The sequence below is a fragment of the Oryctolagus cuniculus genome, chromosome 2, assembly GCF_051225735.1.
Source record: "Oryctolagus cuniculus isolate XC-2025 breed Fujian yellow rabbit chromosome 2, ASM5122573v1, whole genome shotgun sequence".
In the NCBI taxonomy this organism is placed as follows: Eukaryota; Metazoa; Chordata; class Mammalia; order Lagomorpha; family Leporidae; genus Oryctolagus; species Oryctolagus cuniculus.
In genome coordinates this window covers 103386897-103531075 of record NC_142868.1, presented here as the reverse complement: position 1 = coordinate 103531075, position 144179 = coordinate 103386897, and the positions used below count along the sequence as shown (strand labels likewise).

Sequence of the window (144179 nt, the reverse complement as noted above, 5' to 3'; positions counted from 1 at the left end):
TTCCCTAGGCTGTTTGCTAGTCTCTCTCTCCGATATTTTCCCTAGTTCTTCCCGTTTCTTCCCTCCTAAGTTTCATATCCGTCCTAGGTTTCCTATCCGAGTCAGGTTTCCTATCCGAGCTAGGTTTCCTAATCCGAGTCACGGCACCATTATGTCGCTCCCCCTCTTCGTGGAGGAACGACACAGGACCCTGCGCTGTTCTTTCGTCTGCTCGGCCCTCCCCGGGTTTGCTGCTGGCTCTTCCCGGGTTGGCTACTATCCCTTCCACCTCCGTGGAAGGGCAGTTCCCCCTGGCCGCATTCCCCACTTCCGCAGGGGAGCGGCACACCGCCGGCCGGCTTTCTCGGGGGCTGCACAGGTGTTCCTTCAGCTAGATGTTCCCCATAGATGTTCCTGGTGCATGCCGTCTCTCTCCTCCTTTATAGTCCTCCTCCGCCAATCCCAACTCGGCTGCCCACACGCCGAGTACGCTGCTCTCCAATCAGGAGCAAGTCCTACAGTTAATTGGTTGAACTGGAGGCAGCTGTGCGGAAGCTGTTTACTTCTCTCCCAGCGCCATATTGTGGGAGAGCAGATGCATAGAATAAGTCTTAATTCCAGTAACAGTCTAGTCCGGTTTGCTCCCCACACTTGACAAAAATCAATATTTATAATAACTGGTTTGTTTCTCACATTCATATTGAAAGACACAACAAGTTCTGTAGGTTAATGGGGGTGAGCATTTACAGTAGCAGCTACTACAGTAGTCAGCTGCTACACTGACATCTCATATCAAAGTGTCTAGGTTCAATTCCTGGTTCTGCTCCTGATTCCAGCTTCCTGCTAATGTGCATCCTGTTAGGGAGCAAGTAATGGCTCAAGTGGTTGGCTGTATGCCACCTGAGTAGGGGACCTAGATTGAGATTGCAGTTCTTGGGACATGGCCTGCACCTGTACACTGGCAGGAAGGACTCCAGCGAACCACATCTTTAGTAACACCAGTTCATTGTGGTACAGTAACAGGTGAGTGGGGAAGAAAATTATAGCTGGCCTGAACTCTAGGAAAGTGAGGTAGGGAGGTGGGAGCAGGACAAGTCTGCTTCCTCCACTTAGAACCAGAGTCACCAGACCTCTGGATGCTACTGCCGCCTGTTGCTTCCCAGACTACTGTGCCTGGGCCATTGGCACACTTCTGTGGCTTGGAATGGAATCACATTGAGGGTGAGGATGAAATCTATTGGGGTGCAAGTGATCAAGTGGCAGGAGTCCAAAGGAAAATTCACTGATCTTCTTACTAGCATATAGCATGATGAGAACCAAGGAAAAGTTAGGTAGGTCTAAGGAAAAGAATGGCATAATCGGGGGTGTGGTGTGGTGGGTGGATCAGGATGGGGTATCATGTTTCTACCAATTCTTTCAGGAGATATAGAAATATATCATACCTCATGGTCCTAGGACCTGCCCAGGAGGGACTGCCCATTGATGGCTTCCTTACCTGCGTGGGGTAATGAAGCCTTCCTGGAGCTAGAGCTCTGTCTTAAGTAGTTGGCGTTCCTGCCCCAGGATACATTGCCCTAGAGGACAGGGATGCCCAGCCTCTCTTGTAGGAAGCAGACCAGGCATATTGATCTACTGTCCATTTTCTGTGTCCTTGTGACCTCAGAAGACCACAGGTGATATAGCCTGTATCCTTTGTTAAAAAGATCTATGGTCTCCTGACAATTGCCTTCCTCACAACTTTTGCATCTTTGTCTCTTGGTACAGGATAACCTGGCTTGCCCTACCTAATTTATGAGTTCCAGGAAAATTTATTTCTGTCCCAAAGAAGACACTCTAAGTGCTTTCTGGCTTTACAAGGACATTCTTGTTCACACAAGGCTTCCTCTCTTGGGCTGCCCAATGGAGATGCCAGGGCTTTGCTGCCAGGTAAAGGGAGGGGCTCGCATTGTGGGCTTCCGATCAAAGGCCCTATGTTCTGCTTCTTCCCTGTACACCAGCATTGCTATAGGAATGTCACAGGCCTGTCTAAACCATCTTGACTAGGATTTATTGTCCATCTGAAGTGTAGCTTTTAAGTCTTGATGTTTACAATGTTTTTGGAGGAAAAATGGGCCCTAAGTGAAAGCATTTGCTCCTCTCAGACCTGAACATGAAAACAGCACCAGATGAAAATATGTAGTAAAGGGCATGTCAGGAAATGAGAGAATATGGGAACATTCCAATGACCTACACAGCAGAACTCAGGTGTTTCCCAGATGAACAAATATTTGAAAGAACTGGACATACACTGTGAGGACAGTTTAGATACAGCTAAGGAAAAGGAACCCCCTGGAATGCAAGACATACATTTTAAAATATGAAGAGAAATCCATTGAACAGAAGAAGGGCAAACAGAAACCTACTGCAGTATAAAAGTGAAGGTTGTCGGCCAGCGCCGTGGCTCAATAGGCTAATCCTCCGCCTGCGGCACCGGCACCCTGGGTTCTAGTCCTGGTCGGGGTGCCGGATTCTGTCCCAGTTGCCCCTGTTCCAGTCCAGCTCTCTGCTGTGGCCTGGGAAGGCAGTGGAGGATGGCCCAAGTGCTTGGGCCCTGCACCCGCATGGGAGACCAGGAGAAGCACCTGGCTCCTGGCTTTAGATCAGCGCGGTGCGCCGGCCACAGTGCGCTGGCCACAGCAGCCATTGGAGGGTGACCCAATGGTAAAGGAAGATCTCTCTCTCTCTCTCTCTCTCTCTCTCTCTCACTGTCCACTCTGCCTGTCAAAAAAAAAGTGAAGGTTGTCACATGTAAACCTGGGATCCCAAAATAAGAGGAAAGACTCTCAGAGGCCACGGGGAGATTCCAAGACTTCCTGTTACCAACACTACACTTTGAGGGAGCCCTTAGGTCCATGACAAAGCTAAGGGAAAAGGAAATCATAACTAGGCCCATGACATTTGCTAAAGCCCAAAGTAAGACCTAAGAGGGGCCAGTGCTGTGGCTCAGTGGGTTAAGCCTCTGCCTTTGGCTCCTGCATCCCATATGGGCACTGGTTTGAGTCCTGGCTGCTCCTCTTCTGATCCAGCTCTGTGCTATGGCCTGGGAAAGCAGTAGAATATAGCCCAAGTGCTTGGGCACCTGCACCTGCATAGGAGACCTGGAGGAAGCTCCTGGCTCCTGGCTTCAGATTGGCTCAGCTGCGGGCATTGTGGCCATTTTGGGGAGTGAACCAGTGGATGGATGACCCTTCTCTCTGTCTCTCTGTCTGTAACCCTGCCTTTCAAATAAATAAATAAAATCTTAAAAAAAAAAGACCTAAGAACCAGAGGGGAGAAATAAAAACTAAAAAAAGATGATGCAAATGTATACTGAAGGCTTTCAAAGCCACCACGGTCTCACTAAAACACAGAAGGTCCATGCTTCCATGAAACAAGTGAAAAATAGAAGATTTCACGCTTTTGAATCATCAGTGACAGATCAAATGAAATTAGATGTTATGCAGGAATGAAATGTGCATTTGAAATCACCAAAGAAATGGAGAAGGCCAAGAGTAGCTAATGTGGGGTCCATGTTATCGTCTGTCCATCAGTCTGCTCTGAATCCTCAACTTACCTTGGGTGAAGAAATCATGTCTAGACCCAACTCTTTGATGATAAGAACAACCCAGTCATGAAGAAATAACCAGTGTTCACCCGAGAGTGGTGGGGCTGACAGTGAAGATTTTTTTTTTTCCTGTTGGATACCTTTCTTCCTGCCAATATGCCCCTAAATGAATGTCTGCCTTACCACTCTGGAGGAATGAGGAAAGGCTGGAGGGAGTGGACCCCTCCCAGGACAATGACAACTTTCAAGACAGTGCCTGTTAATTAGCCTGGTACGTGCAATGAGAAAACATGGAGCTGACCCGTTGTGATGCACCAGACTCACAGCACAACCAGAAAACTACTTGTACTGCTTTAGGCCACTAGATATTGATTACTTGTTACTCCAGCGTAACAGAACCTATCCTTGTTGACAAATCAGATATGTTCTGTTTTACTGGAAATTGAAGACACAGGGTTGGAAGTTTCATAAATACAAAATTTTGTGCAACACAATAATATAGTTATTATAGAAATAACTATATATAATATGTATGTTATACATATAACTATATGTAATATAGTTATTATAGAAAGATATAATGAATTGCTTTAGCAATTTTGCTAAGTATTTTGTACCTAAAATCCCATCTATGGGAAAATTGATGAGTTTCCCTTCACCTGAAACATCTGTATTGAATGATCTCTAAATATTCAATTAGACAAATTAACCCAGAACTTCAGGATCTCTAAATCTTATGGCTAAAAAAGAAAAAAAAATATTTTCTCAAATATTCCTTTGATTCAAACCACTGACTCATCTGCCAAGTTATCTTTTCACTTTAAAAAAATTTTTTTTGACAGGTAGCGTTATAGGCAGTGAGAGAGAGAGAGTGAGAGAGAGAAAGGTCTTCCTTTTCCGTTGGTTGACTCCCCAAATGGCCATGACGGCTGGTGTACTGTGCTGATCTGAGCCAGGTGCTTCTTCCTGGTCTCCCATGTGGGTGCAGGTGCCCAAGCACTTGGACCATCCTCCACTGCCCTCCCGGACCACAGCAGAGAGCTGGACTGGAAGAGGAGTAACCGGGACTAGAACCCAGCACCCATATGGGATGTTGGCGCCGCAGGCGGAGGATTAGCCAAGTGAGCCATGGAGCCGGCCTCTTTTCACTTGTTAATATCATTTTTCCAGCAATAAGTTCCCTGAGTGCCAGCATTCTTTCATTCCTTGCATGTTTCTCATCTGTTTAGTAGGTGATGTTTTATCATTTATTTTCGTAGGGAAATAACTCATGCAACTTTTGATACTAGCTACCGTTATCGACCAATTGATGTTTTAGATTTACTTGTTTCTAAACTGTTTAACTTATATTTGTTCTTGTTGAAAGATCTAGTAGCACAAGTATATTATTGTCTTAGCCTTACTTGGCTGCTACAAACAAAATTCCTTAGACTAGGTGATTTATGAACAATGGAAAGTATGCTCAGTTTTGGAGGCTGAATTCTAAGATGAAAGTGCCGGCACATTCCATCTTGTGTGAATGCTCACTCCCTATTCATAGATGGTTCTAGTTGCTTTGTCCTCCCATGGCAGGAGGGGCAAGGGTGCTTCCATAGCCTCTATAGTAAGAGAATTAACCCCATTCATGAGGGTGGAGCCTGCATGACTGGATCACTTCCCAAACTCTCACCTCACAGTAGTATGGCAATGGGCAGGTTTCAACAGATGAATTTTGGAGGGACACCAACAGTCGCACTACAGCAATTAGCCTAATAACTTCCAGGTAAAATGCCCTTCTCTTGTGAAAAAAAAAAAAAAAAGGCCTGGATTTTCTGCTACTGAATTTGTGGCTACTTACATATTGCATTAAAACTCAATTCAGTTATTATTTAACAAATCCAACAACAAATCCCTACCATGTGTCAGTGGTATAGCTTATATAAGAGTTATCAAACTTTTATTTAATATATTACATCTAGAATTACATAATCCTGTATTGTTTTGAAGCTTATGAGCTCACTATAAAACTAGTAGGAACAATTCAAAACGGTGTGGGGAAACTGTCTTCTATCCTAACTCAGAGGAGCATATTCTGCCTTGAATCCTTGGGGCTTAGTTTATAATCTGAGTAAATTGATGAGTTTTTAAGCAAGTATGAAAGGTCAAAAAAGCAATACTTTTAAAAAATTTCTAATATCTGCTAAGCTCCACTACAGGCCTTAATAATCTGGAGATCAGGCCCCTATTACAAGAATTTAACATCAAGCATTAATTAAAGACTTAGAATATATTTTTCCAAACCTGATTGTCTTTGTTAGGCAACTCAGTATCTTGGTAAATTAAGGCAGAAGGACTTGAGGTCTTCTCGCACCTGTGGGAACAGGAAGTGCTTCAGAAAGGAACACTTGAGTTTGACTTTGTTTTGCCTATTGCAATCATTGGTATCTTTCTGCTTTGCTTTACAGAACTAGGGGTTGAGATAGGCACTTAGTCTCTTAAATGAGGGGCTAGTTCTTTGAAAACACTAAGTCCTAAATTTTTCTTCAATATAACAACTTCACTTCTTAAAAAAGATTTATTTATTTACTTGAAAGGCAAAGTTACAGAGAGACAGAGGCACAGAGAGAGAGAGAGGTCTTCTATCTGCTGGTTCACTCCCCGAATGGCTGAAATGGCCGGAGCTGAGCCAGTCAGAAGCCAGGAGCCAGGAGTTTCCTCCGAGTCTTCCATGCAGGTGCAGGGGTCCAAGGACTTGGGTTTTCCTCTGCTGCTTTCCCAGGCCATAGCAGAGAGCTGGATTGGAAGTGGAGCAGCCAGGACTCCAACTGGAACCTATATGGGATGTGGGCTGGCACTGCTGGTGGTGGCCTTACCCACCACACCCCAGCAGTGGGCCCACAGCTCCTCCTCTCCAGACACACGAGTCCAAAGACAACAGAAACAGCTGCTTTCTTCTTCTGGGTAGTCCCCTTATTGTGAGTAAACGGTCATATTTTTCTGTTGTTATTCTCAGTGCAAATTTCCCCCAAAGCGACAGTCTCAAAACCGAAACTTGTTGGCTCAGGTTCCTTAGAATTTGAGGCAGGACTGGCAGGGGAAGGAGGGAAAAGTCAGAGCTCCAACTTCTCCTTAGCCTGGGTCTGAGCCTCCAGTTATCCTGATCTTGAAGAGGTTTTTAGAGCTTCTGCCGCCCTCTGGGAAAGTCATCTTGTCGCTTCTTGCCTGAGTCTCCTGTCCATGAAGTCTTCGTGTCTGCTCTTTTCTCCCAGTTTTTTGGGGGAATCAAACCTCAGTTTAGATGTCTCATTTCAGTGGGCTGAAAAGAAGTACAGCCACTGACGTAGATAAACACTGAAACAAATGGGCCAGGATACGCTGTGGGGTCTCCAAGAGAGCCTCCCTCCTTCCACCACGTGCTCCTCGTAGGCAGCAGCCCTGCTGGATCGGGCGGGGCTCCGAGTAGTACAGGACGGGAAGAAGAGAGATGGATGGACCAGGCTGTAAGGAAAGACAATTCCTACCGACCATTAGCAAAAAGTAATTGTCCCACGCGCCCCTAGAGGAGGTGGCTCCTCCCCGGGCAGATGCATGCGGTGGAATCGAGGCCTCCCTCCTTCCTCCACGGCACCCACACCGCTGGCATCCCCACTTCTGACCCCACCCCAAAGCCCAGCCAAACAATGAACAAGAGGAAGCGGTTCACCGGGTGCGTCTGGAAACAGGAGTGGGCATGGGAGGCAGGCATCAGGAACGGCCCTGCACACTGCTGGACACCCACATTTACCCCGCACTCCCCTCGTCCCCAGCTGGCCCTCCAGCCCCCGCCCCCACCCTTGCTGGCCCGCTGAGAGATGACCCAGAGCAGCGGTAGCTCGGGCTCCCACTTGCTCAGCACCAACAGCGGCCAAGAAGGACGCAGCCGCCGTGGGGAGGGGCCGGTCCGCGCCCTGCAGGCAGCTCTTGCAGCTCCAGGTTCGGAGCCCGCGTTCGCAGCAAGTCCGCCGAGGCGCTGTGGTGGGATACAAGTGGAGGCCGCTGTGGGCTGCAGCAGGGGCCCTTGGCCTGCGAGCTGCTCCTGCAGACGCTGGTAATAAAATTTGTAAAGTTTTTTTTTTTTTTTTTAATTCCATCGTAAACACTCCATGTAATTGCCATCTGGTGGACTTCCAAGAAAACTCCAAACATTTATTGTTTACTGCTAAACATTCCCAGTAACTGAACACTGCCTACACTAGGCACTCATCTTATTATTTTCAAAATGCTATCTATTTATTTACATTTTATTTGCAAGAGATCATTCCATTCAATCATTCACTCTACTAATGTCACAGCAACCAGGCCTGGGCCAGGAGGCCAGGCCTCAGTATGGGTCTCCCGTGTGGGTGACAGGGACCCAGATACCTCAGCTGTTATCTGTTGCCGCCCCAGGACGTGCATTAGCAGGAAGCTGGATTCGAACAGAGCAAGAACATGGACCAGGCACTTTTATATAGATGTGGCATCTTGCCTGCTTCACCAAACGCCAATCCCCAGTCCTCTTTGTTTATGAACCTTCAAGATATGGTGATAGTCACTGCTGCAAGTTTGTGTTCCTGTTTTGGGTTCTTAATATGTACATATTTTATTAAGAATATTTTGTATGCCAAGAAAATGATTTTTCTTCACCTAAAGGAGTCTCACCTCCTGCAATCATTTTCTTATTCAATTGACAATTATGCAGATTTTCAGGCTTTGTTCTGATGAAGGTCCCACCTGCCAGTCAGGGGAGTCCAGGGTGTCAGGTGGGAGGTGCTTTCTGCCTCAGTTGGGGGAGGGTCCTCTGTGAGCTGGTCAAAAGCCTGCCATTCCGAATCATCTCCAGTTTTCCGGAGGCTTCTGAAATTCTTACGCAAATATTACTCACAAGATTAGAGGAACAGAGGGTGCCTTCATTAAGGTAAACATTTGAAAAGGAAAATTGCTTTTATTGTGGTTACAGGAGTACCATTCTATTGGAGGAGGGTATTTAGGGGCTTATAAAGAGGTTATAAGGAAGGGAGTGCTGATGTGAGGACTTAGATGACCTAATGGGGAGTCATTTTAAGAATGGACAAGACACTTGCTTCTCCCCAGAACCTGTCTACTAGCAAGACAGAAGTGGAGAGCCCATTCCTCTGAGTTTGTAGTTTATCCTGAGAATAGAAAGGAAGTAAGGATCTCACCCTTCTGACCTCCTAGTTTTACCATGAGAATAGAAAGAATTTGCCTATCCTACTGTTCCCAAGGTTTTTTCATTCAACAAGAGCAGGCTAGAGGGGATTCTGATTCTGGTGGTTTTTGTCCCTGCCCTCTGATAGATTGTTAGCTGTTATTATTCTGCTCATCCAAATTGTGGGTAAAAGACCTCGCTCCATTTTTCAGGTCTCCCACTCTTGGAGACCCCCTTCTGGCTGCTGTGGCAAGAGGTTTCTCATGTAAATAAATCTTGCTTTAGGGGCCCAGCGCAGTGGCACACTAGGTTAATCCTCCACCTGCGGTGCCAGCATCCACAATGGGCATGGGTTCTAGTCCTGGCTGCTCCTCTTCCAGTCCAGCTCTCTGCTGTGGCCTGGGAAGGCAGTGGAGGATGGCCCAGGTCCTTGGGTCCCTGCGCCTGCATGGGAGGTCATGAAGAAGCACCTGGCTCCTGGTTTCGGAGTGGCATGGCTCCGGCTGTGGTGGCCATTTGGGGAGTGAACTAGCAGAGGGAAGACCTTTCTCTCTGTCTCTCTCTCTCTATCTGTCTAACTGTCTGTAACTCTACCTGTCAAGTAAATAAATAAAAATCTAAAAATAAAATAATAAATAAATAAATCTTGCTTTGCTCACTGCCTGTGCACATGGAAATTCTATGTGAGACAAGCACCCCAGGCACCTTCCTTCATCACCATTTTGCCCATTTCTTTGATGTGGTGAAGTCATGGAAGAGTTGACAGTCTCTGGTTTCAGATGTCATGGCTTGTCGCTAGATTGATGACAATCTTAAGTTCTCTGATTCCTCCTGGTGGTCCTCAAACCTTCCAGCACTTGTGTCCTTCAGCTCCGCCTCAGCCTAATGGTAGAACAGAGACCTGGGGCTTCCCTGCTCTCTTAAAAACCTACTGTAAATTTCCACAGATGCCCCTGATGAAGTTGATTGTGAGGAGTAAAAATTAATAATAATGGGGTTTCTAAGAGCTGGGTGTCTACTTCTCACTGTTTTTACACACACACACGCACACACACACACACACTCCTCTCCTGGACAAAATATTTCCCAGGTGCAAAATTAGGTAATGTTATCAGACTCAGTAACCTCCTTTGCACCAAGCAAACAGGTTTCTCCTGGTGTGCTTTTATTGGAGGGTAAGACTAGAACCACCTACGAAGTTATTGGGATAAGGGTAGGATTTTGTAGTGTAAAATACTGGGCTGCTTTCCTAGGCCTGCTTCTAGGGCTGCTGCATTCCTCATGCAGAGCACATGTTTGTTTCCCATGGCTGCTTTCACACACATAGCCTAATTTCTATCTTCCTATCTAAAAATATTATTGAAGAACATGAAAACCTTGAATAGAAAAAAATTAAACACATTAAGAAAAGGCAGAATAATCAAGTTATCCTTTGCCCTTAGGCTTCTAAGATAAATAGTTTTAATGTTAGGTCACAAGAGTCAGAACCAAGGAGGAAGAAATAACTTAAAGAAGATTCCTAGAAATTTGACAAAGAAAATCACCAATTAAGTAGAAGCTACTAAAAGGAGAAACTGCATTAAAAATAGATTTCAGAATGAAACATTAAGACTTATTACAATATTTATGTTACCAGAGGGAAGGCTGTGGAAGCTGTGGGGTTCTTGTCTTCACGTAAGAAGGAATTCAGGCGTGAGACAGAGAACAGAATGATACGGCTTTATTGGGGATATTAATATACATTTTTTTTTGACAGGCATAGTGGAAAGTGAGAGAGAGAGAGAGAGAGAGAGAGAGAGAACGGTCTTCCTTTGTCGTTGGTTCACCCCCCAATGGCCGCTGCGGCCAGCGCACTGTGGCCAGCGCACCTCGCTAATCCGAAGCCAGGAGCCAGGTGCTTCTCCTGGTCTCCCATGGGGTGCAGGGCCCAAGGACTTGGACCAGGGATAGAGGCTTATGATTACTGTGTGCAAGAACTCTCCTCTTGAGGGTCAAAGCATCTGACAAGGAAGCTCTCCTAGATTAAGTCCTCAAGCACCTCTCTCAATAACAAGCAAGAGAAGGTGTGCTAACTGGAGAGCATCTTTGGTTTAATTAACTCTGGGAGGTCTGAGTGTTGCTGGGGTCCTCACTGGGCTATAATAATGGGTCAGGAATTCACCACTAGAGGGCTCTGTAGGGTCAATTAAATTTTCACAATCATTGACATCTGATTCCCCACTGTTGTCTCCAGCTGCTCTTCTGGGGGAAGAAAATGTGCTCCACTTGCAGGGTACTTAAGTCCAGCACTGGTGGAAGCATAATTGAAAGAGCCCACAGCTGAGATCAAGGCATAACGATACTTTCTTCCATGTGAGAATGACTAAGAATACTGTCTTGGTTGGGAAAAACTTATCATGAAGAGCATCAGGGACCTCTGCATCTGCAAGTGTATTTCTACCTCCCAGCTGCAAACCCAGAATAGGGCATCCAACAAATAAACAATGATTCTACTATGTGGTGCTTTTCTGCTTAACATTGCCTGCTGAGACTCATAGAATGGCGGATGTCCTAAACAGCACTCTGGCCTCAGAATCAGCCCTTAAGGCACTCGGATCTGGCTGAAAAGCCCATGAGAGTATTTCAGGCATGGAAAGCCAAGACACTCTGTCAAAAAAAAAATGACCTATATGAAAGATCTCCACGAGTGAGCCTAAATCGATCTTCTGTATATAAAGATAATTGAAAATGAATCTTGATGTGAATGGAATGGGAGAGGGAGCAGGAGATGGGATGGGTATGAGTGGGAGGGAAATTATGGGGGAGGGAAGCCATTGTAATCCATAAACTGTACTTTGGAAATTTATATTTACTAAATAAAAAATAATATATAAAAAAAGATTCACCCTATATTAAGTAAAGAGTACAGCACTGTTATTCAGCAGTAGAGACAAGGGCTGTAAACAATCATAAAATCCCAAAATGTCAATTTCACTCCTATACATTCCATTTTTTGCTACTCTATTAGTTACCACAGATCAAGGAGAACATAAGGAGTCTTTTTGGGATTGGCTTATTTCACTAAATTTAATGGTTTTCAATTGTATTCATTTTGTTGCAAAACAAAGAATTTCATTATATTTTGTATTTCATTATGTTTTGTATTTCATTATACTTTATAGCTGAGTAGTTTATAGCTGAGTAAATATATATATATGTATACATATATATATACCTACCACAATTTTTTTTATCCAGTCATCAGCTGATGGACATCTAGGTTGAATCTATATCTTAGCTATTGTGAATTGAGCTGCAATGAACATGAGGATACAGATAGCTCTTTCATACGCCTATTTCTTTTTTTTTACTTTTATTTATTTGAAATACAGAGTTACAGAGAGAGGTAGAGACAGAGAGAGAGGTCTTCCATGCATTGCCCACTCCCCAGATGACCACAATGGCCAGAGCTGCACCGATCTGAAGCCAGGAGCCAGGAGCTTCCTCCAGGTCTCCCACATGGTGCAAGGGCGCAAGGACTTGGGCCATCTTCCACTGCTATCCTAGGCGGCCATAGCAGAGAGCTGGATCAGAAGAGGAGTAGGTGGGACTAGAACCGGAACCCATATGGGATGCTGGCGCTTCAGGCCAGGGCATTAACTCACTGCACCACAGTGCCAGCCCCTCAATGCCTATTTCATTTTACTTAGATTAATTCCCAGGATTGAGATTGCTGAGTCATATGCTATATCTATTTTCAAGTTTCTGAGGTGTCTCCATACTGTCTTCCACAATAGCTGTGCTAGTTTATTTTCCAACCAATAGTGGATTAAGTTGTATTTTCCCCACATCCTGGCCAGCATGTATTGATTGTTGATTTCTGTGTGAGAGCCACTCTAACAGGGGTGAGGTCAAACCTCACTGTGGTTGTGATTTTTATTTCCCTGGTAACTAGTGATATTGAGCATTTTTCACTTGCCTGTGGCTTTTTAAATTTTCTCTTTTGATAAGTGCCTGTAGAGCAGCTCACATTGATTGCCCAGAGATCCAGCTGTACCCTGTGCCCTCTTATGCAGTCACAGAGTTTCCACAGTCTCAGCACACAAGGCTCCCACTGTCATGGGATGCAGAGGATTTGCTCCACCTTGCTAGACTGTCTCATCCACAGGGAGGCAGACATTCTCAGGCCTCGACAATTTGAGCCCTGGAGCCTGTGACATGTTGAGAGGTTGGGGGCACCTCACAGTATTATGTGTGTGCACAGACTCTTGTCAATTTGCCCAGCCAGACTCAAAGTCAGTGGGGAACATGGAGTTTTCCCTCTGCTAGAATCTCTGGCTCACACAAATGCACAATAGCCACCAACCAAATGCTTCCTTCCCCCTACCAGTTGCAAGTTGTGTGTATTCAAGCTGCTGCCACGGGTACTGTTACAAGATGGCGTCTTGTCTCAGCCAGGTGCTGGGCACGTGCACAAGAGCTTCTGCAACTTCTGTTTATGTCCAAAATGGTGCCCACCTTCTCTCAGCTGATTGTTGGGCACCATTGTTTAGTGTATGTAGTGAGAGAAACATGCCCCCCTTGTTTTTTATTGGGTCAGCGGGTACACTTTCCCCCTCAGAGCTCCAGGCCAGACTCACGTCGAAGTCTCCCTCTGTCTGTATCACCAGTGGTATGGCTTGCTGCAGTCTGATCTCACCTCACTCTCCAGAGCTGGTGCTCTCTCCTCCTCTTGGCTGCTGGCATCATGTTGTGTCTGTGTTCATGCTGCATGTCTGCATCTTCCACACTGATCCATGGTGTTTTCTCCTGTATAATTTCCACTGCAGTTTTCTCTAACTCTTCCCCAACAATGTACTTCCAACATTTTTTGAAACTAGTTACCACTAGTGTATGCCCTTCCCTATTCCACCATCTTGGAATCCTCCAACATGCATGCTTTTTATGGAATTTTAGGTGTATAAAATCCAGAGATACTCTATTGAAAAATGCTAACTAACATGACATCACATGGGTACCCCTGTATTAAGAGGAACATAGTTAATATCATTGAATTATTTAACCATTGTTCAGTTGTTAGTGACACATGATCTTTCTTTGGAATTCTGTAATTTATTTGGATAATAATTCTTAAAATTGTGTTATCTTTACTATAATTTTTTACAAAATCAGTAGCAAATGAATGTATTCATGAAACTAAGTTGTGTTTAATCTTCACCAATTAATAAATTGTGAGTGCCTTTCAAGAATGTCTTTCCAGCCTGTAATCATGGGTAAAACACTATTCTTGCTTAGGGAGGTTTATTGTTCTTGTTCTTCAAGCTTATATATCTGTTATTCTGTATACATTTCTAACATCATCTTGTTTTGCACAGTAGAATGTAGGTACAATCCTGACCAGTTCTCTCACTACCACCTTCTCTCACTTTCTCTTCCAGGTATAGTTCTATTGACTTCTACATGTCTACATGTTTCTAAGACCACTGGTTTAGAAATTAATATATCTCAGTAACTTGCTTACTTCATCATTCCTCAGCTCATTTTACATTGTGCTTTAGCACCTTTATGAAAATTTGTTAATTAAAATGGAAAGGCAAACACAACATTCATCATTAGAGAATGCACATGAACAAGATAAAGTTGGCATGGTTGTAAGACAATAAAGCCATGTAAGCTGAGAGCAAATTATTATTTTGTCTTTCTCCCATCCATGTACTAACCAAGCCTGACCCATCTTAGTTTCCAAGATCAGATGAGATTGGGGGTGGGAGGTTCAGGGTTGTATGGCTTTAGACAGTCTCGTCTTTCTGATGCTATAGCAAAAATATATACTTGTTACATTTCAAATTAAAAATTAAGAGGAAATTTGCTAAATACCTATGAGATGTATTCTGAAACAGAACCTTTATGAATTGTAAAGATGATTTTGTGTGTAGTGTTTTAGTTCAAGGCTGGAAACAAACACTCAATATGCTGCAGAGCTAATAATTACCTAGTGTTAAAACATAAACAGGGGTCAGCACCATGGCTTCCTTGGTTAATCCTCTGACTGTGGTGCTGGCATCACATATGGGCACCGGGTTCTAGTCCTGGTTTCTCCTCTTCCAGTCTGGCTTTCTGCTGTGGCTCAGGAAGGCAGTGGAGGATGGCCCAAGTGCTTGGGACCCTGTACCAGTATTGGAGACCAGGAGGAAGCACCTGGCTCCTGGCTTCAGATCAGCACAGTGCCATCTGTAGCTGCCATTTGGGGGCTGAGCCAACAGAAGGAAGACCTCTCTCTCTTCACTGATGGTTTCTTGTATTTTCCTCCTGAAATCATCTGCATTCTTCTCCTTAACATTAACCACCTAGGTATTCCCTTTGATCTCCCATTCATCCAAATCTCTGATTCTGCTTGACTGATTTTTGCCATCTGTAATCAGACACTTCTCTTTCTCTCCAGTTTGAACATCTTCCATGACCTTTAGACTATAGTTCCTTCTCCATCTTGAATGCTTCTTTGTAGTTGTTCAAATAATCCCTCACACTTGTTGAATCTCAAATGAAACCTGCAGCATTCATTCTTTTTTACTTGTATATGGTATTAGTACAAGCCAGCCATGTCTTAAATCAACATAATGAGATTTTTGTTGGACTCCTCATTTTCTATCAGGTCTAATTTCAGATCTTTTGTTTCTTTGCCTTTAAACTTGTATTCTTTTTTTCATTACTTGATTTTATTTTTACACTAGGTGGGCAGAAAGCAATCCTCCTTAATAAAGTTGACAATTAGCTTCACTCAGAACATTTTTAGCAATGCACATTAAAAAATTCATCTTACAAATTGTTCTGCAATCCAAATATACAACAACTTGAAAAACAACATTTAGAAAATAAAAACCAATGTAAAAAGAAAGACAGATTAAAGGCTATGGCGGTGTACCTGGACTCAAACTGAGTTTTGCCCAATTGCTGTATTTTGCCATCTTGCTTACACCTGGTCCCCATGACAGTCTGCTTTGTCCATTCTCTGAACTGCAGTTCTTCCTGTTCCTTCATGGGTCTGAAGACTCTCATTTCCTCTTTGAAGGACTTTGCATCCCTGTCTTCTGCTGAGAGTTGGGACAATGTTGGATTGCTGGTGGAACCAAGCCCACCACAAACTATAAATACACTCTTCCTGACCAATGACTTGACAGAACAGCTGATGGAGGAGGCACTGCATAAGAAGGCAGATCTCATCTTTTCCTACATCCCACCTATCTTCCTACACATAAAGCATATTACCTGGATGTCCTAAAAGGAGTGCCTGATGTTCCTGGCTTTGGAGAACAGAGTTGGCATCTACTCTCTTCACACAGCCTATGATGCTGCACCCCAGAGATTGAAAAACTTTTTCCAAAGGGCTTGGAGCCTGCACATCCAGGCATATATATCCTTCCAAAGCTCATGGCCATCCTATAGAAGGAACCCACTGAGTACAATTCAACATTAACCATACCCAAGATATAGACAAAGTTGTGTCTGCAGTGAGAGAAATTGAAGGTGTTCCTGTCACTTCTTTTTCTGCTAGGATTGATGAGGAGGAAAAACAAGGATCAGCCTGAATTGTACTAAGAAGCCTTTGATGCAGGTGGTGGCTCAGCTCTCTCAAAACAGATAGCTTTTCCAGAGAACTGAAATTCTGTCACTGCAGAAGCCTTCGCTCTACATACTGGAATAGGTCGATCATGCACCCTGGAAGAATCTGTTGCCCTGGCAACCATGATTGAGCAAATCAAAAGACACCTCAAACTAACTCATATTCAATTAGCTCTTGGGGTAGGAAGGACCTTAGCATCATGAGTCAAAGCTGTGGCCCTGTGTGGTTCTGGGAGCAGCATCCTGCAGGGTGTGGAAGCAGACCTGTACCTCACAGGTGGGATGTTCCATCATGATGGTCTGGATGCTACTTCGCAAGGAATAAATGCCATCTTCTGTGAACACAGTAACACTGAATGAGGCTTTCTTTCTGACCTTTGTGACATGCTGGGTGCCCACTTGGAGAATAAGATTAATATTATCCTGTCAGAAACAGACAGGGATTAGGCCGCCGCTATGGCTCACTTGGCTAATCCTCCATCTGTGGTGCCAGAATCCCATGTGGGCTCCAGGTTCTAGTCCCGGTTGCTCCTCTTCCAGTCCAGCTCTCTGCTGTGGCCTGGGAGGGCAGTGAAGGATGGCAAAAGTGATTGGGCACCTGCACCTGCATGGGAGATCAGGAGGAAGCACCTGGCTCCTGGCTTCAGATCGGCACAGTGCTGGCTGTAGCTGCCATTTGGGGGGTGAACCAATGGAGGGAAGACCTTTCCCTCTCTCTCTCTCTCTCTCTCTCTAACTCTGCTTGTCAAATAAGTAAAAAAAAATAAAGAAAGAAACAGACAGGGATCTTCTTTGTGTGGTATAAGGCATACAGAAACATCAAGATGATATGACCTACAGGTTGCATCTGCACTCCTGTGGATGTGTAACATGAGTCAGTGGAGTTGATGTATCTTTCTGGAAGAGTATATCTTAAGATGTATGAGGATGCTTCAGAAAGTTCATGGAAATGTTTACTTTGAGAAAACTGCCTAGATTTAAAAATAATTTCACAAAATAAACAACTTTTAATTCCATTTTCTGCAAACCTTTTAAACTGCCCTTACATTATCTTTTCTAGTTTATCTGGTTCAACAAATGTTCTATAGTTCATAAGGAATTAACTGAACTACCATAATGAAGAGCAAATATTCAAAAAGATCAACTATAATCAGTTTACTAAAGATTCTTGGGAGGTAACCAAGAAATTCTCTCCTTAGTTTAATTATAGTTGGGATATGTTAATCTAGATATCTCTGCCATTGGTTAGTTTTAAAATGTCCTTTAATAACTTGGAATTGAACACCTATTTTTAGGCAGTAGCCAGTTTGGGATGATCTGGTCTGTCCCTGTGTCCCTGTTCTGTAGATCCACCTAAATTCCAGTCTTTCACCTCAGTTTCAGAATCAACATGAAATTTATTAGGAGGAAGTTTTTTTTTAAATGTGATTGCTATTCATATTACTATGTCTTTATTGCTTTTTATTTTATAAAAATAAACCAAATTATAACACTAGTCCAAGCCCTAATCTTTACCTTGGCCATAGCCCTAGCCTTAGTCCTAGCCCTAACCCTAAACCTAACCCTAGGTCTAAACCAATTCTGTAGCCTAATACTAAGTCTATACCTAGACAAAGCGTTAACCTCGAATTTGGCCCTCATCTTAACCATAACTCTCTCTACCTTAACTCTATACTTAGCCAAAATCCTAATTGTATCCTCAACATGGTGCTTTAACCCAATCTAAACTCTAACACTAGCACTAATCCTATCCATAACTTTAGCCTTAATAATTCAAGCATTAATCTTAATCCTAATCTGAGCCCCAACTCTAACCCTAACACTAATACCAAAACTTAAACCTAACCTTGCGTTAACCCTAACCCTGGCCTAAAACCTATCCATAGTCCTAACTTTAACTATCACACTAGCTCTAACCATAGTCCTAACTCTGGCTCTAACTCTAAAATTTACCATAGAAGTAAATCTAACCCTAATCTTAAACTAATTTTAAATCTCACCCCAACACTAATTCTATCTTTCTGCTTAGGCCTAACCCTAAAGCAAACTAGCCTTCAGCATTAACTTGACCATAGTCCTAATGCCAACTTTAATGCTATATCTAACACTAGCCTTAAACTAACCATCATGCTAACCCAAAGACCTCATCCTGGTGATGATGACCCTAACTTCAACTATAACTGTATATTATATATATAATATATAACCACAGCTCTCTCTATGTATTATATATAGATATATATAATCGTATATATGTATATATAATAAAATCACAGGTCTAACTATCCATAGCCCTACACCTAAACTTATCCCTAATCCTAGCTCTATCCCTAGGCCAACAATAGCCTTAACCCTATCTATAACTCTAATCACAAATTTAATCCTAAGTATAACCCTAGTCCTAGACCTAATCCTTATTCTAACCCTAAAGCTAAACATAACTCTATGTGTAGCACTAACCCTAAGCCTAGCCCTAACCATAACCATAACCATGGCTTCAATCTAACCCTAGACCTAAGCCTAAACTTAACAGAACCCTAATCCTAAAACTAGCCCCAACTCTTGCCATAAGCCTAATACTAACACTGACACTAAACGTAAACCTAGCTCTAAATCTTACCCTAACCCCAACCCTAACAATAGCCTTAATAATAATGCTCATTCTAAACCTTAACACCAATCCTAACTCTCATCCTAGTCCTAATACTAACCCTAACACTCATCCTATATCTAGCCCTACACTTACTTCTAACCCTAAATGTCAGAATTTGCATTCACATGAGCTGTCAGGGTTTATGTACACTTGAGTAACTGAAATGGTCAGAGAAACAGCAAGAGAGCCCAAGCCCATTTGTGCCATCATTAGTCACCCATTCTGAAAACGCCCCATTTTCAAGCAAACTATTGTTAAACTTCTAGGTGTCACTGTGGTGATACAAATGGGAAGGCTTGTGGGTTAGGATGAGGAAAAACTGCAACTTGGCAAAAAAAAAATTCAGAAAACATCAGTCAGTTATTGAAGTCTAATAGAGGCTTTATGAGAAACTGCCATGGATTGGCCCTCCTGTCCTAGTGTAAAATTTGTAACAAGAGGAAAACACAAAACACTGAAAATGTATCATTTGACACATAGTAAGTGGAAAAATCAAATATAGAAGGCAGATCAAATGAACTTTATTGTCTACAAATAAGAAAATGAGCTGAATGCCAACAGTGGCTGTGCTTTATGATGAAAGATAATATCTGAGTAGTACTTGTGAAAATAAACTGCACCCTCTCAGGGAGGCCTGGAAAAGTGATGCTCACAGTCAAGCATTTAGATGTAATGGCTCAAACACTCCACAGGAAAAAAAACCTTGGATTTGATCCCAAGTCCAGCTCTACATAACTCTTCAAACCATCAGAGTAGCAGCAAAATATGCAGTCATGGGAGAAGAGAGGAAGGGGAGGACTAAGAAACAGTGCGCAAACCTAAATCTGTTTGTGATTTAATGGTGCTGTGACTTTGCTCCTGTTCTCAAAACTGTCCATTTTAAAATAACTTTATCTTTTTATCTTCTCCTGGTGCATTGGCTTTGGGAAGTGGGTTGGCATGGGGACACAGGAAGTCACCTGGACCATTGGCCACCTTGTGGGCTGCCTTAGATGCTGGAACTGAAGGCACCAAGATCAGCAATGAGGCCCAGCTCTGAGATTAGACCTGAGAACTCTGGGGGCTGGCCAGGTATCTCAGCCTCCCAATGGGTCCTGGAGGCTAGGGTGCTTCATCTTGCCAGGCTCTGACAGATTTCCCCAGGTGCCAACGTCTGTGCTGCAGGACGGGACCTGATGCCTCCCTGCTCCCACCACTTGCCTCATAGAAAGCAGTGCTGGTTTCTTGAATGGATTCACTATTGTGTACATGGCAGTTTAATTTTCTGATTTTGTGTTGACTCTGAAACCAGATGCTATGGAATTACAGAGATTTATTATATTTACCCAGAGTAACTGAAATGCTGTTTGCAAAAATTCACCTGAGTATTTATTTTAAATACATAATACAAGGTTTAGACAGTTTCACTTTTAGATGCTTAATTTTGGTAGCAACCACAATATTTTGACAAAAATGTTTGTAGAAATTTCTTTCAACCATGAATTCATATAATATAAAATGTGTGTTGTGACTGACATTATCATTTGTTTGCTGCTGAACTGTAAGTTCATGAAAACTGAGGAACTCAATAGCAAAACCTGCCCAATTCAGTAAGAGGTGGAGCTCACTTGTGCTTTTCATTCCTTTCCAGCAGATGTCTCCCAGACTTGTTTCCACTACAGAAAAGATTCCTTTTCTGCAACATTTTATGTTTTCAGGGGTATGCTGCTTTCATTTTACAACCAAATGCTCTTGGCAAGGGCCAGTAATGGGAGGAGTGAAGAAATGCTGAGATCCCTTTCCATGCCAGCTCAGTAAAGTAGAAGGAACAGGAAATCAGATGTCATTTAAGGAATTTTTTCCCAAATGTACAAGGTTTTATATGTATATGTATATATATATACATATATGTATATAATAAAAGAACAAGCACTTGCCAAAAGCAAATACAGTGCCAATCTTAAGTGATTTGGAGTGCTAGTTTGTTGTGTTTTATATCTCAGTATATCAGTTATATTCTTTTGTATGCATCAAATATTACATAAGAATGTATAATGTTTGGTCTTTATAAGAGAAGTAAATATAAGAAAAGTAAGCATTACTAATATGCAGCCATACATATTTATTATTTGCAAATGCTTCAAAGCTTACAAGGCCCATTATTAATAGGATAACCACACATGTGAATTATGACTTAGCAACATTGACTGTAAAGGAAGTTACATATTTATATTAAAAATACACATACAAATGCATAACAGTCTCTCTCAAGCACTCACCATACACTGCTTCAGAAGCAAGAGGCATGAAGCTGTAGAAATTTGAATATACACAACATACTAAAATCCCTCAAGCATAAAAACTGTACCTAATTTGCCATAATAGTTTCTTTCTTCAAATATTTATATCTGAACTCAAAGAAAATAATGAACACCAATGATTTTCATGCTATGAAAATATAAACAGGTTAATAGTTGCAAAAATCTTGAAAAATATGGCGTTATGAGAATGAAAAATGCATTTCATAAAAAAGGCCATAGTGGATCTATTTCTTTGTGGCTCTATGTTTTTTGTTTTTTTAATTTATGATATCTCTTTCTTTTTCTTCTCCCTCCCTCTTTGTCTGTAACTCTGCCTTTCAATATAATAAGTAAACTAATCTTTAAAAAAAAGATGGACAGATGGACAGATATGGCTGCACATATCCAAAGGAATAGATACACAAAGGGAGAACGTCGGATACATGCAGTCTCCAAGTGCAGGATTTGACTGATACTGGTAGGATGACAGCTGCACTGCAGTTATTTTCAGATCAGTGACAACCCTCATTTCCACAATCCAACTTGCAAAAGTTAGAATTTAGAATTCTCTTTTCCCACTCAAGGAACTAAGAGGGAGGATCTTCAAGCACATATAGTCATTTAATTTCAAACAAAGCCAGAGCTTTAAATGCTAAGGTTAGTCTGAAAGATATCAGGCCCTTTTAGCTTCTTAGGGAACACACCCTATATCTTCATTTTTTTTAAGAAAGCTTTTATTTAATAAATATAAATTTCATAGGTACAACTTTTGGAATATAGCAATTCTTCCCGCCAAGTCGTCCCACCTCCTACTGCCTCTCCCATCCCATTCATCATTATGATTAATTTTTAATTATCTTTATATACAGAAGATCAACTCTATACTAAGTAAAGATTTTAACAGTTTGCACCCACACAGACAAAGTGTGGGTGCGAGGGCAGGTATGGTGGAAAGAATAACTATATTCCTAAAGTTGTCCTTATGAAATTTGTATTCCTTAAATAAAAGGTTTCTTTGTGAAAAACTTCCACTTTGCTTATTGCCTTTTCTAAATTCTTACGGAACTTGTATATTCAAAAGGCTTCCATAGCCTAGGCAGCTCATGTCGAGAGCCTTCAGTGATCACTGATGTCATACATAAGAGTGTTAATTGTTAAATTAACAACAATAGTCATTGTGCACTAACTTCCCATGCAAGACCTCTGCCCTCAAAGTGTTGTGTCAGGAGAATTAGCAGTAAAACTTGTTTTCAAAGATTTATTCCATTTTAGTATATTAAGTGGAGGATATTCTTATGTCTCATAAATTTTAGCTATGTCAAAGTATCCAAATTCTTTGCTTGTTTTCTTAGGTGCTTCTTTAATTAATTTTAAGACTTGTTCCCAAAGACTTACTTTCTTCTAATGTATTAAGTGAAGGATATCCTTATGTCTCATAAGCTAAAATTATTTCTGTGTGCTCACAAAAGATGTTATCATTCTTGGGTGCTTCTTTAAAGTTTATAAAGTTTCTCAAAAAAAGGAAGTGAAATTAAATTTGAAAAAAGCAATGACTTTGAACAGCCCTTGTCTTCCTTTTTGTGTTTCTTGGACTTTCCACTTACTATAAACTTAATCTTTGGTGTATAAGGTTAATTAAAAATAGAAATTAGTATAAAATATGATGGGGAATAGGAGGGGGAAGAAGAGGGGTGGGAATGTGAGTGGGAGGTTAGGCTCCATGGGAAGAATTACTATATTCTTAAAGCTGTACTCATAAAATTCATGAAGTCTGTATTCCTTATATAAAATGTTTTGATAAAAAATGAAGGACTAAGTTTAATAGTAGTAAGATTGGATTATAATTGGATTTTTTAAAAGATTTATTTATTTGAAAGAGTTACACAGAGAGGAAAGGCAGAGAGAGAGAGAGAGAGAGAGAGAGAGAGGTCTTTCATCCTGTGGTTCACTCCCCAATTGGCCACAATGGCTTGAGCTGTGCTGATCCAAAGCCAGGAGTTAGGAGCTTCTTCCTGGTCTCCCACAAAAGGACTTGGGCCATCTTCCACTGCTTTCCCAGGCCATAGCAAAGAGCTGGATCAGAAGTGGAACAGCACCAGGTCTTGAACCAGCACCTCTATGGGACGCTGGTGCATCAGGCCAGGGTGTTAACCCACTGTGCCATGGCACTGGCCCCATAATTGGATATTGACCGTATAACAGGTCATGTTAGTGAATTAAGACAATAAATATAATGCAAATTTTATGATATAAATTGCATTTGAATAATTGTAATTAGAATTAGGATAATAAATAGAGTGATCAGTAGACACAAAGGAACTTGGTGAACAATAACCTAGTAAATTACTTTATTATCAGAAAATTTTTAAATTCAAGGAATTTAAATCAAGGGACATTGAAAAATAAACATAAAGAATTTTCATCAAATTGACAAAATTAGAGTGAAGAAGTTAACCAGGAAAGGCTACAGTTCTCTGTACTAGGATTGGTATACATTACATCATGATGTGTATTTATCATAGAAATAAAAGATAAAAATTAAAATAAATGTGCATTTTATTATTTAACCTATATTCTTATTACTGGAAATGACAGAAATAACATAGGAGCAATAATAGCATGACAAACCATACAAGAGAATTGAATTAACCATCATGTATTAAATGTGCATTAAACTTGAGAAATAAAAGAAAAAAATTATTTGATAGACCATAAAAATGGAGGTTGCTAAGACAACTTAAACATTATTTAGAGCATTCATGACATGAAAATGTAAGTGCCCAAAAGAATCATCATAACTTGGCAGTGCTAAGAAAGACTGGTTTCCAGGTGTATATTTATATACTCAGATGAAATTAATAAAGTGAAAGACAAAATGAAAAATAGAAATCTGATGCACATGGAAGGTAAAACTTTCCTTTGCCCTTAGTAACAATATTTATTTTAATGTGAGCCTAATTAAAAACAATTATGTGGATGGGTATTTGGTGAAAAAAGAATCCAGAATAAACTGGAAAAATTACAGTATGATACAGACATGCAGTTTGGAAAATTTCCACAATCAGAAAATTATTTATAGCCCCAGGAGCATCCAGAAACATTGAAAATGTATCCTATGCTGATGACTATGATGGTGCTGGCACTGCAATGTGCTCAAATCCTATACACATTACAGTTCCTAGGACAACTTCCAGCATTTAGAGTGAGGTGATGACCACACAGTTATAAACTGAACCATGGCACCCATCACTTCCCTGTGTTAGAAATATCACAAATCAGGTTATGCATTATACATTTAGGTGACAGTAGTAAATTCTAGGACAAAATAAATATGCACTCCATGGAAGGTATTTAATTTTGATTATATGCTGTATAAATTAGTAATCTGGTAGAAACAGAGTCATAATCATCTAGAGATGGGCTAATAATTGGATGGCAGAATAAGGGGGAAACTTACTGCTCTAGCCCAAGAGATGATAGGTTAAAAAAAGTGGAGATAGTGTAGTCTCAGGGAAGAGTTAGGAAAAAAATGGCAGAGGAAACTGCTGACATTAGAGGGACATGGTTGACCCACATGAAGGTTATGGGACACATGGTTCAGGACTCCAACAGCTGAGAGCCTATGCACCAGCTATGGAAAGTGAGGTGAGACAAGACCACAGTATCCTGAGCCACTGGCAAAGAAGTGGCAGGAAGTACCTAGAGGGAACGAGGATTGAAGCCCCATGGGGGAAAGTGTAGCAGCCAAACAAGAGGAGAAAATAAAAAAGGACAATACGGACATGTTTCTCTCTCTCCATCACCTCACAAAGGCATACAAGCTGATAGAGCAGGTGCCACTTTGGACATAGGTAACAGTTGTGACAGCGCTTGTCTGCACCTGGCAATCAGCCAAATGAAGACTCCTGACACTGGTGGGGAGAAATAATGAGACTAGGAGCTTGTGACTGTGAAGCTTCTAAACTGGGACTGTGAAAAAATAAAAAACTGAGGGTGTGTGGGAGAACTCACAGGGTGGCTGGGACTTTGAGAACTCCCAGTGGGAGTCACCACAAGCTTGGGGGTTCCTAGTTACCTGGTGAGAGGCATCTCTGGGGAATCTGAACTTGCACTGAAGACTACACACATCCTTTGTGTGGTTCGTGGGACAGAGCAGAGGAGTATTATACCCACTGGGACTACCACTCAGGCACTGGTCTCCATTGAGGAGAAGAGCCCAAATGAGCAGAATATACTTCCCTTCTGATTAAAAAAATGAGAGAGAAGATTTAACATATGAAACCTCAGTGAGTGACCATAGGCATGCCCTTAACCCTGGAGAAATGAACAGAGCTCTCTGGCTACATCCACTACAAGCCTCTAGAGATTCACTGAAAGCAGACAGTCCACTTATCTACAGAGCCATAGTAGAATTCTATGAAGATGTGGTGAAAATTTTTGAAAAATAGTTCTAAGACTATATTTATGGAAAAGTCTATATAATTGCAGGAATATGAATCCAGACCAGTTCTTATTTAGCATAGTAATTCTGAAGCAAAGATAAAAGTGTGTCAATCTAGCATGTAGAAATTTTAGAGGTCAACATTGAATTATGTGTACCATTAAAACCATGAAATGTTCTAAAACACATGTATTCTTGGAAAAGTGAAAGGGTCCAGTATTTTAATATGGATCTGGAAATGCACACATGGAAGTTCTAAGATGCTGTATGGAATTTTATTTGAAATATTGACTCACAATAACAAATGGCAAGTTGATGTTTGCTTTTTAAGGAAGACAGATGATAAATGTAGGTGAAAAATGATTCAATGTAATATGAAACAAGAATTGAGGCTGTGATACACATAGCATGATAATTTTTTTTGGATTTCCTGTGAATAGAACTGAGTCATTTGGTAGGAGCATTAACCAAGTAACAAACACATATACAGGATATGAATGAACATATCAATTAAATGAACTCTTAAGAATACAAAGAAAATCATCATAATTTAAAGCATAACAAATTCAAGTTAATGCAGTGAAAGTATACAAAATTTCACTTTTGACAAAATAGCCATACAGTCCACAAATTACTATATATATATATACATGTATGTATATATATATATGTATACATACATATTTGTACACATATATATAGAATAAGACACCTGTGTATAGTTACTTCTCAAAAATTATGAGCATAGAAGTTACTCAGACATTTCAAGAAGGATATGAGATGGTGACCACACAGTGAAAAAGTAAGCTAGAGTGATCCCAGGATCCTCATTTTAAAACTGCAGCAAAATAGTTTGGTAATGATACACACAAGCACTACAGAGGTGTAAATGATCTTGTCACACAAGTGGTAATAATCAATGCCAAGACAAAGTAAGATAAAATTGGTTTAAATGTTATTATTGAGCATAGAAAAAAATAACTTACAAGTATTGATAATAGAGTTCCAGGCAGATACAGAGCATATTTTTGAAAAATATTTATATCATCTATTACAATAGAATTCAGAAATATTAAAGTATCTTAAGTCTATACAAGCTCAAGCTATTTGTAGAAAAGTTGTGAAGTAGTATTACCAGAGATTCAATCTCATGTATTGAAAATTTTGACATCAATATGATTTTGAGAAATATATGTACATCAAAGTTACTCAGGCTTCTTAGAGAATTTTGAATAAGATGAGCATGCAAAAATACAAAAATATGATCACAGAGTTTAAAGGCAAATATTCAATTGCATATATTTTTTTGCTATATGTAATTTAAAACAAAATACAAAAAAATTAAATGGTATTCTACAAGAATATTCAGGGTATTGATGTCTCCACAAAAAAATACAAATCAGGATGGTCATAGTTTACCCATGAAAATATTATTAATGATATACACAGATAACAGTGATAAATTCAGAATCATAAAGGAAAATAAATAAGGGACACCAATTTCATGATTCATATTGCAGTTTTTATTATTTATTTATTTGACAGATAGAGTTAGACAGTGAGAGAGAGAGAGACAGAGAGAAAGGTCTTCCTTCTGTTGGTTCACCCCCCAAATGGCTGTTACGGCCAGAACTATGCTGATCTGAAGCCAGGAGCCATGTGCTTCCTCCTGGTCTCCCATGGGGTGCAGGGGCCCAAGCACTTGGGCCATCCTCCACTGCCTTCCCAGGCCACAGCAGAGAGCTGGAATGGAAGAGGAACAACCTGGAATAGAACCCGGCACCCATATGGGATGCCAGCACCGCAGGTGGAAGATTACTAAAGTTAGCCACAGTGCCAGCCCCAGTGAGCCATGGCGCTGGCCCCTCACATTGCAATTTGATTACCATACGTAAAATGATTAATATGGTATTAATATTAATAAACACACAGAAATATATGTGCATATATTTAAAGAATAATGCCTAATATTACAGGTACATAGCACACAGAAGAATGTTAATGGTGAGGAACTAAAGGAAAAAATATTATTGTTGTTACTAGAATAATGTAAAAGATGATATAATGTCCCAACCTTAATAACAGTAGATCTCAAGGCAATGATTAAAGTTGAATAACATAAAATAAAGGAATTGTAAAATTAATATGTGCCTATAAAAATTAATGATCCCACTTGTACATAGTTTTAGGGAGCTGTATAAAATAAAGTTGCTATAGCAATTCACAGAAATGAGTTACTTGATGAGATCACAATGATAGTGCCTACTAATAAATTAAGTTACATCTGGCTTGGCATAAACTGGTTATCTAATGATATACCTAGGTGATAATAATTCAACAACAAAGCAAAATTTGAAAAGGATGTAGTCATTATAGTATTTATTTTAATTATCTTTTTTAAAAAGTATTTTATTCATTTGAAAAGCAAAGTGAAAGAGAAAGAGAGTGCGTGTTTCAATTTCTTGGTTCACTCTCCAAATGACCACAAAATCCTGTACTGAGTCAGGCTGAAGTCAGGTGCCTGAAACTCTTTCTGGTTCTCCCACATGGATGGCAGTGTCCCAAATACTTGGACAATCTTATGAGGGAGGGAGATAGATTAAAGTGAAGCACCAAAGACTCAACCTGAGCTCACAGGGGATGCTGGCACTACATAGTGCAGCTTGATCTTCTGCCCCATAATACTAATTTGGCATAATTACTTATAAAGTGAGAAGCACAAATATGGGTTTCCAGCAAAAAAAGAGTCCATGGAATTTTCATTTAAAGAGAATATAAAGGAGCCCACACTGTGGCTCAATGGGTTAAAGCCCTGGCCTGCAGTTCTGACATCCCTTATGGGTGCCGGTTCAAGTCCTGGCTGCTCCATTTCAAATCCCGCTCTTTGTTTATGGACCAAGAAAGCAGCAGAAGATTGTACAAGTCCTTTGACCCCAGCATCCATGTGGGAGACCAGGAAGCAGCTCTTGGTTCCTGGCTTCAGATGGGACCAGCTCTGATCATTACGGTCATTTGAGGAGTGAACCAGTTGATGGAAGACTTCTTTCTCTCTCTCTCTCTCTACCTCTCTCTGTAAATCGTCTTTCAAATAAATAAAACAAACATTTAAACAAAGAGAATAGGAAGATAATGCCAGACTTAGATTTAAAAGCAAAGGCATTCATTCACACAGTAATGGTAGAGTTGACACATGAGAATGAGTGTCTCTTCATGTTTTACACCCTCCATGCCTTACTTGCCATGTGCTAGTCCTAGGCCTTCATCATAACAATTATTCTGATATTCAATGAATCACAGCTATACCCTATGCAGCAGATATGAACCTTAGCCTTGACTCTTGGGGACTCTATCCCAGTCATTAGGAATAACAATTTTTCTTCCTCGATACCATACCAATGACATTTACATGACCTGTATTTCTTAGCAGCCAATTTTGTGTAACCGTAGTCACATTACAGATAATTTTACATTAAATTTTCTGTATTGAAATTATATTTGTGCTATGTCTCTTTATTAGATACTGATCATAACAGAATTCATTCCAGGAAACAGTCCAGTAAAAATGGAGTATGGAAATTAGTTTGGCCTTGACTTTTAATGATCCCTTATATCTGTGCTGCAAAGATCTAGTCTATTCTTTTACTAAACCTTTAGACTTAACTATAGTGTGGAGTCCATGATGGTGGATTGAGTACTAGAAGTCCATGACCTGCAGCAACATCACAATGAACCAAGTTCTGGTTGATAGTGATGTAGTTAGTGCCAAGTAAAACACATGCATCAGGAACCAAATATTTATATTTGATCATTGTGGCAATAATGATCCTTCATAAGGACTGTTGTATGGGGTGGATTTATTGGCCTCTTGAGTACTTACCAAAATACACTGATAAGTTCACTCTCTTAACTCCACTCAAGTCACAGTCTGAAGAACAGAATATTTTCATGAAAATCCTGGAAAAGTCTTTCATTTCTTATAGTCACAGGATTGAAATTGCTTTAAAAAACCCACAAAACTGATCAGGTTGCAGAATTATGATGAGAGTTGAATTCTCAGCCTTGCTGTTTTTCATGTGAAAGTTATAGGGGTTCTTTTTTTTGTAATTTATTAATATTATAATTTTATTTGATATGAACATTTTAGCTCTGCTTGATTAGATGAAACAGGCGCAAATGCTCTAGCTAAGAAACTCCATTTTCTGGTTCTATGTAAAGCTACATCTAAAGCAGCAGAGAGGGGAAAGTTATTTTTTCAAAAATAGTTAAGCCAGACTGTTTCCTGGAGATACTTATTTATTTTTCATCTTCAGATGCTACTGGCTATTTTTGGTAGGGCTAGACATTAATACTGACCACTTTAGCTTTCCTAACTGTTAACAAACTATCCCACAATGGGCCCGCTTTCACGCGGCAGATATTGTGGTGATTCTTTAACATACATATATTCTAAAATATATGCCCAAAGTAAAAAGATCCAAATAGGGGTTCTTGAAAAAGAGCAAGATAATGATATTTGGAATTAGAACATCTCATTTGGACCCAGATTAAACTCACAATATCAAACCCCTTAATCACTTTGTGATCTTCTTATCAGAAATAATTTGCAGTCAAGTGTCCAAGAGACTAGCTTTTTTCAGAAAACCCAAACATCACCAGGAGTAGAATCTTCAAAAGATGATCATTCTCTTCCTGACTGAGTAGAGCCATTCGGTTACCACCAGGTCTACTCAGTTACAACCTAGCATAATACAAGGCTTAGGGACGTATTGTGTCTCAGGAAGAAGTACCTTCTTTTTTTAAAAAAAGATTTATTTAGGCTGGCGCTGCAGCTCACTAGGATAATCCTCTGCCTGCGGCGCTGGTGCTCTGTTTTCTAGTCCTGGTTAGGGCAGCAGATTCTGTCCCTGTTGCTCCTCTTCCAGTCCAGCTCTCTGCTGTGGCCCAGGAAGACGGTGGAGAATGGCCCAAGTCCTTGGGCCTTGCACCCATATGGGAGACCAGGAGGAAGCTCCTGGCTTCGGATTGGTACAGTGCACCAGCTGTAGTGGCCATTTGGTGGGTGAACCAATGGAAGGAAGACATTTCTCTCTGTCTCTCTCTCACTATAAAAAAATAATTTATTTATTTGAAAGTCAGAGTTAGAGAGAGGAGAGGCAGAGAGAGATCTTCCATCTGATGGTAAACTCCTCAACTGGCCACAATGGCTGGAGCTGTGCCAATCTGAAGCTAGGAGCAAAGAACTTCTTCTGGGTCTCCCATATAGGTGCAGGGGCCCAAGCACTTGGGCCATCTCCTACTGCTTTCCCAGGCCATAGCAGAGAGCTGGATTGGAAGTGGAGCATCTGGGTCTAGAACTGGTGCCCATATGGGATGCCAGCCTTCAGGCCAGGCCATTAACCTGCTGTGCCACAGTGCCAACCCCAAGTAACTTCTTTACTATAGTAGTTTGCTAGGGAGGTCATAAGAAAATGTACACTGGACAACTTCCATAAGAGAAATTTGCTAACAGTTCTGGAGGTTAGAATTCCAAGATCAAAGTAAGGTCTGGTTTCCTCTAAGGCCTACTTCCTTGATTTGAAGATGGTCACTTTCATGCTGTGTGTTCTCTTGTTCTTTCCTTTGTGTGTGGACATCTCTGATATCTCTGTCCAGTTTACAGCTTCAAAGTATCCCACCACATTTTATTAATTACAAATAGACCACTTCCAGCACTTGTTCAAAAGCTGCTCAACAGAAACGCTGATCTCATAGCTACTGTGGCTGCAGTAACAGCCAGTTTACATTTCTCAAAACATATTCTGAAGTTACAACCTTGTCAAATGAATTGAAACTGTATCCACATTCATAGGTACAGTGTAACACACATCCTTTCATCCTCTCTATGAAGACAAAAATACATGTATACAGGGTGGTCCAAATTTTAAAAAATTAAAGTTTCAATGCAGGAAGTGTTGGTACACCAAGTATCTTTTAAAAGGGTATTATGTTCTCAGAAAATCTGAAACATTAATGGGTAAAATGCATATACAATATAAATAAAAGTAACTTAAATATAAAAATTTCTGAAGGGGTCCAACCAGAACTTCAATAAAATCTATGAATAAAAACATATGCTTATGTTATAATGTACAATGATGAGTTAATATGCATTTAAATTTATAAAGAAACTGAAATATAGTACTATAAGATTATTCAAAGAATATTTTTCAGAACAGGCCATCAAGGAAGGAGGCACCTTTCTCTGAAGGGAGGAAGGAACCTCCACTGTGATATGGCTTTGACTGAATAAGTTCAGAGTTGATGAACTCAAGGGGCTTCCATAGCCTTGACAGCTCATGGCAAGAGCCTCAGATGATTACTGACGTCATAAATAAGAGTGTTAATTGTTAAATCAACAACAGGAGTCACTGTGAACCTGCTCCCCATGTAGGATCTCTGTCCTTAATGTGTTTTACTATGAGAGTTAACAGTAAAACTACTAGTCAAACAGTACTCTATATCTCGTGCAGTTGTGTGGGTGCAGTCTGTTGAAATCTTTGCTTAGTATATACTAAGTTGATCTTCTGTATGTAAAGATAATTGAAAATGAAACTTGATGAAGAGTGGGATGGCAGAGGGAGTGGGAGATGGGATGGCTGTGGGTGGGAGGGAGGTTATGGGGGAAAAAGCCACAATAATGCAAAAGTTACACTTTATAAATTTACATTTATTAAATAAAAAAAATATTTTTCAAATGTACAAACAGTAATTAAAACATAAAAGCTTTGAGCAAAGTGCAACTTTAAAACTATCACACCAGCCAAATCCTTAACCATGTTTTAAATAGATTTATTATACCACTTTAATGCAGAGATTATGAAAGATATTGAAACAAAACAAAAAACTCTTCAGTGTCTGACTCATAATTTGTCTCCAAATATTTTCACATTAAAAAATTGAATTTTGAATGTATAAGCTAAGAATTTTAAATGCCTCTCAGTCTACATCTACATTTATTATAAATAATATTTGAATAATGTACTGCTAACAAAATACATACTTCAAACTTTTAAAAATCACAAAAACTTCACAATGAGTACACCTAAATGTCTATAAATCACTAAAATGCAAACAAGTCATGTGTTCAGATAGTTCTCGGGTTTTAAGTCTATCCTGATACGTGTCAAGCTTTACCTTCACTATTTGGCACTGGCAGTCTACTGAAACACAATTTATCAACAGAAAACACTAAGTAATTCTAAAACCCTTCAGCCATCAAAAACCATCATGCTTCTTTTACTCTCCTAACATGCAATTCAATTATTTCAAAGGCATTTGGAGTTTTCAAGAATGTGATTTATATATAGGTACAAAAGAAACTTACATGAAAACTGGTTAAGGATTCAAAGCACAAAAGCTCTGAAATAATAATCTTAACACCCAGACAAATGAGGAGGTATGATTTGCACAAAATACTTTAAATTATTTTGGTTAATTCTTCAAAATACTGTGCATGCTTATCTGCTTGCGGTGCACAAATGCATTCTCTTCACTACGTCATAGACATAGGTGATGTCCGGCCACTTCTCCGGATCGGGGTTGATGCACATATTAAATAACTGCCGTAATTCTTCTAAATAGTGCTCTGAAGGCAGATGTGAGTAGCTGCACGGTTCTATCTTCTTACACAGTGAGTATAAATTAATTTTGTCACCATAGAAAAGACTCTGGAATGCAGCCATGTCATATAGTAGACAGCCAAGAGACCAGATGTCAGATTTGAAGTTGTATCCATTTTCACGTATTCTCTCTGGAGACATGCAATAAAATGTGCCCACTAAAGAATGTGTAGCTGTGGTCTTGGAGCTGGAAAACCAGCCAAGCCCAAGATCACCAAGTTTTACCACTCCAGTGGCTATAATGAACACATTAGCTGGTTTGATATCTCTATGCATGACTCTTCGAGAATACATGTGTTCCAAGGCACTGTAGAGCTGCACAAAGTACTTCCACAGTTCTCTCAGGAATTGGCCTCTTCTGTTTCTTAAAATGCTTTATCATTCTGGATAGACCACCAGCATCTGCTAATTCCAAAACCATATCTAACACATTATCTTCAATAAATGATGCATAATATTTTTTATTTAATAAATGTGAATTTACAAAGTGCAACTTTTGCATTGTTGCGGCTTCCCCCCCCACGACCCTCCCTCCCGCAGTCCTCCCATCTCCACTCCCTCTGTCATCCCACTCTTCATCAAGTTTCATTTTCAATTATCTTTATATACAGATCAACTTAGTATATACTAAGCAAAGGTTTAAACTGACTGCACCCACACAACCGGACAAGATATAGAGTACTGTTTGACTAGTAGTTTTACTGTTAACTCTCATAGTAAAACACATTAAGGACAGAGATCCTACATGGGGAGCATGTGACTCCCATTATTAACAATTGACACTCTTATTTATGATGTCTTAATCACCCGAGGCTCTTGTCATGAGCTGTCGAGGCTATGGAGGCCCCTTGAGTTCACCAACTCTGAACTTGTTTAGTCAGTCACAGTGGAGGTTCCTTTCTCCCTTCAGAGAAAGGTGCCTCCTTCCTTGATGGCCTGTTCTTTCTGCTGGGGTCTTGTTCACTGAGACCTTTCATTCAGGTTGTTTTTGACACAGTGTCATGGCTTTCCATGCCTGTGAGACTCTCATGGGCCTTTTAGATGCATAATACTTAATTACATTTGGATGGTTGAGTTGCTTAAGGAGGTCTATTTCTTTGATGCAATCAGCAAGTGCTTTGACATACATCAAATCCAATATCTGTACTTTTTTTTTTAAAAGCTACCGGTACTCCATCCAAGAGACAGACTGCTCTATAAACTTCATTAAATTGTCCCCAATTTTCTTTTCTATTCAAAAGTTGGCTAATGTGTAATAGCCCATATCTGGTCATAAGGCTTTCTATGTTTGGAACTGAGAAATAGAGAGCCCTTGCATTCCTTGTGATTGCTCATCCATGGTCTGAAGCAACAGAAACTTAGAATTCATAAAGTTGGGAGTTTCCCTCTGTGAGGCACCCAGGGCAGGCAGGTGGCTCAGCAAGACACCACCCCACAGGGGCCCACTGGGCTGGAGGTTGTAGCTGCAAAGCCCTGAACTGATTGGCCACCTCCCACCATGCTGCCCCAGTGGATGCTGCCAGCAACAGTACCCACCCTGTGCAGGGCACGTGCATCCAGAGCCATCCTTGCACAACTCCAACTCCTTTGTGGCCGCCGCTGCTGCTGTCAGGAGTGTTGAGGCCATTTACATTCAATGTGACTATTGATAAGTAATGCCATATTTCCATGTGTAACACATCTTCAAGCATCTTTGCAGGGCTCAACAAATGGTGACAAATCCTCTACATTTCTGTTTATTATGAAAGGTCTTTATTTCACCTTCATTCACAAATGAGAGCTTTGCATGGTATAATATTCTGGGATGACAGTTTTTTTCTTTTAGGACTTGGGCTATATCTTGCCATTCTGTCCTAGCCTGCAGGCTTTCTGCTGAGAAGTCTGCTGTGAGTCTAATTGGAGATTCTCTGAAAATAATCTGGTGTATCTCTTTTGCACATGTTAGAATCTTCTCTTTATGTTTCACTGTGGTAAATATTATCTTTTTTCAATCAAAAAGGAGTTATATTCTGTTCAGCTGAGCTCTTCACTTCAATGAATTTCAGTGCCTGAGTGCTAGATCAAGTGGGTATATTTGTTCTGTCCCAAGGCCAACAAAAAGGATTTGTGCTCCCATGTAGGACCTCTGCCCTTAATAAGTTGTACTATGGGAATTAACATTAAACTAGTCTTCAAACACCAGTTTAGCTGGGAGCCTAGAAAAAGTGCTCAGGCATGTAATATTGTGAAAAATTAGTTCTAAGTAATATGGAAGCTAACCCAGACAAAACAGAAGTCCAGCAAATCACTCAGCCTCACTGAAACTACCAGCAGTCACACCATATTCTATTAAATCTGTTTATAATGAGATTTAATTTGATGAACATTTGTAAGAAGCTGAGGGGACTTAGGGATGAAGAGCTATTCTCAATGAATAGTAATAGAGGTGGAATGGACTACTTGCACAGTTATTATCTAGATGGGAAATAAAAGAGCTATTGCAGCTAGATGCATCATAGCATTTGTAGACCTGTTACCAAGTGATGGTTATGCAACCTAGGTAAATTGTTCATCCTGAGTGTATTCTGAGGAATGAGCTGAATGTAAATCAGATTTATGTAAATCAAAAAAGGACTTTGTAAATTGGAAGATAATAAAAATGAGGGTCACCTGTAGGAGTGAGGAATAATACAACCAAAAGTGCTGTAAAAGTCATTGTAAAGTTACATTAATACAAAAGTGTACTACATTTATGGTCCTGCTTCTCTGTTGCAATGGGCACCACCCAGATAGACATCTTTCCAAGTTCTTGTCTCTAGGCAATTAGGAATTGAATGAAGAAGAGTAGAAAAGGGGAATCATGAATGAAAGAGAGATTATGCACTCAGTAATACAGGAAAATTCAGGAGATAAGTAGTGTTGCAATTTATAGGATTTGACATTGTCCCTTTGAAGAATGAGGGTGATGTCTGGGACAACATCTACTTGAGTATTCAAATAGACCTTGGGTACTGGAGTCTAATTCAGATATATACACAGATAAGTTGAAATTTCTTATGGGTATTGTGGGGAGCAACCCGGACTGGACTGAGTTACTGGAATTAAGACTTATTCTATGCATCTGCTCTCCCACAATATGGCGCTGGGAGAGGAGAAAACAGCTTCTACACAGCTGCCTCTTGCCAACTTGAGTGATGACCTTCAGGAGCTGATCCTGCTCCTGATTGGAGGAGAGCAGCGTACTCGGCGTGTGGGCAGCCGAGTTAGGATTGGCGGAGGAGGACTATAAAGGAGGAGAGAGAGAACATGCACCGGGAACATCTAAGAGGAACATCTAAGGGGAACATCTGAGGGAACACCTGTGCAGCCCCCAAGAGAGCCGGCCGGCGGTGTGCCGCTCCCCCGCGGAAGTGGGGAATATGGCAGGGGGAACCGCCCTTCCACGGAGGTGGAAGGGACAGTAGCCAACCCGGGAAGAACCAGCAGCAAACCCGGGGAGGGCCGAGCAGACAAAAGAACAGTGCAGGGTCCTGTGTCGTTCCTCCACGAAGATGGGGAGCGACAGGTATATAGGTCACCAGAAGCTCATTCCCTTTTGCTGCATACAACACTTACCCTCCAGGGCTAGAGTACACTATGATGGCTGGAACATGTTGCACTTGACATTCCTATGGTCACATGACTGGTTTGCACTACAATAATGTGGGGAAAGAATCCTGGGTGGACAACAAAGCAGCTATAAAACTTTATAATTGATAAAGATGGTATTCCAAATAACTGTTGCAATAACTGTTATTCACCTGTTGCAACTTTAAATATTTATTAACAAAATTTACACATGAGAGCACAGTTCATATATTTGGTCCCATTCACAAAAATGAGAAACCAGAACGACAGGTTGTATTAGAGAAAAAATTTCTGAAGAATGGATAACCACTCTCTGTAACAATTCATCATGCAAACTGCCCAATACTTGCTATGATGTGATTCCAAAGAATTCCTCCAAACACATCACATTTCAGGGACTTTTCTCTGTAATCTTGTTATGTTTTGTGGAAGTTTGCCTAATAATAATAATATAATCCCATTACAATACGGTCATAGGATTTTTTCCTTTGTGTGAATTGTCATTGAGAGATGACTTATGGTACATAACTTTTCTATGCATGCATGTTTTCTCATTTCTGAGTCTCTTCATGTGAACTGATTTGTGGCAGAAGAATTTTGCACATTCATTAAACTGATATTTGTGGGGAGCAAACCGGACTGGACTGAGTTACTGGAATTAAGACTTATTCTATGCATCTGCTCTCCCACAATATGGCGCTGGGAGAGAAGTAAACAGCTTCCGCACAGCTGCCTCCAGTTCAACCAATAAACTGTAGGACTTGCTCCTGATTGGAGAGCAGCGTACTCGGCGTGTGGGCAGCCGAGTTGGGATTGGCGGAGGAGGACTATAAAGGAGGAGAGAGACGGCATGCACCAGGAACATCTATGGGGAACATCTAAGGGAACCCGTGCAGCCCCCGAGAAAGCCGGCCGGCGGTGTGCCGCTCCCCTGCGGAAGTGGGGAATGTGGCCAGGGGGAACTGCCCTTCCACGGAGGTGGAAGGGATAGTAGCCAACCCGGGAAGAACCAGCAGCAAACCCGGGGAGGGCCGAGCAGACGAAAGAACAGCGCAGGGTCCTGTGTCGTTCCTCCACGAAGAGGGGGAGCGACATAATGGTGCCGTGACTCGGATAGGAAACCTAGAACGGATAGCAAACTTAGGAGGGAAGAAACGGGAAGAACTGGGAAAATATCGGAGAGAGAGACTAGCAAACAGCCTAGGGAAAATACTGGAGAGAGAGACTAGCAAACAGCCTAGGGAAAAGCCGGACGAAAAAGGTGCCGGAAGAAGCTATTGAAAGCCTAGGCATAGACTCGGATACGGACTACGGGGGGAAGCTGGGAGAAATCTCTAAGGTCGAAAGCGAAAGTGAAAGCTAGAACAGACTCGGACGCGGACTGTGGGGAGAGGCCAGGAGAAATGAGGGAGGAATATCATTGGAGGAAAGTTTGGGGAAACATACCGGGTAGAGAAAAATGTTAGGGAAATTGAAGCCGTGGAGTGCAGGCCGAGGCGGATACGAAAGCCACTTTGGGGTTCTCAAGTTAGCCCGGGAATAGGGGGCGAAAAGTTGAAACCAGAAGCTGAAACGTAAGCCAGATTGGGATCCGTCTGATTAGCCCGGGGAGCAAAGGACGGGAAGCCAAACCGTGGGGCGGAGACGTATGCTGGGTTGAATTCGCCAGGCTAGCCCGGGGAACTTAGATTGAATGCTAGTGGCGGACACGTAAGCTACGCTGTGTTACTCGCGGAAGCCGCCGCGTGCAGAGAGAGCACGGGGCGTGAATAGATAGGGAACGGGGCTGGCGCGAGGCCGTGGTGCAGACGCGAAGGGCGTGGAGACCGCGGAGTGCACGAAGCCAAGCCGCGCAAAGCCGGGAAGCTGTGCAGATGAAAGAGGCGCGGGCTGAAGCGGCTCAGCTGGGAAGCTGCCGAGAAGTAGCCTCGGGGCGGGCAGCGGGAAGCTGCGGGGAGAAACAGAAGTTTGGAAGTGGAGTGAGAGAAATGGGAATGTTGGCAGACAGAAGTAAAATGGGAGAAATAGGAATGCCCGGAGATAGAGAAATAGAGAAATAGAAAGGCCTCCCTACAATACAACAATTAGAAGGCTTGGATTCGGTCTGCCCGATTAGTGAGGCGATGAGCACCTGGGCGGCTAGCAGCTTATGCGCCGCAGGTCACCGAAGACAGGCACGAATTAACATCAGTAAGGCCTCCCCACAAAAAGGCAATGAGAAGGCTTGGATTCGGTTTGCCTGATAGGGCTTGTAAGCCCCTGCAGGCTCGACCAGAGCATGCGCTGCAGGGCACCGAACACAGGCACGCATCAGCGCCTAAAAACCTCCTCACAATATGGTGAAAAGAGGACCCGGATTCGGTTTGCCTGATTTGATAGGACTTGTAAGAACCTGTGGCAACTCTAGCAAGCAGAGCAGAGTGTGTGCCGCGGGGCACCGAAGACAGGCGCGTATCAACGCCAAAAATAAAAAGAAAGGGGGATCTGTGGGGAGCAAACCGGACTGGACTGAGTTACTGGAATTAAGACTTATTCTATGCATCTGCTCTCCCACAATATGGCGCTGGGAGAGAAGTAAACAGCTTCCGCACAGCTGCCTCCAGTTCAACCAATAAACTGTAGGACTTGCTCCTGATTGGAGAGCAGTGTACTCGGCGTGTGGGCAGCCGAGTTGGGATTGGCGGAGGAGGACTATAAAGGAGGAGAGAGACGGCATGCACCAGGAACATCTATGGGGAACATCTAAGGGAACCCGTGCAGCCCCCGAGAAAGCCGGCCGGCGGTGTGCCGCTCCCCTGCGGAAGTGGGGAATGTGGCCAGGGGGAACTGCCCTTCCACGGAGGTGGAAGGGATAGTAGCCAACCCGGGAAGAACCAGCAGCAAACCCGGGGAGGGCCGAGCAGACGAAAGAACAGCGCAGGGTCCTGTGTTGTTCCTCCACGAAGAGGGGGAGCGACAATATTTTTTGTATGAATCCTCTGGTGTTTGTTGATGTTTAATTTCTGGCTAAAGGTTTTTTCATATCTGCTGTACTTGAAGGATATCTCCTTTTTTGAGTTCTATATTTATGCAAGCCTGAATTCCAGGAAATATATATTTCCATTCATTACACTGCTAAGAAACTCCCAGTGTGAATTCTCTGATATATAATGATTGATTTCTGACAAATGGCTTTTTTCACACTGATAAAATTTCGGGCCTTTCTTCTTTATGGGAGTGCCTATTGTATGGGATGTGATTTCCAGCAAAAGACTCTGTCACATGGTCACATTGATTTTGGAAAAAGTCCTTCACATTCATTATATTCTTAAGTTCTCTATCTTATGTGAATTCCATGTGTTATGAGGTATTGCTTCTGACAAAAGGCTTTCCCACATTTATTACAAGATTTCCACCTTGTAATAAATTCTCTGATGTTATATGGCGTGATTTTGACAGAATTTTCCAATACTCCTTACATTCATAAAGTTTCTCCCCCCACGTGAATTCTCTGAAATTTTATGAGGTGTTACTCATGGATAAAGGCCTTTCCATATGTATTATATTCAAAGTGTTTTCCCCTACATGAATTAGATTATGTGCAATGAGGAAAAGGCTTTTCAAGTCATTATGTCCAAAAAGTTTCTCTTCATGTGAATTTTCTGATGCATTCTGAGATGTGACTTATTGCCAAGGGCTTTTCTACAGTCATGAGGATTCTCCTCAGTGTGAATTCTCTGCCATGATATGAGCTATGATTTATAACAAAATGCTTTCCCACACTCATTAGATTCATAAGGTTTCTGCCCTGTGGGAATTCTGTTTTGACATAAGGTACAATTTATAGCAAAAGATTTTTCCACAGTCATTACATTCATGAGGTTATTTCCCTGTGTGTATTCTCTAGGTGCATTCCGAGTTGGAACTTATGGCCAAAAGCTTTCCATAGTCATTACATTCATAAGGTTTCTCTCATGGGTGAATTCTCTGATGCATGATGAGGGTTGACTTATGGCCAAATGCTTTTCCAGTCATTACATTCATGAGATTTCTGCCCTGTGTGAATTCTCTGATGTGATAGGAGGTGTGATTTTGGCCAAAGGCTTTTCCACAGTCATTACATGTATGTTTCTCACAGGTTGCTCCCCTGTGTGAATTTGCTGATGTATGAGGAGGGCTGACTTATGGCCAAATGCTTTTCAACAATCATTACATTCATGAGGTTTCTTCCCTGTGTGAATTTGCTGATGGCTTATGAGGTGTGATTTTTGTGTAAAGGTTTTTCCACAGTCATTACATTCATGAGGTTTCTCCCCTGTGTGAATTCTTTGATGCACTATGAGATTTGACTTTTGTCCAAAGGCTTTTCCACAGTCATTACATTCATGAGGCTTCTCCCCTGTGTGAATTCTTTGATGCACTATGAGGGTTGACTTATGGCCAAAGGCTTTTCCACAGTCATTACATACATGAGGTTTCTCTCCTGTGTGAATCTGCTGATGTTTCATGAGGTCTGATTTTTGTCCAAATGCTTTTCCACAGCCATTACATTCATATGGTTTCTCGCCTGTGTGAATTCTCTGATGCATGATGAGGGTTGACTTTTTTCCAAAGGCTTTTCCACAGTAATTACATTCATGAGGTTTCTCCCCTGTATGAATTTGCTGATGTATGAGGAGGGATGACTTATGGCCAAAGGCTTTTCCACAGTCATTACATTCATGAGGTTTCTCCCCTGTGTGAATTTGCTGATGTTTCATGAGCTCTGACTTTCGTACAAAGTTTTTCCCACAGTCATTGCATTCATGAGGTTTCTCTCCTGTGTGAATTCTCCGGTGCATTATGAGGTTTGGCTTTTGTCCAAAGGCTTTCCCACAGTCATTACATGCATAAGGTTTCTCCCCTGTGTGAATTCTCTGGTGAATCATGAGGTTTGATTTACGGCCAAATGTTTTCCCACAGTCATTACATTCATGAGGTTTCTCCCCTGTGTGAATTCGCTGGTGTGATATGAGGTTTGACTTTTGTCCAAAGGCTTTTACACAGCCATTACATTCATGAGGTTTCTCCCCTGTGTGAATTCGCTGATGTATGAGGAGGGCTGACTTACGGCCAAAGGCTTTTCCACAATCATTACATTCATGAGGTTTCTCCCCTCTGTGAATTCGCTGGTGTATGAGAAGGGATGACTTATGGCCAAAGGCTTTTCCACAGTCATTACATTTATAAGGTTTCTCACTTGAGTGAATTCTCTGATGTTTCATAAGGCCTGACTTATGGCCAAAGGCTTTTCCACAGTCATTACATTCATGAGGTTTCTCTCCTGTGTGAATTATCTGGTGTATTATGAGGTTTGACTTTTGTCCAAAGGCTTTTCCACAGTCATTACATTCATAGGGTTTCTCCCCTGTGTGAATTCGCTGATGTATGAGGAGGGATGACTTACGGCCAAAGGCTTTTCCACAATGAAGGCATTCATAAAGTTTCTCTCCTGTGTGAATTTTCTGATGTATGAGGAGGGCTGACTTATGGCCAAATGCTTTTCCACAGCCATTACATTCATGAGGTTTCTCCCCTGTGTGAATTCTCTCATGCTTTATGAGGTTTGGCTTTTGTCCAAAAGCTTTTCCACAGTCATTACTTTCATAAGGTGAATTAGAGATTAGTGATTTTCCACAAGGTTTACATGTGTAGAGTTCTCCCATTATATGTGGTCTCTGATTTATTGCAAGATATGATTGGTGAATGACAGGTTCAACATACCTAATGTATTCATAAAATTTCTCTTTTGTGTGGGTTTGTTGATGCATATTGAGGCTAGAATTTTCATGGATAGCTTTTTCTATATGAGTTGCTTTTCCAAAAGTGACAGCTACCTTATTACAGTATTCTCCCATATGAACCCTCTCAGATTTACAGAACATCTTCCTTGTGAAGACTTTTCCTTGTCCAATGGGTCCAAATGGCTGCTTCATGATGTGAATCTTGTCATGCTGACCAAGAGGCTCACAGAACTGGAGAGAATTTCCAGGTACCTCAGTGTTACCAAATTTCTCTCTAGCCGGTAGTTGATCAGGTCCATTGCAGGGATACACAGTGTTACATATATTGCATTCCTCAGGCTTCAATCCTGAATAGGTTCCCTTTTTAATAATCACTGTTGGAATATGGCTTGAATTTAAACTAAGTGTTTTTTTTAATTCAACTCTCTTGGAGGCTGATGTCTTGTTATTTTTCATAAAATCCTGATTCAGATTTTTGTCCTGACTTTTCTGGTTGATCCTAATCAGGTCACCCCTTTCCATGCCAACTGAAATGAGAAAAAAGCAATCATGTCACTGAATCACATATAACTGTTTCTCCTGGCATGCTCATATAAAGGGAATGAAGTTACTTGTTATCCAAGTGGTATAAGATTTTCACAAAATCAGTACGAGATATTTATGACCATTATATGGTTTTTCTCCTTAATACTGTAATATACTAAACTGTACCATAAGGTTTCCCAATGTTCAAACATGAACCTGTTTACTAATAGAATTTTTCAAGTATGGCAGAATGACTTTTGTGCTAAGATGTGTGGGATACCTGAATCTCAAAACAGTGTCAGTTTGAGCCCTGGCTACTCTGTTTTCAATACAGCTCTCTGCCTATGTAAATTGGGAGGCAGAAGATAATGGTTCATGTGCCTGTGATACACCAGGGGACCTGTGATACACCAGGGAAGACTAGGTGGAATTCTAGAGTTTCAGCAAAGTTTCAGCATCAGACTAGTTAGACCTAAGTGTTGTAGGCATCTGGGGAGTGAACTAATAGAGGACCTCTTTCTCTTTCTCCTCTCACTATCACTGCCTTTCACAAAGATGAAATAACTATAAAATATTTTAAAGAATGGACAAATATTTAATAAAAATATTCACCCACTATCTAGCAACCAGTTTTTTCCCTGTCCTTTTTCTCCAGTTTATTTTTATAGAAATTGTGTGTTTTGTGCTTCTCTGATATTTCAACCATAAACACGAGAAAGTTTCACTGGATCATTTACTTGCAGGTGGAGAAGAGTGAAATGCGTCTGTACTTTAAGCAGGACCATATTTAAGGAATAGGATTTGAATCTATGATTTTATCATGTTCAGTTTCCTAGGTAAACATCATTTGTGGGATTTATCAAATGAAAAACTACTTTGTTTTTACTCTATGACAGCTTCCCCAAATTCCTAAGGACACCCGACACCTTCAGCTTCTCAGAAGTACAACAGGTACAGAAAAGTCCCAATATACCACCTGAGTTATACACTCCCAATCAGTTTGAAGAATTTGTTTCTGCAAACCAGGATGTGCTCATCTTCTTTGAAAAGTGTTTTCTAGCTCATTCTGAAATCATCAATGCTGGTTATCTCCTCTCAATTCTTTCTATAAATAATTCTGTGTTATAATTTGAATTCTGGAGGCTTTTGATCAGTTGCCTCTTATTTTCACATAAAGCTTAATTTCCTATGCCTTTCTTATCTTTTTTGTTTGCTTGTTTTTCAATGATACTGAAAAATAAGAGAAAGAAGTCATAATTTATACCCCACCCTTAAAGAAATCTGAGCCACTCAACATAAACCCATGAGGCTACTTGACTTTGGGTCTCAGAATCTCATTACTTTCTTGGTGAGTCGAGGATCACTTATTTTCATGTTTTTATACAAGTTCATGCTTAGTTTTATTTTTTTTAAAAAAAGATTTATTTTATTTATTTGATAGCTAGAGTTATAGAGAGAAGTAGAAGAAAAAGAGAGAAGTCTTCTATTTGTTGGTTCACTCCCCACATGGACACAACAACCAAGGCTGGGCCAAGATGAAGCCAGGAGCCAGGAGTTTCTTTCATGTCTCCCACATGGGTGCAGGGAGCCAAGGAACTGGGCCATCCTCTGCTCCTGTCTTGGGTGCATTAGCAGAGAGCTGGATTAGAAGAGGACCAGTGGGACTTGAACTGGCACCCATATAGGATGCTAGTGCTGCAGGGGGAGCTTTAACACACTGCACCACAGTGTCATTCCTAGCTTCATAATTTCTGATGTCTCAGTACAGTGCCATTCTCAGCTTCATAATTTCTGATGTCATGCACAAAGGCTTGCTCATGACCATCTTTTAGCATTTAAATGTTTACTTACTTGAGAGTCAGAGAGACACAATGAGAGATAGAGAGAATGAAACAGGTTTGGCAGCCACAGGCTCAATGTTTCTAACTACCATTTTCTTATTTATTTGAGAGGCACAGAGGAAAAATAAAGAGAGAGAAAGAGATTAAGAAAGAGAATTCACATTTATTGATTCAGTCCTGATATGCTTAAAACAGCAAGTTCTGTGCCTGGGCAAAATCATGAGTGGGAACTCAATCTGAGCAATATGTTAGAAATATGTTTCTGGGGCTGGCACTGTGGTGTAGGGGGTAAACCACCACCTGCAGTGCTGGCATCACATATGATGCCAGTTCGAGTCCCAGCTGCTCCACTTCCAATCTAGTTCTCTGCTATGGCCTTGGAAAACAGCAGAAGATGGCCCAAGTCTTTGTGTCCCTGCACCCATGTGGGAGACCATGAAGAAGCTCCTGCCTCCTGGCTTTGGATCGGCACAGCTCCAGCTATTGCAGCCAACAGGGGAGTGAACCAGTAAATGAAAGACCTGTTTCTTTCTCTCTCTCTTTCTTTCTCTCCTTCTTGTCTTTCTCTGACTTTCGAATAAATAATAAATCTTAAAAAAACCAAAAAAAATTAATCTTAAAAAAAGAAATAGGTTTCTGTAGATGCCTAATTAACAAGCACTGAAGGAACTAATAAGTGCATGAAGGAAAAGGTATGAAAGTGTAGAGAAGGACATGTTAGAATTTGGGGAATGCATCAAACCTAGATAAAAGCCTTAGTAACATCAGAAAATGATTGGAATTTTTCTTAAATCAAAGAACATTTTTAACCAAGAACAAATGAGTTAGAAAGATACTGGTATCTCTAAATAGTCTAGAATACCTGTGTCTGATGCACAAAACCAGCTGTCATCAGGATCTGCACACTTTCTGCCTTGGCCTGCCTGTCCCTTACATGCAGACTGACCTGAAAGGCTCTGATTCAGGCATTCGTCCACCATCCATGGCTCTGCTCCTTGCTCCAACTTGCAGATCAAGTCAGGTTTGGTAATGCAGGGCCCTATTAATGGAAACAATGTAAGACTTTGTGAAATCACTACCTTGGGTTATTTAAAGGACTGTAGCTTGGTCCAGGAGCTATGCAACAAATGTTCCGATTTGAATCTTTTGCTAGATGGTAAATATTCAGATTATTCATGGACTCAAATTCTTTTTTTTTAATTTTTAACTTTTATTTAATGAATATAAATTTCCAAAGTACAGCTTATGGATTACAATGGCTGCTCCCCCATAACGTCCCTCCCACCCGCAACCCTCCCCTTTCCCACTCCCTCTCCCCTTCCATTCACATCAAGATTCATTTTTGATTCTCTTTATATACAGATCAGTTTAGCATATATTAAGTAAAGATTTCAACAGTTTGCACCCACACAGAAACATAAAGTGAAAAATACTGTTTGAGTACTAGTTATAGCATTAAATCACAATGTACAGCACATTAAGCACAGAGATCCTACATGACGAGCAAGTGCACAGTGACTCCTGTTGTTGACTTAACAAATGGACACTCTTATTTATGGCATCAATAATCACCCTAGGCTCTTGTCATGAGCTGCCAAGGCTATGGAAGCCCCCTGAATTCACTGACTCTGATCATATTTAGACAAGGCCATGGTCAAAGTGAAGTTCTCTCCTCCCTTCAGAGAAAGGTACCTCCTTCTTTGATGTTCTTTCCACTGGGATCTCACTCGCAGAGATCTTTCATTTAGGTTTTCTTTCTTTTTTTTTTTTTTTTCCCCAGAGTGTCTTGGCTTTCCATGCCTGAAATACTCTCATGGGCTTTTCAGCCCAATCTGAATGCCTTAAGGGCTGATTCTGCATGGACTCAAATTCTATACCTGCCCATTATTAAACTTTATAAAGTGTTCACTTATTTGTCAATAGCAAGAAAATGTTATCACTGGGCATGTGATTGGTGTCACTCACCCAAGGAGAACAGGCTGCTGTAGATCTCCAGCATCACATCTCTGTATAGGATTTTCTGAGCATTGTTCATTTTCTGCCATTCCTCCCAGGTAAAGTACACAGCCAGGTCTTCAAATGCTATCATCACCTGTAACAGTACACTTCCAGTCAGCATATTAACTCTGACATTGACAGTTGTGTATGGATATGAAGGAAAAAAGAAAGGATGTGGTTTCACATTAGATTTGTTGAGTGTTTAGAAAGCCACACAAAGGATTCAAACCTATGATCTACAGGCTGTGAAAAATGCCCAGCTTGAGGAAAACAGGAAGTTCAAATTACAAAGGCCACATCTGTCAAGGGGAATTGCACAGCAGGCTAAAAGAGGGGCAATATAGACTCTTGAATGGGCAATGTTAGGAAGAAGTATGTAGAAGCATTGAGGAAAAAAGGCAAAAAAAAAAAAAATCAGTGAAACTATGATAAGAATGAACAGAAAAGAATTTCTAGGAAAACACCATGCACATCACTTCTAATATGTCAAAAAAATATATTAAAAAACAGGGCAGACATTTAGCTTAGTGTTTATGATGCCACCTCAGAGTGTCAACATTGGATTTTCAATGTCAGCTCCAGTTTTTAGTTCCCAGATAATGCAAACCTGGGGAAGCAGTGGTGATGTCACCAATGAAGGAGGCCTAGATTCCACTCCTCAATCCTGGCTTCAGTCCTGCCCCACCTCTGCTTGCTATGGCTATTTAGGGAATGAATTAATGTGTGGAAGCTCTCTATCTCTCAGTCCATCAACTTCTTTCTCTATCAAGCTAATAAATATTTTTAAGTAAGAGAGAAGATACAGGTAAAAGACAAAGAATAGAAATTAGCTTTTGCCCTAGTCTATGATTATTCTACTGATAAACATTTGAAATAACATTTTACAGAATTAAAGTGAAAACAATGGAATTACTTGCTCAAAACATTCAAATGATAAACATTTGAAATAAAATTACAAAGAATTAAAGTGAAAGCACTGGAATTATTTTCCAAAAAAAGGAACCTGGGAATGTCTGCAGTACAATCTGTTTGTGACTCACAGAAAAACTCAAGGGGTTTCCATAGCCTAGACAGCTTATAGCAAGAGTCTCGGGTGATTGCTGATGTCATAAATAAGAGTGCCAATTGTTAAATCAACAACGGGAGTCACTGAGCACAGGCTCCCCATGTAGGATCTCTGTCCTTAATGTGTTTTACTATGAAACTTAAAAACAACACTACTAGTTGAACAATGCCCTATACCTTGTGCAGTTGTGTGAGTGCAGCCTGTTGAAATCCTTGCTTTGTGTATACTAAGTTGATCTTCTGTATTTGAAGGTAATTGAAAATGAAACTTGATGAAGGGTGGGATGGGAGAGGGAGAAGTAGGGGGCTGCGGGAGGGAGGGAGCTGGGGGGCACAACAATACAAAAATTGCACTTTGTAAATTCACATTTATTAAATAATAAAAATAAAAGAACCTGCAATAGTCACCAGAATTGTGATGCAGCAGGCTAAGCCTCCACCATCACTGCTGGCATCCCATGTAAACAAAGGATTTGAGTCCTGGCTGCTCCACTTCCAATCCAGCTCCCTGTTAATGTGACTGAAAGAGCAGTGAAAGATGGCCTGAGTATTTGGACCCTTCCACCAATATGGGACCTCAGAGTGTCAACGTTGGATTTTCCTACATGGAGTTCCAGGCTCCTGGCTTTGGCCTGGCTCAGTCCCAGCCATTGTGGGATAGAAGATATCTCTTTGTTTCTCCCTGTATCTCCCAATCTCTGTAAGTCTGCCTTTCAAATAAATAAATAAATCTTAAAAAATAAATGAGCCTCCAGTAGATTCTTTTCTCCACACATTTCTTATCCTATTCCTGAAACCAATTCAGCTTCTCCAAGGTATTAAGGACTCCATTAGTCTAACAATTCAAAACTAAACTTAACTGATTTGTGTTTAGCACTAGGTAACTTGCTCTTGCAGAATGCTAAGTGTTTACTTCATAGGTAGCACTAAAACACTGCTCAGTACATCATCTATGTGACAATAAAGACTATTTCAGACATCATGGCCCCAAAAATGTAGCATTTTGTGCTCTTTGTTTCAATTCAATACATGTAACAAATATATATTTTTCTCTGGCAACAGAAAGACAAGAGACCAAATTGCATTATTATAGATAACAGTAATGTTTCATAATCATGCCAAATTAATCATTTATTTCTGTACATTCCTTGAGAACAAATTGTATGTTTATTTTTCCATTTTAATTAACTAGTATACTGGGGTTGGCATTGTGGGGTATAGCAGGTAAAGCCACTGCCTGCAGTGGTGGCATCCCATATTGGTGCCAGTTTGAATCCAAGGTGCTCTGCTTCTGATCCAGCTCTCTGCTATGGCCTGGGAAAGCAGTAGAAGACAGCCTAAGTCCTTGAAGCCCTGCACCCTTGTGGAAGACCCAGAAGAAGCTCCTCACTTCTGGCTTTGGATCAGCACAGCTCCAGCCATTTTTTTTTTTTCAGCAAGATCCTTTATTTATCTCTGTTCCCCAAGCACATCACGTGAGCACAGGCAGCCAGGTGCCCGTGGGGGCTGTGGGGTTTGTAACCGCAGAGCAGAGCGGGCACTCTGTGTGGACATCATGCACCCCAGCGACTCTCCCACAACATGCTGGAGGAAGAGGAGGCCTTCGGGCATGTCCGCACCGCCCGCCCTTTCCCGCGGCCTGATCACTGGAGAGGACCTGCCTGGACACCCTGCTTGGGGGTGGACATCACATGGGGGTGACCAGCTGGCCTGCTGCACGCCCAGCCTCCTCCTGACAGCTGGGCCCCGAGGAAGCGGCTGCCTTCCGCGAGCTGCACATCCCACGCTGCTCTGGGACTTCACACACCTGACAGTGACATTCTCAGGCCGGTCCCGGGTGGCGGGAGGCCACCGCTGCCCACACCAGCCGACAGGAGCCCGTTTCTAACTCAGAGCCTCCAGCCAGCTCTGCCCTCGCTTCTGCAAACAGCCACACGGCGATCCTGGGGGCTCTGCAGGCCTCCCCGCGTTCCCTATTCACAGCCCAGGCCTGGGTCACTGGCCCTGAGCGCACACCCTGAGCTGGGACAAAGACACAGGGCGGCAGAGCGTGTTTGAACAGTGTTGTGTACGGACAAAACAGACGCAAAGCCACGGGCTGCAGAAACTCCAAAGAGCCATTGGAAGACTCTTACTCTCTCTCTCTCTCTCCCAATCTGCCTCTCTGTAACTCTTTCAAATAAATAAATAAATCTTAAAAAAAATAAATAAACTAGTGTTAATCTCCTAAAATTAGAACTGATAACAAGCTGGGGAATAATTAAAAAAAATTTTAAAATAATTAAAAAAACCACTGTAGGTGATATATTAATTTTCTTTGCTCATAGAAATATGTGGAGGACCCAGAATCATACCTGGAAGAGAAGGTGAATGGAAGGAGTTCAAAGAGAACTCTGGGGGCCAGAGCGGTAGCATAATGGGTAAAGCTGCTGCCTGCAGTGCCAGCATTCCATATGGAAGCTGGTTCAAGTCCCAGCTGCTCAATGTACAGTCTAGCTTTCTGCTATGGCTAGGGAAGCAGTGGAAGATGGTCCAAGTCCCTGGGCTCCTGCACCTGCATGGGAGACACAGAAGAAGCTCTTGGCTCTTGGCTTTGGATCTAATGTGTTTCCCACATGGGTGCAGGGACCCAAGGACTTGGGCCATCTTCTACTGTTTTCCCAGGCCATAGGAGAGAGCTGGATCAGAAGTAGAGCATCCAGGACTAGAACTGGCATCCTGGTACTGCAGGTGGTGGATTTACCTGCTACACCACAGCACAAGCCCCAGAAATAGACAATTTGTAAAGTATTTGCCTTCTCAGATTTTCTTTTTCTGACAGTTATCTTCTGAAAAACCCTGGGGCCTGCCTGTGGAAGAGATTATATATAGCCAAGGTTCACCACAAATCCCCAGACACTTAAGTGAAGCCTCAATCAGTTCCCCAAATGACTAAACTCTCATTTCTGCTCCTGGACTGATCATAGGAACTGTGCAGCTGGGTGCAGCCCATAACACGGAGTCAGAACTGCAAATCAAATGGCTATTTGTTAAGCCATTGTGTTTTCTGGTTTGTCCTACATCAAGTGCTGATACATACCAGTAAGTATGGCAGAAAGTTGAATTACATGCAAACTACAATGCATACAACTTCAAAATTTCATTTAGAAGTTTTCATAAAACAGGGCCAGCATTGGCACATAGCAAGTAAACCTGCCATCTGCAATGCAAGCACCCAATATGAGCACTGGCTCATGTTCTGGCTGTTCTACTTTTGATCTAGCTTCCTGCTGTTGGCATAAGAAAAGCAGATGGAAGACCTGTCTCTCCTCTATATATAACATTTTCAAATAAATTTTTAAAAAACTTAGGAAAAAGCTCATATACACACAATCTTTGCCTATCAATTAGACCTTAGGAAAGCTGCTGACACTAAAAAAAAGTTCTGGGAATAATAAAAATAAATTATGTGGAGATAATGAGGTTGTTCTTCAAATTTCTGCTTATATACGGTCATGGTGCTCTTTTGGCTTATATTTTAAGGAACTTATGATCACATGAAGTCTGACTTAGTATAATGTTACTATTTCAGAACAGGATAAAGGTTCACAGTAATTTTCTGTAGCTGCATGAATACTCTATATTGTTCAAAAAGAAATTACTGAAAGAGAGAAATTTTTTTAACTTTTATTTAATGAATATAAATTTCCAAAGTACAGCTTATGGATTACAATGGCTCCCCCCCCCCGATAACTTCTCTCCTACCTGCAACCCTCCCCTTTCCCTCTCCCTCTCCCTTTCCATTCACATCAAGATTCATTTTCAGTTCTCTTTATATACAGAAGATCAGTTTAGCATATGTTAAGTAAAGATTTCAACAGTTTGCACCCACATAGAAACACAAACTGAAAAATACTGTTTGAGTACTAGTTATAGCATTAAATCACAATGTACAGCACATTAAGCACAGAGATCCTACATGACGAGCAAGTGCACAGTGACTCCTGTTGTTGACTTAACAAATTGACACTCTTGTTTATGGCCTCAGTAATCACCCTAGGCTCTTGTCATGAGCTGCCAAGGCTATGGAAGCCTTTTGAGTTCACCGACTCTGATCATATTTAGACAAGGTCGTAATCAAAGTGGAAGTTCTCTCCTCCCTTCATAGAAAGGTACCTCCTTCTTTGATGTCCTGTTCTGTCCACTGGGATCTCACTCACGGAGATCTCTCATTTAGGTTGTTGTTTTTTTTTTTTTTTTTTTTTTTTTTTTTTTTTTTTTTTTTTTTTTTTTTTTTTGCCAGAGTGTCTTGGCTTTCATGCCTGAAATACTCTCATGGGCTTTTCAGCCAGATCCACATGCCTTAAGGGCTGATTCTGAGGCCAGAGTGCTGTTTAGGACATCTGCCATTCTATGGGTCTGCTGTGTATCTCACTTCCCATGTTGGATTGTTCTCTCCCTTTTTGATTCTATCAGGTAGTATTTGCAGACACTAGTCTTGTTTATGTGCTCCCTTTGGCTCTTAGTCCTATCATTATGATCAATTGTGAACAGAAATTGATCACTGGGACTAGTGAGATGGCATTGGTACATGCCACCTTGATGGGATTGAATCGGAATCCCCTGGTATGTTTCTAACTCTACCATTTGGGGTAAGTCAGCTTGAGCATGTCCTGAATTGCACATCTCTTACCTCTCTTATTCCCACTCTTATATTTAACAGTAATCACTTTTCAGTTAAGTTTCAACACTTAAGAATAACTGTGCATTGATTACAGTATTCAACCAAAAGTATTAAGTAGAACAACCAAAAAAATACTAAGAGGGATAATGTATTAAGTTGTTCATCAACAGTCAGGGCAAGAGCTGATCAAGTCACCATTTCTCATAGTGTTCATTTCACTTTAACGGGTTTCCTTTTTGGTGCTCAGTTAGTTGTCACTGATCAGGGAGAACATATGATATTTGTCCCTTTGGACTGGCTTATTTCACTCAGCATAATGTTTTCCAAATTCCTAACAGGGATCACTTTTCAGTTAAAATTTAAACACCTAAGAATAATTGTGTGTTAATTACAGAGTTCAACCAATAGTACTAGAACAAAAAAAAAAATACTAAAATGGATAAAGTATTACATTGTAAATCAACAGTCAGGGCAAGAGCTGATCAAGTCACTGTTTCTCATAGTGTCCATTTCACTTCAACAAGTTTCCCCTTTGGTGCTCAGTTATTTGTCGCCAATCAGGGAGAACATATTATATTTGTCCCTTTGGGACTCACTTATTTAACTCAGCATAATGTTTTCCAGATTCCTCCATCTTGTTGCAAATGACCAGGTTTCACTGTTTTTGACTGCTGTCTAGTATTCTATAGAGTAAAAGCAATTTATACATTCAATGCAATACCAATCAAGATAGCAAAGACCTTCTTCTCAGATCTGGTAAAAATGATGCTGAAATTCATATGGAGACACAGGAGACCTCGAATAGCTAAAGCAATCTTGTACAACAAGACAAAGCCGGAGGCATCACAGTACCAGATTTTAGGACATACTACAGGGCACTTGTTATCAAAACAGCATGGTACTGGTACAGAAACAGATGGATAGACCAATGGAACAGAATAGAAACACCAGAAATCAATCCAAACTTCTACAGCCAACTTATATTTGATTAAGGATCCAAAACCAATACCTGCAGTAAGGACAGTCTATTCAATAAATGCTGCTGGGAAAACTGGATTTCCACATGTAGAATCATGAAGCAAGACCCCTACCTTTCACCTTACACAAAAATCCACTCAACATGGATTAAAGACTTAAATCTATGACCTGACACCATCAAATTATTAGAAAGCATTGGAAAAACCCTGCAAGATATAGGTACCGGCAATGACTTCTTGGAAAACACCCCAGAAGCACAGGCAGTCAAAGCCAAAATTAACATTTGGGACTGCATCAAATTGAGAAGTTTCTGTACTGCAAAAGAAACAGTCAGGAAAGTGAAGAGGCAACCGACAGAATGGGAAAAAATATTTGCAAACTATGCAACTGATAAAGGGTTGATATCCAGAATCTACAAAGAAATCAAGAAACTCCATAACATCAAAACAAACAACCCACTTAAGAGATGGGCCAAGGACCTCAATAGACATTTTTCAAAAGAGGAAATCCAAATGGCCAACAGACACATGAAAAATGTTCAAGATCACTAGCAATCAGGGAAATGCAAATCAAAACCACAATGAGGTTTCACCTCACCCTGGTTAGAATGGCTCACATTCAGAAATCTACCAACAATAGATGCTGGAGATGATGTGGGGAAAAAGGGACACTAACCCACTGTTGGTGGGAATGCAAACTGGTTAAGCCACTATGGAAGTCAGTCAGAAACCTGAATATAACCCTACCATACAACCCAGCCATCTCACTCCTTGGAATTTACCCAAAGGAGTTTAAATTGGCAAACAAAAAAGCGGTCTGCACCCTAATGTTTATTGCAGCACAATTCACAATAGCTAAGACCTGGAACCAACCCAAATGCCCATCAACAGTAGATTGGATAAAGAAATTATGGGACATGTACTCTATAGAATACTATACAGCAGTCAAAAACAAAGGGAGAAAATTTGATAGCTTTTTTAAGATTTATTTATTTATTTGAAAGAAAGTTATACAGAGAGGAGAGGCAGAGAGAAAGAGCAAGAGAGAGAGAGAAATCCATCCAATGGTTCATTCCCCAATTGGCTGCAATGGATGGAGCTATGCTGATATGAAGCCAGGAGCCAGAAGATTTTTCTGGCTCTCCCATGTGGGTGCAGGGGCCCAAGGACTTGATCCATCTTCTACTGCTTTCCCAGGCCATACTGGAGAGCTGGATCAGAAGTGGAGCAGGTGAATCTCGAACTGGCACTCATATGGGATGTTGGTGCTTCAGGCCATGGAGTTAACCCACTGCACCACAGCGCCAGCCCCATGACATGCTTTTTGAAGACACACAATCCATACATAGCATTAGGAGCAAAAGGGAAGGCATGCTCAGGGGAGATTTCTCAAGCAGTACTATTGGAACTGGTGACAGTTTCTGAAATGGATCTGAAAATAAATGTGTTTTTTAATTAAGTGTGGCAAGATAGAGAACATTAGACAGAAGTTAGGGTGCTGGGCATTTACAAATCATGTGACACTACTCAAACCACTTTTCTCCTGAAATACAATTTGTTTCATTTTTTTTTAAAGAGCTCCTGGAAAAACCTCCTTGAGCTACCAGGAAAGACTATTAGAATACAGGGGGCAGCAGCATAGCCCAGGTACCAAATATGACAGACTAGGTTTCACAGACCTCCATTTCTAGAAATCCTGATAGTGGAGTGAAGTAATGGGCATGTGGTAGGAAGCAATGCAGATGGTGACTCTCAGATAGGAGAGGTTATCCCTCCACCGCAGGCTGCACCCTTAAGACCACTGTCTTTCTAATCCATTCACAGCTCTTTTTTGAAGGCTGGTCCAGAACTTTGAGTACCACCAAGTCTTGAAAACTAATGGATGAGGTAAGTTAATAGCATGCACCTCTTGTTCACTCTGATCAATATGATCCGTAACTGCTTGGACCATGCAACCAGGATCTTTACATTTCAATGACTCTTGTCTCTTCTCAGAGCCTTAAGGTGTTGTCTCAGAGAGCATTAAGTGGTATTCTGTTAGAAATGATTCTTATTTGTGGAGCCCCCTTCTTCAAATACCATAACAACTACTCACTTCCTAAGGAAATGGGACTGTCCCACAGTATCCAAACTTCCATGTTCCCAGAAACTAGGTATTGTATAAGTTCTGTAACCTCAAATGAGTAGTACTGGGCAGGCTATGGAGTGCAGGATACCAGAAACTTCACTTGAAGAAGATACACCAGAAACCCCATAAATGCAGTTGCAACACAGTGTAAGTCAGCCTGCACACATCTCACAGTAAGGACATTTCACTAGTATTGCTGCTACACTCATCTTAGAGATGAGTAAACAGTGACAGAGGTGCAACCTACATTCAGCTCATACACAATTCAGCTCAAATGGTCTGAACACCCATTTCCATTCCTTGGCCACCTTGTATGAGACCAGCTGTCTACAGAAATTTTAGAACTCCTTTCTGTATACCTGAAGACTCACTGGTCTTCTGTCAGACACATCATCTTCTGACAAAATAAATTACTGAAAATGCAACATTATTCATCCCTTCTATTGCTTTGGAACTGAGGACCTACCACTGGGATCCCTTCCTGAACCAGCCAAGATCTATAGGGTGAACCTGAATGAGACATTATAATGCCTCTGATCTACAATTGCACCTATGCCACCAAGAGACAGGAACCTGTCTTGCTCTCCAGTTTCTTTTACCCCCACACTAACATTCACAGACATAGAAACCAATCACACAGTTCTTGAGCAAAAAGAGGACAGCTTCAGGACCAGAAATTCTCTAACGATGGTGGGAGTGGTTGCAATGGCATATACTGAGAAGGAAAACAAAGGAGATTTTCTATCATCTTTCCCTGTTGACATCATGGGCAGATGAAGCTACCTTCCCCATAAAACAGTGCACACCCCCATTAGGAAGCAATTTGCTGGAAAACCAACCTCTTAGGATACAGAGAGGGTACATCAAAACTCGTCTAACCACATGAAGTACTCACCTAATATTCTATTTCCTCATTAATTCCTGGTTTGGTAAATACATTTCAAAGAAACAGCATTTCCACTAAGATCTGAAAGCAAAGTTGCTCACCATCACCACTGCTGTTCAATACACTTCTAAAAGTTTTAGCTATGGTAATAATGCAAAAAATAGAAATCAAAGGAAAACAAATTAGAAAGGAGGAAGTCCAACAATCTGATTGCAGATGACATGATCCTATATATTGGGAAACCAAAAGACTCCCCTAAGAGATTATTGAAACTTATAAGAGAGTTTGGTAAAGTTGTAAAATATAAAATCAACACACAAAAATCAATAACCATTATATATACAAAAATGTCAGAACTGAAAAAGAACTTAACAGATCAGTGTCATTCATGACACCCATAAAAATTTTTATTACTTTGGAATAAATTTAGTCAAGGTGTGACAGATCTCTATAAGAAAAATTACAAAACATTAAAGAAATAGAAGAAAACACTCAAAAAGAAAAATCTTCCATGTTCATAAATTGGAAGAACGGATGCCATCAAAAGAAATTGCTTTTAATTTAATTTTATTTTTACAATCATTTATTTATTTGAGAGGCAGGTATAGACAGAGGGAGAGACAGAAAGAGCTATCTTCTATCTGCTGGTTAATTCCCCAAATGGCTGTAATGGCTGGAGCTGGGCTGATCTGAACCCAGGAGCTAGGAGCTTCCTCCTCATCTCCCAGGTGGATACAGGGGTCCAAGCATTTGGGCCATCTTCCACTGCCTTCCCAGGCCATGAGCAGAGAACTGGATCAGAGGAGCAGCTGGGACCCAAACTGGCATCCATATGAGATGCCAATGACACAGGCAGAGGCTCAACCTACTATTCCACAGTGCCAAACCCCCAAAAGCAATTTACAGATTCAATATGATCTCAATAAAAATACCAACAATATTCTTCTCAGAGTTAGGAAAAAGATGATGTTAAAATTGTCATGAAATGCCAAGGCAATCTTCACAAAAGCAAAGCTGGAGGTATCACAATTCCAGAATCCAAGATCTACTGCAGGGCAGTTATAATCAAAATAGCTTGCTATTGGCACCCCAAAAGACATGCAGACCTATGAAACAGGATAGAATCCCCCCAGATTAATCCACACATCTATAACCAACTAGTTTGTGACAAATTTAAAGCAATCTCTGGAGAAAGGACAATCTTCAAAAATGGTGCTGGGAAAATTTGTTCTTCACATGTAGTATGAAACAAGATCCCCACCTTACAACTTATACAAAAATTAACTGTAATTGGATCAATCATCTAAATCTATGTGATACCATCAGATTAGTAGGGGAAAATATCAGGGAAACTCTGCAAGACATTGTCATAGGCAAATGCTTTTGGAAAAAGACCCCATGAAGCACAGGCAATAAAAGCAAAAATAGTCAAAGGAGATTATATCAAGCTAAGAAACTTCTGAAATCCAACAAAGAAGCACTGACAGATGGAAGAAAATATTCACAAACTATTAGTAGAAATATCCAAAATCTCCAATGACCTCAACAAATTTAACAACAAAACAATGCAGTTCAAGAAATGGGCAACAGCCATTTTCCTGTTATATTAACAGGCAGTTTTAACAAGCATTTCTCCAAGGAAGCAATTCAAATGGCCAACAGACACATAAAAAAATGCTCAGGATCACTAGCCATAGGGATATGCTAATAGAAACCACAGTGAGATTTCTCCTCACCCCAGTTAGTATGGTTATCATATAGAAACCAAAAGTCATTTTGGGGCAGGCACTGTGGCTTAGTGGGTTAAGCCACTGCCTGCAGTACTGGCTTCCCATGTGAGTGCTGGTTTGAGTCCTGGCTGCTCCACTTTTGATCCAGCTTTCTGCTAATGAACCTGAGAAAGCAGTGGAGGACAGCTCACATGCTTTGAACCCTGTACCCATGTGGCAGACCTGGATAAAGTTCCTGGCTCCTGGCTTCAATCTAGCCATGCCTTGGCCATTGTGGTCATTTGGGGAGTGAACCATCAGAGATCTATCTCTCTCTGTAAAATTGCAATTCAAATAAATAAATAAATAAATCCTTTTTTAAATCACAGAGTATTTTATTGAACAATTTTAAATGTTGTATGAGCAGACCTCTGCAACCATTTATTTTTACAACAGTATGGTGTTAGCTGTTTTTCTGTGAATGTAAGAATATGTACTTGAAAAAGGTATAGGCTTGAGGAAGTGGTGATATTCTAGAGTGGAGATGGCAGAGCGTGCTCCACTGTCCCCACTCTCCCCACAGTTTAAGAGAATACAGTATCACCTGATGGCTTAGGAGCATGACAAGCAGGACCCTGTGGTGGCCTATTACTGAACAGTTGCTCAAGAACTGACCTGTGGGGTGGTTGTTGGCAGCCATTGTTTGATCATTATGTATTTCATCAAGGGAGTCGTTTATTTGCCATGCAAACTGGAATGAAGATTGATAGTAAAACTCCTGAGTTTCATAAATTTTTATCAAAATTAACAGATCAGTTAGAAGCCATAATCATCTTCAGCATTTGACCCAGGCAGCATGCCATCAGGTAGCTATAGTTGAATACAGATTCCTCTGGGTGCACATGCCCCAGCCAACACACCAGCAAAAGTGCCTAATAGCATGGGTGTAACAAGGAATACTATCCAACCTACTCTATAGACCATTCCAGCCATTGATCTTGCACTTTTCAGTACAGTTTCCCAAGGCAATATCCACCTCATCCCTTTGGAGGACTTTGTGATAGCTCAGAAATGCTGCAAATATGCTGGCAGTGCTTTGCAATATGAAGATGTAAGCACTGCTATTCAGAATCTACAGAAAGACCTCAAGTTACTGATGACTGACAAAGAATGAAGCCTTTGTACAACAGATCCATGTATTTTTGGCATAAAGAACTAACTCCATTACTCTATCTTCAGCCTATCAAGAGTACAGTTTTAAGAAAGACTTCAGTTGAATTGAATATGATAAAATCTGTGTGTATTAGATTCTTTTTGAAGCATTCATCAGTAGCCTCAACCAGTTTTTATTGTCCATTTAATGGCTCCAATAGTTTATGGGTACATAGGGCTGATGTTGGCAAGATCCTAAAAACACCCTTTGAACACTGCTTCAGCAAATGAAAACAAAGGAAGTATATATTGGAAATAAGCTTTATTAAATTACATACATGAAGAGAATTTCTTAAAAGCTATGCTTGGACAAACAGATCATGTTACTTTGCTGTAAAATTCTAAATCTAATAAAAGATTCCAGAATAGTCTAGATTAGAGATTACATTTTTGTTTTCATTTAGACTTAAAAAACAAATACAAATGCCTAAAGTGTTCAAACTCAATTCTTATTCCTTAAAGTGAACAGAAGGAAAAGTCATTCAGTAAAGAGGTAGAAATGTTTCAGACTTAATAATGTTAATTAATGGTGTTGGTTTCCCAAATGCTTTTCCTTATCCATTAAACTTAAAGTGAATTGGTATTTGCTGCATCAGCAGCCTGACTGCATGTCTTAGAGAATGAAAAATAGAGATCTGTAAAGATCGCTGAAGACTTGGTGCTTTTAGGTTAAGATTCTCAGCTGCTGTGGAATAGGTTCATAGAGTGCACAACTGTGAATGACTTAGAAGACTTATATGACTTAAGATGTTAAGTTTATGAATTTTGTGGAAAATTATGGACTTACTATGTCATTTGCTTTGCTTCATTAAAAAAAATAAATACAAAGATTCTTGGGACTGGTACAGCAGGTTAAAGCCCTGGCATGAAGCACTGACATCCCACATGGGCACTGGTTCTAGTCCTAGCTGCTCGTCTTTGATCCAGTTCTCTGCTATGGCCTGGGAAAGCAATAGAAGATGGCCCAAGTCCTTGGGCCCCTGCACCCACATGGGAGACCTGTAAGAAGCTCTGGGCAACTGCCTTGGGATCAGCACAGCTCCAGCCATTGTGGCTATCTGGGGAGTGAACCAGCAGATGGAAGACCTCTCTCTCTGCTTCTACCTCTCTCTGTAACTCTTTCAAATAAATAAAATAAATCTTTAAAAAAAGATTCCTTTTAGATAAAACATAAAAAAAAAGTATAGGCTTGTATTGAACAAGGTGTATCTGAATTTTATAAAATTTGTTATTTTTAATACAAAACATACATGAGCATGTTTAAAACATAATTGATTATAGAAGCTTGTGTTTCTACTCAAATGCACTTGTGAAAAGAAATTACAATTTATCCACAAAATAATTTAGAATTTCCTAACAGTATCTAACTTAAATTATAAAGTAAAACATCCTAAAACATCTTTTATTTGTGTGTAAATTTAATTACAGCACCTCAAGTTAGCATTTTCTATCCCAAAGGTTATTAAATGTTTTGAAAGGGAGATAAATTCCATGATGTAGGTAGATTTTCTGTTCTAAATTCTTTATATAGTTGGGGCTAGTGCCGTGGCACAGTATATTAATCCTCTGCCTGTGGTGCTGGCATCCCTTATGGGTGCTGGTTCTAGTCCCAGCTGCCCCTCTTCCAGTCCAGTTCTCTGCAATGGCCTGGGAATGCAGTGGAAGATGGCCCAAGTGTTTGGGCCCCTGCACCCTCATGAGAGACCAGGAAGAAGCATCTTGCTCCTGGCTTCGGATAGGTGCAGTTCCAGCCGTTGCAGCCATCTGGGGAGTGAACCAATGGAAGGAAAACCTTTCTCTCTGTCTCTCCTTCTCTCTGTCTGTAATTCTATCTCTCAAATAAATAAATAAAATCTTAAAAAAAAATAAATTCTTTATATATTCATATTAATTACAACCTCTTATTTTAGAAAAATGAGGATTAATGATTAATGACTCCTCCTAGTCTGTGATGGTTACAAAGTAAAATTTGTAGTCAAGGTATGAATTTGTAAATTTCTTATCTGCAATCAACTTATTGTAACAAAAATTTTGTGGCACTGTTAACAGTCTTTAAATAAATACAAACTAGGAGAATATTTAGCAACTTAAGAACACCTGGCTATCAAAATTATTCAGATGCAGATAAAATAAGATTACTTATGGGGTAACCACATGCTGAATTTCTGGTATTTTGTTTACATGTCTCGCTGTCACAAGCTGAAAGCAACAAAACATATATGAGAATGATGAGCACTCTTCTAATTCTAGAGACATGTGTGCCCTGTCAGGACTTCATTGGCCTAACTGTAGATATTAACAATGCAGGTCCTTTTAAGAAACTATACATACAAAATAATCAAAGAACAAAAGAGAACTTCAAAAGAAATTGGACATCATTTTCTCATAAATATATAAAAAAGAGTCAGAAATAAATGTTTCTGCTTTAAAATGAATTGAAACCACTATTGTATGCTTTCTTTCACAACTTCAAGTGGACATAGCTCATAAAATAAATCATAGTTTCATAAACACTAAAGCTTGTCATAGACAATTGGTACCAACGAATAGTTTTCTCTCATAGTCTCTCTATATAAATAATTAACAAACCAATTATTTTCTTCCTATTCTGCAAAGCCAGCCAATGTAATTAGTTTCAAATTTAGAATCTTCAAGTCACCCAGAAATGCACAATATTAGCTTTTGGAGCTTTATAAGAGCATAAAATAGCAATTTTTAATTCTTGTACTTTTTAACATTAGAGAGTTCTAACCCAAGTAAGACTAACAATGTGAAGAAAAATATGAGGATTTTTGTTATGATTATGCTTTGCCTAGAACCATGCCTCGACTTAGGTTATTTTTCCTCTCCACTGAAGCCAGGATGAAGAGTCCTGTGGAACTAGTAAAATGCCCCCTGGTGTTCTTAAATGATTACTTTTTGGACAGAAACTTCCAAGCAAACACACCAGAGTCGTAGTGAACTTTTTCTGAGGTTGGAATCTTCTCTGCTTCTTCAGGCAGACCAAGGGAAGCCACCTGGAGCTCTCAGGGGAAGGCCACACGGGAATGGAGAGGCATGCATCTCCTCTGGAGGCAGCTGTGTCTGTGAAATTTTTTCTCATGGCGAATTTGACAGGTCTCTATCCATTGATAAAGAAGATACTCATTGGGGCCGGCACTGTGGCACAGTGGGTTATGTCCTGGCCTGAAGTGCTGGCATCCCATATGTGTGCAGGTTCTAGTCCCAGCTGCTCCTCTTCTGATCCAGCTCTCTGCTATGGCCTGGGATTGCAGTAGAAGATGGCCCAGGTCCTTGGGCCCCTGCACCCATGTGGGAGACCTGGAAGAAGCTCCTGGATCCTGGCTTCAGATTGGTGCAGCTCCAGCCATTGTGGCCATCTGGGTAGAGAACCAGCAGATGGAAGACCTGTCTCTCTCTCTCTCTCTGCCTCTCCTCTCTCTGTGTAACTCTGAATTTCAAATAAATAAATAAATCTTTTTAAAAAAAGAAGAGACTCATCATAAAAATTAGTAATGCAGAAAAATATCATTGAAATCTCATTTTTTTCTGCCACAGGCAAGTGGAACAATAGCTCTCAGAGTAAAACAAACAGACTGTAAAGAGTCTGTCCAATATCTCCTGCTCCCCTCACATTCTAAGGACAGACCTTGGAAAACGACCAGCTGCCCCTTCCAGAAATGTTAATCAATAAATAAATCTTTAATAAAAAGAAAAAGCAGGTAACTTTTTCCCCTGTATTTCTGGGTAGGATTCCTGTCTTTGAACCAATATATCATGATTTTTATTAATTTTTCCTTTTTTGGAATTGGGGTGAAAGTAGGTAAAACATGCATGAAAGAAGGGGGAAAAAGCTTAAAGTACTAGATTGTAAAGTAGAAACAAATGGACAGGAAGGCTGGAGGTGAAGGAGTGATTAGGTAAGGGAAAAATCCAATTTCTTAAATCCTTAAAAACAGAAAGGAAGAAAGGAGGGGGAAATAGAGAAGTATGGTTATGTTCTTATGGAATTACATTCTCATGGAATCTCTTCTCTTTTTAGCAATAAAAATAATGATGTTCAAAAATTGAAATTTCATTCCTTTATTGCATCACTACTGCCTCATTCCAACACTTTAAAAACAGAATCCAAAGGCAAGCATGGGTTGCTGGGTGGAAGTGGCAGTGACAGCCCTATTTCTCTAACATCAACCTCTGCACCCCAATTTCTGATCAGCGAAGTTCTATACAGTACCCTGAATCCGCTTCATAAAATAAACCACTTAGGGCAAAAGCTCAGAGAAAATCAATGACCCCATTATTCTTTGCCTGTGAAGTACTCATAAAAATTAGTATTCTGCTAAAGAAAATGAGATTATGGCCAAGCTATGTATAAAGAACACAGGGATGCAAAGTCAGGAGGCAGTTTGGTAATTTATGAGCACCCAAAGTGAACTGCAGATGATGGAAGGGGATGCATTACAGAATGGGAGCTGAGTAGGCAGCCCAGCCAGCAGTGATCAACAAGCCATTAACTGAGATTTGTGAGTATTTGTGAAGTGTACAAATGAGCTCTACCTATAACAACAGTGATTAATCTTTTTCCTTATGACACAAGGCAAAACATTTTTCCAATTTTTATCCATTTTTCATTTTATTTGAAAGGCGGGGGAGATGGAGAGGGAGAGAGATTTCTTCCATTTTCCGGTACATCCCCAAATGCTCACAACAGCAGGCAATGTTCAGCCTGAAGCCAGGATCCCGGAACTCTATCCAGGCCTGGCTGAGTTCAGTTAATTCTGAGGACGCACAGTCTTCAGTGACACCTGTCTTTATAAAGACACATCTCATTACAAAATAAAACTCCCTACTCAGGACTTTTGAGATCCAAGAGAAAACTTTCAAATATTTTGCAGATGAGTGCAAAACAGAAATCCAGAGACTTCTGTGAGCCAACAAGTTCCCCGCCTACCTGAGAATCAGCCTGGTCTCCAGGGAGATCTAAGGAAGAGGACCAAGCAAAGCCATTTGGAACCTGTGCCCAGAGTCTTATCTCTTGAGTGAGCATAAAGGCAGCCCAGTCATTGGTCATTGGCAGTTTTGGACCAACTTAATCCTGAAGTGGGTACACAAACTAGTCAACTCCAATTTGGGCTGAGTTATCAGACTGGAAGTCTGGTCAAAGATTGTCACCCATTAAGGAATTTGGACACAGGAGTGGCCAAAAAAGAACCATTAGGAGATGCTCACAATAGGAGTCAGAGTACTCAGGGGGTAATAAATGCACAGATCCTAGACCAAGGCAACAGGCAATGCCAACCTTCTCTTTTGTTGTAAACTTTTCTTACTTTATCTTAAAGGCCTTGAGAAACAGATCTGTAGACATCTCATGTGTAAGACAAACATGCATCATTCATAATTGGCCTATAAATATTAGCATTCTTTCCCTGATCAATGAGCCTCAGGACCTAGCTCAGGGAGGGCCAAGTAAAGGGAATCACTTCAGTCTCTATTCTAGGGAATTATACATCCTCCATGAACTGCTTCTCACAAAATATTTCTCCAATTTTCCAGGAGAAATACATCAACTCTGAAGAGGCTACTTTTTTTTCCCCATAGAGCCCAATACTTGTCTTGGGAATCACATGTGATGCCAGGTAGATGGATAAGAAAGCCAATTGGATTCATCTACTAGAAGACAAGATACTTTACACAAATCACTATATTTCACTCTACAGAAAAATGCAAACTGAATCATAAAGAACTCCAGTTGATCAATCCCCTGGTTTAAGCAAAGGGCATATTTGCATTACTCCAGATATGCAGGCCTCTTTCTGTTGTACTCTCATGTGGACTATCTGCAGAGGGATACAGAGTGAGGGGGAGGCTGCAGCAGTAAAAATGGTCAATGTTTCAGTTATAAAACTGATTTTTAATTATCTCAGATTCAGTCATAAAAATTCTGCTCTAAGCAAGACACACATAAAGCAAAGCTTGTCACCTTCTCAACAAAAATTTAATGCTAACTGCATATTTAGGAGTGTACTATTGCATTTAATTACAGTACTTCTCTGCATCTTATTTTTTTGATTGTATTTATTTGAGAGGTAGAATTATAGACAGTGAGAGGAAGAGACAGAGATAAAGGTCTTCCATGTGCTGGTTCACTCCCCAAATGGCTATGACAGATAGAGCTGCACTGATCTGAAGCCAGGAGCCAGGAGCTTTTCTCTGTCCCCTCTTTGGGTATAGGGGCCTAAGCACTTGAGCCATCTTCTACTGTTTTCCCAGGTCATAGTCATAGCTGAGAGCTAGATCAGAAGAAGAGCAGCTGGGACTAGAACTGGTGCCCATATGGGATGCTAGTGCCACAGGCAGAGGATTAAACTACAAAGACACAGTACCAGCCCCTCTACATCTTATAAGCACATCTTATCTGTAAGAAGAAAATTGAAAAGTGAGTCCAGTATATCACAAATTATGCTAGAAATTATCTCTAATTTAAAAAAAAAAGGGAAAACCCTTTAATAGAAACCTGCACAAATGACCTGTGTCCTATTACTTTATCCTTTGGAATACTTTTCAAGATTTTTTTTTCAAGATGGCCTTCCCATCTTCCCTTGTTCCTCATACCCTTTCAATATCACTGCCTCTCTGTCCCTGCAGCTCTCTCCCTTTGGAAGCAGTCTTGTAGACTGTCAATCATTATTTCAAAATGTTTTGTAGGAAGGGCCTGAATGGCCTTCTAATATCCCTTAAATAAAATTTCCATAAAACCAACAATAGAGGGGCTGGTACTGTGTCCCAGCAGGGAAAGCTGCTGCCTGCACTGCCGGCATCCCATATGGGCGCTGGTTTGAGTCTCGGCTGCTCCATTTCTGATCTGGCTCTCTTCTAAGGTCTGGGGAAGCAGTAGAAGATGACCCAAGACCTTGGGCCCCTGCACCCATGTGGGATAACTGAAGAAGTCCTAGCTCTTAGCTTCAGTTCAGGGTAGCTCCAGCCATTACAGCCATCTGGGACTAAACCTGAAGATGGAAGACCTTTCTCCCTCTCTCTCTCTGCCTCTGCTTCTGACTCTGCCTTTCAAATAATAATAATAAAACAGACAGTAGAGCATAGTGGGAAAGCCACTGCCTGTGATGCTGGTATTCCATATTGTGCATGAGTTCATGTCCCACCTGCTCTACTTCTGATCCAGCTCCTTCATGTGCATAGGAAAGCTGCAAAGGATGGTGCTTGTGCTCCTACTCCCACATGGGAAATGTGGAAGAAGACACTGGCTCCTGACTTTAATCCAGTCCAACCCCAGCTGTTGTGGCCATTAGGGGTGTGAGCCAGTGGATAAATGATTTATGTCTCTCTCTCTCTCTCTTTGTAACTCTGCCTTTCAAATAAATAAATACTTTTAATTTTTTAAAAAAATTTAACAAATGGCCCTAAATATTCTGACTCATCTTGACATGTAACAGGAGCCAAGAAAGTTGCTGCTGACTTTATGTAGTGCCTCCTCAATCCATTCTATAAGAAAGAAATATTTCTTTTGCTATCCAAGCACTCAAATCCAAAAGAAGTAATACTACCCAGTATAGCTCTGTTTAAGGCTGCTCCTGCACTGAAGAAAAGTAAAGGAGCAAGGGGCCCAAACCCTGTGTGGCCAGCTGGCAGTCCCCTCCTCACTCTGCATCTGAGTTGCTGGTCAGAGAGGGAGACAAAGGCAACTCCAGATACTGCAGTGGTGCACAAACAGCTTCAATCACAGACACGCCTTGTGTGTGTGCAACAGAAGGAGAGCACAGAGCACTATGTAAGGGAGGAATACAATGAACAAAAAGGAAAGGATGTGAATGGACATAGCTAAGAATTCCCTCACTCTGCTGATCATGATCTCAAGGATGTCCAGGTCAGAATTCCATTTCACTTTGGAAAACCGACTCCATAAAGTTTTCTCCACCTAGGTGTATTCTTCTGTGAGGAATCTGTCCTCCTGTGAGAGAGGGCACCACCACAAATTGAAAACCAGTCAAAAAGCAGAGTGATGGCTTTAATTCTCAGAGGTGAATGGATAGCCACATCTATGAATTCTGCCTTAAAAAATAAGCTTCCTTCTCCTCTAGGAATCTGATATAGGTTTGGACTAAAATAAGAAACACAGAGACCAGCTGGGTCTGTTAGGTGAGAAGAAAGGAAGCTTGATTTCCAGTTGTTACTTGTAGCATGTTAGTTTTGAGAGGATTTCATTTTCCACTTCTATTTGAAGAAATGGAAAGGTAGAATCAGTGCCAGCCTAACACACGGCAGCTTTAGCCACTGATGACATCACAGCTTGCTACCCAAAAGTGACAGCCAAAATAACTCAACAAATGGGAATCAAAACCAAACAGAAGAGTCTAACGTAATACCAACATTTGTTCATCAGATATCACCAAGATATGGACACACAAATCATCAGAAGGATAAAGGGTGGTCTGGCTTTGTGGCACAGTGGATTAAGCCACCACCAAATAAAATGCTGGGATCCAATCCAATCCTTTAAAAAAGGATCCATCCTTTAAAAAAGATTTATTTATTTGAAAGTCAGTTTTGGGGGCTGGTGCTGTGACACAGCTGGTTGAGGCCCTGGCCTGCATCCCATATGGTCACTGGTTTGGGTCTTGGCTGCTCCACTTCCAATCCAGCTGCCTGCTAATGTGCTTGGGAAAGTGGCACAGTATGGCCCAAGTCCTTGGTCCCCTATATCCACATGTGAGACCTGGAAGAAGCTATTGGCTCCTGACTTCAGATTAGCTCAGATCTGGCCATTGTGGACATTTGTGGAGACTTGGTTGGACTTCCAGGCTGGGCCAGCATTATTGCAGTCTCTTGAGTGAACCAGCAGACACAAGATCTCCATCCTTCTGTCCCTGCCTCTTTCTCTGTAACTCTGCCTTTAAAATAAAATTTTTCAATCTTGAAACAAATAAAGGGAAAGGGTGAGAGAGGAGCCACAGTAAAATAACAGAGCAAGGCTACAGTTGTGCTGTCCCTCAGCAGCCTTCTGCCTTAAGTGGGAAGTCTCTGGCTTACAGAACTGACATAAAAGACACATTCACAACACATTTCAAAGCAAGAGATGAGAGGTTTACAAGGCATATTGATTTTATGATGACTTTTATTCAAAAGGTACACTGGGTTTAAATCTATGCCTTTTGTGCAGCCAAGTTAACCGAGGGTCTAATTCAGAGACATACTGAGGAAGATGTGCTGCCAGGGGAGAGAGCTGCAATGTCCCCATTGCTCTTATAGCATCATAAAGAGAAGGAAAACGGCTACTCATGTCCATGGTTATAAGGACAGAAGCATAAAAATTTCAGAAGGTGGGAGCAAAGTTCAAATATAGTTTTCTTAAGAAAATAAAATGAAGTAAATCTCAGAGTATAATGTGGGGTAGAAACACATCATCAGTTCATTATTTCTCACAGGGATCCAGGAAAACTGCCCTGTCTACCCACAGGCCAAATGTTTCAAAACACATTTTCTGATTAAATTCATTCAGAAGATTGTAGTACTCAGCACTCTGTCTCCAAGTGCCAAATGGAGGTTTAGTTTCCACTATGGGCAGATGTAGCCCAACCAGACACTCAGAACATGAGAAAAGCTTTTCCATAAGAAGGAACATGAAATATTAAATCACACAGAATAACTGCTTAGTGCTCAAAGTGAACTCCAGGAAAAGCACCCAGAAAACCTATTAGGTTTTGGGGCCAGCGCCGTGGTGTAGCATGTAAAAATTTATTTATTTATTTAAAAGGCAGAGTTACAGAGAGGCAGAGGCACAGAGAGAGGTCTTCCATGCACTGATTCACTCCCCAAATGTCTTCAATGGCCAGAGCTGGATCTATCCAAAGACAGGAGCCAGAAGCCTCTGTCAGGTCTCCCATTGGGTGCAGGAACCCAAGAACTTGGGCCATCTTCCTCTGCTTTCCCAGGCCACAGCAGAAGGCCAAATCTCAAACCAGCACCCATATGGGATGCCAGCACTGTAGGTGGTGGCCTCACCTGCCACGCCACAGTGCCAGCCTCCCAAATAAATCTATCTTAAAAAGCATTTAAATGAGGGATGGGAGAGAGTTTGTTTATCAAAGCAAGGATAACATAACTACTAGTACTCAACTTCAAAAATATAGAAATTTAATGAAACTCAAAATATAACCAAAATCATCATCTACTACAAGTTATTACCTTTATATTGAGAGTCATATTAGAAAAAATTTAACCCCTCCCCCCACTTTAAAAAAATGCACATGGGGCTGATGTAGGTTAAGCAGCTCCTTGCAGAGCCATCACCATACATGGGCACTGGTTCAAGACCTGGTTTCTCCATTTCCAATCTAGTTCCATGCTAATTCACGTGGGAAAGCAGAGGATGATGGCCCAAGTGTTTGCGCCCCTGCAAACAAGTGTGAAAACCAGAAGCAGCTCCAAGCTCCTGGCCCAGCCCAAGCCATTGTGGCCATTTGAGGAGTGAACCAATGGATGGAAGACCTCTCTCTGTCTCTCCATCTCTCTCTAAATCTGCCTATCAAGTAAATAAAATGAATCTTTAAAAAAAAAAAAACTATACAAGGTAATATTTTGGTTATTCCCTCATACAAAGAAAGCTCAGATAAACTAGATGAATCCTCCTGGCTTGATGCAATTCAGAAGGAGGATTGCCTTCTGCCACCCTGTGCTAGACATCAATGAGAGTTATTAATGGGAAGATGAATGGACACGTCAGACTGCTTCCTCACATGGCACCTTTTCTTAAAGACATCACTGCTACAATACCAGGTTATGTCCCTCTTATGAAACATGTCTCTCCTAAAAACTTTTAAGAACTTGCCAGAAACATAGCAGAGCAGGGAATGATGTCCCAAGGACAGTCAGTTAGGCTGAGTAGTCTAGGAATCCTGTTCTTGGCTGTTTTCAAGTTCGTATTAATGTACACACAACACAGTTGCTGAGAAAGTGTCTTATAGTTGTTTCCTGGGTGCAAAGCAACTCTTTTCAGCAGAAACACATCACTGCTTGTCCACCCACAAGCACTGTGATAGGGAGTACATGGGAGAAAAGGTAAAAAACACACTGGGCTTGAGAGGAAGAATGCTGTTTATTTGAGAGGTAGAGTTACAGGTAGTGAGAGGGATAGGCAGAGAGAAAGGTCTTCCTTCTGCTGGTTCACTCCCCAGATGGCCAAAATGGCCAGAAGAGCTGCACTGATCTTAAGCCAGGAGCCAGGAGATTCTTCTGGGTCTCCCATGTGGATGCAGGGGCCCAAGGACTTGGGCCATCTTCTACTGCCTTCCCAGGCCATAGCAGAGAGTTGGTTCAGAAGAGGAGCAGCTGGGACTTGAACCAGTGCCCATATGGGATGCTGGCTACATGGGCAGAGGATTAACCTACTGAGCCACAGTGCTAGCCCAAAGCCACATCTTTTACCCTACTGTGTGGGCATCTCTGTTGGGGGGGGAGGGGCATATTTGATTTCTTCCTTACCCTTCCTCACATTAACACCTTGTACAAAGGCTTCCACAGACCACAGAAATTATGAAAATCTATCACTAATATCCTCCCATGTTGAAAATGTCATGGGGTTAAACACAGAACCCAGAATAAGAAAAGTAACGTGAGGCTGGTGCTGTGGCCGAGCAGATAAAACCATAGAGACCTGGCTGCTCCGTTTCTGATCCAGCTCTCTGCTATGGTTTGGGAAAGCAGTGGAAGATGGCCCAAGTGCTTGGTCCCCTGTACCTGTGTGGGAGACCTGGAAGAAGCTCCTGGCTCCTGACTCTGAAGTCATGCAGTTCTGGCCATTGTGACCATCTGGGGAGTGAACCAGCAGATGGGAGACCTCTCTCTCTTTCTCTGTCCCTTTGCCTCTCTGTAACTCTACCTTTCAAATAAATAAATAAAACCTTAAAAAAAAAAAAGTAACTGGCCCTCTTAATCAAAAGAGTATGGATTGTAAGATAATCAGTTTGGCGGAGCGTTGAGGGAAGAGAAAAATTGTTACTTTTCTGTATTTATGTTTTCATAGCTCTCCACTTTATGAAAATCCATATTAAAATAGCTCATTATTGACTCACACGGTAGACTTGCATTAACTTCAGTTCACTTCTCACTTTGCAAAGGGATTAGCAGCAGATAATAACAGTTGACATCCATAATATCATGAGAAGAAAGAAGGGTTGAAGACAGAAACCAAAAAGCAGGAAAATAAATCAGCTACGTTTCCATGGCCTCAAGCTCCAGATTGAAAGTCTGTTAATTAAACACGGAGGAGAGATCAATCCACAAAGCTACTGCACAAGCTTCACATTGCCGCTGGGAAATACAGCCAAACACATAGTGCCCCAGCTGTCAAATGTGTCGCAGGGTCCAGCATGGGGGCCAAGAGCCAGATCCTACTCTGATCCTCCAACCCCACCTCTGCTGCCTCGGGCTCCGGCTGAGGGCCACCAAGCCCCGCCCAGCTGGAACTACCATAGGATATAGCCAGATGCCCAGCCAGAAGGCATTCTTTGACCCACCCAAAGTGAGAACTGGGCTTACTTAAATACAGAGAATGGGACTCCTCCCTTCGCCAGGCTCTCAACTCCCCTGCTTGTGCTGTTCCTCCTCCACTGTACTTTAAGGAGAATTTGAGCGAGGCAGCCCGTGGGACTGGCCGAGCGTTGGGAGACTGGGAAGCGGTGGTGGGAGACACAACACCTGGTTCCAGCCTTGACTCTGCCAGAAGCAGCTTCCAGGATCACTGAGAAGCGAGTGATCGACGTCTGGGAGCCGCCCACCCCCTCCCACACACGCATAGATGCCCCTCCTGTTCTCCATACTTGCCGTGGAAAATCTCGGGAGCACGTCCCCTTTCTTCAGGACACACGGGGAGCAAAGCGGAGTGTGGGACGGAAGTCGCTGGAACTTGGGACCCACGGTGGCAGACGCGGAGGCACAGAAGCAGTGGGCGGCAGGTCCAGGGCGTGTGCTCCCGAACCGCCTGCAATTGCACTTGCAGAGCAAGACTTCCCAGCGAATGTGGGAGAAGGCGCAGCGCGGCCTCTCAGGGCGCACTGATCAGTAAATGAACTTCCTCCGTTCCCAACCCGGAGCCACAGGGAAAGGCACGCGCATGCGCACGTTCTCCCACATTCACACGCACGGGCGTTCAGCGCGAAGAGCGTTACAGCACCGGGTGACTCTGGGAAATGGAGTCCAGGCCGGGGCATTCCTCGATAGACTTACTGGCCCTCTCCTCGGGCTTCAGTGTGGGGTGGGTGGAGACAGGCTGGGAACCAGAGGGCGTTTGCTATTGTTTACATCCCTCCTTCCCTTCCTTCCCACCCCAGATCTCAAGGGTCAGTTGCTGTTTGTTCTTCCTTTCCTGAACAAAATCTTAAGAAGTGACAGCCACTGCTGCTGAGTCCCAAATCGCGGTTCCCTCACACACGCTGTTTCCCTCAGAAAAATCCTACTGCTGCTTTATTCCTGGACGGCTTCTCTCAAGTAATGAATGACAACAATCAATGTAACTTAGCACAGGTGTACACGGTGTAGTTTAACACCTAGATTTGAGAATACAATTTTTATTTGTTTCTTGTTGATGTTTGTTGTTCTTTAAAAATCATTTTACACCACCCTCTAATTCAACAAGTACAAAAAAAAAAAAAAAAAAAAAAACCAAACCAAAACAAAAAAACAGGAGAACTAAATACAGAACTAACATTGCCAAGTATCCTCTCAGGGCCAGATTAATGGAGTAAGTGCCTTACTTTGTATCATTTATACCTTAGATTAATTCTGGAGACAGTATTATCAATTTACATGAGGAAGCTGAGGTGGAAAGAGTTTAGAATTGAATTTGCCCATGGAAATATGGTTAAAAAGTCTAGGTTAAAGGCCAACCAAATGAAATATTGGTTTAAGAATTCAGGACCAGCACTGTAGCATAGTGGGCTAAGCCTCCGCCTTCAGCACCGGCATTCCATATGAGTGCTGGTTCAAGTCCCTGCTGCTCCACTGTCAATCCAGCTTTCTGCTCTAGCCTGGGAAAGCAGCAGCAGTTGGCCCAAATGACTGGGACCCTGCATCCACATTAGAGACCCAGAAGAACTTCCTGGCTCCTGGCTTTGGATCAGCTTAACTATGGCCATTGCAACCATTTGGGGAGTGAACTAGTGGATGGAAGACTTCTCTCTCTCCCTGCCTCTGCCTCTCTGTACTTCACCTTTCAAATAAAAAAAAATCTTCTTTAAAAAAGGAAATATTTCTTTTATCTTGGGGCTCAGTTTCTAAAAACCCAGGTTTCTCATCTCTAAAATAAAAAGTGAGGGAGAGGAAGAGTATCTACAATGCTAATCTTCACTGTAGAGAAACACATAGGATTATAATTTATCTAAAAAAGAAAGGAGGTTCAAAGTTGCTATTGCTGTATGGTTATTTGTCTCATGTTTACTATCAAGATAGCATATAAATATCATGCATTCTTAGGTATATGTGTAGTGTTTGATTTTTAAGATTTTAAGTAGAGATGTAAATGGAAGCAGGATGACATGGAGTTCTGTTTGTTATTACTTCTGTCAATTATAATTCATGGGATTAGAATTGCTGGATTAGGAATGCTTAAATGTATCCATTCATTTCACACTAATGTTTATTATATCAGGCAATATTCTTTGTGTAGACTGCTCTTTCTTGCCAGATTGAAAATTCAGGAGGGCAGGAAACATGTTTGCTTTGACATGAAAACTCAGCATCTTGATAGAGTCATTCTTTTAGTTGAATGAATAAATGAGGATATAAAAATTAAACAAATACAATTTCTGATCCCTGAGAACTACCTAGTTGAAGAGACAATGAAATAGATATCTATTTGATAACTGCCACAATTAGATGGATATATAATTTGTTGCTCAGAGACAAATTTGATAATAAAAGAGACATATTAATAATGACACAGGGTTGAAATGTATGAACAGAAACCATCCAGGGACAAGTAGGTTAAATGTTCACCCTAGCTTTGTAAGGCATTCCATTCATTATTTAGTAAGCATTTACTGAGCATTCTTTTGTGTGGTGAGTTGAAAGAACTACCAGCCATATGATTTTCCTAGATATTGGAGTAAGAGATCCTGAGCAGTCAGGAAAAAGCTGGGATGAACTAAAAGGCTTTTCACACAAAGGTAAGAAAAATAAAAAGCAGATAGGTCAATTAAAAAGTATATCAAAGGTAATTTAGTAGGATCTGAACCAAGGTATGGTGGCAGTGAGCGTGAAGAAGAGGCAACAGATTACAGGGAGATCTAAAAAGCAGAAACAACAGGATTTCAATAGTAGACGAGGCAGGAGGGAACTCATGTGTAAATCTTCATTTGGACTTTATTATTTAATAGACAAGGTGTTCTCAGTACATTAACGTTCATCAGTAATAAAAGGCTACCTTCAGGGCCGGCACTGTGGTGCAGCAGGTTAATGCCCTGGCCTGAAGCGCCAGCATCCCATTTGGGTGCCAGTTCTAGTCCCAGTTGCTCCTCTTCTGATCCAGCTCTTTGCTATGGCCTGGGAAAGCAGTAGAAGATGGCCCAAGTCCTTGGGGCCCTGCACCTGCATGGGAGACCCAGGGGAGGCTCCTGGCTCCTGGCTTCGGATTGGCACAACTCCGGCCATTGCAGCCAATTGTGGAGTGAACCATCGGATGGAAGACCTCCCTCTCCCTCTCTCCCTCTTCTCTCACTGCCTCTCTCCTTCTGCCTCTACTCTTTCTGTGGAACTCTGAATTTCAAATAAATAAAAATAAATCTTTTTTTTTTAAAAAAAAAAGGCTACCTTCAATTGACTTATAAACTTCCCCTAAATCCAGGACACAAAACCTCATGGGTAGCTACTATCTCTTAAGCCTTATGTTGATCATCAAGCCAAATATTTTTAACTGTTACAATATACAATGGTCCTCATTATGATGCAGTTACTTAGAAACTAGAAGACATAATCAGTGCCTATAAACACAATCTAAATAAAAAAGTTAAATTCAGGGGCTGGCACTGTGGCGCAGCAAGTTAACACCCTGGCCTGAAGTGCTGGCATCCCATATGGGTGCTGGTTTGAGAACCAGTGCTCCACTTTCAATCCAGCCTCTGCTGTGGCCTGGGAAAGCAGTAGAGGATAGCCCGAGTCCTTGGGCTCCTGCACCTGCATGGAGGACTTGGAGGAAGGTCCTGGCTCCTGGCTTTGGATCGGCACAGCTCTGGCCATTGTGGCCAACTGGGGAGTGAACCATCAGATGGAAGACCTCTCTCTCTCTCTGCCTCTCCTCTCTCTGTGTAACTCTGATTTTCAAATAAATAAATAAATAAATATTTTTTAAAAAGTATAGTAATGGTCAATATTTATAAAAAAAAGTTAAATTAAAAAGCTCACAAAATCATATAATTCAAAGCTAAATTTGGAATACTTCGCTAATCCACAATTCATATATTCACCAACCTTAGGAAACTAAAGCACACACACTTAAGCAGGACAGAAGTGAAAAATTTTTTCCTGGGGCGGGGGGGAGGATCACATACGGGCATCAGTTCATGTCCTGTCTGCTCCATTTCTGCTACAGCTCTCTGCTATGGCCTGGGAAAGCAGAAGATGGTCCAAAGCCTTGGGCCCCTGCACCCACATGGGAGACCCAGAAGAGGCTCCAGGCTCCTGGCTTCAGATTGACATAGCTCCAACCATTGCAGGCAATTGGGAACGAACCAACGAATGGAGGACCTTTCCCTCTCTTTCTTTCTCTCCTTCTCTCTCTGTGTAACTATTTCAAATAAATGAACAAATCCTTAAAAATGCAATTTCCTGGAATAACCAAAATACACATTATAAAGTCCAAGTAAGGTGTCTAACCACTGGCTAACCATCATGACTCATTAAAAAACTCACTTTGTCTTGGGTTCTCTGATATGAGTGGTGGACACAAAACAGAAAAGAAAGCAATAGGTTTGAGCAGTGAATAAATGGAAAGGGCTCCAACAATAATGCTACAAGACTCTTTGGCTCCTAACTGAATGCAATATGCAGGCAGGCATCTCCTTAATTTCTGCCATGTCCTCAGTTGGCACAGGGCCATAAGAACTGAGCACAACAATCAGAGCTTTCAATGCCAACATCTACAATTCAAATTCACTTAGTGATAGTGGAGCACTGTAGCTTCGCTTCATGAGTACAACTAAACCTCCACTCTTGATATATCATTCTGTTTGGGTCCACTGGAACTGGAGAGTGTATGGGATCAGAGGGAGTAGAGGAGTGTGTGAGTCTCATGGTGGTGGTAGCTGTGCAGAGGGAGGGGTGGAGGAGAAGGAGAAGAGCAAGAGCCCCTAGCACTGTGGGAATGAGGAGCAGAGGATGAATGGAGACAGGGATGACTTGTCTGCATTATGCCTGGTACTCTCCTGGGTATAGTTGATGCAACATGAATAATGTGAATATCATGATTACCCTGAAGGCAATTTCAGTCCTGGTGGACAGATGACAAGGACATAGATGATTAAAAACAATGTGATAAAAGTTGTAGGTGCACAATACAATCACCTATATCATTTGCGAATGCCATGCCCATCAGGCAGGAACCATCAGGTTAAGGTCAGATCTCAGGGCTGGCACTGTGGTGTAGAGGGTAAAGCCAGCCCCAGAAGTGCCAGCATCCCATATGGGCACCGGTTCAATTCCCAGCAGCTCCACTTCTGATTCAGCTCTTTGGTGTGGCCTGGGAAAGCAGATGGCACAAGTCCTTGGGCCTCTGCACACTCATGGGAAGACCTGGAGTAATCTCCTGACTCCTGGGTTCTGAGCAGTGCAGCTCTGGCCATTGCAGCCAATTGGGAAGTGAACCAGCGTATGGAAGACCTCTTTCTCTCTCTGCCTCTCCTTCTATCTCTCTGTAACTCTGATTTTCAAATAAGTTAATTAATTTAAAAAAAAAAGGGTCAGATCTCAGAGGTAGCAGAGCCTAGAAATGATACCATTGTATTAAATGAAAATAGAAAAATGGTAGGTAGAAGTTTGATTACTGAAGCTGGGATCAGAACATGGATCTTGACTGGCAGGCTGTCAAACCAATCAACAACCTGGACAAGGCTGGGATCTCCCAACTTCTATCCTAGTGCCCATGTCTTTGCAGAGAGGCATAACCAAGAAAGAGAAAATCATCTCTGGCTTTGGCTGAGGGGACTGTGGGAGCTCCCCACATTTGAAGCCAGAATCTTTTTAACCCTGAGATTCCCTCTTTCATAGGAAGGCTTTTTTCTAGTCTTGTCTTCTTAGCATAAACCTCTCATGCCACCAGACCTCCACAGAGCCACATCAATGGGCAGGCACATGATGATGAATGGCTGAATGAACAGAATCTTGAGGTGTCATGCAAATGGAAGATGCATGAATCTATTCTCACCTTATGGGTGTACTTGAAGGTGAGAAAACTGAGGCAGGGGACTTTGGTCATGCTCAACCATAGAGTCCTCCTTACAAGGGAGGACTTGTGCATGGAGACTTAAGATTACTACCTCAATCCCTGACCATTTAAAAGCTAATTTATAAGCATGGACTTGGAGCCGAAGAGGCAGCCTGCTACTCTGCATGGAGCAGGTAGTGGCACAAGCCAATCTGCAGAGCTGTCTCTGAGCTGTAATACCCCACTCTGTGTGTGTGGGTGGGGGGGGCTCAGTACGTGTGAACCTCTGGATCTCCTTGCACTTGGAGCTGAAGAGCCAGCCTGCTAGCTCTCTTGCTACGTGGCACAAAGCGATAAAGCGAAGATGGGATCAGGAGGCCAGTGGAGCTACTGCATTGCCACCATGCCACCCTGCCTGACCAGCAAAGCCGCCACCTCGCTGCCTCATTGCCTCACTGCTGTGCATGAGTGGCAGAGCTGTCACTGTGCTGCTCGAGTCATCGCCTCACCTCACCACCTCACCATCTCATCGCCTCACACTTCACTCTTCATCCAAGGACTCTAGGCCTGCTGCCTATGATTGATCTGAGGTCCGTCCCTGCTGGGATGTTGAACCCTGGACACTGGACACTCCCCACAGGAGAAACACATTTGTGACAGTGATGCGAGCCTAGATATGTAGCAAACCAATGTTATGTATTGAATAGTTTGCTGTGCTTGTGTTGTTCATTGTGCTAGTACTTGAGATTACTTTAATAGTGTTTGTTGTGACTTGTGGTATAAGAATATTGATTTTCTGGCCAATAAGTGATATTGTTAAGTGAGGTATATATTAAGATAAGTAGTTACGTTAAGCTAATTCAGCAAGTGTGTTAAGTCAGCTATAAGTTATGCTAAGTAATATTGATAGTGACATTAGTGATATTGATAAGTGTGCTAAGTAGTTATGTTAAGTTAGGTTATCAGGCCAAGTAGTTATGTTAAGCAGTTATATTAAGAATGTTAAATGGAAAAATTGATAAGCATATTGATATAGATGAGTATATTGATCCTAATAACTAAGCAGTGGAATAATATAATAAACCCCTGGTGTGTCCCTGGTGTGTAAACAATAAAAATCGTTCATAGGAAAAGCAATCTTGTGTGAGTGTGTTCCTTTCTTCCCCATGACTGACAAGTTGTATGTTGCACTTGCTACTGTCGAGCTGCATGACAGTAGGTGCTTGTGACAAAGTCCTTGGGCCCCTGCACCTGCATAGGTGCATAAATTTTTAAATGGAAAAAACATGTGATCATGCCAATTGATGCAAAAATAGCATTTGGTGAAATTTCTGTTTTCATGAAAAAAAAAAAACTGTTAAGAGATTAAGTGTACAAGAAATGTATCTCAAGGGCCAGCGCTGTGATGCAGTGGGTTAACACCCATATGGGTGCTGGTTCAAGACCCGGCAGCTCCACTTCCTATCCAGCTCTCTGCTATGGCCTGGGAAAGCAGTAGAAGATGGCCCAAGTCCTTGGGCCCCTGCATCCACATGGGAGAACTAGAAGAAGCTCCTGGCTGCTGGCTTTGGATCAGCACAGATCAGGCTGTTGCCACCATTTGGGGAGTGAACCAGTAGATGGAAGACCTCTCTCTCTCTCTCTCTCTCTCTCTCTCTGCCTCTCCTTTCTCTGTGTAACTCTGACTTTCAAATAATAAATATTTTAAAAAAAGAAATGTATCTCAATAAAATAAAGGCCATAAATGACAAGCTCACAGCTAACAGCACCGTCAACAGTGAAAATTTTTCTTCTCAGGCAGACATTGTGGAATACTGGGTAAAGTCACCATCTGATGCCAACCTCTCATGTGGGCACTGGTTTATGTCCCAGATGCTCCACTTCTGATGAAGCTCCCTTTGAATAATCAGGAAAAGTCAGCAGAAGATTCTCCAAATGCTTGGGCCTCTGTAACCCATGTGAGACCCAAAAGAAGCTCCTGTCTTTGGGCTGGCCCAAGGCTGGCCATTGCAGCCATCAGGAAAGTGAATGAACCAGAGCATAGAAGATTTTGCTCTGTCTCTCCTGACTCCTTAAAAATATAAACATTTCCAGGGTGGCGCTGTGGTGCAGTGGATTAAAGCCTTGGCCTGAAGTGTTGGCATCCCATATGGGTGCCAGTTCTAGTCCAGCTGCTTCTCTTCCGATCCAGCTCTCTGCTATGGCCTGGGAAAGCAGTAGAAGATGGCGCAAGTCCTTGGGCCCCTGTACCCATGTGGGAGACCTGGAGGAAGTTTCTGGCTCCTGGCTTCGGATCGGCACACCTCCAGCTGGTGTGGCCATCAGGGGAGTGGACCAGTGGATGGAAGACCCCTCTATCTCTCTCTGCCTCTTCTCTTTCCGTGTAACTCTAACTTTAAAATAAATAAACAAATCCTAAAAAAAGAAAATAAAAACAGTTCCTATAACAACAAAAAATACAAGGATGTCTACTCTCATTACTTCAATTGTGTATAAGACTGAAACATCTAGTGGGAGCAATTAGTGACAAAAAGAAATAAAACTGGAACTTAAGTATTTAGGAAACCGTAATGATTCCATGAGAGAAAGCTATTCAGTGTCCCGAATTGTGCAGCATGTCAAGCCATTGTTTGTGTTGCCAGCATTCCATATCAGAGTGCCAGCTCAAATCCCAGCTACTTTGCTTCTGATCCAGTTTCTTGCTGGTATGCCTGGGAAAGCAGCAGAGGATAGCCCAAGCCTTATGTGCCTGTTACCCAATGTAAAAGACAATGATGTATTTTCTGGCTGCTGGCTTCAGCCTGTCCCAGATCTGGCTGTTGTAACCATTTAAAAAAATAAACTTTCTCACTATCATTTGCACTCTCTTTCCCCATCTGTCTCTGCCTATCTCAGAGTCTCCTGCTTTTAAGCAAACAGGGACCAGCACTGTGGCAGCAGAGGTTAAGTGGCCTCCTGTAATGACAGCATCTCATATAGACACCAATGTGGGTTCCATCTGCTCAACTTCCATCCCAGTTCTCAGGTAATATACCTGGGTCCAAGGTCCAAGTGAATGGGCCCCTGCAACCACATGGGAGACCTGGAAGAAGCTCCTAGCTCCTGGCTTTGGCCTGTCCCAGACCTGGTTATTGCAGTTCATGTGAGAAGTGAACCAGCAGGTGGGAGAACTGATTCTCTCTCTCTGTAACTGCCTTTCAAATAAATAAATATAGCAAGAAAACATAGCAAACAAATATTTTTGAAGATCTATTTCATTTATTTGAAAGACAGAGTTACAGGGAGATAGAGAGAGAGAGAGATCTTTGATCCTGTGTTCACTGTCCAAATGTCTACAGTGGCATGGCTGAGGAGCCAGAAGCATAGGTTGCAGAGGCCCAAGCACCTGCACCATCTTCCCCTGACTTTTCAGTGCATTAGCAAGAAGCTGGATAGGAGGTAGAGGAGCCAGGACTCTCTAACCAGTGTGCATATGGTATATCAGAATGGCAGGTGGTGGCTGAACTAAAATAGACATATCTTTAAAAAGGAAAATTTAAAAAATGATTAAATCCAAAAATGAATTCCATAGAGTTGCAGGGTATAGAATCAGCCAGGTTGTGGTAATTCTGCTACATCAAAAATATTTGAAGCAATGAAGATTTATCTTGGAGAAGGACAGACTGAAAGATTTATGCCTTACTAGTGAATAAATGTGGAATCTGATGTTTCAGAGTAAAAAATGGAAGCATTTGAATGTGTATTATTTCCTAGGCTGCCATAAAAATCATGACAAATTAGGAGACTTAAAACAACTAAAATGGGATAGGCATTTGGCCAACCATTTATAATGCTGACTGCCTCCTACATCAGTGGGACTAGTCTTGAGTCCAGGCTTCACTGTCACATCCAGCGTCCTGCTAATGTGCATCCCTGGAGGCAGCAAGTGAGGCTGGGTCTTGCTACCTATGTGGGAAACCAAGATTGAGTTACAAGCTCCTGGCTTTGACCTGGCACAGGCATGGCTGCTGTGTGCATTTAGGGAGGAAATCAAAGGATGATTTCTCCCTCTCATTCTCTATCCCTCTACCATTCTCTCTCCCTCTCTTTTCCCCCTTTCAAAAATAAATAAATGTATAAAAATATGGAATAAAAATATATTCTTTTTCTGTTCTGGAGGCCGGAAGTCTGATACCAGGGTGTCGGCAGGGCCACGTTCCTTCTAATGGCTCTGGAGAAGAATGCCTCCTTGCCTCTTCCTAGCTTTTGATGATTGCCTGCAATCATTGGCATTCACTGGCTAGAAGCTGTATCTCTCTAATTTCTGCCCCTTTGTCATGACATTCTCCTTTCTGTGTGTCTTCATATGGCTTTCTTTTTTAATATTTTATTTTATTTATTTGACAGGGAGAGTTACAGACAGTGAGAAGCAGAGACAGAAAGATCTTGCATCTGCTTGTTCACTCTCCAAATGGTGGCAACAACCGGAGCTGGGCTGATCCAAAGCCAGGAGTCAGGAGCTTCCTCCAAGTCTCCCACATGGTGCAGGGGCCCAAGGACTTGGGCCATCTTCTACTGCTTTCCCAGGCCATTAGCAGAGAGCTGGATTGGAAGAGGAGCAGCCAGGATTAGAACTGGTGCCCATATGGGATGCTGGTGCCACAGGTGGAGATTAAACTTCTGTGCCACAGCACTGGCCCCTATATGACCTGCTTATAAAAAAAATACATATTGGGGGCCAGCACTGTGGTGTAGTAGGTAAGGCTGCCACCTGCAGTGCCAGCATCCCTTATGAGCACCACTTCGAGTGCTGGCCACTCCACTTTTAATCCTCTGCTGTGGCCTGGGAAAACAGTAGAAAATGACCCAAGTCCCTGGGCTCCTGCCCCACATGGGAGACCTGGAAGAAGCTCCTGGCTCCTGGCTTTGGATCAGCACAGTTCTGGCCATTGTGGCCTTTTAGGGAGTAAACCAGCAGATGGAAGACCCCCCCCCTTCTCTCTCCTCTCTACCTCTACCTCTACCTCTGCCTCTCTGTAACTCTGCCTTTCTATTAAATAAAAAATATTTTAAAAATACACATTAAATTTAGGGCCCATTCTGATCTTGGATAATATTGGTTTAGCTACTTACATATGCAAAGATTCTATTTCAGAATAAAATCACATTCTGAGATTCCAGGTATATTTGAGGGAAATAATATTTAACCCAGCAGAGTTTAATTTGCAAATTCCAAACAACAAACAAACCAATTTAAGAAACAATAAGAAAGACAACATGACACCCCCAAAAGAACAGCATTTCAGTACTAGATTGTGAAGATGATGAGATGGAAGAAAATCAAGAAATGGAATTCTAAAACTTGATTATAAGATTACACAGAAGTAATCAGAAGCAAATGCTGGTTTTTGAAAAAATAAACAAAATTGATACACCATTGGACCGACTAACCAAAAAGAGAGAGAGAGAGAGAGAGAGAGAGAGAGAGAGAGAGAGAGAAAGACTCCAATCACTAAAATTAGAGATGAAAAAGGAATTGTAACAACAGACACCCAAAAATAAAAAGAATCATCAGAAATTACTACAAAGAGCTGTATGCCAACAAACTGGAAAACCTAAAAAATGGATAGATTCCTTAACACAACAAACCTACCTAAATTGAGCAATGAAGACATAGAAAACTGAAACATACCTATAACCAAGCAGAAATTGAATCAGTAATAAAGGCCCTCCCAAAAAAGAAAAGCCCAGGACTGGATGGCTTTGTTGTAGGCAGGGAGAGAGAGAGAGAGAGAGAGAAAGGTCTTCCACCTGCTGGTTCACTCTCCAAATGGCCTCAATGGCCATAGTTGAGTCACTCAGAAGCCAGGAGCCAGGAGCTCCTTCAAGCTTTCCCATGTAGGTGCATGTCCCAAGCACTTGGGCCATCTTCTACTATTTTTCCAGGACACAGACAGCTGGATCAGAAGATGAGCAGTCAGGACACAAATGGGAACCTATATGCGATGCTGGCACCACATTCAGAGGCTTAGCCTATGTCACATCACCATCCCCCAGAAGATTTGCATTTTAAGAGCCAAACTCTGAAAGGAGAATAGACACATAGAGAGGAAGAACTAGAAGAGAATTTAAAGAGAGACATGACCATTAGACATAGTAGTAAGAATACTGAACAGAAAAGACAGGAAACAAGAACACAATTCAGCACTAATTGGTTGGGCAAAGGATCAAAAGTGGAGTTCAATTCCATGATGTATGCATGAAAGACTACGTGGACACTGGCGCAGGATGTTGAAACTGGAGGAAAAATCAACAGGAATATGATGAAAAGAAGTGAGACTGAAATTGGACACATTGTGTTTGAAGTTTCTATTGTTAATTATGTCGGGATCAACAACGGGCAACTAGAAATATGAGGTAGAGCTCAGTATAGAGATCAAAGTAGCAGAATTTCAGTGATCAGAGTGAATGAAATATCATAAAGAACAGGATAATATAATGTGAAAAGGAATGTGAACAGGATCTGAGGAAACTCTGACACCTACTGGTAGGGAAGGACATAATAAGAAAAGAACAGGAGAGAAGGAATTTTAATGTTTATTCCAGGGATAATGAAAATCTCAATATTAAAAAATCTGGGACCAGCTATGTGGCACAGTGGGTAAAACTGCTGCCTGCAGTGCCAGCATCCCCTGGGGGTGCTAGTTCAAGTCCCAACTGCTGCTCTTCTTCTTCTTCTTCTTCTTCTTCTTCTTCTTCTTCTTCTTCTTCTTCTTCTTCTTCTTCTTCTTCTTCTTCTTCTTCTTCTTCTTTTGAGAGGCAGAGTGGACAGTGTGAGAGAGAGGGAGAGAGACAGAGAGAAAGGTCTTCCTTTGCCTTTGGTTCCCTCCAATGGCCGCCATGGCCAGCGCTCTGCAGCCAGCCCATTGCGCTGATCCGAAGCCAGGAGCCAGGTGCTTCTCCTCATCTCCCATGCAGGCGCAGGGCCCAAGGACTTGGGCCATCCTCCACTGCACTCCCCAGCCACAGCAGAGAGCTGGCCTGGAAGAGGGGCGACTGGGACAGAATCTGGCGCCCCGACAAGGACTAGAACCTGGTGTGCCGATGCCGCAGGCAGAGGATTGGCCTATTGAGCCCTGCTCCACTTCTGATAAAGCTCTCTGCTATGGACTGGGAAAGCAGTGGAAGATGGTCAATTCTTTGAGGCCCTGCAGTCACATGGGTCACCTGAAAAATTTCCTAGCCCCTGAGTTCAGATTGATCCAGGTCTTGCCCTTGTGGTCATTTGGGGAGTGAACCAGTGGATGGAAGACTTCTCTTTCCTCTGCCTCTGCCTCTCTGTAACTCTTGTCTTTCAAATAAATAAATCTTTTTTTTAATTTTAATTTTTTATTTAGTAAATATAAATTTCCCAAGTAGAGTTTATGGATTACAATGGCTTCCCCCTTCCCCATAATTTCCCTCCTACCCATAACCCTCCCATCTCCCGCTCCCTCTCCCATTCCATTCACATCAAGATTCATTTTCAATTATCTTTATAAACAGAAGATCTATTTAGTATATATTAAGTAAAGATTTCATCAGTTTGCACCCACACAGAAACACAAAGTGTAAAATACTGTTTCAGTACTAGTTATAGCATTACTTCACATTGGACAACACATCAAGGACAGATCCCACATGAGAAGCATGTACGCAGTGACTCCTGTTGTTGACTTAACAATTTGACACTCTTGTTTATGGTGTCAATAATCTCCCTAGGCTTTAGTCATGAGTTGCCAAGGCTATGGAGGCCTTTTGAGTTCGCCGACTTCGATCTTATTCTGACAGGGTCATAGTCAAAGTGGAAGTTCTCTCCTCCCTTCAGAGAAAGGTACCTCCTTCTTTGATGGCCCCGTTTTTTCTACTGGGATCTCACAGAGATCTTTCATTTAGGTCTTTTTTTTCCCCAGAGTGTCTTGGTTTTCCATGCCTGAAATACTCTCATGAGCTCTTCAGCCATATCCGAATGCCTTAAGGGCTGATTCTGAGGCCAGAGTGCTATTTAGCACATCTGCCATTCTATGAGTCTGCTGTGTATCCCGCTTCCCATGCTGGATCGTTCGCTCCCTTTTTGATTCTATCAGTTAATATTAGCAGACATTAGTCTTGTTTGTGTGATCCCTTTGACTCTTAGACCTATCAGTGTGATCAATTGTGAACTGAAATTGATCACTTGGACTAGTGAGATGGCATTGGTACATGCCACCTTGATGGGATTGTATTGGGATCCCCTGGCACGTTTCTAACTCCACCATTTAGGGCAAGTCAGCTTGAGCATGTCCCAAATTGGACATCTCCTCCCTCACTTATTCCCACTCTTATATTTAACAGGGAACACTTTTCAGTTAAAATTTAAACACCTAAGAATAATTGTGTGTTAATTACAGAGTTCAACCAATAGTACTAGAACAAAACAAAACAAAAATACTAAAATGGATAAAGTATTACATTGTATATCAACAGGACAAAAGCTGATCAAGTCATTGTTTCTCATAGTGTCCATTTCACTTCAACAGGTTTCCCCTTTTGTGTTCAGTTAGTGGTCGCCAATCAGGGAGAACATTTGATATTTGCCCCTTTGAGATTGGCTTATTTCACTCAACATAATGTTTTCCAGATTCCTCCATCTTGTTGCAAATGACCAGGTTTCATTGTTTTGGAATGATGTATAGTATTCTATAGAGTACATGTCCCATAATTTCTTTATGCAATCTACTGTTGATGGGCATTTGGGTTGGTTCCAGGTCTTAGCTATTGTGAATTGAGCTGCAATAAACATTAATGTGCAGATAGCTTTTTTGTTTGCCAATTTAATTTCCTTTGGGTAAATTCCAAGGAGTGGGATGGCTGGATTGTATGGTAGGGTTATATTCAGGTTTCTGAGGAATCCCCAGATTGACTTCCATAGTGGCTTAACCAGTTTGCATTCCCACCAACAGTGGGTTAGTGTCCCTTTTTCCACATCCTCACCAGCATCTATTGTTGGTAGATTTCTGAATGTGAGCCATTCTAACCGGGGTGAGGTGAAACCTCATTGTGGTTTTGATTTTCATTTCCCTGATTGCTAGTGATCTTGAACATTTTTTCATGTGTCTGTTGGCCCTTTGGATTTCCTCTTTTGAAAAATGTCTATTGAGGTCCTTGGCCCATCTCTTAAGTGGGTTGTTTGTTCTGATGTTGTGGAGTTTCTTTTTTTTTTTTTGACAGGCAGAGTGGACAGTGAGAGAGAGAGACAGAGAGAGAAAGGTTTTCCTTTTGCCGTTGGTTCACCCTCCAATGGCCGCCGCTACAGCCGGCGCACCGCGCTGATCCGATGGCAGGAGCCAGGAGCCAGGTGCTTTTTCCTGGTCTCCCATGGGGTGCAGGGCCCAAGCACCTGGGCCATCCTCCACTGCACTCCCGGGCCACAGCAGAGAGCTGGCCTGGAAGAGGGGCAACCGGGACAGAATCCGGCGCCCCAACCGGGACTAGAACCCGGTGTGCCGGCGCCGCAAGGTGGAGGATTAGCCTATTGAGCCACGGCGCCGGCTCGAGTTTCTTGATTTCTTTGTAGATTTTGAAATTTTTAAAAAAATTTTTATTGAATATGTATGGTTTCAAGATTTACAGCACCAAAAATAACTTACATCTTTATTCTATTTCCCAAACATTTATTAAGTACCCCTGTCATATTTAATGATATTCACAGGTCTACTGAAAAAAAATTCATGATCATCAACAAAAGCATTGAGAAAATATATTTTAAAATATTTCTTTGGCAAAAAAATAGGAAGTGTGAGGAAAAAAAAGAGGAAGTGTGACACAGAGAGAGGTCTTCCATCTGCTAGTTCACTCCCAAAACAGTCGCAAAAGCCAGGGCTGGAACCAACTGAAGCCAGGAGTCAGGAGGCTCTGCTGTGTCTCCCACATGGCTACATGGGCCCAGGAATTTGGATAATCTTCCATTGCCTTCCCAGGTGCATTAGGAGAAGTGGATCAGAAGTGGAGCAGCCAGACTCAAACTGGTATCCATATTGGATTCAGGTTAGAGCTTAACCTTTAAATCTTGAAAAAAATTATTACTTGCACACAATTTATACCTGCAAGACTCAAAGAATCTCCATGAAAACTCCTATTTGGGTGGTTCAATAAAATAAAATAATGTTGGAGCCAAGATTGTGGTATAGCAGGTTAATCCACTGCCAGCAACACTGGAATCCCTTATAGGTGCCAGTACAAAGCCTCTGCACCACTTCCAATCCAGTTCCCTGCTAAAGTATCTCAGAAAGCAGAAGATGAGCCAAGGGCATGGTTCCCTGCACCCATATAGGAGATGTGGAAGATTCTTTCAGAATCCTGGCTTCAGACTGTCATAGCACCAGTCACTGCAGCCATTTGTGTAATGAATCAGCAGATAGAATCTCTCTCCTCTTTCTGTAACTCTTCCTTTCAAATTAATAAATAAATCATTCAAAAAAGATGAAACATGATCACTGCTGGACAAATAACAGGAGGCAAAGAGTATTCTTATTTTATATATTATTGTTTAAGGTTGCCTCCTCCAGTTCTTATAAAAAGTACAAGCAATCCTTTGGGATTCAAGAGAAATCTGTCATCTCTAAAGTAACTGATAACTGAAGGTTATGGCCATGACAACCACTGCTAAACATGTGAATGGATTAAATAGACCCCAAGTAAATGCTTTCAAATGCTCAAAATTGGCCAAAGGAAAGGAGAATGAAATATACATAAAACATGGTTTTAAAAATCATAAAAGGCAAGATTAAAACATCATGTCTCAAAATGTTGATCCCCCCATCTAAAATTATGAAAACATGTATCTAAGTCCACTTTTTATTTTGTCAGAAGTAATGTTACTGACAAAAAATTATGGAGAGCTTAAGCTGTAGAGAGGCCAAGGGTGATACAGAGGAAACCCAACACCTAAGCAATCTAACCCTGAGAGTCTTTGCCAATGGGTACAGTGTGGATTGCGGAGGAAGGTCACTGCAGAAGGCAGAGATATGTGCAGCAAGGGTGCATAATCAAGGCCTCAGTGAAGAGTGTCTCATGTGAACTCAGAGGTCTCTCCCTACTTCTGTCCCCAAAATGGGCAGATGGCTATGACTCTCCCCCCACCATGCTCTAAGCCTCTACATGTGGTACACAGAAAGCACATAACTTATTTCTCTGTTAGCAGGTCTATGGACCAAGGGTAGCTACCTCTGGGGATAACACGGATGCCTGGCAATATTCAATATTCTGGATTTGAGTGCAATATGGGACATTATGACTATTGAATTACAACATAAAATATGAGTATCATTTGGGTTACCATGAGAAAAAAAAGGAAAGTTAGGAAGTCTATGAATGTCCAAAGCAAGCAAAAAAGATGTTTGAAGGTTAAGTTTTACCAAAACAGTGCCACGCTAAGAAATTCAGATGAAAAAGATTATCAGGGCTGGTGCTATGGCATAGTGGGTAAAGCTGCCACCTGCAGTGCTAGCATCCCATATGGGCACTGGTTTGGCAAGTCTTGGATGCTCCACCTCCAGTCCAGCTCTCTGCTATGGCCTGGGAAAGCAGTAGAAGATGGCCCAAGTCCTTGGGCCCCTGCACCCATGTGGGAGACCCCAAAGAAACTCGTGGCTCCTGGATTCAGCTCAGTGCAGCTCTGGCCATTGTGGCCAGTTGGGGAATGAACCATCGGATGGAAGACTCTCTCTCCGCCCCACCTCTCCTGTGTAACTCTGACTTTCAAATAAATAATAAATCTTTTTTAAAAAAGGAACTTATGGGACATGTACTCCATGGAATACTGACAGAGGTTAAAAAATAAAATCATTTAATTTGCAACAAAATGAATGAAACTGGAAAACATCATACTTAGTGAAATAAACCAGTCCAAAAAAGCACAAATACCATATGTTCTCCCTGATCTGTGATAACTAATAGAGCACGTAAGGTAATCTATAAAAATGAAATTTACACTTTGAGAAGCAATGACTGAATAGCCCTTGTCTCAACTATTGAGGAAGTTTTTTTCATATTACTTATTGAAATCTTTAATTAGTATAATCATATGTGTATAAAGTTAATTGCAAATAGATCTTAGTGAAAAATAAGAATGCAAATAGGAGGAGAAATAAAGGGTGTGGGAGTGTGGGTGGGAGGGTGGATATGGTTGGAAGAATCACTACATTCTTAAAGTTTTAATTATGAAATGCATGAAGTTTGTATTCCTTAACTAAAAGATTTCTGGGGAAAAAGATAGAAGAGCATTCCAGGAAAACTTTCATTTTGATGATTTGGGTCAAGGCTACTTGGTAGTAATATTTAAAAAGAAAATTATGTTTTCCATCTTTTTTATTTTTAATGATTAACTGATTTGTTTTGAAAGACAGAGTTTTGGGAGAGAGAAGACAGAGAAAGATCTTCCAGCTGTTGCTCTACTCCACAAATAGCTGTAACAGCCGGAGGTGGGCCAGACTGAAACCAGGAGCCAGAAGCTTCATCTGGGTCTCAAATATCTGTGGCAGATGCCGAAGCACTTGGACCATCTTCTGTTTCTTTCACAGGTGCCCTAAGCTGGGAGCTTGATTGGAAGTAGAGCAACCAGGAAACAAACCAGAACCTGGCGTCCTAGGCAACTGTTTAACCCACTATACCACAATGTCACAATGTCAGCCCCAGGTTTTCAATTTAGAATTTGTGGCATGAGGTCCCATTGGGACAGCTACAAAGAAACACTCAACAGGGAGTAGATATAATGGTATACATACTGTGCAAGAAATACAAACTGGAAGGAAACAGACACGTCAGACCAGATAGGGTCAAACCTGTCAAGGTGAATTGCAGAGTGGAATCAACAGGATACCAGTAAAAAGAGAAGAAACCATCAGTGATGTCATGATACAAACAGGATAGCTTCCAGAAGGCTGTCTAGTAGTTTCAACTATGGCAAGGCAAAAGATTCTAGAAGTGAGGCAGTCATTTCAGCTAGTGCCCTAGTCCTACAATAACATTTCTGGCTGTGCTTCCAGCACTGGCTCCTAATTCTAGATTTTTGAAATCTGGACACCAGAAGTCAGTGTTGACAACTCAAGCAAGTAGGCTTCTACAACTCAAGTGAGAGGCCAGGACTACATTCCTGGCTCTCAGCTATGACTTTGTTCCAGCCCTGGATGCTGTGGGCATTTGGAGTGTGAATCAGTGGATTAAATGTCTCTCTCTCTCTTCCTCTCTGCCAGTGTTGTGGCATAGTAGGTTAAGCCTCCACCCATGGTGCCAGCATCCCATATGGGCACCAGTATGTGTTCCTGGATGCTATTCTTTTTCTTTTTGAGATTTATTTATTTATTTGAAAGTAGAGTTACAGAGAGGGAGAGACAGAGAGAAAGGTCTTCCATTCACTGGTTCACTCCCAAAACGGTCACAAACAATTGGAGCTAGGCCAATACAAAGTCAGGAGCCAGAAGCTTCTTCCAGATCTCCCATGTGAATGCAGGGGCCTGAAGACTTTGACCATCCTCTATTGCTCTCCCAGGCCATAGCAAAGAGCTGGATCACTAGGGGAGCAGCTGGGACTCAAATCAGTGCCCATATGGGATGCCAGCATTGCAGGCAGAGGCTTAATCTACTAAGCCACAGCACTGGCCCCACTTGCTCTTCTTCTGACCCAGTTCTGTTTATGGCCTGGGAGACCCAGAGGAAGCTCCTGGCTCCTAGCTTTGGATCAGCCCATCTCCAGCAGTTTTGACCATTTGGAGAGTGAACCAGTGGATGGAAGACTTTCTATCTCTCCTCTCCCTGTAACTCTGCCCCTCAAATAAGTAAATAAAATCTTTTTTTTTTAGAAGGTCTCTATATATTTCCATCTACTTCTTGTTCTCTCTCAAGTATATAAATATTTTAAGATGGCAAAAGAGTCAAGTAAAGCAAAGACTAAAGAATTGTCTTTGGCTGTGACTATAGTTTATGCCATTGATAAATGTTTCAAAAAATGGAATAATTTGCCTGAAAACGTAACTTGGCCGAGTATGAAGTATTCCCAAGTAATCTAACTATGGAGAGATATTTAAGGGTGGTGCAATAGACTCTATCCTCTACACAATTTCTGATCTGATCCATGAAACAAGTTCAGCCTCCAAAAGGCTTTTGAGGACCCACAAGAACCTCCTGGCTCCTGTTTTGGATTGGCTCAGCTCCAGCCATTGTGGATATTTGGGGAGTGAACCAGTAGATGGAAGACATTTCACTGTCGCTCCATCTCTCTATTTCTCTCAAAGTTTTAAAAAGTTATTAGACTGGGGAAGGCACTGTGGCATAGAAAGTTAAGCCTCCCAATCAGTGCCAGCATCTTATATGGGTACTGGCTCAGTTGAGTCCCAGCCGGTCTACTTCCAATCCAACTCTGCTAATGCACCTGGGCAAAGCAGAGGAATGTGGCCTAAGTACTTGCATCCCTGAGTCTTTGTGAAAAGACCCAGAAGAAGCTCCTGGCTCCTGCCTACTGACTCCTACGTAACCCAACCCCCCATCATTTGGGTAGTGAGTCATTGATGGAAGATATCTTTCATTCCTTCTTTCTCTTTGTTTCTCTGCCTTTCAAATAAATAAATGTGTTTTAGAAAGTTATTAAACTTTAAAATCAAATGTCAAAAACCTCTTGCAAATATTTGTCATTATTATTTGTATTTTAAAAACAACTTTACTACTTTAATGTTGGGTACTAAATCCTAGTTTAATTTATTTGAAAGACAAAATTCAAAAAAATAAAGACAATGAGAAAGTGATCATCTGGTTCATTCCCCAAGTGACTGGGACAGGTTGAAGCCAGAAACCAGGAAAATCCATGTGCTCTCCCACATGTGTGGTAAATGTTCCAGCACTTGGGCCATCTTCTGCTATCCCAGGCACATTCACAGGGTGCTGAATTATAAGTGGAGCAGTCTGGACTCAAAGAAGCACTCTTATGGGATGCAGGCATGATAGACTGCATTTAACCTATGATGCTGGCTGTCCCTTGAACATTTTTAAAGTCAGGGCTGAAAATGTGATGTTGTGGGTAAGGCCCACCTGTGATGCTGGCATCCCATATGGTCACATGACACAGCTGCTCTGTTTCATATCAAGTTCCCTGCTAATGGCCTGAGAAAAGCAGAGGAAAATGGCACAAGTATTTAGATCCCTGCCATTGATGTAGGACACCTGAATGGAGCTCCAGGCTCCTGCCTTCAGTTTGGCCCAGTGCTTGATTATTGCAGACATCTGGGCTTGAACCAGTAGGTTGAAGATGTCTATATATCTCTGTCTTTGTAACTCAGCCTTTCAAATACATAAATAAAACTTTAAAAAATTCTAAACTTTTGTATGTTGAGTTAGAATTATTTTTATTGAGGCCAGCACTGTGGCATAGTAGGTTAAACCTCCACCTGCAGTGCTGGCATCCCATAAGAGCACTGGTTCAAAATGACCTAGAAAAGCAGTGGAAGATGGCACAAATCCTTAGGCCCCTGCACCCATGTGATAGACTGGAAGGAGGGTCCTGGCTCTTGGCTTCAGATCAGCAAGATCCAGCCATTGTAGCACTCTCCTGCTCTCTCTCTCTCCCTCTCTCTCTCTCTCTCTCTCTGTGTGTGTTATTCTGCTTTGCAAATACTTAAATAAATAAATCTTAAAAATTATTTCTTATCCTTGATAACTTATTTTTTTTGCTTTGAACTTTTACTTGGAAAAGCAGCACTGCATAAACTGTGCAGTAACAAAGACAGTTTACACAGAATGTTAAATTCATATACATTATCAGCAACAAATTAGAAATAAACAAAAAAACCGCTAAGCTACAAATCCCCTATCACTTTTTGAGAGAAAGAATGAACTTTGTCAGTTATGTCCAATCTGAACAGAAGTGTCTACATTACATCACCTGCCATCTTAAGTTTCAGTATTTACAGATGCCTAGTTTGAAGGTACAAAGCAGCTGACTGTATCTACAACATGCTATTCTATGACACCACCTCAAAAGCTTTAAAAAGAAAGCTCATCTATATTTTCTTAGTAGCATCTAACAGCTATCCAAATACCAAGAATCTTAACTTGTGAATGGTGCTGTTACCTGATACACAAAATAAATTTGATAAATTAACATCAGAAGAAAATTAAGTGTCCATGAAAAGGAAATTCACTCCTCAAAATCAGTCATAAACTAAAATTTTCCATTTTGCAGAACCCCTATTTTCCTATTTTAAAGTTAACTGTGGGCATGTGAAAGAAGTAACACACACATTCCTATTCTGCAGCCTTCCTCTGCCAGTTGGGCTCTGTGCCTCTCTGAGGAATAAGAAGCCCCTACCAAACCACACATTTTCATGCTGAAAATAACAGTGTGATGAAGTCCAAAACAGGCTGTGATGCTGTTGGTTTCCAAAAAGCTTTGAGACCTGAGATGAACAATCCACTGAAATATCAGAGGCTGGTCAAGCTGCTGCTCTTAGAGTTCATCCCTTGCACATGTGGAAGAAAAGAGCAGAAGATAAAATCACTTCCACCTAGATCATTGCTTTCCTTTATCTGTTAAAGGCACACGTACCACCCCCATCAAAGGCTTCATTTTGATGCTGCCATCTTGTAGGTAACTTATTTAGTAAAAACTTATTAATTTTGGACAGCTGTGTATTAAAAACTTATGAAAACATTTACCAAAAGGCCCAATGCCTTCTATATATTTTAAGAAGCCAAGAGTACATGTATTTAGAAAAATCTATCTTTGACATTTAGCAATTCATTTTTAATTTTTATATGAATATTTATCATTTATTGGAGCAAAAAAAAAAGTCATCCAGCTGCAGAGTAGCCATTGGTCTCTCTAGCTGCTACACTGCCTTATCTTTTGTTAAGCTAAGTAGTTAAGCTAAATAGTTACGTTAAGCCAAGTAGCTAAGTTAAGTAGTTAAGTCTTGATTAAGTAGTGGTGTTAAGTTTATTGATAAGTGTATTAAATAGTATAGATTAATGAGTATATTGATACTGATAAGTGTATTGACCTCAATGAGCATGCTGATGAGTAGTGTGATAAAAAAAAAAAAAAAAACCCTGGTGTGTAAGCAATAAAGTCTCTCATTGGAAAGATAGTCTTGTGTCCTTGTGTTCCTTTCTTCCCCATGACTGACAAGTCACACGTCGCATCTGCTACTGTGCAGCTGCATGACAGCAGGGGCTCGCGACAGAGAAGGAGAGGCAGAGAGAGAGAGAAAAGTCTTCCATCTGCTGGTTCACTCCCCAGTTGGACTCAATGTCCAGAGCTGTGCCGATCCAAAGCCAGGAGCCAGGAACTTCTTCTATGTCTCCTACATGGGTACAGAAGCCCAAGGACTTGGGCCATCTCCCACTGCTTTCCCAGGCCACAGCAGAGAAGTGAATCAGAAGTGGAGCAGCTAGGATTTGAACCAGCACTCATATGGGATGCTGGTGCTGGCCCCAAGAGCTTTCAATGTCTTATGTTATTTATACGAGTTGTTATAGGTTCATCACAGACAATTTTAATTATAATAAAGAAATTCTGATATTTTACTTCTCTGCTTACAGTTTTTTTTTTAAAAACCAGATGCTGAATTTAATCAAAGGCTTTCTAGCATTTAATTTAAATAATCATGTGATTTTTCTTCTTGTATTTTTATGATTTATTTGGAAAGCATACTTACAGAGAATTTGGGCCTATTGCTTCATGTCCCAAATGATCAAAACAACCAAGCTAGGCTAAGCTGAAGCCAAAAGTCAGGAATACAAACTAGGTCTCACACATGAGTGTCAGAGACTCAAGTATTTGGGTCATTTTCTGCTGCTTTCCTAGGTACAACAGCAGGGAACTGGGCAAAATGTCAATCATTCAGGATTCAAACTAGCACTCTGATAAGGGACTCCAGCATCAGAACTGGTGGGTTAACCCACTGTGCCGCAAGGGCAGCCATTGATTTTGAGTGTTTCTCTTTTTTAGGCAATAGCTGGATTGACAAGATTTATATTTACTTGAAAGGCAGTTATGCACACACACACACACACACACACACACACACAGAGAAAGAGAGAGAAGATGAACCTATCAGTGATGACTAGATCTGGGACTGGCTGAAGCAGGAGACTTGAACTCCATCTGGGTCTTCCACTAGGGTGCAGAGGCCCAAAGCCTTGGGTCATCTTTCACTGCATTCCAAGGCCTATTAGCAGGGAACTAGATCAGAAGTGCAGAAGGGGCTGGTGTTGTGGTGTAGCAGGTAAAGCCACTGCCTGTAGTGCCAGCACCCCAAATGGATTCCAGTTTGAGTCCTGGCTGCTCCATTTTTGATCCAGCTCTCTACTGAAGTCCGGGAAAGCAGTAGAAGATGGTCCAAGTCCTTTGGTCCCTGCAACCATGTGGGAGACCCAGAGAAAGCTTCTGGTTCCTGGCTCCTGAATTAGCTCAGATCCAGCCATTGTGGCCATCTGGGGAGTGAACCAATGGATGGAAGATCTCTTTCTCTCTCTCTCTCTGCCCCTCTGTAGCTCTGCCTTTCAAATAAATAAATAAATCTTAAAAAAAAAAGCAGCAGTCAGTACATGAAGTAGTGCCCATATAAGATGTCATCATTGCAGGCAGGCCCCAAGATATATTTTTAATAACTATAATGCTTGATATCTTAGGGATATTTGAATAGGTAAACACACACATAAATGGCATATATCCCAGGGTTCATCCTTACCTTTTGGGTGGGGGCTAAACACCAATGACTCCTTAGCACCTCAACTCAGAACCACTCTCAGTGGGCTTATACACTGATGAGTAAACTTGCTTTCAGTGTTCCACAAATAAAAATTACCAAAATGTGTTTACTGGACTCTCTAGGGAGCAACAGTGATGATGCTGTAAAACTCCAACCCAACGAAGTATTGGCACCTGTCTGTTGGGTCTTGTGCCTGCTCATGTGGGTTAAGGGAGCACAGGAAGGCCGAGGAGACTGCAGCTGACAAACCTGTCATCTGGAGGTTCAGAAAAGGGCGCAGCAGCGTCTTTCTGTAACTTGGGGTCCCAGCAGGGAAATCTGGTGATGTTTCCTCCCAGTAGCACAAAAGCTGCCTCTCTCCTCCAGGGTCAGGCCACTGACTCAAGGTCTTTACAAAATTTAAATGTTCATTTGCACCCCCAGCCAGTGCTGAAGTCTTCTATGACCCCTTGCTAACTGACACCTGCTGTCATCACAGCATCCCTTGTGACCTGGAGGATGGATGGGCTCTTGTGGCAACAGTGTCCTGCTCAGAAACTGAATCTCAGAGGAAGGAAGTTTTGGGCAGTTGTGGCAGGTTTCAGACTATGAGGAACACTGTCAACATGTTGAGGTACTGTAGTGTCTGATACATATAGCACCCCCTTGACAAATACTTGCTGTCCAAGGAGAACTATCAAAAAATTCTGGGGGTTGGGGGGATGCTGTTGTGGCATAGTGGGTTAAGCTACTTCCTGTGATGCCAGCATTCCCATGTGGGTGCCAATTTGAATCTTGGATGCTCCATTTCTGATCCAGCTCCATGCTAGTGTGGCGTGTGGGAGACCGGGATGAAGCTCCTGGCTTCTGGCTTCAGTTTGGCTCTTTCCTGGATATTGCAGCGATTTGTGGAGTGAACCAGTGGAAGGAAGGTCTCTCTCTGTGTCTCTTCTCTCTCTGTCTCTGTCTCTCCTTAACTCTATGTTTCAAATAAGTAAATTTTTAAAAAGAATTTAAAAAACCTGCCAAATATTCCAAATGCTGGGCACAGGACCTGCTCCCAATGTCTTGGTTCCCCTTCATTGTAGTGTTGTTATCACACCATTGCATTTGTTAGCTAGACGATTTCACAGACACAATCAGGAAGATACAGGTTTCGTTTAAAAAAGATTTATTTATTTATTTATTTGAAAGGCAGAATGGCTGGCATTGTGGAGTAATGGGTAAAGCTTGTGATGAAGGCATCTCATCTGTTTATGTTCTGACTATTCCATTCCAATCCAGCTCCCTGCTAATGGTCTGGGAAAAGCAACAGAAGATGGCACAAGTGTTTCAGCCCCAGGCACTCACATAGAAACTGGAAGAATCTCCTGACTCATGGCTTTAGCCTGAACCAGCACCAGCCATTGTAGCCATCTGGAGGGAGTGAACAAGCAAATGGAAGATTTCTCCCTCTGTCTCTCTCTCTGTGTAACTCTGACTTTCAAAAGAAACAAATAAATCTTTAAAAATTAAAAAAGGAAGAGTGAGTGACAAAGAAGGAGACAGAGAGATATAGTTGAGAGAGAGAGAGAGAGACAGAGATCTTCCATCTACTAGCCTACTATCCAAATGACCACAGTAATCTGAGGCTGAGCTAGGACAAATCTAGAAGCCTGGGACTCCATTACTCCATTCAGGTATCCCATGTGGGTGTAGGGGCCCAAGTACTTAGGTGATGACTCCAGTGCTTTTCCACATGTGTTAACAGGGAGTTGGATTGGAAGAGGAGCAGTAAGGACTCAAATGAATGCTCATACAAGATGCTGGCATTGCAGGTTGAGGCTGAACATTTGCACCACAGTGCTGGCCCTTGTTGTCACATATTTCTGTTGTTCACTATGGATGTCACGTAGAAGCATATTTTCTTGGAAACAAGCAGTTGGACAGTCACTCCAAAGACACCATGCTAATCTGTCATACAGATATATATGTACTAGAAATCTCACATTGAGTATGCCCACTGTCACAAAATGTCAGACAATAGTAACGTTTACTATGACACTGCAGTGGATGTTAAAGCAGTTTAGAGTGTAAACCAAACTTTAAAAGTTGGTGAATGTTGGTGAAGGATGAAGACCTGGATAGTAGAAATTCCTGTAATTTTAGTATTTGTCTAAGAAAGATACATGCTTTCAACAGCTTGAATTAGAGCATCTCCCTGAATCTTTTTTTTAAACTTTCATTTAATGAATATAAATTTCCAAAGTACAGCATATGGATTACAATGGCTTCCCCCCTATAACGTCCCTCCCACCCGCAACCCTCCCGTTTCCCACTCCCTCTCCCCTTCCACTCACATCAAGATTCATTTTTGATTCTCTTTATATACAGATCAGTTTAGCATACATTAAGTAAAGATTTCAACAGTTTGCTCCCACAAAGAAACATAAAGTGAAAAATACTGTTTGAGTACTAGTTATAGCATTAAATCTCAATGTACAGCACACTAAGGACAAAGATCCTACATGAGGAGTAAGTGCACAGTGACTCCTGTTGTTGACTTAACAAATTGACACTCTTGTTTATGGCCTCAGTAATCACCCTAGGCTCTTGTCATGAGCTGCCAAGGCTATGGAAGCCCCCTGAATTCACTGACTCTGATAATTTTTAGACAAGGCCATGGTCAAAGTGGAAGTTCTTTCCTCCCTTCGGAGAAAGGTACCTCCTTCTTTGATGACCCGTTCTTTCCACTGGGATCTCACTCCTGGAGAGCTTTCATTTAGGTTTTTTTAAATTTTATTTTTCCAGAGTGTTTTGGCTTTCCATGCCTGAAATACTCTCATGGGCTTTTCAGCCGGATCCGCATGCTTTAAGGGCTGATTCTGAGGCCAGAGTGCTGCTTAGGACATCTGCCATTCTATGGGTCTGCTGTGTATCTCACTTCCCATGTTGGATCATTCTCTCCCTTTTTTATTCTATCAGCTAGTATTTGCAGACACTAGTCTTGTTTATGTGATCCCTTTGGTTCTTAGTCCTATCATTAGAATCTTATCCTTCTTTTGAAAGGATTCTGGATGCCACAGCGACATTGTTGCTGAAGGTTTGCAATATGCTTAGTGTCTTGATCTACAAAAATGTGCCTCAGCTGAATGGTGTGTGACTTGTCTGTGGGCTTTTTGTTGGGTCAGTCCATGTTGGGCTGTTTTGTCGCACTGGAGCTTACCCATGTCATGCAAAAGCTGGAAGTGGTAAGTGATATAACATGGAGGCTGCTAAGGTAGCATGTGTGACACTTTTCCTGAATCAAATCAAAAGCCTATAGTCAAAAGCCTCATTTACACAATGAGGGGAGTTAGAGACAGTGGGAGGATTTTAATTGGTGAGAAAACAAGAGCCCTCGGAACAGACAATCCAGAGTGCGGAACATAAGAAGGAGACTAATATGTGAAAGACCCTGAGACACTGGAACATTTGGAAGAAAAGACAAGCAAAGAAACAACCTGAGATGTGTTAAATAGCCTCCAAGAACAAATCTGAGTGAAACCAACACTTGCTCTCAGGAAAATAGACTTTTCTTCACCTTGCACTGCAGTTTAGTTCACAGGTTCCAGTGCAAATATGGAATAGGAAATAATCATCAAGAACATGAACATAAAACTCACTTGCTGGGACTGGCATTGTGGTACAGCACATTAAACTATCACTTATGATGCCTGCATCTCCAATCAGAGTGCCAACTTGAATCCTAGCTGTGTTCTTTCTGATCCAGTCTCCTAACCAGTGCCTAGGAATTAGCAGATAATGGCTTGATTACTTGACTCCTTGCCACCCACATGAAATACTCAGATGAGGTTCCTGACTCCTGGCTTTAGTCTGGCCCAGGCCCAACTGTTGAAGCCATTCAGAGGGAACCAGTGAATGGAAATCTCTCTCCCTCTTTATTCCTCCCCTATGTATGTATATCTCCTTCCTTCTCACTCTGCCTTCCAGCAAAATAAATAAATCTCTAAAATATCTCCCTTCAGGATCAAGCATCTGGGGGATACTACACTTTAGGAGCAAATGGATTGATTTGTTCAGAGTACTCAAAGCAGCTTCTTTATATCCCCATTCTTTCTCTGTACATACTTACGTTTTTATGCATCAGTGTGAATTTTCATTCATTTTCTCATATCTAGTGTGACCTAGATATGTTTTTATAGTACTTATTACAACATCAGTGTGAATTTTCATTTATTATCTCATATCTAGTCTGTGACCTATTAAAAAGCAGCCTTCTTGATTGCGTGTCTTTTTGCTGCTCCATCCCAAATACTTAGAATAGTGTCTAGTACCTGACATGTGAAGATCATTTATTGAATGAACAAACTGAGCTATTTACTAAATGTTAATGGAGGAGCTTATGTTCAATCAGTCCATTTATAAAATAAAGCTCAGCTGACTATGAGATGTTTATATTGTATATAAAATATATATGAATTTGCAGTCTGCCTTTGAACTCAGTCATAAGCATCAGCATCCTTGTCTCCTTAATTTGTTGTGGGCAATAAGAAGATTTCTGCCTACTCTGTTTAAAGATCCCCATGGTTCTCAGTGTTCAAAGATCTTTTCTACTGGTAACCTTCCATGTCTACCTGGGTTCTCTTTGTACCCAAGCCTGGACTTGAGGATTGTGATTGTGGCTATGGATCTCAGCTCAAAACTCAAAATGTACCCACTGAAATGTTTTTTGATTTCCTTTTTGATTTACTCTTCAAGCCAATGGCTGTTTGACACTGTGTGGATTGACATCCACATATGTGTGACTTTTCCCATTTTTCTGGAATTGATTTCTATTTTAATTCCATTGGAGTTATGAAAGACAATGATATGACTCCAATTTTCTAAATGTTGTTGACACAGATTTTCTGAATTAACAGATGATCCCACCTGGAGAATTTTTGACAACTGTTGAGAAGAACACATGTTCTGATGCTGTCAGGTAGAATGCTGTGTAACTGTTATGGAAAGTTGTTGAAATCTACCACTCTTTATTGATTTCCCACCTAGATATTCTATTCTGTGTTGAAAGTGGAGTATTGATGTGTTCTGTTTGTTCCATTTCTGTTTATCCCTTCAGAGCTGTCAACATTTGCTTATATATTCTGATGTTCTGAAGTTGGGTATGCATGTTGTTCAACCTAGAAAAATACACAGAGGAACAACTCAAGAATATCAAGAATAATATGGGAACAAAATGAGGAATTCAAAAAACACATAGAACATTGAAGAAGAATCAATAAATTTTCGAGATGTAGAAAATGGTGAGGAGCAGACGCTGTGGTGCAGTGGGTTAAAGCCTTGGCCTGAAGTTATGCATTCCATATGGGCACCTGTTCTAGTCCCAGTTGCTCCTCTTCTGATCCAGCCCTCTGCTATGGCCTGGGATAGCAGTGGAAGATGGCCCAAGTCCTTGGGCTCCTGCACTCACATGAGAGACCTGGAAGAAGCACCTGGCTCCTGGCTTTGGATCAGCACAGCTCCAGCTGTTGTGGCCATCTGGGGAGTGAACCAAAAATGGAAGACCTCTCTCCCTGTCTCTACCTCTCTCTGTAACTCTGTCTTTCACATAAATAAAATAAACCTTTAAAAATAAATGAATAAAAAGAAAAAAATCAAATAGAAAACTACTCCAAAGAAACACAACAGAAGAAATATTTTGTTATGCACAAATGGGGTTGGACTTGTATGGTCCTCAGGCTCTGATGCTTTTCCCTGGTACAAATCCATGTCTTCTACTGAGAACGTCATCCCAGCATTTCTTCAGGGAGTGATCCACCCCACCTTTCAGTGCAAGTGTTAAGTGAGGATAGAACTAGCTCCTGCTGCAGGGGCAAGGGTCATGCTTGTTCTTCCTGCTGTGGCAGTGTTGGTGCATGAGGAGTTGGGGCTCAGGTGTGCACATTTTATGAGGGGATGCACAGGCCCCAGGATTTAGCCCTGGCTGTGGACACAACATCTCTCTGTTCAGCTCGAGGCACACCTTCTTCTACCTAAGTGTAAGATGCCCAGGGTGACCAAATTATGTTTCCCTCAAACACAGCTGGGAGGGAGGGAACCCAGGCCACACCCACACTGAACATGGCTTCTGCACTCTGTCATCAGTGTCTTTAGTTAGAGAGGATGGCATCTGATTCCTATTTAAAAAAAATGATATAGCAACTCAACAAAATAGAAACAAAATGTTATTGCTGTGAAAATGGGCAAATATAAGAGATTATACACACTATATAATGATTAAGGGATCAATACAACAAGAAGATATAACAATTATCAATGTATATGCACCTAACTAGAGGGCACCAGTTTATCTAAAAGATTTGTTAACGGACTTAAAGGGAGACTTAGACCCCAATACAATAGTACTGGGGGACTTCAATACTCCATTCTCAGAAATAGACAGATCAATAGGACAGAAGATCAACAAGGACACAGTAGATTTAAACGACATTATAGCCCAAATGGATCTAACAGATATATACAGAACTTTCAATCCTACAGCTAAAGATTTTACATTCTTCTCAGCAGTACATGGAACCTTCTCTAGGATTGACCACATACTAGGCCATAAAGCAAGTCTCAGCAAATTCAAAAGAATTAGAATCATACCATGCAGCTTCTCAGACCATAAAGGAATGAAGTTGGAAATTAGCAACTCAGGAATCCCTAGAGCATAAGCAAACACATGGAGACTGAACAACATGCTCCTGAATGAACAATGGGTCATAGAAGAAATTAAAAGAGAAATAAAAAATTTTCTGGAAGTAAATGAGGATAACAGCACAACATACCAAAACTTATGGGACGCAGCAAAAGCAGTGTTAAGAGGAAAGTTTATATCAATAGGTGCCTACATCAAGAAATTGGAAAGGCACCAAATAGATGAGCTTTCAATTCACCTCAAGGATCTAGAAAACCTACAGCAAACCAGACCCAAATCTAGTAGGAGAAGAGAAATAATTAAAATCAGAGAAGAAATCAACAGGATTGAATCAAGAAAAACATTTCAAAAAATCAGCCAAACGAGGAGCTGGTTTTTTGAAAAAATAAACAAAATTGACACCCCATTGGCCCAACTAACTCAAAAAAGAAGAGAAAAGACCCAAGTCAATAAAATCAGAGATGAAAAAGGAAATGTAACAACAGACACCACAGAAATAAAAAGAATCATCAGAAATTACTACAAGGACTTGTATGCCAGCAAACAGGGAAACCTATCAGAAATGGATAGATTCCTGGACACATGCAACCTACCTAAATTGAACCAGGAAGACATCGAAAACCTAAACAGACCCATAACTGAGACAGAAATTGAATCATTAATAAAGGCCCTCCCAACAAAGAAAAGCCCAGGACCAGATGGATTCACTGCTGAATTCTACCAGACATTTAAAGAAGAACTGACTCCAATTTTTCTCAAACTATTCAGAACAATCGAAGAAGAGGGAATCCTCCCAAATTCTTTCTATTAAGCCAGCATCACCTTAATTCCTAAGCCGGAAAAAGATGCAGCACTGAAAGAGAATTACAGACCAATATCCCTGATGAACATAGATGCAAAAATCCTCAATAAAATTCTCGCCAATAGAATGCAACAACACATCAGAAAGATCATCCACCCAGACCAAGTGGGATTTATCCCTGGTATGCAGGGATGGTTTAATGTGCGCAAGACAATCAATGTGATACACCACATTAACAGACTGCAGAAGAAAAGCCATATGATTATCTCAGTAGATGCCGAGAAAGCATTTGATAAAATACAACACCCTTTGATGATGAAAACTCTAAGCAAACTGGGTTTGGAAGGAACATTCCTCAATACAATCAAAGCAATCTATGAAAAACCCACAGCCAACATCCTATTGAATGGGGAAAAGTTGGAAGCATTTCCACTGAGATCTGGTACCAGACAGGGATGTCCACTCTCACCACTGCTATTCAATATAGTTCTGGAGGTTCTAGCCAGAGCTATTAGGCAAGAAAGAGAAATTAAAGGGATACAAATTGGGAAGGAAGAACTCAAACTATCCCTCTTTGCAGATGACATGATTCTTTATTTAGGGGACCCAAAGAACTCTACTAAGAGACTATTGGAACTCATAGAAGAGTTTGGAAAAGTAGCAGGGTTGTCCCAAAGAAGGAAACTAGGCAAGGTCACCACTTTGATCCCACTTGGACTTTGCAACACTACCTCCTATTTTGTGTGTATTTTTTGGGAGCCTCATGTAGGCTGTCCTGTCCCATATAGAAACACTTTATTAGAAGAGTTAAAATCTGGGTCAGCCTGTTAGAGCTATACTCTAGGTCATGACAGGCAGAATGGGAAGAGGAATGTTGTGATGGCACTCATCTTCTTTTATGTGAATCATAAGCTAGAGAAATGTTCAGACAGAAATCTGTGCTTGACCTTGCTAACAGAAAGTTACCTAAAACAGAAACAGTATTGAAAGCCAGATGGGGTTACCATACCACCAGACCCAGCTTTAGAACCACTGCAGGAAGTTGAAAATGTACTTAACAGAGTCATACACTTCTCCCTGGGTGATGGGCAATTTCACCACACTGACAATGAAGCCCAATGCTGATTCATCTTGAGTGCAAATGCAGAGTGATCTTCATAACTGTGCAGAGGGATCTTTATAATCATGGCTTGGTAATGGCCAATACAACCTACTGCTCCTGTTCTTTAAAAAGAAATAAACAAACAAAAAACCCAATTGCATAATTTAATGAAAATATAAAGATTTTCAGCTACATGTACAGTATTGGTGGTAATGTAAAATGATGCAACCACCACAGAAAACAGTATGAATGTTCTTCCTTGTTTTTTTTTTTTTTTGTTGTTGTTGTTGACAGGCAGAGTGGACAGTGAGAGAGAGAGAGAGAGAGAGAGAGAAGGTCTTCTTTTTCCTTTGGTTCACCCTCCAATGGCCACTGTGGCTGGCATGCTGCGGCTGGCACAACGTGCTGATCAGAAGCCAGGATCTGGCCGGTGCACCATGCTGATCCGAAGCCAGGATCCAGGTGCTTCTCCTGGTCTCCCATGCAGGTGCAGGGCCCAAGGACCTGGGCCATCCTTCACTGTACACCCGGGCCACAGCAGAGAGCTGGCCTGGAAGAGGAGCAACCAGGACAGAATCCAGCATTTAAGAGTTTATTTTGAAATTATTTCAAACTTACAGAAATACCATGAGTGAGTCCCATTCATTGAGAATGCCCAGTTAGTATCCTTTTAGCACTTTGCCCCTGACCCAAGATGTTTCTGCTAACTATAGGGTGGTCCCCTGATAAATAGCATATGAACCCCAATTTAGGAAACCAACATTAATTCAACACTATAACTCAATCCACAGAACCAATACATTTTTTCCAAATGTATTAAAATATCTTTTCTCCATTGTGAGTCAATGTTATTTTTCTGGAATTCTCCTTGACACTTTTCTAATATGTAAACTCTTAATAGATATCAAGAGCAGAGATGACTCAAGCTGGGTCTGTCCAGTGTTCCTTTCTGAGAAAATGTGGGCCCTGTATTCTCATCGGAAGCACCCTGGTCTGATGCTGGGCTCTCCCCAGTCTTCCATCCATTCCACAATGCATGCTATCAACTTGGTATTTAGTGAATTTCTGCCAGATTGATTCACATACAACCTTTTAAGGATTTATTTATTTATTTTGAAGGCAGAATGACAATGAGAGAGGGATCTATATCTATATCTATGTCTATATCTATATCTTTTAAAATTATTTATTTATTCATTTGAAAGAGTTACACAAAGAGAGAAGGTGAGGCAGAGAGAGACAGGTCTTCCATCTGCTGGTTCACTCCCAAATTGGCTGCAACAGACAGAGCTGCATTGATCCAAAGCCAGAAGCCAGGAGCTTCTTCTGGGGCTCCCATGCAGGTGCAGAGGTCCAAGCACTTGGGCCAGCTTCTACCGCTTTCCCAGGCCATAGCAGAGAGCTGTATCTCTCTCTTTCTTTCTCTCTCTCTCTCTCTCTCTCTCTATCTCTATCTCTATCTCTATCTCTATCTCTATCTCTGCTGGTTTATTTCCAAAAGAGTTGCAAAGGTAAGTTCTTTGTCAAGCTGAAGCTAGGATGAACAACTGTTTCCTGGTCTTCCACATGGGTGGCAGGGCCCAAGGACTTGGACCATGTTCTGAAGCCTTTCCAGGTGCAATCACATTATGCTTGATCAAAAGCAGAGAAGCTGGGACTTGAAGCAGCACAACCGCACTCTGATGTGGAATGCTGGTGAGGCAAGCAGTGACAGAACTTGCTGCACCACAACATTTGCATATTCTGGTGCTATACACAAATTTTTATTCCTTTTTGGAATGTGCTGATTTTTATTAAAAAATATTCTAATATTATGACAGTATCCTATTTCCTATCAAATTTCATCCAGTACCTTTGATATTCATTACTTTTAATCATCAACACTATATGAATGCTGGTGTTTTAATTCCCAATATTGTTTCTCCAATATTTTGATTTAGCATCAAAGCTAAAGGCTCACTCTTCTGTCCTAGTTATTGTGTCATTATGTATTATATCATTATGAGTTCATAGATTCTTATCTTGTTAAAGGTATTATAGTCTTAAATTAAGAGTTCTGATGCCCAAGTTATTCCAGATCCTAGTGGAATCCTCTTCAACACACCAAATTAGGGCCCTAATATCTACAGTGGGTTTAAGTACCATCCTAGGAGAATAGATTCACTAATTCTTATCTCTCTTCCCTGAATTATATTTCCCTTAAAGGTGCCATTTCTTTCATCAAATATTGTTACTATTAATGAATATTTACAATTCATCTGTACTCTTCAATGTTTTCTCTGGAAATGTTCTTTAGGACTTAATTAAAAGGCCATTTAAAAAAAAATCTCATCATGTCACACTCCTCTTTCAACTGTGTGGATGGTTTCCCATGACCTTTGAACAAGAACCATATGACTTACCATGGTCTTCAGAAAAACAATGCTATGGGTTGTACCCTATTAGGTCTTGTCTGATCACTATTCTCTTCTTACATTCTAGGACTCAGAATGCTCTCAGTTGTACCCAAACTTTACAAATTTCCTCTCAATCCATCAAAAATTACTAAAAGTTCCAAACATGAGGCTAAACTCTTTTTTTTTTTAATAAAAAAGATCTTATTATTTAATTTGAAAGGTAGAGTTACAGACACAGGGAGAGACAGAGAGAAAGGTCTATCCCCTGGTTTACTCCCCAAATAGCCACAACAGACTGAGCTGGGTCGATCTGAAGCCAGGAGCCAGAAGCCTGGAGCTTCACTCTTCTCCCCCACACGGGTGCAGGAGCCATCTCTGACTGCTTTCCCAGGCCAAAGCAGAGAGCTGGATTGGAAGAAGAACAGCTGGAACTCAAACTGGCACCACAGGCAGAGACTTAGCCCACTATGCCATAGTGCTGGACCCTAAGCTCTTTTAAAATAAGATTTACAGTATTTGTTTGAAAGGCAGAGATACAAAGAGAGAAGGTTGCAGGGAGAGATAGAGATCTTCCATCTGCTGGTTCATCCCCCAAATAGATGCAGTAACAGGGAGATGGATCATAAATGGAGCAGCTGGGACTCAAACCTGTGCTCACATGAGATGCTGGCATTACAGGTAGTGGCTCCATGTGTCAGCTACTTCATTTCTTCTTTCAAAGGAGTTCTCATCTCTGATTCAGAAAGATGTACCAAAGGACCTTTGCAGTGGTTATGATAAATTATCTCTTTTAAACTTTAAATTACACAGAACACACAGTATAAGTAAATTATTTACCAACACAACCTCATTCCTTGATACTTGCCTAACTCAGATGAGATGTGTAATGAATACTTATAACTGGGTAAAAAGCGATGATCATGTCCATAAAGAAGATTGCAGTATAGCTCAGCTGAACAGGCAAAGGATAACATGATACTGTGAGTTAGTCAATAGCAACACAAAAATGCAATAAGTGATTATTTAAAATGTATGATATTAAAATAATGCACTCAGAGAATTTCATCATGACAGCCTCCATTTTGGACTACACCTTCAACACCATAAGTTTCTATAGCACCAGGAGTAATGTGGGCCCTGAGATATTGTTGCTGAGAGAGAGAAGGCAAGAAGCAACTTTTAGCATCAGTCACTCACACATTAGCAAGACAGAATTTCTGCAAATAATTGAAATCCATAATCATCAGCTTTGTTCAAAACTTCATTTTCTGTAACTGTAAAAGGAAAATTAAGGGAAGAGATTTGGGAATTCTTAGATATGTGAAAGAAGATTATTGAGTGGTATGTAACTTGGCAAACCTGCAGCAGCAGGTTTTATATAAGGAACAGATCACCCATAAAGAGCTCACTCACACCACCAGAGTGCCCAATGTTGGCTTCCTTCTCTTCAGCTTCATCTCCATTATCAGTAATTCTATTCATGTTTTAGAATTTAGTTCAATTTGAAGGCATAATCAGAGGATATCACTACTCCTAATCTAGGTAATACTAGTGAGCAAAAATGCAGTGTCTTCAATGGCAAACACCCACCCTTCAGTATTATGCCAAACTTATTAAAGAACATGATACTGGCATTTTTACAATGATGGAGTAATAAAAATCATTAGGGCAATTTATCAGGTTTATAATGCACATCAAGAGAAAGTGCTGGCAGGGTGTGCAGGTATAGAGCATAGTGTGCAAATTGTTAAATATTGTCAGGGAGAAGTGTGGGGAGCCATTGCACTGCGCCCTAAAGATGGCGCCGGCTCCTTTCTCCTGGAAGGACTGGCAAGAAACAAACAACTCCTAATAAGGAGATGGCTGAGCTCCCTTCTGGCTTCCGCATTGCTGTACCAATCAATGCTTGCCACTTGGCTGCTTTTGATTGGTGTGCTGATGGCTATAAGAGGGAGGGGAGAGGAAAGGAGGCGGAAGAAGAAGTTTGTAAAAGGTTCCTGAATAAACTGCTGGAAGAAGAGTTCGGGTCGTGTCTTCCTTGCTGGTCGAGGGACGCGACAGAAAGTGAAAAAATTAAGACAAACCATGCTGGGTAAAAATAAATAGGAACAAAAAGATTTCAGCAGGCAATGTTAAGCAGAGAAATACCACATGGAAGTTTAGAATCACTGTTTATTCTTTGGATGTCCTATTCTGGGTTCACAGCTGGAAGGAGATGCAGGGGTCCCTGATGCTCTTCATGATAAGTTTTTCCCAACCAAGACAGTATTCTTAGTCATTCTCACATGGAAGCAAGTGTCTTTATGCCTTGATCTCAGCTGTGGGCTCTTTCAATTATGCTTCTTCCAGTGCTGGACTTAAGTATCCTGCAAATGGAGCAGATTTTCCTCCCCCAAAGAGCAGCTGGAGACAACAGTGGGGAATCAGATGACAGTAATTGTAAAAATTTAATTGATCCTACAGAGCCCTCTAGTGGTGAATAGTCACATTCAAATGATTAATGACCCATTATTATAGCCCAATAAGGACCCCAGTAACACTCAGACCTCCCAGAGTTAATGAAACCAAAGATGCTCTCCAGTTAGCACACCTTCTCTCGCTTGTTATTGAGAGAGGTGCTTGAAGACTTAATCTAGGAGAGCTTCCTTGTCAGATGCTTTGACCCTCAAGAGGAGAGGTCTTGCACACAGTAATCATCCCTGGTCCATGTCCTTGGATGCAATGTGCAAGCTTCATGAAACAGAAAAATTAAGAAAAGGGAAGAAAGAAAGAAAGAAAGAAAGAAAGAAAGAAAGAAAGAAAGAAAGAAAGAAAGAAAGAAAGGGAGAGAAAGAGAGAGAGAAAGAGAGAAAGAGAGAGAGAAAGAGAGAAAGAGAGAAAGAGAGAAAAGAAAAGAAAAGAAGAGAAAAGAAAAGAAAAGAAAAGAAGAGAAAAGAAAAGAAGAGAAAAGAAAAGAAAAGTTGCATTGTGGTGCAACTCATGGGTTTACCGTAAATTTAGATAAAGTGGGGGCCGGTGCTGTGCCATAGTCATTAAGCCTCTGCCTGTGGCACTGGTATCCCATACAGGTGCCGGTTCATGCCTGAGCTGCTCCACTTCCAATCCAGCTCTGTGCTAATGACCTGGGAAAGCAATGGAAGATGGCCCAAGTGCTTGGACCCCTGCACCCATGTGTGAAGAAGCTCCTGGCTTTGAGTTGGTCCAGCTCTGGCCATTGTGTCCATTTGGGGATGAACTAGCAAATGGAAGACCTCTCTCTTGGTCTCTCCCCTTGTCTGTCTGTGCCTGCTTGTCAAATAAATAAGAAAATATTTTTTAAAAATTAGACAAAGTGAAATTTATCTGTGTAATTTCTGTTCTATAAAGTAAATGAGAAATTAGAGACTAAGTATAATTGGTTTTCAAATTTCCTGTACATCAAAAATTTACCTCTTGCAGTATCATGCAGTAAAATTTACTTTTTCAAAGAGGAACAAGTTTAACAAGAGCCTTCAAAGAACTTTCTATGATAAGCCAAATTCAGTGTTGCCAGAAAAAAATTTGTAAATTTTAGGAAGGCTGATCAGAATAAATCAGATATGACTTCTCCTATCCACATGACTTTGTGAAATTAAGAGAGTGCTTTGTTTCAATTTTCTACAGATGAATATTGTCACTTGAAATTTTTTCTTTAAAACTATTAATTACCAGTAATCATTCATCCAAAGAAGTACATGATAACATATATTAATTATTTTTATTCAGCACATCATAGTGACAAATGTGCAGTAGTAGCACATTTATAGTCTGTCCTGGACTCTTTATTAAAAATATTTCATTTTTTCTTGAATCTATTCTGCTTTCTTGATTTCTTTTTTTAAAAAAGATTTATTTATTTATTTATCTGAAAGTCAGACTTACAGAGGAGGGAAAGGGGGAGATAGGGTAAGAGAGATAGATATCTTTCACCTGCTGGTTCACTCCCCAAATGACTACCATGGCTGGGATTGGGCCAGGTAAAAACAAGAAGCATGGAACTCCAACTGGTTCTTTCATATAGGTGGGAAGTGCCCAAGTACTTCAGCAATGTTCTGCTGCTTTCCTACACACATTAGTAGTGAACTGGATCAGAAGTGGGACTTGAACCTGAGTTCATCTGGGATGCCAGCATTGCGAGCAGCTGCTTAATCTGCACCAAAATGCTGGCCCCTGTTCTTGATTCTTAAAGGAAGGACACAGTAATGTCTAGCTGAAGAGAGATATGTACCAGACTTGAGTTTTCCTATGGACAGATTACAGACACTGTAGATTTAGCTGAGTTTATACCCAAGGGGTACGACTCATTTGTTTCTTTTTTTAAAGATGTATTTTATTTACTTGAAAGACAGAGTTACAGAGAGAGGTAGAGCCAGAGCCAGAGCGAGAGCAAGAGAGAGAGAGAAAGACAGAGAGAGAAGATGTCTTCCATTTCACTGGTTCTCTCCCCAGTGACTGCAATGGCCAGAGCTGAGCTGATCCAAGCCAGGAGCCAGGAGCCAGGAGCCAGGAGCCAGGAGCCAGGAGCCAGGAGCTTCTTCCAGGTGTCCCATATGGGTGCAGGGGCCCAAGGACTTGGGCCATCTTCCAATGCTTTCTCAGGCCATAGCAGACAGCTGGATCAGAAGAGGAGCAGCCAGGACCAGAACTGGCTCCCACAGGGATGCTGGTGCTGCACGCTAGGGCTTTAACCCATTGCACCACAGCACTGCCCCCCATTTAGGTCTTCTAACAAATCCTGGTGTTAGCTTGACTTGTAAATAGAGATAATTGATAAATTGCACAATAATCTTGGTAAATAATAGAGATATCTTTTGTTTATTTAGGAGAATTTTAAAAGTAATTATATAAGGAATATAATGAGGGGCTAGCATTTAAGCCACCATTTGTGAGAATGAAGTCCTATATGGGTGCCAGTTCAAGTTCTGGCTGCTACACTTCTGATCCAGCTCCCTGATAATGGTCTGGGAAAACATAAGAGAATTGGCCAAGTGCTTGGGCTCCTTCATCCATGTGGGAGGCCTGAAAGAAGCTCCTGGCTTTGACCTAACCCAACCCCTGCAATTGCAGCCAGTTGGAGAGTGAACCAGCTGATGGAAGATCTGTCTTTCCCTCTTCTCTATAACTTTGACTTTGAAATAAACAAATAAGTCTTTTATAAAAAGAATATAAATAAAAATAAACTCTTTAGAAATAGATGATTTTAGGAGGTCATCAATGTGGCTGAGGAAGTTATGTCCTATCTATAATGCTGGCATCTCATATGGGTACCTGTTCAAGTCCTGATGCTCCACTTCCTATCCAGCTCCCAGCCAATGGCCTGGGGAAGCAGCTGAAATGACCCACATGATTGGGTCCCCGCTATCCACATGGAAGGCCAGGATGAAGCTTCCTTCTCCTGGCTTTGGCTTTACCCAGCTCTGGCCATTGCAGCCATCTGGGGAGTGAAGCAGCAGATGGAAAGTGTCTTTGACTCTGTTTCTCCATCCTTATAAATCTGCTTTCAAATGAATACAATACATCTTTAAAAAGCCAAAAAATAGGTGATTTTATCCAATGTTAAAATGAATTCTTTAATGTTTCTTCAAAGGTACTTTATTCTTCTGAATTGTAGAAAATAGTTGAAAATATTTAAACCAATTTTTACAGAGATTTTAAAAATTTATTTAAAAGAATTAGAGAGATAACTATAGAGATAGAAATTTAAAGAAATATAGAGAGAGGGAGAGAGAGATAGTGACAGAAAGAGAGAAAGACCTTTCATTTGTTGGTTCTCATCTCAAATGGCCACAATGGCCAGGGCTAGGCTGATCCAAATCCAGAAGCCAGGAGCTCCTTCTGGGCTGCCCACATAGGTGTAGGACCCTAAATACTAGGACTATCTGGGACTTGAATTGGTGGCCATATGGGATGCCAGTACCATGGTTGCTGGCTTTACCCACTATTTCCACAGCGCTGGCCTGCAATTTTATTTTAAAAATAATACAAAATAAGTTGCATATTCTACTTACAATCAAACAGATTAAAAATAGGTACATTTGTTTTGGGAACCTCTAATATTTTCAATCATTATACCAATTTAAAAATCTTGGTACATCAGCTTGAACAGATATGGAGATCCAGGTTGGGTAGATTTTTCTCTTCTATGGAATTAACATACATACAATCTATAATCCTAATGATTTTTAGTTTTTAACTAAGCTTTATATAAAAGCACACAAATTTCATGGCTATAAAATTAAATGATAATATGTATTGCCCATGAACCTTTTTAAATATCTTCTTATAAAATATAGGGGCTGGCACTGTGGCATAGTGAGTAAAACCACCACCTGCAGTGCCACACCCCATATGGGCACTGATTTGATACCCAGCTGCTCCACTTCTGATCCAGCTCTCTGCTGTGGCCTGGGAAAGCAGTAGAAGATGACCCAACTCCTTGGGCCCCTGCACCCACATGGGAAGCCTGGAAGAAGCTCCTGGCCTCTGGGTTGATTGGTGCAGCTCTGGTTCATTGTGGCCAATTGGGGAGCGAACCAGTGGATGGAAGACCTCTCTCTCTCTTTCTCTCATCTCTTTCAGTGTAACTGACTTTCAAATAAATGTTTTTTTAAGATAAATATTATATACAATTATCATTATGCATCTATTGTTATAGAGTACCACATTGAAGCACACAACCCGAGTGAGTGTTGCTTGCTTAAATCCATTTAAGATAAAGAGTAATGTTCTCATGATAAAGGGCTGACTCCTATACCCTTGCACAGAAAAATAGCAGGAACATAAAGGTCACAATCTAATACCCTTGAATAGTAGCAAGTTACAGCAAAATACAGAGTGAAGGAGTCTGGAGAAACTAACTTAGCTTCATTTGATATTTCAGGTTAAACTTGGTCCTGTATTAATAATCATTATGAGCTACAACTTCTTGCATGCCATGTTAGTGTGTGAGACTTTTGTAAACTAGTTATGCCAAATAAAAACTGTTAGTAATTAAATATATGGTCTAGATAAATGGTGAGCATGCATCACAATAAGGAGTAAGATTAACTCACTCTTAGAACCATGAAGTTCCCAAAAGAAAAACAATAAAATAAATCAAGGGGCCAGCACTGTGGTGTAGCAGGTAAAGTCACCACTTGCAGTACCAGCATCCCATGCAGGCACTGGTTCAAGTCTTGGCTGCTCCATTTCCAATCCAGCTCTGTGCTATGGCCTGAGAAAGCAGTAGAAGATGGCTCAAGTCCTTGGGCCCCTGCACCCGTGAGGGAGACCTGAAGAAGCTCCTGGCTTCTGGGTTTGGATTTGTACAGCTCTGGCCATTGTGGCCAAATAGGGGAGTGAACCAGCAGATGGAAGACTTCTCTCTCTCTGCCTCTCCTTCTCTCTCTGTGTAACTCTGACTTTCAAATGGATGGATAAATCTTAAAAAAAAAAAAAGATACAGACTAGCTGAATGTAGTAAAACACAAGATCCATTTTGTCACTGCCTGTAATAAACACATCTCGGCTACAGAGATACATACAGACTTTGAAAGTTAAAGGATGGAAAATGATATTCCATGGTAATAAAAAGTAAAAAAGAGAAATATTAGCCATGATAATATCATGCAAAACAGACTTTAAAGCAAAAACTATTAAATAAGAAAAAGAAAGGCATTTTGTATTAATGAAGGGGTCAATCCAACAGAAAGATGTAATTATGGTAAATGTATATGTACCCAATGGCAGGGTGCATGATTGCTTTTCATTTTTTTTAAGATTCATTTATTTATTTGAAAAGCAGAGCTACAGAGAAGCAGAGGCAGAGAGAGAGAGAGAGAGAGGTCTTCCATTTGCTGGTTCACTCTTCAAATAGCCACAGTGGCCAGAGCTGAGCAAATCAGAAGCCAGGAGGCAGGAGCTTCTTCTGGGTCTCCCACATGGAAGCAGGGGCCCAAGGACTTTGGCCATCTTCTACTGCTTTCCCAGGCCACAGCAGAGAGCTGGATCAGAAGTGGAACAGGCTGGTGCCGCAGTTCACTAGGCTAATCCTCTGCCTGTGGTGCCAGTCCTGGTTGGGGCGCTGGATTCTGTTCCAGTTTCTCCTCTTCCAGTCCAGCTCTCTGCTGTGGCCCAGAAAGGCAGTGGAGGATGGCCCAGGTCCTTGGACCCTGTACCTACATGGGAGACCAGGAGGAAGCATCTGGCTCCTGGCGCAGCACATCGGCCGTAGCAGCCATTTGGGGGGTGAACCAATGGAAGGAAGACCTTTCTCTCTGTCTCTCTCACTGTCTAACTCTGCCTGTCAAAAAAAAAAAAAAAAAAAAGTGGAACAGTGAGGTCTCAAACCAGTGCCCATATGGAATGCTTCACCTGCTTTGCCACAGTTCCAGCCCCAGTGCCTGATTATTTAAAACAAAGGTTAATGGATCTTAACAGAAGCATCGACTTCAATACAATAGTAATGGGTGACAGCAATGTCACAGTTTCATCAATACACAGGACAACTAGACAAAGAAAAATCAAAGAAGACAGCTAATCTACAGTATGGACCAAAATGACAGAATTGACATATACAGAGCATTTCATCCCATAGTTGCAGAGTACACATTCTTATCATCAGCGCATGGAGCTTTTTCTAGGATAGATCATGTTAGGCCATAAAGCAAATCTCAGCAAATTAAAAGAAAATGAAATCATACCATGTATCTTTTCTGACCACAATGGAATGAATCTGAAAATTAAAAACATAAGAAACTCTAGAAAGTGTGCAAGCACATGGAGTCTGAACAGCCTGCTCCTGAATGAACAGTGGGTCACAGAAGAAATCAAATGTAAATCTAAAAATTACAGGAAAGAAATGAAAATGACAACATACATATCAAAACTTATGATATACAGCAAAAGCAATTCTGAGAGTTAAGTTTATAGCAATTAGTGCTTACCTCAAAATTGGAAAAGGATCAAACAAATGATCTAACAATCCATTCAAAACCTAGAAAAGCAATAATCCAAATCACAAATTAGTATGAGGAAAGAAATTCTTAAAATTAAAGAAGAAATAAAATTGAAACAAAAAAGAAACAAAATATCAGTGAAATGAAGAGCAATTATTTTTGAAAAAATTGAAATTGATACACCTATGCCTAACTAATAAAAAAAGAGAGAGTGGACATGACACATATTAATAAATTCAGAAATATAAAAGAAAATGTTAAACAGACACCACAGAAATAAAATTCACAAGAAATTATGAAAAAAGCTTTATGTCAACAAATAGGATAATTTAGAAGAAATGGATAGATTCCTAGATAAGCACAAACTACCAAAAATTAATGCATGAAGGCACTGAAAACCTAAACAAAACAATAACCAAGATGGAGACTGAATAAGAAATAAAGACCCTCCCCACATAGAAAACCCAAGGACTGAGCTCTACCTAACTTCTACAGAAAAACTAATTCTAATTCCTCTCAATCTATTTCAAACAACTGAGATGGAGGAAATTCTCCCAAACTCCTTCTATGAGACCAGCCTAACCTTAATTCGAAGACCAGAAAAACATACAACAAAGAAAGAGAATTATAAACCCGTATCACAGGTGAACAAAATAGGAGTGTTCACTTGGACCAAGTGGTATCTCTAGTATGCAGGAATGGTTCAACATATGCAAATTAACAAAGGTGACACATCATAATAACAAATGGAAGAATGAAAACTGTTTATTTATTCATCCTGAGTGTTGTATTTTATCAAGTGGTTTCTCTGCACCTATTGATATAACCATACAGTTTTTTTTTTAAGTTATTCTTTTTTTTTTAAGCTTTATTTTATTTATTTGAAAGACAGAGTTAGGCCAGTGCTGCAGCTGGCTAGGCTAATCCTCCTCTTGCAGCATTGGCACTCCAGGTTCTAGTCTCAGTTGGGGTGCCGGATATTGTCCCGGTTGCTCCTCTTCCAGTCCAGCCTGCACCTGCATGGGAGGCCAGGAGTAAGCACCTGGCTCCTGACTTCAGATCGGCGCAGTGGTCATTTGGGGAGTGAATCAACAGAAGGAAGACCTTTCTCTCTGTCTCTCTCTCACTGTATAACTCTGGCTGTCAAAAAAGAAAAAAAAAAAGAGTTGGAGAGAGGTAGAAACAGAGAGATATTCCATCCAATGGTTCACTTACCAGATGGCTGCAATGGCTGAAGCTGTGCCAATCTGTGGTGCAGCAGGTTAAAGCTCTGGCTTGAAGTGCTGGCATCCCATATGGGCACCAGTTCGAGTCCTGGCTGTTACACTTCTGAAGCAGCTCTTGGCTATGGTCTAGGATAGAAGATGGCACAAGTCCTTGGGCCCTGCACCCATGTGGGAGACCCAGAAGAAGCTCCTGGCTCTTGGACAGGAAATGCAAATAAAAACCACAATGACATTACACCTTAGCAGAGTTAGAATGGCTCTCATAAAAAAAAAAAATATGAAGCAATAAATGCTGGTGAGGATGCAGGGGGAAGAATTCCCTAGTACACTTTTGGTGGGAATGTAAACTAGTGCAACCTTTACTAGAGGCAGTATAGAGATTCCTCTGAAATCTGACAGTATATCTGAATATAACCTAGTCATTCCACACTGTGAATGTACCTAAAAGAAGTTAAATTGGCATATTAAAGCTATCTGTATGCCCATGTTTATTACAGCTCAAATCATAATAACTAAGATATGGAATCAACCCAGATGTCAATCAAGTAATGACTGGATAAAAAAAAATATGGTATCTATGCACTATGAATACTACTCAGCCACAACAAAGAATGCAGTTCTGTCTTTTGCAATAAAATGGGTGCAACTGGAATCCACCATGTTTAGTGAAATAAGTGAGTCTCAAAAAATACAAACATTGTATGTTTCCTTGATATATGTTACTAATATACAGAGTATAAAAATGTGTACGAGCAAAATTTACATTTTGAGATTATTGTTTATAACATTTTCTTTACTCTTGAGGAACTGTGGTTTTCTTTTACTTTCTATTTGTTGAATCCTTCACTTTGTGGAGGGTCAAACATGATTATAACATAAACTGAAAGTATGTGTTGTAAAATTAAAAGTAAAATCATAATAAAAGAGGGAAGAAAGTTGGGAACCTGGGCAGGAGAGGGGGTAGGGTAGGAAGTATCACTATGTTCCTAAATCTGAATATATAAAACACATGATATTTGTTCACCTTATATAAATAAAAAATTGAAAATAAAGAAATAAAAGCAATAAAGAGAACAACTCAATTTCAAAAGCACCAAAGGTAATAAAATACTTAGGAATAAACTTAACTTAGGAAATAAAATACCTAAACATTGAAAACTATAAAGGATTACTGAAATGAATTAAAGATCACACAAATAAATATATATATACTCTGTTCATGGATTATAAAATATATATAATAAATCAATGTTCCTAGTGATCTACAGATTCAAAACATTCTTCATAATATCCCAATAGCTATTTTTAGTCAAAAACTTAAAAAACTATACAGAAAATTAATATGGAATGTCAAAGTATTTAAATACCCAAATGTTCTTGAAAATAAGATCAAAGTTAAAAGCTTCACATTCTCTTAATTCAAAAACAAATATAATCTAAACAGTGTGATATTTGAACAAAACCAGACATACAGGCACAGATTTGGTCTGGGTAAGATACCCGCATTGCATACTACAGTGTTTATGTTCAACTCTCACCTCTGGTTTCGGAATCCAGCTTCCTGCCAATGGAAAATATGGGAGGCTGTGGTGATGGGACATGTAACTGGGACCCTGTCACCCACATTGGAGGCCAGGATTTTGTTTCTAGTCAAGACCTGTCATTGCAGACATATGCAGAGTGAACCAGAAGATAGGGGTTCTATCTTTCTCTGCCTCTCAAATTAAAAAATAAAAATATTAAGTGTAAATATTTAATGTAATAATCAGAAAATCAAGATTTGATAACCTCATCGATAGAGAAAAAAATTGACTAAATTCAATTTATGATTAAAACCCTAAATAAACTATTAATTGAGGAGAATTTCCACCACAGGAAGGGCACCCATGGGAAATTCACAATAAACTCTTATAAAATGGGAATAAGACTGCTACTTTTAACACTTCTATTCAACAGTGTAGTGGATAATTCTGATAAGAACAGATACTACACTTGATCTTAGCCAAAAGGCCGAGAAGCGATGTAGTAGATAATTCTACTAAAAAAAATGAACAAAGCAAAAGACTCCAGAATGCAAAGAAAAGAGCAAAGTTGACTTGATTTATTCAACACATAGTCTTGTATATAAAATACACCCTGAGGAAGTCACTAAACACCCACTCTGGCTGGCGCCGCAGCTCACCAGGCTAATCCTCCACCCGCGGTGCTGGCACCCTGGGTTCTAGTCCCTGTTGGGGCGCCAAATTCTGTCCCGGTTGCACCTCTTCCAGTCCAGTTCTCTGCTGTGGCCCGGGAGTGCAGTGGAGGATGGGCCCTGCACCTGCATGGGAGACAAGGAGGAGGCACCTGGCTACTGGCTTCGGATCAGTGCAGTGACAGCCACAACTCGCCAGCCATAGCGGCCACTCTGGGGGGGGTGTGAACCAATGGAAAAAGGAAGACCTTTCTCTCTGTCTCTCTCTCACTGTTTAACTCTGCCTGTCCAAAAAAAAAAAAAAAAACAAAAAACAAAAAACAAAAAACTTCCCACTCCAAAAATACAGTAAAATTAAATTCAGTATTTTTGCAGAATATAAAAATATGAGTATCAAATATATTGTTTAACAGTGATGATCATTCTAAAAATATAATTAACAATAACATTCAAGATAGCATCAAAGAGTAAAATACCACAAGAAATTTAAGAAAAAACTGAATTTTATACTAAAAAATTACAAAAATAACATACAATTTTTAAATGACGCATTGATTTCAGTAAGAGATTTTAATATTGCAAAAATATATGCTTCTGGGGCTGGTGTTGTGGCGTAGCAGGTTAAAACACTGGCCTGAAGTGCCAGCACCCTATATGGGCATGGGTTCTAGTCCTAGCTGCTTCATTTCTTATCTAGCTCTCTGCAATGGCCTGGAATAGCAGTGGAAGATGGCCCAAGTCCTTGGGCCCCTGCACCCATGTAGGAGACCTGGAAGAAGCTCCTGGCTCCTGCTTTGGATCAGCACAGCTCTGGCCATTGCAGCCATCTGAGGAGTAAACCAGTGGATGGAGGACCTCTCTCTTTGTCTCTACCTCTCTCTGTAACTCTGTCTTTGAAATAAGTAAAATAAATCTTTTAAAATATATGCTTGGGGGCCAGTGCAGTGGCTCACTTAGTTAAACTGCTGCCTGCGGTGCCAGCATCCCATTGGGTGCTGGGTTCTAGTCCCAGTTGTTCCTCTTCCAGTCCAGCTCTCTGCCATGGCCCGTGAAGGCAGTGGAGGATGGCTCAGGTGCTTGATGCCTGCACCCGCATGGGAGACCAGGAGAAAGCATCTGGCTCCTGGCTTTGGATCGGTGCAGTGCACCAGCCATGGCGGCCATTTGGGGGGTGAACCAATGGAAGGAAGACCTTTCTCTCTGTCTCTCTCTCACTGTCTAATGCTGCCTGTCAAAAAAAAAAAAAAAAAAAAGAAGAAGAAGAAAATTCTCTTTCTCTCTCTGCCTCTCCCTCTGTGTGTAACTCTGATTTTCAAATAAATAAATAAATCTTAAAAATAAAAATATATGCTTAATATAAATCATTGTGGAAATGTAAATCAAAACCTCAGGGAGATAGCACTTCATAGTAAGTCAAATGACTCTGATACACTATAGATAAATTTTGACATGGATGTGGAGAACAGGGAACCCTCATACATTTCCAGTAAAATATTGCAGCCACTGTGAAAATAATTTGGCAGTTTCCAAGCAATTTCTACATGGGATTATTTATTGCTTTAGCAGTTTCTCTGCCAGGTATTCCACTGAGACACAATCCACAGGCACATGAATACTGAAGCAATAGTTATGAAACCAAGTGTGAAAGCAACCCAAATAGTGATATGTAAAGAAAGCAATGTTCAGTATCTCTTTTATACTGCTATACTATTTGACAATCAAATTTAATTAAGAAATGACAGATCACAAAATAATGAAATTCAAAAGACAGAAAAAGAGAAGAAACTTAAAGCCATCCCCATATACTCTAACATCCCATTTCCCATTATGACATGTCCACGAAAGGTCAATCTCTGGAGATAGAGTTTATATTAATGCCTGTTCTGGGGCTGATGGTTAATGAGGAGTGCTGTAAATAATATGAAGCATTTGGGATTAATGGAAATGTGTTTATATTAGAATGTGCTTATGGTCTGGTGCTGCAGCTCACTAGGCTAATCCTCCACCTGTGGTGCCGGCACACCGGGTTCTAGTTCCGGTCAGGGTGCTGGATTCTGTCCTGGTTGCCCCTCTTCCAGGCCAGCTCTCTGCTGTGGCTCGGGAGGGCAGTGGAGGATGGCCCAAGTGCCTGGGCCCTGCACCCACATGGGAGACCAGGAGAAGCACCTGACTCCTGGCTTCGCAACAGCACAGTGCGCTGGCTGTAGTGGCCATTGCGGGGCGGGGGAGGGGGGAGGGTGAACCAACGGAAAAGGAAGACCTTTCTCTCTGTATCTCTTTCTCTCACTGTCCACTCTGCCTGTCAAAAAAAAAAAAAAAAAGAATGTGCTTATGATTACATAACTTGCAACACAGCACAAAGCATAGTATATTCACTGAAAATATGAGACAGGAGTGGACAGACTGAGTTTGGGCTTCACAGAAGAAAATAAGATGAACAAATATGAGGGCGTTTCACATATTTTCTGGAACATGAAATCAAAATATGCTCATTTTGGTACAAAAATATTTAAACTCATAAATACAAAGGCCTTACAATTCATGGACATTGTTTAGTATGAAAAAACTATGCATGTTTTTCAATAAAATTTTGCACCAAAATTAACCTGCAATTTAATTCCATATTTCTTGTGACATTCTCCTAATTAAAATTAATTCCATATACACTTAAAGAAATACTTCATTTTTCTTATATGAAACAATTTAAAAGTTGTACTAATCATCAATTTAAGGTAAAGTACTGCCTCCTAATCACTCCATTTAGAATGACAATATGCCAATTCATGGGGCCAGTGCCGTGGCGCACTGGGTTAAAGCCCTGGCCTGAATACCAGCATCCCATATGGGCGCCAGTTCTAGTTCTGCCTGCTGCTCTTCCAATAGAGCTCTCTGCTATGGCCTGGGAAAGCAGAAGATGGCCCAAGTCCTTGGACCCTTGCACCCATGTGGGAGACCCGGAAGAAACTCCTGGCTTCGGATCAGCTCAGCTCTGTCCATTACGACCATCTGAGGAGTGAACCAGCAGAGGGAAGACCTCTCTCTCTCTCTCTGCCTCTCTCTATAACTCTGTCTTTCAAATAAATACAATAAACCTTTAAAAAAACGCCAATTCACATATTTCTAGATTGTGTTTGTATTAATAAACTGCTTCCAAATATCATAATTTTAGTTGTGATACTAATTTAAGCATTTTAACACTCCTTAATGTTATACACCAAGAATGATGTTTTGAGTTTATTTTGTTCACAATAATTATACATACCTATAGACTGCAGTGTGAGATTTTAATTCATCTATACAATGTGTACTGAATAAATCGGAGTAACCAACATTTTCCCTTCTCTGACAATATACTTCAAAATCAGGGCCTTGGAGCACCTTTCCTCTTCTTTTCATAAAACATGAGATAGATTACTGTGGACTATAGTCACCCACAATATTATGTAACACAACAAACTCACTGTTATCTAACTCTGATTTGGTACCAATTACTCCATGAAGTTTTTAAAGAATTTGTTAATTAATTAGTTTCAAAGAAAAAGAGACACACAGAGAAACAAACACAGAGAGAGAGAGGAAGAGGGAGAGGAAGAGAGAGAGAGAAGACATTCCCATCCATTGACTCACTTCACAAATGTCTACAACTGTGGCTTTGCCAGACTTTTATGATTTAGGTATGACACGAAATGCACAGGTGACAAAAGCAAAAATAAGGAAGTAGGACTGCAAAAAAGTAAAACAAAACAAAACAAAACAAAACAACAAAAAGCTCTGCATACTAAAGGAAAAGCTGAAAAGTGAAAGCAAGGAATGAGAGAAAATACTGGCAAATCATAGCTGATTAAGGGATTAATATAAAGAATGGACTCAATTCAAAAGGAAATATCGTAATAAAAAATGGGCCAAGGATCTGATCAGTTTTTCCATAAGCAGCTAACAGGCATTTGAAAAGGGGCTCAGCACTGCTAATCAAGACCACAATGGTTATGACCTCACATATGTAAAAATAGCTATTATAAAAAAGTAAAAAACATAAATATTGAACCAGCATTGGAAAAAAGGGAAAATATAAATTGTTTATAGAAATGCAAATTAGTACATCCACTATGGAAAACACTATGGGGGTGTCTCAAATAAAATTAAAAATGGAGCAAATGATAAAGAATTCCCACTATTGGATGTACATCTAAAGAAATAAAATTACTATCTCAAAGATACATCTGCACAACCATGTTTATGTGAGCATTATTCACAAGAACAAGATATATAAATATACATTGTCCATCAACAGATGAATAGAGAAAATGCCATACACACACAATGGAATCACATTTAGCCTTAACAAGAAAATTCTGATACTTTGTCACAATCTAGATTGAAAAGTGTAAATATGGACATTAGGCTGATTGAAATGTCACAGAAAGATAAATACCACACAATGTCCCTTATTTATGGAATCTCAGAAAGTCAAACTTAAGAAGAGAACAGTGGTTGCTAGGTGCTGAGAGTGAAGGAAATGAGAAGATGTTAGTTGAATGACACACATTTACAGTTAGGAGATAATGTACAGCTTAGAAATGTTATGAATATATGATTAGATGCTCACAACTTGTTAAGGTATTAGGTTTTCTTTAAAAACTATGTAAGGTGATGGATATGTTAGTTTGATTGTCCTAATCATTTCAGAATGTATATGTACAAGGGAACTCCAAAAGGTTTGTGATAAACAGGATTAAATAGTGAAATTTTCATAAATTTTTTAAAAAGTCTCTTCACATGTCAAAACATCAAGTTGCAGACCTTGAATATATACAAATTTTGTTTGTCAATTATACTCCAACAACTTTGAAAATAATCACCCTACATCAAAATAAAAATTAAAACTAACTTAAGAAACTAGGTTTATATCTTTGGAGTTGTGAAGGCTGTCATGGAACAGAAACAGTTTTAAAACCATTTATAAATGTGACTAGCTAAAATTTCTTATTTGAAAGTTCAGAGACAGATGACAGCCTGTAAAAGGAACATGTAAAGGTTAGATGGCATCCAAGACCAAAATACAGGTCCTCTGATCCCTCTAAAACCTAGACCAAAACCCTATCAAAATAAAACTGTTTTATTAACTTACCTGGTCTATGACACTGTTATTACCAACAGAAAACGTGGTCAGACTCCCAGCAAGAGCTATGCTGAAAAGTCAGGGTCCACGAGCTGAGACTCAGCTTCTGAACTATTCAGAAAACGTGGGGAATCCGGTCACCCCAGGGAGAAGAGAGGAACTGAGGATCCCGTAAATGACAGCTCTCCGCTGCAGGAACCCAGCACACAACCCGTATGCTCCATAATGACCATCCTGTCCCCACTGCACAATCAGGGAAGACAAGGGGATGCCACCAACAGCTGCCCAGGGATGGCCCCTGGGCTGTGAGCAGGAAAGGAACAGGATGCCGGGGTCCCGGGTGCCAGTCCAGCCCCTATACTGCAGACCAGAAGGGGCTGAGTGAAGGGTCCTGTCAGCAAGGAGAGGGGGCCTACAGACTCCAGCGACAACCTCTGGGAAGCCCACATCCTGCCAGACCTTTCTAACTTCCCCCAACTCTGCCTTCGCCTCTACTCAAGCTCGGCCCCCCACACCATGTTCTGAGGTCCAAGGTGAGCAGCTTCCTGTGATGGAAGAAGGTACGAGAACAATGGACATGAGCTACAGAGTTCTGAGTGTTGGAGCCCCTCCTAGGGCCTCTCCATCATGGAACTGGTTCACTACTATGGCGTCAAGATTCCGCGGGATTGCTAGCATTTATGCTACCACACCTGATTGGACACCTTGTGTAGCTGTGAGGACACACCACGTCATAAAAGATGAATCCAATCAGCGTGCTCCATAACGCTGATGCAGAACTGCAGGTATTGCTGGACGGCAGAAACAAGAAGGAGTCTTGGGTTCATTTCTGAAACTTCGTCCTCTTGAGCGCCACCCTCCCTGCACCGAGGGGTGGGATTGTTCTCCTCTCTGGTCCTGCTCACTGCTGGGCTCCCACCTGTATCTTCCTGAGAGGATCCTACTTGGAGGTTGCAGTAAACTAATTCAGGTCAGTTACCATTTAATGGCTGTTTATTGGCTTCAGAGCCTTTCTTTTTCATCATATATGTGACACTTTTTTCTGTTGAATCATCTGTGGTTTTTTAAGAATTGATTTAAAGAATATTTAAGGATATCACAAAATTTAATCCATTTCTCCAATTTCACTTTTTTTAGTCAGCCTGTTGTCCTTTATTATTATTTTCTGTTTCTTGCTAGTACTTAGTAATTAGTAGAAGACACACACACATGTATGTTTTTCTATTTTATGTTATATTTGTTTTTTGGAAAACTGATTTTCAAAATAGGGTGGATATTGATCTCTGTAGTCAAATTTTACTCCTAAGAATTTCATATCTTTCTCTAGTATCTTGGTCAAAGCTACAATCCTAAAAAAGAATGATTCTGTTTTAATTCCTAAGCTGGTTATTTGTGTTACTTTCCCCATTGGTTCCTTAATTGTTTTTTCCTAATGGTTTATTAACTTTGTTAACATTTTTCATAAAAAAAATCATTATGTCCTTGTTTATTTGTGGTACATTTTATAACATTTCATACATGTCTGCTATTCTTTTTTTGCTTTTCTTCAATACTCTGATTTGTTTTATTTATAATTAACAAGGAAGCTGTAATGATTGATTTCCAGTGTTTTATTCTAACATAATCATTTAAGGTTATAAATTATCTCTCAGCACTGGTTTACTGCATCCTCTTTATTCCTTCACGTGTTTCCAACCTATTTCCATCACAGGCTGCATGTATCTCCAGTTCTGAAACCCATATGTACTGACTGGTAAATTAGTGCTTCAGGCATTAGAGACCCATTTTTTTATACTTATGTGTCCAAGTAATCACAGCCCATCAACTGTGCTTTCCATGTCTGCAAAAGGGCTATGGTCCCTTAAAATATATCACATCTTGATTTCTTTTAGAGAAGCAGGTAAAATTTACCAGACGGCCTAAGTTAGACATTTCTATATATACTACTGACTACATCTGAATTGTTGCTTCTAAATCAATCTTTCATAGCAAATAGAACTGCTCTGATTGTCAGGTTTTTTTTTTTTTCTTTATGGGGCTACCTGCTAAATACCAACTTGTGTTGATGCTAGTGAGATTCACATACCTGATTATTCAATTAATTAATTTGACATTCTGGAGTAGCCTGAATGGCAAAATTCTGCCCTCATAGAGCATATTTGAAGAAAGTGGTATAAATTATAGCTTTGTGTAAAAATAGTTTAAATATTTGAAGTGCTCTGGATAAAAAATAAAATAATGTGATAGGTCCCAGTGGAGAGGACAAGGGTTGCTTTAGCCAGAATAGTTTGAAAGTCCTCACTAATGGATAATACATGCTCTTAAAACATAACAATGGGAAGTAACTTTCAATGAGGAAGCTAGGAAAAGAGCATCTAAACTGCAGAAGTGAAAAACAAATTTAAGATTTTAATGAGGGGAAGAAAAATATAGATGTATAATTAATGGATAAAAGAAGAAAGATTTGGATGATGAAGAAAAAAGTGAAACATGGTGACTATATATAAAAATGTTTTCTCCAAAATCTTTGAGAAAAATTTAAGGAATTTTTTTTTTTGACCGAGTGGACAGTGAGAGAGAGACAGAGAGAGAAAGGTCTTCCTGTTGCCGTTGGTTCACCCTCCAATGGCTGCCACGGCCGGCGCACTGCAGCTGGCACACCGCGCTGATCCGATGGCAGGAGCCAGGTGCTTATCCTGGTCTCCCATGGGGTGCAGGGCCCAAGCACTTGGGCCATCCTCCACTGCCTTCCTGGGCCATAGCAGAGATCTGGCCTGGAAGAGGGGCAACTGGGATAGAATCCAGCACCCCGACCGGGACTAGAACGCGGTGTGCTGGTGCCGCAAGGCGGAGGATGAGCCTATTGAGCTGCGGTGCCGGCAAGAATTTTAACTTTTAAAAATATGCATTATGATGTGTATGTTAGTTCACTTTATTAAACCATTGCACAATGTGTATAAATATTTCAAAACAATAGGTACAGGGGCTGTTCAAGGAATTCATGTAAAATGCATTCAGAGATAATTTTGAATCAAAAACACATCCATGTACAGATTTTTATAATAGACATTTTCAATGAGTTTTTAAAGATCCCCCGGATTAATGAATTTCAAATTTTAATGCAACAAAATAAACTTACCTTTGAATCCCACTCACATCATACTTCTTGAAATACACATTGTTCATAATAAATAAATATATGATATATATATTTTTAAATTTTAATTGAAATTTATTTCTTAATTTTTCTAATAAATAAGAAACATAAATGAGACTCTATTAGTGAATTTTAAGGATGAAATATTTCTTTGTCTCTGGTGATTTTAAGAGATCACTTCTCTTGTTGACACTGGACTGTAGGATCCAATATGTAAACTAATACTGTTGGGTGTTCCAACAATGACTTATACATTCTTTTCTCATAGAGATTTGAATTTTTCCCCTATTGTTTTCCTGCTTATCTGTTGGTGGGTTTCTATTTTAAGAAACACTGAGAGGAACACTATGTGCTGATGTCTTTGTGGTCTATTCCTTTTATTTCCTTAGTATAAATTTCTAGAAATGAAATTGCTGGGTAAAAGAACATAATCATTCTATTCTTTCACCAGACAAGATACTCCATTCTTGGGAGTCATGGTGCTTGGGCTGTGGCCATTTGAGAAAAGTGAAATAGTGAAATAGTTCTTGTTATAGAAGTATTGATCCTGCCTTCGTGTGTTTTGATTAGGAACCATAGTTTGGGAATTATTAATACATCCAGCTGATGAGGGAAACTTTTCCCTTCAGTAGAATGTTACTAAAACAATGTAAAAGTCAAGGCAGGATTATAAAAGAAGGAAAATTAAATGAAATACGGAAAAAAAATGAAGACATTTTACAAAGGTATAACAACTATGGACTAACAGAGTGTCCTGAAATACCTCATCCAGTTCAGCAACTAAGTCATTTCTGGAATGAACAATGTGGATAATTAGGTTAGGATAGTTTTTCTGTTAGGACTCTGGTCAAAGTCACAAGGTATATAGTAACAATTTACATATTTTGTGAGGAAAGTTCGACTCTGAAACAGGGACTGTTTAAAAATCACATACGGAGATATAGCCAACATATTCAAGATGGGCAGATTTTGATGGAATGAAAACTTTAGTGGAAACAAAACTGAAAGTCAGAATCCTGGGGATGCCACTTAGTTTTACCAATGTAAAGGGAAAAAACATTATTTCAAGGTACAACACACATTGATAGGCTAAAATGAGAAACTATAAGCAATTCAAATACCAAAATGTTCCATACTGAATCACAAAAACAGCATTTTCAGATTAATCCAACTTGTAGTGTCTCATAGAATTTAGAAAGTTGTTCTGGTTCTGTGGACTGTTCAATTGCTCTTCACACAAAATATTTTCTTCTTCTTAGAAACAGTGTCTTCTGAATGACCCTGTAGTCAGCGTGAAAGGGTAGGAAATGGCTTTTCAGAGAGGCTGGGCAAACATGCTTCCGAAGTGATTCATTGTATCATTTTATAATATCTCCAGATTTACACATGGAACTTCAGGATTTCATTTTTTTTAGTTCATTCCCAAGTCTATGGACTTCAGTTCCTAAGGTATCACTATTTCTTCTATGTCTAAGTGTAAAGGTCTCTAGTTCTAGTGTTTCCCATCTTCAATTTCACATATCACTTAGTCAAAAATCTTGTTTTTCCAAATAGTCTTGTAACAACTCATCCATCAAAATGTACCTCTATTGAATCTTATTTGTCTAATCTGATATCTGTGGCTTTGATGTCATGAACTGCCCTTACAGATCGATCTTTCTCCAGGAGTTCAGTAAGCTGTTGTACTTGTTCTGGCTGTCAAGATTGCCATAAGAGACCTTCTGTGTTAGTGCAGATAAGGATTGCTGAGACTACACCTAATAAGGTGCACACACCCGAAGAACATAGGCTGACAGAGCGAATTGCCTGCCATATTCTACAAACCCTTCTATAAGAGACTATTGGAACTCATAGAAAAGTTTGGCAAAGTAGCAGGATATAAAATCAATGCACAAAAATCAACAGCCTCTGTATACACAGGCAATGCCATGGCTGAGGAAGAACTTCTAAGATCAATCCCATTCACAATACCTGAATATAACCCTACCATACATCCCAGCCATACCACTCCTTGGAATTTACCCAAAGGAAATGAAATTGGCAAACAAAAAAGCTATCTGCACATTAATGTTTATTGCAGCTCAATTCACAATAGCTAAGACCTGGAACCAACCCAAATGCCCATCAACAGCAGACTGGATAAAGAAATTATGGGACATGTACTCTACAGAATACTATACAGCAGTCAAAAACAACGAAATCTGGTCATTTGCAACAAGATGGAGGAATCTGGAAAACATTATGCTGAGTGAAATAAGCCAGTCCCAAAGGGACAAATATCATATGTTCTCCCTGATCAGCGACAACTAACTGAGCAGCAAAGGGGAGACCTGTTGAAGTGAAAGGGACACTATGAGAAACACTGACTTGATCAGCTCTTGTCCTGATGTTGATGTACAATGTAATACTTTATCCATTTTAGTATTTTCTCTTTGTTTTGTTCTAGTACTATTGGTTAAACTATGTGATTAACACACAATTATTCTTAGGTATTTAAATTTTAACTGAAAAGTGATCCCTGTTAAATATAAGAGTGGGAATAAGAGAGGGAGGAGATGTACAATTAGGGACATGCTCAATCAGACTTGCCCCAAATGGTGGAGTTAGAATCATGCCAGGGGATCCCAATACAATCCCATCAAGGTGGCATGTACCACCTAGTCCAAGTGATCAATTTCAGTTCACAATTGATCACACTGATAGGTCTAAGAGTCAAAGGGATCACACAAACAAGTCTAGTGTCTGCTAATACTAGCTGATAGAATCAAAAATGGAGAGAACAATCCATCATGGGAAGCGGGATACACAGCAGACTCATAGAGTGGCAGATGTGCTAAATAGCACTCTGGCCTCAGAATCAGCCCTTAAGGCATTCAGATATGGCTGAAGAGCCCATGAGAGTATTTTAGGCATGGAAAGCCAAGACACCCTGGAAAAAAAAAAAAAAAAAAGGAAGACCTAAATGGAAGATCTCTGCGAGTGAGATCCCAGTGGAAAGAATGGGGCCATCAAAGAAGGAGGTACCTTTCTCTGAAGGGAGGAGAGAACTTCCACTTTGACTATGACCCTGTCAAAATAAGATCGAAGTTGGAGAACTCAAAAGGCCTCCATAGCCTTGGCAACTCATGACTAGAGCCTAGGGTGATTACTGACGCCATAAACAAGAGTGTCAAATTGTTAAGTCAACAACAGGAGTCACTGTGTACCTACTTCTCATGTGGGATCTGTCCTTAGTGTGTTGTCCAACATGAAGTAATGCTATAACTGGTACTGAAACAGTATTTTACACTTTGTGTTTCTGGGTGGGTACAAACTGATGAAATCTTTACTTAATATATACTAAATCGATCTTCTGTATATAAAGATAATAGAAAATGAATCTTGATGTGAATGGAATGGGAGAGGGAGTGGGAGATGGGAGGGGTGTGAGTGGGAGGGAAATTATGGGGGAGGAAAGCCATTGTAATCCATTAACTGTAGTTTGGAAATTCATATTTACTAAATAAAAAATAAATTAAAAAATGTCAGTAGTTACAAGATCTATTTTTTGATTTACATCCTTATTTCACTGTTTGCCAAACATTTTTCTTCAAGCTCATTTTCTCCAAACCCTTCTATAAAATAAAACCCTATGTGCAATTCTCATTGATCATGCAGATAATATCAACTGATTCAAACAAAGAGAGCGCTCAGAACCATAATACCTTAATCTCACCACACCTGAACTGCATGCAGTTCCTGAGGAACTATCAAAGTCTTCAAACATCATTGTTTGGAAACTAGTGGTTTAGATGAAATGTTTTAATCTGTTTACTTTGCATAATGTTATTGGTCTCCCTTTACTGATACGCCTATGTAGAAGCCATGAAGTTCAAGTTTTTGAACCATGTTCTTTGATAAAGACCATTAGAAAGTAGAAAATGTTAATGAAAATTTTTTCTAATCTGATCTGTCTCTCTAATGGCTGAAATATTTTCAGCAGTGGAACACTATTTTAAAATAAAAATCTTAATTGAAAATCTAACATGTAAAACATATTAAGCCATTTTACATGTAAAATAATTATTTAAAATGTTAATATTCATGAGTGACTCAACCATTAATTAATTAGTGCAATGTAAAATATTTGCAGGTTTAAAATTACCCAAGATTATATTTGCATCAGATGTTATGGTAAGTACTAAAGTTACATAGTGGTGAACAAAATTAACATAACCCCACCCATATGAATCTGATAATCCAAAAAAGAAAAACTTAAATAAACAAAGAAAAACCTATAAATCTAATGAAAAGTCAATATGTTAGACACATTAAATTTATTTCTACATTTTAAGGAACTAATATTAAAAATCCAAGTGTAAATAAATAAGTAAAAATTATTTTTTAAAAAGTTAGTCCCTGGTATTCTCTAAGACCATTTTTCATTTAAACAAAAATGACAAAAGAAGTGTTATCCTTGAATTTATAGTAAATTCATTTACATTAACAACAGACATTAATAGTCAATGTGCTAAAAGCATTTCAATGTATAATTTCATTAGTTTAAAAAATAATTTCATAGAAAATGAATGTCAGCAAGTATTTTGAACATTTTTGATAAAATGAAAATAAATGCCCTTAAACAATTTAAAATATAGTCAATATAGTGTAAGTTTTTCTCTTTAAGAGATACAGGGAAGACATTTTATTCCATCCTGAAGTGACAGGTAATCTCTTAAACTCTTACAGTAAAAATGATGCTTGTGTTCACATATATCCATTCTTGTACGTATAAATGTCATGTATTTCTTCCAAAAATATGCATACTATACATAAGTAAATAAAAATAAAAGTTATAAATATTCATTACATATGCATCCTTTTTTAAATGTTTTTGTTATATGGTGACTCTCAATGTTCTTTTTTTAAAAAGATTTATTTATTTGAAAATCAGAGTTACTCAGAGAGAGAAGGAGAGGCAGAGAGAGAGAGAAGAGAGAGAGAGAGAGGTCTTCCATCCATTCCTCAATTGGCCACAACAGCTGGAGCTGTGCTGATCTGAAACCAGGAGCCAGGAGATTCTTTCAGGTCTCCCACATGGGCACAGGGGCCCAAAGACTTGGTCCAACTTCTACTGAGCCATAACAGAGAGCTGGATTGGAAGTGGAGCAGCTGGGACTCAAACCAATGCCCATATGGGATGCCAGCACTGCAGACAGCAGCTTTACTCAGTACATCACAGCACTGGCCCCACATATACATCATCTCTATAAAGCTTTTTTTTAATCCCAGAAAACAAATATTTTGTCTTTTGTATTAACATGTGGTACTCGTAAAACTTATGGAGTATAATCTAATATTTCAACACATGTATAAGTAGATCAACCAAGTAATTAGTGTTTCCATTTCCTTATAGTTTTTTTTCTAAGCTTATCAGCTCTTCCCCTGTAGTTGTTCATACAGTACATAATGCATTATTGTGATCTATAGTTACTTTGCTATACTGGGAAAGCTAAGAACTGATTATTCCTATATAAGTAGGTTTTCGTAACTATTACCTGATGTCATCTGTCCCTCTTCCCTCATCTTTATTTTAATTAAAATTATTTTAGAATTAAAATATTTTAATTAAAAAATTGGTTATCTTCTGTAATGACTCCAATTCTAACTTTCTCACAAGCATACTAGTATTTTAAAGCTGAATATCATATGGTTATTTTATATATGAAAAACATAAAAATACCATTGGTACTCCAAGATGTGCAATAAGTATTGTCATTCTGATTGCATTTTTAAATATAAAGACATGTAAGCATGTAATTTCTTTATTTTCTACTGTGAGGCACACAAGTATGCCTCTATTTTTACTCATCTTATCCTAGAAGAAACAGATAAATTATTGGACACTGACAACATAATTAAATTGAGCCATGAAAACATAGAAAACCTAAACAGACACATAACAAAGACAAACATTGAATTAGTAATAAAGACCCTCCCAAAAAAGAAAAGCCCTGGACTGGATAGATTCACTGCTGAATTCTACCAAATATTTAAAGAACTAATTAATTCTTCTGAAATTATTTACTAAATTGAAAGGGAGAGAATCCTCCCAAATTCTTTCTATGAAACCAGCATCACCTTAATTGCTAAAGCTGAGAAAAATGTAACAGAAAAAGAGAATTACAGACCAATTTCCCTGATGAACAGAGACACAAAAATTCCCAAAAAAATTCTGGCCGATTGAATACAACAACACAACAGAGGGATCATTCACCTGGACCAAGTGTGATTCATTCCTGGTATTCATGGATGGTTAAATATTTGCAAATGAATGCGATACATCACATTAACAAATTGAAGAACAAAAACCATATGCTTATTTCAATAGATGCAGAGAAAGCATTTGACAAAATACAACACTCTTTCATGATGAAAAAATCTAAGCAAATTGTGTTTAGAGGAACATTCTTCAATACAATTAAGGCAATTCATTACAAACCCACCACCAGCATCATATTGAATGTGGAAAAGTTGGAAGCATTCCTACTAAGATCTGGTACCAGCCAGGGATGCCCACTCTCACCATTGCTATTCAATATAGTACTGGAAGTTTTAGCCAGAGTCATAAGACAGGAAAAAATAAATCAAAGGGATACAACTCAGGAAAGAGGAAGTCAAACTATCCCTATTTGCAGATGACATGATTCTATATATAGGGGACCCAAACGAATCCACTGAGAGGCTACTGGAACTCATAGAAGAGTTTGGTAAAGTAGCAGGATATAAAATCAATACACAAAAACCAACAGCCTTTGTATACACAGACAATGCCGTGGCTGAGAAAGAATTTCTAAGATCAGTCCCATTCACAATAGCTACAAAAAAAAAAAAATCAAATACCTTGGAATAAACTTAATCAAGAATTTCAAATATCTTTATAATGAGAATTACAAAACATTAAATAAAGAAATAAAAGACACAAAAAATGGACAAATCTTCCATGTTCATGGATTGGAAGAATCAATACATCAAAATGTCCATTCTAGCCGGTGCTGCGGCTCACTAGGCTAATCCTCTGGGTTCTAGTCCTTGTTGGGTTGCCAGTTCTGTCTTGGTTGCTCCTCTTTTAGTCCAGCTCTCTGCTGTGGCCTGGGAAGGCAGTGGAGGATGGCCCAAGTGCTTGGGCACCTGCACCTGCATGGGAGACCAGGAGGAAGCACCTGGCTCCTGGCTGCAGATAGGCTCAACATGCCAGCTGTAGCGGCCATTTGGGGGGTGAACCAATGGAAGGAAGACCTTTCTCTCTGTCTCTCTCTCTCTCACTCTCTAACTCTGCCTGTCAAAAAAAAGTCTATTCTTCAGAGAGCAATTACAAATTCAATGTGATAGCAATCAAAATACCAAAGCCACTCTTCTCAGATATAGAAAAAATGATGCTTAAATTCATATGGATCCATATGAGACTTTGAATAGTTAAAACAATCTTATACAGCAAAAACAAAGTTGGAGGCATCACAATACCATACTTTAAGACATATGACAAGACAGTTATAATCTAAACAGACTGGTATAGAAGGATAGACCAATGGAACAGACTAGAAATACCAGAAATCAAACATCTACAACCAATTTATATTTGACCAAGGAGCTAACCAATCCCTGGAGGAAGGACAGCCTCTTCAACAAATGGTGCTGGGGAAACTGGATTTCCACATGCAGAAGTATGAGGCAAGACCCCTACCTTACACCTTACACAAAAATCCAGTCAACATGGATTAAAGATATAAATCTATGACCTGATGCCATCAAATTATTAGAGAACATTAGGGAAACCCTGCAAGACATTGGCCAGGCAGAGTTCTTGGAAAAGACCCTAGAGGCACAGGCAGTCAAAGCCAAAATTAACAAACAGGATTACTTCAAATTGACAAGTTTCTGTATGGCAAAAGAAACAGTCTTGAAAGTGAAGAGGCAACCAACAGAATGGGAGAAATTATTTACAAATTATGCAACTGATAAAGGATTAATAACTAGAATCTAAGAGATCAAGAAACTCCACAACAACAAAACAATCAACCCAGTTAAGAGATGGGCCAAGGACTTAAGGAGATATTTTTCAAAAGGGGAAATCCAAATGACCAAGAGACACATGAAAAAAGGTTCAGGATCATTAGCTATAAGGGAAATGCAAATCAAAACCACAATGAGGCTTTACCTCACTCTGGTTAGAATGGCTTTCATACAGAAATCAACAAACAATAAATGATGATGAGGATTTGGGGAAGAAGGTACACTAATCCACAGTTGGTGGGAATGCAAACTGGTAAAATCACTATAGAACACAGTTTGGAGATACTTTAGAAATCTGAATATAGTCCTACCATAGGACCCAGCCATCCCATTCCTCAGAATTTACCCAAGGGAAATGAAATCAGCCATCAAAAGAGTTATCTGCACTTTCATGTTTATTGCACCCCAATTCACAATAGCTAATACATGGAATTAACAACCTAATCAACCATCAATGGAAGATGGGTCATTTGCAACAAAATGGATGAATCTGGAAAATCATACTTAGTGAAATAAGCCAGTCCCAAAGGGACAAATACCACATGTTCCCCCTATTCTGTGACAACTAACAGAGCACCTAAAAGGAAACCTGTAGAAGTAAAATTGACACTATGAGAAGCAATGACTTGAACAGCCCTTGTATTGGTTGTCAAGGAACAGCTTATTATCTTATTTTTTTTCTACTTAATACCATTGGTTGTACTCTTTACTTAACATAGAATTAATCATAGGTGTAGTAATTCAATAGAAAATATATCCCAGTAAAAAATAAGGGTGGAAATAAGAGAGATACAAGCTGTACGGTTTGGCACACATTCCCACAGTGGGTTAACCTAAAAACTTGCCATGAGACTCAATCTCATTAAGCTGGATGGTTTTAATGCCATCTTATGTTGTATTATAGTGATTATATTAAGTGTAGAATTCATCATATAGATAGGGTTGTCAAAGGGATCACATAAATAAGACCAAGTGTCATAGCACTCTGACCTCGGAATCAGCCCTTAAGGCATTCAGATCTGTCTAAAAAGCCCATGAGAGCAATTCAGGCATGGAGAGCCAAGGCATTGTGGCAAAAAATGTTCTCCATGAAGGATCTCTGTGAGTGAGATCCCAGTGGAAATAAGAGGCCATCAAGGAAGGATGTACTTTTCTCTGAAGAGAGGAGAGAACTTCCACTTTGCTTATGGCCCTGTCTAAATATTGTTGGAGTTTGTGGACTCAAAAGGCTTCCATAACCTTTGCACCTCATGTCTAGAGACTCAGGTGATCATTGACACCATAAATAAGAGTGTTAATTATTCATGTATTTGATAAGTACTAGGACTTACAGTGATTCTTCAAACTATACCCACCCTCCCACCCTACCTCCTTCTCCCTCTCCCATTCACAGTCCCATTCTCCAAGAAAGAAAAGCCCAAAACCAGATGGATTAACTGCTGAATTCTACCAGACATTTAAAGAAGAACTAACTCCAATTCTTCTCAAGCTATTCAAAACAATTGAAAGAAAAGGAATCCTTCTAAATTCTTTCTACGAAGTCAACATCACCTTAATTCCTACATCTGAAAAAGATGCAATGGAGAAAGAAAATTACAGACCAATTTCCCTGATGAACATAGACCCAAAAATCCTCAACAAAATTTTAGTCAATAGAATTCAACAACACCTCAGAAAAATCATCCACCCAGAACAAGTGGGATTTACCCCTGGTATGCAGGGATGGTTCAACATTCATAAATGAATGTGATACACCACATTAACAAACTGCTGATCAAAAACCGTATGATTATCTCAATAAATGCAGAGAAAGCATGTGATAAAATACAACACCCTTTAATGATGAAAATTCTATGCAAATTAGGTTGTGAAGGAGCATTCCTCAACACAATCAAAGAAATTTATGACAAACTCACAGCTAGCATCATATTTACTGGGGAAAAGGTGGAAGCATTTTCACTCAGATCTGGAACCAGAAAAGGATGCCCACTCTCACCACTGCTATTCAATATAGTACTGGAAGTCTTAGCCAGAGCCATTAGGCAAGAAAAAAAATCAAAGGGGTATAAATTGGGAAGGGAGAAATTAAACTACCCCTATTTGTAGATGACATGATTCTTTCTTTAAGGGATCCAAAGACCTCCACTAAGAGACTATGGAAACTCAGAGAAGACTTTGGTAAAGTAGCAGAAGATAAAATCAATACAGAAAAATCAACAGCCTTTGTATACATAGACAATACCACAGCTGAGAAAGAACTTCTAAGATCAATCTCATTCACAATAGCTACAAAAAAAAAAAAATCAAATACCTTAGAATAAACTTAACCAAGCATGTCAAAGATCTCTATTGTGAGAATTACAAAATGTTAAACAGAAAAATAGAAGAAGACACAAAAAAATAGAAAAATCTTCCATCTTTATGGATTGGACGACTCAATATCATCAAAATGTCCATTCTTCTAAAATAATTTATAGATTTAATGAGATACCAATCAAAATACCAAAGATATTCTTCTCAGACCTGGAAAACATGATGCTGAAATTCATATGGAGACACAGGAGATCTCAAATAGCTAACGCAATCTTATACAATGAAACAAAGCCAGAGGCATCACAATACTGGATTTCAACACATACTACAGGGCACAGGGCACTTATAATCAAAATGGCCTGATATTGCTACAAAATCAGATGGCTAGACCAATGGAACAGAATAGAAACACCAGAATTCAATCCAAACTTCTATAACTAACATATTTGATCAAGTAGCTAATAACAATTTCTGGAGTAAGGAAAGCATATTCAACAAATGGTGCTGGGAAAACTGGATTTCCACATTTAGAAGTATAACGCAAGACCCCTACAATACACCTTACACAAAAATCCACTCAACTTTGATTAAAGATCTAAACCTATGACCTGACGCCATCACATTATTAGAGAACATTGGAGAAGCCCTGCAAGATATAGGTACCGGCAAAGACTTATTGGAAAAGACCCCAGAAGCACAGGCATCCAAAGTCAAAATTAACAACTGGGATTACATCAAATTGAGAAGTTTCTGTACAGCAAAAGAAACAATCAGCAAAGTGAAGAGGCAACTGACAGTGGGAGAAATTATTTGCAAATACTACAACTGATAAAGGTTTAATAACCAGAATCTACAAAGAGATCAAGAAACTCCACAACAACAAAACAAACAACCCATTTAGAGATAGGCCAAGGACTTAAACATACATTTTTCACAAGAGGAAATCCAAATAGCCAGCAAACACATGAAAAAATGCTCAGGATTACTAGTTGTCAGTAATGCAAGTCAAAACCACAGTGGGGTTTCACCTCACCCCAGTTAGAAGAGCTTTCATACAAAAATCAACAAACAACAGATGCTGGTGAGGATGTGGGGAAAAAGGAACATTAATCCACTGTTGGTGGGACTGCAAACTGGTAAACCCATTATGTGAGACAGTTTGGAGATTCCTTAGAAATCTCAATATAGCCCAAACACACAACCCAGCCATCCCATCCCTCAGAATTTACCCAGGTGAAATTAAATTGGCAAATAAAAGAGCTATCTGCACCTCAATATTTATTGCAGCTCAATTCACAATAGCTAAGACATGGAATCAACCTAAATGCCCATTAATGGAAGATTGGATAAAGAAATTGTGGGATATGTATCACATGGAATACTACACAGCAATAAAAAAAATCTAGTCATTTGCAACAAAATAAAGGAATCTGGAAAACATTGCATGTATTGAACTAAGCCATTCCCAAAGGGACAAATGCTATATGTTGTCCATGATTTGTGACAAACATCTGAGCACCTAAAAGGAAACCTGTAGAAGTGAAACATACTATGAGAAGCAATGACTTGATCACCCCTTATCCTATCGAGGAACAGCTTACTATTTTATTCTTTTTAGTACTTTTTTAGTAAATTTAGTTTATTTACTTGAAAGACATAGTCACAGAGAGAGGTAGAGACCGAGAGAGAGGTCTTCCATCCGCTAGTTAACTCCCCAGATGGCCACAATGGCCAGAGCTGTGCCAATCTGAATCCAGGAGCCAGGAGCTTCCTCCAGGTCTCCCACATGGGTGCAGGGGCCCAAGGACTTTGGCATTCTTCCACTGCCTTCCCAGGCCATGGGAGAGAGCCAGATTGGAAGTGGAGCACTGGGACTAGAACTGGTACCCATATGGGATGCCAGTGCTTCAGGCCAGGGCACCTGCTGTGGCACAGTGCCAGCCCCTCTTTTTAGTATTTTCTTTTTCTACTTAATACCATTGGTTGCACTCTTTACTTAACACATAATTATTCTTAGGTGTTTAAATCCAATTGAAAATTGATCCCTGTTAAAAATAAGAGTGGGAATAAGAGATGGAGGAGATATATAGCTTGGCATATGTTCCCTTGAACTTACCCCTAAGTGTAAAGCTGAAAATTTTCCATGAGACTCCAAATCCCATTAAGTTAGCAGGTAACAATGTCATCTTACTAGTTAAAGTGATCCGTTTAAGTTCATAACTGATTATAAAGATAGGATTAAGTGTCAAAAGGATCACATAGAAAAGACCAAGTGTGTATACATATGTTCATACACACACACACACACATACACACATATATATTTCTGAAAAGTACATAATTGGATCCAATTGCATAACCAAGGTTTCTTTTTAAATAATATAATTTAAAAAAAAATAAAAAGACCTTGATTCTTATGTCTATATACTATAAGATATACATCAACTTTCCCAGGTTCTATATGCAGTTATTCACAAAGTTTAATAGATGTTCCCTGTAGTGTGGCTCAAAGAACATTCTTACTTTGGGATCCCACTAAAGTTAAGCAGGGTACTCAACACAAATTTTGAAAAGCTACAAAATATTTTTCAGAAGAAAAATAACTAATTTACTTGGCACATCTCACTTTAACTATCATACTGCCTAAATTTCCCAAGAGTCGGATATACTCAAAAAATCTCACTGAAATCAGAGACGATCTAATACAGTGAGTAACAAAATAAATAAATTTTTCAGTTACAAATTGGCTAGAGAAAATAGAATCCACGGGTGCAAACTAAAATAAGATGGCACCCCCCCCAAAACCCAAAACTCAATGTCTTCATGCATTAAAATTTATGACATTAGACTTAATTAACAAAAATGTGATTGTTCCAACTATCCCCATCTGTCAGCTATAAATAATTGCAGCTTATATGGATCCCCCTCCAACAAAAGGTACCAAAATCAGTCAAAATAAATTCTATAGACACTGTCTTAACTCTAGGGGGCAAATGCCTCCTAAATGCTTGGGAGCATCTGTGCTGTTCTCAAAGGCTGTGATGCAAAAAATTACCTCTTTTGAAACCTTGCTATGTGCCAGTAAAATTAAATTAGATGGCTATTAATTGTGCTATAGTGGAAATATAGTCCCCTATACACTTTGAGCCTGTGATTATCCAAACCATGTTGTCTACTAGGACTTTGGTCATGGATTTAGAGTAAAATTGGAGCATGGCTACTGAGGCCTCCTTAATATAGGATATACCATTAAGTTGGCAGGTACTAATGCCATCTTACTAGTTAAAATGATCATTTTAAGTGCATAACTGATCATAAAGAAAGGAATAAATTTCAAAGGGATCACATAGATAAGACCAAATGTTTGCTAATGATATTAGATAGAATTAAAAAGACTCATAGAATGACAAACACCCTAAACAGCACTCTGGCCTTAGAACCAACTCTTAAGACAGTCACGGGTAACGACACCAGCTCCGACTGTCAGAGCCAGCCTTCCTCGTGTAGGGGGATCTGCCGGACCATTGCTAATTCAATTTCTTTCCCAATCCGGGCCCTTCCCTATCATCGCCCCCTTCACCTTGGATCATGTTCAAGAAATTTGATGAAAAAGAAAATGTGTCCAACTGCATCCAGTTGAAAACCTCAGTAATTAAGGGTATTAAGAACCAGTTGATAGATCAACTTCCAGGTATTGAACCATGGCTTAATCAAATCATGCCTAAGAAAGATCCTGTCAAAATAGTTCGATGCCATGAACATATAGAAATCCTTACAGTAAATGGAGAATTACTATTTTTTAGACAAAGAGAAAGGCCTTTTTATCCAACCCTAAGGTTGCTTCACAAATATCCTTTTATCCTGCCATACCAGCAAGTTGATAAAGGAACCATCAAATTTGTACTCAGTGGAGCAAATATCATGTGTCCGGGCTTAACTTCTCCAGGAGCTAAGCTTTACCCTGCAGCAGTAGATACCATTGTTGCAATTATGGCTGAAGGGAAACAGCATGCTCTGTGTGTTGGAGTCATGAAGATGTCTGCAGAAGACATCGAGAAAGTCAACAAAGGAATTGGCATTGAAAATATCCATTATTTAAATGATGGGCTGTGGCATATGAAGACATATAAATAAGCCTCAGAAGGAATGCATTGGGATAAATATGGATATTGTGCTGTATCTGTGCTTGTATGTGTGTGTGACAGCATGAAGATAATGCCTCTGTGGTTATGTTGAATAAATTCTACAGATGCTAAAAACAAAACAAAAAAAAACAAAAAAAACCAAAAAACAAAACAAAAAAAAACAAAAAAGACAATCAGATCTGACAAAAAGCCCATGAGAGCATTTCAGGCACAGAAAGCCAAGACACTGTGGCAAAAATGGCCTACATGAAAGATCTCTGTGTGTGAGATCCCTGTGGAAAGAAGGGGCCATCAAAGGAGGAGGTACTTTCCTCTAAAGGGAAGAGAGAAACACCTACTTTGCTTACAGCTCTGCCTGAATAATGACAGAGTTTGTGGACTCAAAAGGCTTCCATATCCTTGGAAGCTCATGACAAGAGACTTGGGTGATCACTGACATCATAAATAAGAGTGTCAATTGCTTTTTTCCCCCAAACATTTATTTATTTATTTGAAAGTCAGAGTTACACACAGAAAGAAGGAGAGGCAGAGAGAAAGAGGTCTTCCATCCGATGGTTCGCTCCCCAATTTACCACAGCTGTGCCAATCCAAAGCCAGGAGCTTCTTCCAGGTCTCCCACGTGGGTGTAGGGGTCCAAGGACTTGATCCATCTTGTACTGATTTCCCAGGCCATAGCAGAGAGCTGGATTGGAAAGGAAGCAGCCAGGACTAGAACCAGCACCCATATCAGATTCTGGCACTTCAGGCCAGGGCATTAACCCACTGTGCCAAAGCTCCGGCCCCAAGTGTCAATTGTTAAACCAACAACAGGAGACATGTGCACTTGCTCCTCATGTAGGACCTCTGTCCTTAATTTGTTGTACTATGAGAATTAATGGTAAAACTTGTCTTCAAACAGTACTTTATACTTTGAATGTCTATGTGGATGCATATTGTTGAAATCTTTACTCAGTATACAGTTGATCTTCTGTATATAAAGATAATTAAAAATGAATCTTAATGAAGAATAAGATAGGAGAGGGAGTAGGAAGTGGGATAGGAGTGGAGGGATGGATATGGGAAGAACTGATATACTCCAAAAGTTGTACCTATGAAATCATGAAATTTGTATTTATGAAATAAAAGCTTCCATATATATATAT

The 144179-nt window shown here is 40.5% G+C and overlaps 2 protein-coding genes, 1 long non-coding RNA gene and 4 pseudogenes across 6 annotated transcripts; 3 read left to right on the top strand and 4 right to left on the bottom strand.

Annotated features, from left to right (window-relative positions):
• Positions 1-13453: 13453 nt before the first annotated feature.
• LOC149127968 (NIF3-like protein 1 pseudogene) lies at positions 13454-16678 on the top strand (annotated as a pseudogene).
• Positions 16679-32367: 15689 nt separating this feature from the next.
• LOC100348360 (serine/threonine-protein kinase Nek7 pseudogene) lies at positions 32368-33864 on the bottom strand (annotated as a pseudogene).
• A 3269-nt stretch (positions 33865-37133) lies between these two features.
• LOC108175845 (uncharacterized) lies at positions 37134-73294 on the bottom strand. 2 transcript variants are annotated; one of them, XM_089327384.1, is made up of 4 exons: positions 72565-73294; positions 47059-47185; positions 46040-46132; positions 37134-43254 (listed from the first exon to the last, which is right to left on the bottom strand). In XM_089327384.1, the coding sequence occupies exons 2-4, from the start codon at positions 47180-47182 to the stop codon at positions 41144-41146; spliced, it is 2328 nt and encodes a 775-aa protein (XP_089183510.1). In that variant the 5' UTR covers positions 47183-47185; positions 72565-73294; the 3' UTR covers positions 37134-41143. The 2 variants fall into 2 exon arrangements, with proteins under 2 accessions (XP_089183510.1, XP_069924759.2); XM_070068658.2 differs by having other exon boundaries at positions 72569-73293.
• A 32339-nt stretch (positions 73295-105633) lies between these two features.
• LOC127489947 (uncharacterized) lies at positions 105634-116870 on the bottom strand. Of its 2 annotated transcripts, none has more exons than XR_016230140.1 (2): positions 116820-116870; positions 105634-106031 (listed from the first exon to the last, which is right to left on the bottom strand). It is a non-coding gene; the product is annotated as an uncharacterized LOC127489947 (long non-coding RNA). The 2 variants fall into 2 exon arrangements; XR_016230141.1 differs by lacking the exon at positions 105634-106031 and adding an exon at positions 108055-108829.
• Positions 108878-110422, top strand: LOC149127967 (BRISC complex subunit Abraxas 2 pseudogene; annotated as a pseudogene). Its single transcript, XR_016230135.1, has one exon. The product of XR_016230135.1 is annotated as a BRISC complex subunit Abraxas 2 pseudogene (transcript).
• A 3040-nt stretch (positions 116871-119910) lies between the features above and the next one.
• Positions 119911-120079, bottom strand: LOC149127966 (U2 spliceosomal RNA; annotated as a pseudogene).
• A 22275-nt stretch (positions 120080-142354) lies between these two features.
• LOC100349232 (malignant T-cell-amplified sequence 1) lies at positions 142355-143166 on the top strand. Its single transcript, XM_002712048.6, has one exon. The coding sequence runs from the start codon at positions 142481-142483 to the stop codon at positions 143024-143026; it is 546 nt and encodes a 181-aa protein (XP_002712094.2). The 5' UTR covers positions 142355-142480; the 3' UTR covers positions 143027-143166.
• Positions 143167-144179: the final 1013 nt, after the last annotated feature.

Excerpts from the sequence above, each read along its gene's own strand:
- LOC108175845 (XM_089327384.1), bottom strand. The coding sequence starts at position 47,182 with ATGATAGCATTTGAAGACCTGGCTGTGTACTTTACCTGGGAGGAATGG. Across the intron at positions 46,133-47,058 it reads CAGCAGCCTGTTCTCCTTGG|GGCCCTGCATTACCAAACCT; the intron begins GTGAGTGACACC and ends TTCCATTAATAG. Across the intron at positions 43,255-46,039 it reads CCTGAATCAGAGCCTTTCAG|TTGGCATGGAAAGGGGTGAC; the intron begins GTCAGTCTGCAT and ends TTCTCATTTCAG.
- LOC100349232 (XM_002712048.6), top strand. The coding sequence starts at position 142,481 with ATGTTCAAGAAATTTGATGAAAAAGAAAATGTGTCCAACTGCATCCAG.